Genomic DNA, 144,179 nt, shown 5'->3' on the forward strand with positions numbered 1-144,179 from the left:
CACGTTAATGACCAGGCCAATTTTTACAATTCTGACCACTGTCCCTTTATGAGGTTATAACTCTGGAACGCTTCAACGGATCTTGGTGATTCTGACTCTGTTTTCTCGTGACATATTGTACTTCATGATAGTGGTAAAATTTCTTCGATATAACTTGCATTTATTTGTGAAAAAAACGAATATTTGGCGAAAATTTTGAAAATTTCGCAATTTTCCAACTTTGAATTTTTATGCCCTTAAATCACAGACATATGTCACGCAAAATACTTAATAAGTAACATTTCCCACATGTCTACTTTACATCAGCACAATTTTGGAACCAAAATTTTTTTTTGTGACGGAGTTATAAGGGTTAAAAGTTGACCAGCAATTTCTCATTTTTACAACACCATTTTTTTTTAGGGACCACATCTCATTTGAAGTCATTTTGAGGGGTCTATATGATAGAAAATACCCAAGTGTGACACCATTCTAAAAACTGCACCCCTCAAGGTACTCAAAACCACTTTCAAGAAGTTTATTAACCCTTCAGGTGTTTCACAGGAATTTTTGGAATGTTTAAATAAAAATAAACATTTAACTTTTTTTCACACAAAATTTGGTTCAGCTCCAATTTGTTTTATTTTACCAAGGGTAACAGGAGAAAATAGACACCAAAGTTTGTTGTACAATTCGTCCTGAGTACGCTGATACCCCATATGTGGGTGTAAACCATTGTTTGGGCGCAGGGCAGAGCTCGGAAGGAAAGGAGCGCCATTTGACATTTCAATGCAAAATTGACTGGAATTGAGATGGGACGCCATGTTGCATTTGGAGAGCCCCTGATGTGCCTAAACATTGAAACCCCCACAAGTGACACCATTTTGGAAAGTAGACCCCTTAAGGAACTTATCTAGATGTGTGTTGAGCACTTTGACCCAACAAGTGCTTCACAGAAGTTTATAATGCAGAGCCGTAAAAATAAAAATCATATTTTTTCACAAAAATGATCTTTTCGCCCCCATTTTTTTATTTCCCCAAGGGTAAGAGAAGAAATTAGACCACAAAAGTTGTTGTGCAATGTGTCCTGAGTACGACGATACCCCATATGTGGGGGTAAACCACTGTTTGGGCGCATAGCAGAGCTCGGAAGGGAAGGAGAGCTATTTTACTTTTCAATGCAAAATTGACTGGAATTAAGATGGGATGCCATGTTGCGTTTGGAGAGCCCCTGATGTGCCTAAACATTAAAAAAAACCCACAAGTGACACCATTTTGGAAAGTAGACCCCCTAAGGAACTTATCTAGATGTGTTTTGATAGCTTTAAACCCCCAAGTGTTTCACTACAGTTTATAACGCCGAGCCGTGAAAATAAAAATTATTTTTTTTTTTCACAAAAATGATTTTTAGCCCCCAGTTTTGTATTTTCACAAGGGTATCAGGATAAATTGGACCCCAAACTTTGTTGACCAATTTGTCCTGAGTACGCTGATACCCCATATGTGGGGGGGGAACCAATGTTTGGGCGCATGACAGAGCTCGGAAGGGAAGGAGCGTCATTTGGAATGCAGACTTAAATGGATTGGTCTGCAGGCGTCACGTTGCATTTGCAGAGCCCCTGATGTACCCAAACAGTACAAACCCCCACAAGTGACCCCATATTGGAAACTAGACCCCCCAAGGAACTTATCTAGATGTGTTGTGAGAATTTTGAACCCCCAAGTGTTTCACTACAGTTTATAACGCAGAGCCGTGAAAATAAAAATTATTTTTTTTTTTCACAAAAATGATTTTTTAGCCCCCAGTTTTGTATTTTCACAAGGGTATCAGGATAAATTGGACCCCAAAAGTTGTTGATCAATTTGTCCTGAGTACGCTGATACTCCATATGTGGGGGGGAACAACTGTTTGGGCGCATGACAGAGCTCGGAAGGGAAGGAGCGCCATTTGGAATGCAGACTTAAATGGATTGGTCTGCAGGCGTCACGTTGCATTTGCAGAGCCCCTGATGTACCCAAACAGTACAAACCCCCCACAAGTGACCCCATATCGGAAACTAGACCCCCCAAGGAACTTATCTAGATGTGTTGTGAGAACTTTGAACCCCCAAGTGTTTCACTACAGTTTACAACGCAGAGCCGTGAAAATAAAAATCTTTTTTTTCCCACAAAACTTATTTTTTGGCCCCCAGTTTTGTATTTTCCCAAGGGTAGCAGGAGAAATTGGACCCCAAAAGATGATATCCAATTTGTCCTGAGTACGCTGATACCCCATATGTTGGGGTAAACCCCTGTTTGGGCACACGGGAGAGCTCTGAAGGGAAGGAGCACTGTTTTCCTTTTTCAACGCAGAATTGGCTGGAATTCAGATCGGATGCCATGTCCCGTTTGGAGAGCCCCTGATGTGCCTAAACAGTGGAAACCCCCCAATTATAACTGAAACCCTAATCCAAACACATCCCTAACCCTAATCCCAACGGTAACCCTAACCACTCCTCTAACCCAGACACACCCAACCCTATTCCCAACCGTAAATGTAATCCAAACCCTAACCCTATCTTTAGCCCTAACCCTCACTGTAGCTCCAACCCTAGCCCCAACCCTAACCCTAACCCTAGCCCTAACCCTAGCAATAACCCTAGCCCTATCACTAGCCCTAACACTAGCCGTAACACTAGCCCTAACCCTAGCCCTAACCCTAGCCCTAACCCTAGCCCTAACCCTAGCCCCAACCCTAGCCCTTACCCTAGCCCTAACCCTAGCCCCAACCCTAGCCCTAACCCTAGTCCTAACCCTTGCCCTAACCCTAACCCTAGCCCTAACTCTAGTCCTAACTCTAGCCCTAACCCTAACCCTAATGGGAAAATGGAAATAAATACATTTTTTAATTTTTTTATTTTTCCCTAACTAAGGGGATGATGAAGGGGGGTTTGATTTACTTTTATAGCGGGTTATTTAGCGGATTTTTATGATTGGCAGCTGTCACACACTGAAAGACGCTTTTCATTGCAAAAAATATTTTTTGCGTTACCACATTTTGAGAGCTGTAATTTTTCCATATTTGAGTCCACAGAGTTATGTGAGATCTTGTTTTTTGCGGGACGCGTTGACGTTTTTATTGGTAACATTTTCGGACATGTGACATTTTTTGATCGCTTTTTATTCCGATTTTTGTGAGGCAGAGTGATCAAAAACCAGCTATTCATGAATTTCTTTTGGGGGAGGCGTTTATACCGTTCCGCGTTTGGTAAAATTGATAAAGCAGTTTTATTCGTCGGGTCAGTACGATTACAGCGATATCTCATTTATATCATTTTTTTATGTTTTGGCGCTTTTATACGATAAAAATATTTTATAGAAAAAATAATTATTTTGGTATCGCTTTATTCTCAGGACTATAACTTTTTATTTTTTTGCTGATGATGCTGTATGGTGGCTCGTTTTTTGCGGGACAAGATGACGTTTTCAGCGGTACCATGGTTATTTATATCAGTCTTTTTGATCGCGTGTTATTCCACTTTTTGTTCGGCGGTATGGTAATAAAGCGTTGTTTTTTGCCTCGTTTTTTTTTTTTTTTCTTACGGTGTTTACTGAAGGGGTTAACTAGTGGGGCAGTTTTATAGGTTGGGTCGTTACGGATGCGGCGATACTAAATATGTGTACTTTTATTGTTTTTTTTATTTTATTTAGCTAAAGAAATGTATTTATGGGAATATTTTTTTTTTTCTTTATTTAGGATATTTTTTTTTTATTTTTTTTTTTACACACATGTGGGGAATTTTTTTTTAACTTTTTTACTTTGTCCCAGGGGGGGACATCACAGATCATTGATCTGGCAGTGTGCACAGCACTCTGCCAGATCTGCGATCTGCTGTGCAGGGCTGCAGGCTTACCAAGTGTCTGCTCTGAGCAGGCACTCGGTAAGCCACCTCCCTCCCTGCAGGACCCGGATGACGCGGCCATCTTGGATCCGGGACCTGCGGCGAGGAGGGAGGTAGGAGACCATCGGAGCAACGCGATCACATCGCGTTGCTCCGGGGGTCTCAGGGAAGCACGCAGGGAGCCTCCTCCCTGCGCGATGCTTCCCTGCACCGCCGGTACACCGCGATCATGTTTGATCGCGGTGTGCCGGGGGTTAATGTGCCGGGGGCGGTCCGTGACCGCTCCTGGCACATAGTGCCGGATGTCAGCTGCGATATGCAGCTGACACCTGGCCGCGATCAGCCGCGCTCCCCCCGTGAGCGCGGCCGATCGGCTATGATGTACTATCCCGTCGAGGGTCAGATAGGCCCAGGTCACCTCGATGGGATAGTACGTCTAAGGTCACAGAGGGGTTAACTTGGTGCTCTCTGGCCTAATCTTCATTATTGTGGCTTAGGCTACTTTCACACTTCCGTCGGTAAGGGGCCGTCGCCATGCGTCGGCCCGACCTACCGACGGACGTTGTGAAATAAATGCACAACGGGGGCAGCAGATGCAGTTTTTCAACGCATCCGCTGCCCCATTTTAATGTCCGGGGAGGAAGGGAGGCGTTTCGGCCTAGCATGCGCTGTCAAAAATGGCAGACACGACGCACAAAGAAACGTTACATGGAACGTTTTTTGTGCCAATGGTCCGCCAAAACATGACGCATCCGTCGCACGATGGATGCGACATGTCGCCATACGTCGCAATGCGTCACTAATGCAAGTATATGGAGAAAAAACGCATCCTGCGGGCAACTTTGCAGGATGCGTTTTTTCTCCAAAACGACGCAGTGCGACGTACGTCACACAACGCAAGTGTGAAAGTAGCCTAAACTGACAAGTCACTGATCCTTCAGTAACCTGCCCCCTATTTTAAATATTTCAGTTTATAATGTGGGCCATAAAAGAAAAAAATTATCTACAGCAAAATGGCGCCGGCACCTGGGCAGTAGCATCTATCTGCATTCGATGCTCGTAATTTGTGCAAGCCCCGTCCACTGGGCCTATCAATACTTTTTCGGTGCATACATCTGGAACATATCATGTTAGGTTAAGTTCACATGTCCAGAAATCATCAATTAGAACAGACCTATCAGCAGTCCATGGATCAAAATAGTTGTGCAGACAACTTTTTTTGTCCTCCTGAAAAAAAACTGATTTCAACTGGATTTTTTTCAACATTGAAATCTTTGGAAAACTGATCCATCAAAAAGCCATCTTTTTTCTCCCATTTGAAAATGATCAGTATTTTGCTTACTGGAGGTGCAAAAATAAATATTTTACATATACTACGGGACACGTAAACTTACAAGTAATCAACTGTTTGAAACTGATCTAGTGAGCAAAAAACGATCCTTTTTAAACGGATCCAGTTGAAATCACTTTTTTCAGGAGGACAAAAAAGTTGTGAACTTTGTCAATGGATTGCTGCTGGATCACATGTCACATTATTATCATTTGTTAGAATAGATCCAGCCGCAATCCATTGGAAATAAAGTTTTGCAGAGGCAACTTTTTTGTCGGTGTCAGTGTTTTTTAGCATTGAATTCTACAGACAACGGATCTGTTAATTAGCCATCCGTTACCTTCCATTTGAATCTGATCCAGAAACAAAAAAAGGATCATTTCAAATGAAAAAAAACATGGATGGCTAATTAACGGACCCATTTTTCATAGTCTTCAATGTTAAAAAAAACAAACAGATCCAGCTGAAATATTTTTTTTTTTTAAATAGACAAAAAAGTTTTGTCTGTGCAACGTTTTTGCCAATGGATTGCTGCTAGATCCATTCTAATAGATGATTAATGGATATGTAGACATAGGTGTAGTCTGCACTGGTAGCAAGGACAAGCAAAGACTAAAGGTACCGTCACATTAAGCGATGCTGCAGCGATATCGACAACGATGACAATCGCTGCAGCGTCGCTGTGTGGTCACTGGAGAGCTGTCACACAGACAGCTCTCCAGCGACCAATGATGCCGAAGTCCCCGGGTAACCAGGGTAAACATCGGGTTACTAAGCGCAGGGCCGCGCTTAGTAACCGAATGTTTACCCTGGTTACCAGTGTAAATGTTAAAAAAAAAAAAAACACTACATACTTACATTGCCGTGTCTGTCGCGTCCCTTGCCTTCAGCTTCCCTGCACTGTGTAAGTGCCGGCCCTAAAGCACAGCGGTGACGTCACCGCTGTGCTTTGCTTTACGGCCGGCACTGACACATTCAGTGCAGGAAGCTCTGAGCAGCAGCGCGGACGCCGGGGGACGTGACAGACATCAGAGGGTGAGTATGTAGTGTTTTTTTTTTTACTTTTACAATGGTAACCAGGGTAAATATCGGGTTACTAAGCGCGGCCCTGCGCTTAGTAACCCGATATTTACCCTGGTTACCATTGTAAAACATTGCTGGCATCGTTGCTTTTGCTGTCAAACACGACGATACACGCCGATCTGACGACCAAATAAAGTTCTGGACTTCTAGCTCCGACCAGCGATATCACAGCGGGATCCAGATCGCTGCTGCGTGTCAAACACAACGATATCGCTATCCAGGACACTGCAACGTCACGGATCGTTGTCGTTCTCGTTGCAAAGTCGTTTAGTGTGAAGGTACCTTAAGGTTGAGACACAAGCACCACGATCACAATCAATCATTGGAAACTTCAATGTTTTCCAACAAGCAAAAAAATTAAAATTCTCTTAGCTCCGGTAAAGACAGAAACGTCTACAGCTTACTGTTAGTCATCAAGTTTCAAAGTCATGGCAATTTCTAGGAATATAATGATGACATCAATGATATAATTCTGTTATTTTTTATTCCTGAATGAAATAGTTTGTAAAACTGTATATGTAAACTAAAAGGGTTATGAATATTTTAACATTGATTACTTCTTTGGCACATCTATAATCCCAGGAGATAGTAATCCAACCGTAGGATCCCCCATTGACAAACTATATGACAATCTATATATATAATTGTCTAAGGTCCACTTCCATCTGTCTGTCTGTTTCTCTGTCACGAAAATCCCGTGACCAATCAGCGACAGTCCGGCCACAAATTGGCCCCTCCCTACTCCCCGCCAGTCAGTGCCCCCTCCATACTCCCCTCCAGTCAGCACCCACATAGCGTTTTAGCAGTCCATTAAACGGACTGCATTACACCGTGGCATAATGCGGTGTAACGCAGTCTGTTAACGCTGCCATTAACCCTGTGTGACCAACTTTTTACTATTGATGCTGCCTATGCAGCATCAATAGTAAAAACATATAATGTTAAAAATAATAATAATAAAAAAGAAAATCATTATATTCTCACCTTCCGGCATCCGCGGCAGCCTTTCCTGCTCCTCGCGACGCTCCGGTCCCAAGAATGCATTGCGGCAACAACCCATGATTGATGACGTAGCGGTCTCGCGAGATGATGATGTGGCGGTCTCGCGAGACAGCTACATCATCACGGGTTAAAGGCCTGGGCTTGATCCGGGGGTCGCCAAAAGGTAACTATTTTTTATTTTAATTCTTTTTTTAACAGGGATATGGTGCCCACATTGCTATATACTATGTGGGCTGTGTTACATACTGCGTGGGCTGTGCTATATACTGCGTGGGCTGTGTTATATACTACGTCGCTGTGCTCTACACTACGTGGGCTGTGCTATATACTATGTGGGCTGTGCAATATACTACGTGGCTGTGCTATATACTACGTGGGCTGTGCTATATACTATGTGGGCTGTGCAATATACTACGTGGCTGTGCTATATACTATGCGGCTGTGCTATATACTACGTGGGCTGTGTTATATACTGTGTGTGCTGTGCTATATACTGTGTGGGCTGTGCTATATACTGCATGGGCTATATACTACGTGGCTGGGCTATATACTACTTGGCTGCTATATACTATGTGGCTGTGCTATTTACTATGTGGCTGTGTTATATACTATGTAGCTGTGCTATATACTATGTGCCTGTGCTATATGCTACATGGCTGTGCTATATACTACGTGGCTGTGCTATATACTACATGGGCTGTGCTATATGCTACGTGGGCTGTGAGACTCTTTCGCCCGGGGCCCTCAAAAACCTGCAGCTAGCCCTGGCTTCACTGATTGGTCGCGGCCGGCCAGCCATGAACAATCAGCGACAGGCGCAGTCCGGCCGTTAATTGGCACGGGATTTGAACCACGCTTCGCTAATTGGTCGCGCCCGACCGGCCGAATCCTCTGTATTAATTGCATTATTCTGAAATCTTCATAAATAAACTACCTACATATTCTAGAATAACCGATGCGTTAGAATCAGGCCGCCATCTAGTAAGAAATAAGAGGTCAAACAGGCAAAGTTCTCATACATGCATTTCCCAGTTTGGCTACTAACAGATAGTGATCTGAAGAAATTTACAGATGGTCACATGAACCATTAAATAGTCGGGAACTGGAGAAAAACAAAAAACGGTTATTCCCCTAAAAAGTAAAGTCATAAAAAATGTGTATAAGAAATTTGTTGCTTTATATATTCTTTTGTGGATGTAAAATGTCCGAAGTTTATACAGGTTAGTAATGCAAATCTGAAGTAGAGCTAGTTACTAATATATTTTTAAGCAATTCCTACACAATATGCATATTGTGGATCATTTATCACATGATAGACATGTGACACAATGGTACTGTATATCTTTGACATAATTACATTTAATGTGCTTGGGCTATTTTCTGGTGAAATTGCTACTTGTCGAATACCAAATGTGAATGTACAGTGTTCTGTAGGTAGATATGTATGTGGGCTGTATTAGACACCAACCCATCTAATTGTTTTGGCAGTAAAGTCTGCTCCGCTGCACCATCTTCTCTGGTTTGCGTAAAGCAGGGGTGCCAAACCTTTTCTATGCCATGGGCTATTTGGATATTTTATAACAATATTCACAGGCCTTGAAAAATTTTCAACTTAAAAATTATTATGCTATATATGGTCAAATATTTAACTAACTCACTCTTAATGTGATGGCTGGAATTCCTTCTCATTGGCGAGATATGTGATATTGATGAAGTTGTTACAACTGCTTTTCAAAGTTTGTATCAGTCAGTCTGGAGAACAGTCGACTCTTCACAATGGTATGTTCTGAAAAAAACTGATTGCAGATGCAAGTTATTCTGAACCCAGATGCATATCTCAACTCAAGTATCCTGAAAGTTGGAAATTCATCAGATCCTTACACTTTGCTGTATAAACATCACATAGGATACATAAAGACTACTGAGTATACATGACTTGGAGATACTGAGACTGTTGTATATATTGCATAGGATATCCAAAGACTGCTGTATATACATCACATAGGGTACACTGAGACTGCTGTATACAGTACATCACATAGGCTTCTGTATAAATCACTGATTAAGCTCACAATGATTATGGGTGCAGAGCTACAATAGAGGAGTAGGACAGGAGAGCAAAGAGCTCTAACTTTGCTACAAGAATGTCCTAATGCTGACACTTAAGTATTGTCTGCGCTGTGGTGCTCAATACTGAAAGCTGTGTGCACGGGAATGCACTGTGCAGAAAAATTATAGGTCTCGCAGACAGAAAAAAAATACCTGTCAGCCCACTAGGCAGTTGGGCAATGGGGCCCTCTTGGGAATATGGCAGAGGGCCTACCCTGGCTGAAAGAATCCACCTCATCAGGTGAACCCATAACACCAATATCAAATGATCATAACTTAACAGTGGAATATTACTTTTCTGGTGGAATATTACTTTTCTGGTATGCACCGGTATTTTGTAAAACTGAAACATGCACTCAATAAATTTGCCACTGTCAATACATTTATACCAGGTCAAAGCCATCATAACATTTTAATCATAATTTATGCTACAATTAATATTGTGATTAAGTGTTAATTATGCTGTGCATGGTCAATCAAGGTAAACTGCTCTTACTAACACCCAGAGCACCATGACTCTTTATCCCACTAGCACCTTCCAAATTACTCCTGGTGCGCACGCCATTTCATACCTCGTTTTTATCTAGCAAAGTGAAACAATTGATTTTAAAAGCCATGTTTAAAAAAAGTATTACAAATTACTATGAAACCATGATTTGGGTTTCTCCTGTACAAATTTAACAATAGGTTCCCTTTAACTGACGTGGAGAAATAGTGGCGGCATCACTAGATCTTATAATTTTGTTATTTTCTTTTTTTAATTGTTTCCGATGTTTCTCATTTCCAGTCCCAGACTGGGGGGAATGGTGTGAAAACTCTTGATTTACTTCTGCTACAGTTTTTTTTTTTTGTAAGGGCTATAATCAGCTCCCTTAACCTGGCTGATACACTTGTAAAAAAGGGGAAAAACTATTTAAGAGACTCCAACTCATTTGAAAATGTGAAAAATGCCTTTGTAATAATTTGGCACTAAATCTTCAAAGCAAAATTATAGGTGAAACTACAGTATCAAGTGTTATTAAGGTTAAAACACATGCCGTTATTGTTACATACAAAGCTGGGGAGAGGTGTTTGACAGATTTAAACTGCAATAAACTCATGTACCTTGACCAAGCAACAGTAACTTTTTACAGTAACTTGTCAAATAGCTCAGCATGGATGGCTTTGAATATTTTAGTAGCTCAGATTTGTGCAACTTTTTAGGATCTGAAATAAGTGTGTTTTGTATAAATTAATCTAAAGTACAGTATGTACTAAATAATGAACATCCCTCTAATTCCCTATGGGACCAATCTGTTGCCCTCCTCATTGCACTGTGGGTGTCCATGAAAATTGGCAATGCAACACAAATGACTTGGATAGCAGGGGGTTAAGTTGCTTCCCTGTGGTCATTTAAAAGCAGAACTGTTATCAACACATAAATTAACCTCTCTTTTTAAGATTAGCTATCTTACACAAATGGCATGCATTTCAAGGAGGAAAACCTGTTCTCTTCCCCCTTCTTTCTAAATGCATAGAAGAAAGTAATCAGAATTCTAACAGGAGTTTGACCTGCCAGATCCTACCCTGATACCATTCAACAGCAGCTGTCACAAGGCCCCATAAATTTCATGTTGTCAGGCAGTGCGCATATTGTGTTCTTAGGTTTTCTGCATTGCATAATGAGTTCTATCACAACTGAAGACCAGTTAAAGACTTTGTCGAAAGAGAAAACCACCCTGATGTTTGGTTGCTTTTCTAATCCATATGGTGCCAGATTAAATATTTTAGATATTGACTGAGTGAGTAGTGATCAGCGTTGTAAATGAAGAACTCGAGATGAGTAAATCTTTGAGGCAAATCAAATTTTCCATAAAGCTTACATAGATTATTAAGATTCTCCCAAATCTGAATTTTTATCATTCTCTTCATGTGAGTCTAGCAAAAGAGTAGCCAGTATAGCCAGCTTCTAGGGTTTATTATGTGATGGATTCCTGTGCATAGTTTAAGGCTGAAACATTCACACATCCATGTTTAAAAACCGACTTGAAAAAATTGCACCGTACCAGTGTTATCAGCTTTTTGGTTCAGTGTATGTTCCATGTGTCCTTTTTTATCATCACTATGTCATCAATGTACGGTCTGTGTGTTCATTTTTACCAATGGTGTGTGTCAGTGTATGGTCTGTGTATCCATATTTAACATCAGTGTGTCATCAGTGTACAGTCCGTGAGTTCATTTTTACCATTGATGTGTGTCAGTGTACGGTCTGTGTATCCATTTTTACCATCAATGTGTCATCAGTGTACGGTCCGTGTGTCCAATTTTACCACTAGTGTGTGTCAGTGTACGGTCTGTGTATCCATTTTTACCATCAGTGTGTCATCAGTGTTCTTCTTCGATGGATAAAGAGGTTACTAAGCTTCTCTTATGTTTGTAAATACGTACTCAAGGATGCCACTCATGTGTTTTTCATGGACCCTTAGATTTGCATTTCGCCCTTTTTCTCCATGATACGTGAAAAATATGGACATGTCTCCATGAGTTTTGCACGGAAACACGATCCATGAAAACACAACGTCATTTGAATAGAACCATAGAATCTGATGGGTAGATGGAACCTGAAAACTCATCTCTTCAGGAAAGCCTACAGCCTGCACTGATACCGCTGCCGCCTCATCACTATCGAAGCTACCGCCTCACCATCACCGGAGCTCCTGCAACCCCCAACCTACTGTCTCCTTCCCCATAATCCTGTAGAATGTAAGCCCGGAAGGGCAGGGTCCTTGCCCCTCTGTATCAGTCTGTATCAGTCCGTCATTGTTTGTTTACTGTAAGTGATATCTGTAACTTGTATGTAACCCCTTCTCATGTACAGCACCATGGAATCAATGGTGCTATATAAATAAATAATAATAATAATGTTGTATCTATGGAAATCACAAAGACAACATGTACAGTAATACGTTTTTTACTGGCTGAATTTCAGCATAATGCCAAATTAGAATTTTGGCAGATTTGCTCATCATTAGTAGAGCATATTTGTCTTGCATGTGCAAAGGAAATAATTTGATTTCAGTAACTCACTAGAGAGGAGAATTGAGCTTTGTACCATTTATCTAAAATAAACAGAATCAAGATGTTTGCCCCTAAAACAATTCACAGAGCTATAAGTGTAAATGCATTGGTACCTGTAACAAAAACGTAAAGACTAATGTCCTTTTACAAAAAAAAACTTCCAAATTAATGTCTTGAATGGAGATGGTTGGATCTAATGAGATGAGATTCGAATTCACCAAATCACATGAGTTGTACAGGGGGGAAAAAAAATTGATTTCTTAGCAAATTTGTTCTCTGAGCATCAAGGCGAAAAATCGAAATTGAAATGTCCATTATTATATTTTGGGGTCTGAACAGATTCCAGAGCATAATCAATGTAAGATGTAGAACAGAAAAAAAAAACGAATACACTTCTCGTTATTCTACTCGCCAACAAATTCAAATTTCAAAATATCCATTCATCTCTAAAGGCAACACCTACATGATCCTTTCAGTCTGAGAATTTTCCAAGAATGTGCATCTGATCTGAAGGCTATGGTTCATACAGCATATGTAAATTTTTCCTCAAAAATTATTGCAAAGTGACCATTATCTTTACATACTGTGTGAATAAAGGAATATCCACATACATGATAAACAAAGTTAAAAAGAACAGCCGCGATGTGTTCCTACAATAGCAAACCATGCCATGGTGATTCTCATTGCGCAGCTGCTCATGTTCTTTGCACTGAAGCAGTCGATCCATGCAAATTCATAATAGCAAATCAACATTTGCGCTTCGGTGACATTTTTTTTAATATGTCTGTATCTTTAAAAATAAAAAAAGCTTTAGATAAAGTGCATTCTCTTTTTCACCTGAACACGTTAAAATAATTTGTAAGGCTAGTTTCACACTAGCGTTAACTGCAATACGTCGCAAATGCGTCGTTTTGCCGAAAATACGCATCCAGCAAAAGTTCTTGCTGGATACGTTTTTTCATCATAGACTAACATTAGCGACGCATTTGCGACGCATTGCAAAACGTCGCGTCCGTTTTGCGACGCTTGGGCGTGTGTTAACGGACCGTCGGGAAAAAAAAACGTTACATGTAACGTTTTTTGCTCCCGACGGTCCGCTTTTTCCGACCGCGCATGCGCGGCCGGAACTCCGCCCCCACCTCCCCGCACTTCCCCGCACCTCACAATGGGGCAGCGGATGCGTGGGAAAAATGCATCCGCTGCCCCCGTTGTGCGGCGGAGACCACGCTAGCGTCGGGAACCTCGGCCCGACGCACAGCGACGGGTTGTTCCCGACGCTAGTGTGAAAGTAGCCTAAGGCACTCATTGCAAAAGAAGATCTGCAACTTGTTTCTTTGTTTTGTATCTGTACCAAAAAAAAAAGTACACACTACTCACCCATGCATTTTATTGAAAGCTTAATGGTCTGTGACTACAGGTCCTTGCTTTGATGACTACTGTTTTAGTTTATTTTCACATCTCTATAGAGATTACATGAAAAAGGTGATCACAAAATATACCATTTACATGGAAGGTCAGCCAGAAAGCTTGAAATATGGTGTGCATGATTTCCTGACATTATACATTGTTAACCCTGCCATCCATGTGATGAGCAGATGTTGTCAATGGCTTCTCAGTCTGAAACATTTTGACTGCTTTTCATATGTCCCGTTTGATAAATAATGCTGTTTAAGAAGATTATAAAAAAAGCAATGAATAATCTCAACGTAAATGTAGTTCATTACTTTAGTGCCAAATATGGTCCTTTCTAAGAGGGTCTTCGTAAACTTGAAAATTATAAGGGACGTTATAAAATATTGCTCTTGCTCACTTCTGTCTGACAATAAATGGGTTGTCAAGTGCCACTCATGTCCTCATTTCAAGCTCAGCGGTACTAATAATGCTGTGTCTACAGGTACATGAATATCACGCACCTGTCTCGTTCATTAGAATAGGACGTGCACATGACGGCCGCCCATCGTTCACAGTCCAGGCAGTATTTGTGGAGGTGACATCATCAGCACCTCTCTCCTCAGTTGCGAAAGTGAACAATTCTGGACAACCCCTTTAAACTAGTTAAGAGAATCAGTCATCGACAGGATTTGACCAACCTTTTTAACATTTTAGGGCAAAGATTTTTGTTCAACAAACCTGATATGTTACTTTTCCCTTTGAAACTTTTTTATAAAATATGTCCGTGAAAAAACGGTGCTGGTATCATCAGTGTTTTTGTGTACAGATATAAAAATAATTACGTTACAAAGCTTCTCCTATACTTTGCAATTTTACAAACGTACAGCACATGGATGTTATCCGTGTACTGTATGTCTTTCTCAAAGACTCTTAGACTTGAACTGGCCCTTGTCATCCGTGCTGCTGGAAAAAAAACGGACATCTCCATGTTTTTTTTGCACCCACACACGGTCAATGTAAAAACACAGACATATGCATAGCACCACAGATTATAATAGTTACGTGTGGTATCTGTGAAAAAAAGCAGATGTACTGAAAATACGGATGTGTGAACGAGGCCTAAGGCTGTGTACTCATGATGAGTTTTTGCTGAGTTCTTGATGCTGGAAATTTTTGCTGGGTCAAAAACACAGCATCTTATAGTTCCAGCTAAATGGATGGAATTTTTACAAATCTCAAGCCCACTGGTTTTTTTTTTCGTTACACAACGTAAACTGACCTGTGGTGTGTGTTTCAAATTCCTAACCTCCCAATTTCTCTTGTGGATATACTGAGTTCTATGTGCAGATTTTTCCCACAGACTTACATTAGATGTTGAAAATCCACAGGTAAAAAAAACACATACAGAAACACACCAAAACCGCATGTCATCTAGACATGACTGAAGCAATGAATTTTTGCTAAAACCAAACAGGAAGTAACAAAAACAAGGCAGCTTTATTTAAAAGAAGAAAAAATGAAAACCTCATATTCAGTTATATAAATTTTTGCATAGCGGGTTTAGATCAACTTATGATTTCTGGAGGTGCGGTTCATGCCTTTTTTTCCTGTTTGTGCAAAGCATGTTCTAGTCTCTTTCTTGGACCAGCACTCCTCCCATTTGGCACAGGTGATTTTAATTGTCAGGAGTCTGCAAAGTAAGGGGTCTAGCCCATTTTGGCTCTCACTGAAGAGCTGGAGGAAGATGAGTTTCAGTGCTCCTTTCATTTTGGTGCTGTGTGGCGGCCATTGTTGCTGTGGCTTTGTGCTGGTGGGGTGGCGTGGTCTGGAGTCATGGGGACTCTGTCTTGCAGCATGGGTGCTGTGGGGCAACAGGCCGTCCGCCCTGCTGGTGCATTGCCACTGTGGCGGTGGTCGCCGCACGGCTCCGCTCCGTTAGGGCAGTAGGACCCACTACGAGGTTTGCCGTGACGTGGCAGTAAGCTTCATACACTCTGATCAGAATGTTAAACTGAAAACCTCATATTCAGTTACATAAATTTTTGCCTGGTGGCTTTAGATCAGCTTATGATTTTTTGGAGGTGCGGTTCATGCCTTTTTTTTTTTTCCTTTGTGTTAAATATAAATATATTTATTTTTAAACACTTTTATATTACTTATGGTCTTTATTGCACTTTATATATCACTGATGTGTTATCACTTATATAGGTATTTAATTTATTTCTGCCAGCCAAGAATTATATTTGATTGGGAAAAATATATATTTTTTAATAATATTATTTAATATATATTGCATTTTTTATTTTCCTTATGTATATGTAATTTACCAATTGATTTGACATACCCTGCCTCCCACATACAGGATTAAATATCTGTGTTTCTCTAACATCTGGTTTTTATATATTTTTTTATTTTAATACAAATTCCTGTGTTTATTATGTATATTGTGTCATTTGCTTTTTATATATTAATAAAATAATATTGATCTATTATCTTTTTGATGAATTTTGGGGGGTTTATAATTCATATAACTAATATGAATTAATTGTATATTTTATCAGATATTTTTATTTCTTTTCTATATAGGATTTTTCTTATGTATAAGTATCTGATCTATCACTGACCAAATACTCAAATGTGTACACGTGGCATAATGGGTGCAGAAAAACAAGAGAAACTCAGCAAAATCTCATCATGGGAACATAGCCTAATGTAGCTACTAGAAAGCTGTTTTTTGGGAGGTTATGTTTTATTTTCCTGTGTCATCATTTTGAGAACATATAACATATTAACAAACATTTATTAACTCTTATTGGGAAAGAATAGAAGAGCAGCAATTTTTTTTTTTTTTTTTTTTCAAAGAGGTTGTCCACTACTTTTATTTTGATAGGCTATCACCACTAGGGTTGAGCGAAACGGATCGGACTAATTCAAAAATCGCCGACTTTTGGCAAAGTCGGGTTTCATGAAACCCGTCCCGATCCTAGTGTGGGATCGGCCATGCGGTACACGATCTTCGCGCCAAAGTCGAGTTTTGTATGACGCGTTCAGCGCCATTTCTCAGCCAATGAAGGAGGACGCAGAGTGTGGGCAGCGTGATGACATAGGTCTCGGTCCCCACCATCTTAGAGAAGGACATTACAGTGATAGGCTTGCTTTCTGCGGCGTCACAGGGGCTATAAAGGGGCATTCCCGCCGACCGCCATCTTACTTCTGCCGATCTCAGCATAGGGAGAGGTTGCTGCAGCTTCGTCAGAAGCAGGGATATTGTTAGGGAGGAAATATTAACCCCCAAACCGCTTGTGCTGTAGGGATTTCCACTGTCCAACACCACCTTTTCTTTGCAGGGACAGTGGAGGCTAGATTTTTGTGCTTCAGAACTATAGCTTATAAGGCTCCCTGATAGCTGCATTGCTGTTTGTACACCGCTGTGCAAACCAACTGCTTTTTTAAAAAGCAGCTTTTTTTTTTTGCTCCTTTCTGCACAGTTCTATTGTTTATTGGTCCACACTTTTGTGTGCAGCTGTCCTTTTTATTGCTGCCATACTTGTCCTGAGATCATTGTAGGGAGATTGTTATTGTAGTACGGTCCCTTTTTTTTTTTTTTATATATGTCTGCCTGCCACATTCTGCCACTTACATTGTGTAGTGTAATCCAGTGGGTCTGGAATTTTCCAGCAGTCACCCACCCAAAAAAGGGAGATTTAAATTGCCCCTAAGTGGATCGACGTCAGTTCTGTTTGTCGTATATCTGCCTGCCACGTTCTGCCACTTACATTGTGTAGTATAATACAGCGGGCCTGGTTTTTCCAGCAGTCTCCCACATAATAAAGGGAGATTTAAATTGCCCCTAAGTGGATCTGCGTCAGTTCTGTTTGTCGTATATTTGCCTGCCACGTTCTGCCACTTACATTGTGTAGTATAATACAGCGGGCCTGGCTTTTTCCAGCAGTCTACCGCATAATAAAGGGATATTTAAATTGCCCCTAAGTGGATCTGCGTCAGTTCTGTTTGTCGTATATCTGCCTGCCACGTTCTGCCACTTACATTGTGTAGTATAATACAGCGGGCCTGGTTTTTTCCAGCAGTCTCCCACATAATAAAGGGATATTTAAATTGCCCCTAAGTGGATCTGTGTCAGTTCTGTTTGTCGTATATCGGCCTGCCACTTTCTGCCACTTACATTGTGTAGTATAATACAGCGGGCCTGGTTTTTTCCAGCAATCTCCCACATAATAAAGGGAGATTTAAATTGCCACTAAGTGGATCTGCATCAGTTCTGTTTGTCGTATATCTGCCTGCCACGTTCTGCCACTTACATTGTGTAGTATAATACAGCGGGCCTGGTTTTTTTCCAGCAGTCTCCCACATAATAAAGGGAGATTTAAATTGCCCCTAAGTGGATCTGTGTCAGTTCTGTTTGTCGTATATTTGCCTGCCACGTTCTGCCACTTACATTGTGTAGTATAATACAGCGGGCCTGGCTTTTTCCAGCAGTCTACCGCATAATAAAGGGAGATTTAAATTGCCCCTAAGTGGATCTGCGTCAGTTCTGTTTGTCGTATATCTGCCTGCCACATTCTGCCACTTACATTGTGTAGTATAATACAGAGGGCCTGGTGTTTTTCCAGCAGTCTCCAACATAATAAAGGGAGATTTAAATTGCCACTAAGTGGATCTGCGTCAGTTCTGTTTGTCGTATATCTGCCTGCCACGTTCTGCCACTTACATTGTGTAGTATAATACAGCGGGCCTGGTTTTTTCCAGCAGTCTCCCACATAATAAAGGGATATTTAAATTGCCCCTAAGTGGATCTGTGTCAGTTCTGTTTGTCGTATATCTGCCTGCCACTTTCTGCCACTTACATTGTGTAGTATAATACAGCGGGCCTGGTTTTTTCCAGCAGTCTCCCACATAATAAAGGGAGATTTAAATTGCCACTAAGTGGATCTGCATCAGTTCTGTTTGTCGAATATCTGCCTGCCACATTCTGCCACTTACATTGTGTAGTATAATACAGCGGGCCTGGTTTTTTTCAGCAGTCTCCCACATAATAAAGGGAGATTTAAATTGCCCCTAAGTGGATCTGTGTCAGTTCTGTTTGTTGTATATTTGCCTGCCACGTTCTGCCACTTGCATTGTGTAGTATAATACAGCGGGCCTGGCTTTTTCCAGCAGTCTACCACATAATAAAGGGAGATTTAAATTGCCCCTAAGTGGAACTGTGTCAGTTCTGTTTGTCGTATATCTGCCTGCCACATTCTGCCACTTACATTGTGTAGTATAATACTGCGAGCCTGGTGTTTTTCCAGCAGTCTCCCACATAATAACGGGAGATTTAAATTGCCACTAAGTGGATCTGCGTCAGTTCTGTTTGTCGTATATCTGCCTGCCATGTTCTGCCACTTACATTGTGTAGTATAATACAGCGGGCCTGGTTTTTTCCAGCAGTCTCCCACATAATAAAGGGAGATTTAAATTGCCCCTAAGTGGATCTGTGTCAGTTCTGTTTGTTGTATATTTGCCTGTCACGTTCTGCCACTTACATTGTGTAGTATAATACAGCGGGCCTGGTGTTTTTCCAGCAGTCTCCCACATAATAACAGGAGATTTAAATTGCCACTAAGTGGATCTGCGTCAGTTCTGTTTGTCGTATATCTGCCTGCCACGTTCTGCCACTTACATTGTGTAGTATAATACAGCGGGCCCGTTTTTTTCCAGCAGTCTCCCACATAATAAAGGGATATTTAAATTGCCCCTAAATGGATCTGTGTCAGTTCTGTTTTTCGTATATCTGCCTGCCACTTTCTGCTACTAACATTGTGTAGTATAATACAGCGGGCCTGGTTTTTTCCAGCAGTCTCCCACATAATAAAGGGAGATTTAAATTGCCACTAAGTGGATCTGCATCAGTTCTGTTTGTCGTATATTTGCCTGCCACGTTCTGCCACTTACATTATGTAGTATAATACAGCGGGCCTGGTTTTTCCAGCAGTCTCCCACATAATAAAGGGAGATTTAAATTGCCACTAAGTGGATCTGCGTCAGTTCTGTTTATCGTATATCTGCCTGCCACGTTCTGCCACTTACATTGTGTAGTATAATACAGCGGGCCTGTTTTTTTCCAGCAGTCTCCCACATAATAAAGGGAGATTTAAATTGCCACTAAGTGGATATGTGTCAGTTCTGTTTGTCGTATATCTGCCTGCCACGTTCTGCCACATACATTGTGTAGTATAATACAGCGGGCCTGTTTTTTTCCAGCAATCTCCCACATAATAAAGGGAGATTTATATTGCCCCTCAGTGGATCTGTGTCAGTTCTGTATGTTTTATATCTGCCTGCCATGTTCTGCCACTTACATTGTGTAGTATAATACAGCGGGCCTGGTTTTTTTCAGCAGTCTCCCACAAAATAAAGGGAGATTTAAATTGCCACTAAGTGGATCTGCGTCAGTTCTGTTTGGCGTATATCTGCCTGCCACGTTCTGCCACTTACATTGTGTAGTATAATACAGCAGGCCTGTTTTTTTCCAGCAGTCTCCCCCATAATAAAGGGAGATTTAAATTGCCACTAAGTGGATCTGCATCAGATCTGTTTGTCGTATATCTGCCTGCCAAGTTCTGCCACTTACATTGTGTAGTATAATACAGCGGGCCTGTTTTTTCCAGCAGTCTCCCACATAATAAAGGGAGATTTATATTGCCACTAAGTGGATCTTCGTCAGTTCTGTTTGTCGTATATCTGCCTGCCACGTTCTGCCACTTACATTGTGTAGAATAATACAGCGGGCCTGGTTTTTTCCAGCAGTCTCCCACATAATAAAGGGAGATTTAAATTGCCACTAAGTGGATCTGCATCAGTTCTGTTTGTCGTATATCTGCCTGCCAAGTTCTGCCACTTACATTGTGTAGTATAATACAGCGGGCCTGTTTTTTTCCAGCAGTTTCCCACATAATAAAGGGAGATTTAAATTACCACTAAGTGGATCTGCATCAGTTCTGTTTTCGTATATCTGCCTGTCACGTTCTGCCACTTACATTGTGCAGTATAAGACAGCAGGCCTGGTTTTTTCCAGCAGTTTCCCACGTAATAAAGGGAGATTTAAATTGCCCCTAAGTGGATCTGTGTCAGTTCTGTTTGTCGTATATCTGCCTGCCACGTTCTGCCACTTACATTGTGTAGTATAATACAGCGGGCCTGGCTTTTTCCAGCAGTCTCCCACATAATAAAGGGAGATTTAAATTGCCCCTAAGTGGATCTGCATCAGTTCTGTTTGTCGTATATTTGCCTGCCACGTTCTGCCACTTACATTGTGTAGTATAATACAGCGGGCCTGGCTTTTTCCAGCAGTCTCCCACATAATAAAGGGAGATTTAAATTGCCCCTAAGTGGATCTGTGTCAGTTCTGTTTGTCGTATATCTGCCTGCCACATTCTGCCACTTACATTGTGTAGTATAATACAGAGGGCCTGGTGTTTTTCCAGCAGTCTCCCACATAATAAAGGGAGATTAAAATTGCCACTAAGTGGATCTGCGTCAGTTCTGTTTGTCGTGTATCTGCCTGCCACGTTCTGCCACTTACATTATGTAGTATAATACAGCGGGCCTGGTTTTTTCCAGCAATCTCCCACATAATAAAGGGAGATTTAAATTGCCCCTAAGTGGATCTGTGTCAGTTCTGTTTGTCGTATATCTGCCTGCCACATTCTGCCAATTATATTGTGTAGTATAATACAGCGGGCCTAGTTTTTTCAGCAGTCTCCCACAAAATAAAGGGAGATTTAAATTGCCCCTAAGTCGATCTGCGTCAGTTCTGTTTGTCGTATATCTGCCTGCCACGTTCTGCCACTTACATTGTGTAGTATAATACAGCAGGGCTGTTTTTTTCCAGCAGTCTCCCACATAATAAAGGGAGATTTAAATTGCCACTAAGTGGATCTGCATCAGTTCTGTTTGTCGTATATCTGCCTGCCACGTTCTGCCACTTACATTGTGTAGTATAATACAGCGGGCCTGGTTTTTTCCAGCAGTCTCCCACATAATAAAGGGAGATTTATATTGCCACTAAGTGGATCTTCGTCAGTTCTGATTGTCGTATATCTGCCTGCCACGTTCTGCCACTTACATTGTGTAGTATAAGGGCTGTCCCACACGTCCAGATAATTCCGGTACCGGACAAATCGGTACCGGAGTTATCCGTGTCCGTGTGCCTGGGAACTCACGGAGGCCATACCTGCGGCACACGTGTGCCGCCCGTATGGCGAGTGGGTACCACACGGAGCGTGTGGTACCCACTCTGCATGGTGCTGAAGCTGCGCTTCATATCCTCTCTGCAGTAACGTTTGCTGCAGAGAAAATATGAAGAATAGTGTTAAAAATAAAGATTTAGGTGTCCGCCGCCCCCCCACCCCCTGTGCGCCTCCCCCGCTGGTCAGAAAATACTTATCCGGGTCACCTGTCGGCTGTCGCTCCTTCCTGGTCTGGCCGCGGCTTACTGTATGCGGTCACGTGGGGCCGATCAATTACAATCATGAATAGTCGGCTCCGCCCCTATGGGAGGTGGAGCCACATATTCATGATGTAAATGATCGGCCCCACGTGACCGCATACAGTAGGAGGCGCGGCCAGACCAGGAAGGAGCGAGGGAGCGGGTAAGTATTTTCTGACCAGCGGGGGGGGGCGCACAGGGGGTGGGGGGGCGGCGGACACCTAAATCTTTATTTTTAACACTATTCTTCATATTTTCTCTATAGCAAACGCTGCTACAGGGAAGATATGAATACCGGCTTCAGCACCATGTGGGGGGGACAGCGCTTACTGTAGCGCTGTCTCCTGCACGCACACGGACCCCAGACGGAGAATGTCCGTGTGAGGTGCGTGTTTTACGCGGACCCATTGACTCTATTGGGTCCGTGTAAAACGTGCGCTCCCACGAACACTGACATGTCTCCGTGTTTGGCACACGGAGACACGTTCCGCACACGGTCCGCAAAAAATCAATGACATCTGAACAGATGCATTGATTTTTATGGGTCTACGTGTGGCAGTGTCTCCGGTACGTGAGGAAACTGTCACCTCACGTACCGGAGCCACTGACGTGTGAAACCGGCCTAATACAGCGGGCCTGGTTTTTTCCAGCAGTCTCCCACATAATAAAGGGAGATTTAAATTGCCACTAAGTGGATATGTGTCAGTTCTGTTTGTCGTATATCTGCCTGCCACGTTCTGCCACATACATTGTGTAGTATAATACAGCGGGCCTGGTTTTTTCCAGCAATCTCCCACATAATAAAGGGAGATTTATATTGCCCCTCAGTGGATCTGTGTCAGTTCTGTTTGTTTTCTATCTGCCTGCCACGTTCTGCCACTTACATTGTGTAGTATAATACAGTGGGCCTGGTTTTTTTCAGCAGTCTCCCACAAAATAAAGGGAGATTTAAATTGCCACTAAGTGGATCTGCGTCAGTTCTGTTTGGCGTATATCTGCCTGCCACGTTCTGCCACTTACATTGTGTAGTATAATACAGCAGGCCTGGTTTTTTCCAGCAGTCTCCCCCATAATAAAGGGAGATTTAAATTGCCACTAAGTGGATCTGCATCAGATCTGTTTGTCGTATATCTGCCTGCCAAGTTCTGCCACTTACATTGTGTAGTATAATACAGCGGGCCTGTTTTTTCCAGCAGTCTCCCACATAATAAGGGGAGATTTATATTGCCACTAAGTGGATCTTCGTCAGTTCTGTTTGTCGTATATCTGCCTGCCACGTTCTGCCACTTACATTGTGTAGTATAATACAGCGGGCCTGGTTTTTTCCAGCAGTCTCCCACATAATAAAGGGAGATTTAAATTGCCACTAAGTGGATGTGTGTCAGTTCTGTTTGTCGTATATCTGCCTGCCAAGTTCTGCCACTTACATTGTGTAGTATAATACAGCGGGCCTGGTTTTTTCCAGCAGTCTCCCACATAATAAAGGGAGATTTAAATTGCCACTAAGTGGATCTGCATCAGTTCTGTTCGTCGTATATCTGCCTGCCACATTCTGCCACTTACATTGTGTAGTATAATACAGCGGGCCTGTTTTTTTCAGCAATCTCCCACATAATAAAGGGAGATTTAAATTGCCCCTAAGTGGATCTGTATCAGTTCTGTTTGTCGTATATTTGCCTGCCACGTTCTGCCACTTACATTGTGTAGTATAATACTGCGGGCCTGGCTTTTTCCAGCAGTCTCCCACATAATAAAGGGAGATTTAAATTGCCCCTAAGTGGATCTGTGTCAGTTCTGTTTGTCGTATATCTGCCTGCCACATTCTGCCACTTACATTGTGTAGTATAATACAGAGGGCCTGGTGTTTTTCCAGCAGTCTCCCACATAATAAAGGGAGATTTAAATTGCCACTAAGTGGATCTGTGTCAGTTCTGTTTGTCGTATATCTGCCTGCCATGTTCTGCCACTTACATTGTGTAGTATAATACAGCGGGCCTGTTTTTTTCCAGCAGTCTCCCACATAATAAAGGGAGATTTAAATTGCCACTAAGTGGATCTGTGTCAGCTCTGTTTGTTGTATATCTGCCTGCCACGTTCTGCCACTTACATTGTGTAGTATAATACAGCGGGCCTGGTTTTTTCCAGCAGTCTCCCACATAATAAAGGGAGATTTAAATTGCCCCTAAGTGGATCTGTGTCAGTTCTGTTTGTTGTATATCTGCCTGCCACGTTCTGCCACTTATATTGTGTAGTATAATACAGTGGGCCTGGTTTTTTCCAGCAGTCTCCCACATAATAAAGGGAGATTTAAATTGCCCATAAGTGGATCTGTGTCAGTTCTGTTTGTCGTATATCTGCCTGCCACGTTCTGCCACTTACATTGTGTAGTATAATACAGTGGGCCTGGTTTTTTCCAGCAGTCTCCCACATAATAAAGGGAGATTTAAATTACCACTAAGTGGATCTGCATCAGTTCTGTTTTCGTATATCTGCCTGTCACGTTCTGCCACTTACATTGTGCAGTATAATACAGCGGGCCTGTTTTTTTCAGCAATCTCCCACATAATAAAGGGAGATTTAAATTGCCCCTAAGTGGATCTGCATCAGTTCTGTTTGTCGTATATTTGCCTGCCACGTTCTGCCACTTACATTGTGTAGTATAATACAGCGGGCCTGGCTTTTTCCAGCAGTCTCCCACATAATAAAGGGAGATTTAAATTGCCCCTAAGTGGATCTGTGTCAGTTCTGTTTGTCGTATATCTGCTTGCCACATTCTGCCACTTACATTGTGTAGTATAATACAGAGGGCCTGGTGTTTTTCCAGCAGTCTCCCACATAATAAAGGCAGATTTAAATTGCCACTAAGTGGATCTGTGTCAGTTCTGTTTGTCGTATATCTGCCTGCCATGTTCTGCCACTTACATTGTGTAGTATAATACAGCGGGCCTGTTTTTTTCCAGCAGTCTCCCACATAATAAAGGGAGATTTAAATTGCCACTAAGTGGATCTGTGTCAGCTCTGTTTGTTGTATATCTGCCTGCCACATTCTGCCTCTTACATTGTGTAGTATAATACAGCGGGCCTGGTTTTTTCCAGCACTCTCCCACATAATAAAGGGAGATTTAAATTGCCACTAAGTGGATCTGCTTCAATTCTGTTTGTCGTATATCTGCCTGCCATGTTCTGCCACTTACATTGTGTAGTATAATACAGCGGGCCCAGGGCCGTATTTGCCACTAGGCACTTGAGGGCATGTGCCTAGGGCGGGGACAATGCACGGGGTGGCACCTGAGCAAGGTTTGTTGTTTTTTTTCATAAGTCCTGGGTCACCTCCCGACCGACCGCCCCCACGCCCCCCACGTCCCCCTTCCCCCGGCCGCCCGCCCGCCCACCTCCCACCCACCCTCCTTGAAGACAATACTCACCCTGCACCAACGATGCCTGTTCACGGCATCTGGAGCTCATCCTGAATGAGCGGTCACGTGGTACTGCTCATTAAGGTCATGAATATGCGCATATTCATGACCTTAATGAGCGGTATCACATGACCGCTCATGCAGGAAGAAAGTGCTGAGCCGGGAGTCGGGACAGAGCCAGAGGGATGTCGGCAGCCGCGCGGTGTGGGACAGTTGAGAATGAGGGACGGGGGGATGAAGGAGGACATAAGCCGGCGCGCCATGCAAGATGGGAGTAGGAGCGGGAGCGGGGGGGTGGAGAGATAAGCCATGCATACAGGGGGGGAATATGAGCCATGCATACAGGAGGGGGAATATGAGCCATGCATACAGGGGGGGGAATATGAGCCATGCATACAGGGGGGGAATATGTGCCATGCATACAGGGGGGGGAATATGAGCCATGCATACAGGGGGGGAATATGAGCTATGCATACAGGGGGAATATGAACCATGCGTACATGAGGGGAATATGAGCCATGCATACAGGGGGGATATGAGCCATGCATACAGGGGGGCAATATGAGCCATGCATACGGGGGGGATATGAGCCATGCATACAGGGGGGCAATATGAGCCATGCATACAGGGGGGATATGAGCCATGCATACAGGGGGCAATATGAGCCATGCATACAGGGGGGGATATGAGCCATGCATACAGGGGGAGGATATGAGCCATGCATACAGGGGGGCAATATGAGCCATGCATACAGGGGGGATATGAGCCATGCATACAGGGGGCAATATGAGCCATGCATACAGGGGGGGATATGAGCCATGCATACAGGGGGAGGATATGAGCCATGCATACAGGGGGGCAATATGAGCCATGCATCCATGCATACAGGGGGGGATATGAGCCATGCATACAGGGGGGCAATATGAGCCATGCATCCATGCATACAGGGGGGGATATGAGCCATGCATACAGGGGGGATATGAGCCATGCATATGGGATAGGAGAGGGAGATGAGCCATGCATACAGGAGGGGGGCATTATACTGTATTGAGCATCATGCGGGATCATTATACAGTATGGAGAACTGTTCACACGCAGGAAGAAACAACAGTATACTGTGCTATAAAAAGAATTACCTTTATTAAACAAATACTAAACATGTATTACAACATGTAGCCAGATCATTAGATTTACATTTATATCAAATACCAACAGGTATTAATACATGTACACTACTTGATAATTTAGGAAAATACATCAACGTAAGTCTGGTCTACCCTCCATGAAAAAAAGTGCATCTTGCTGCTCCCATTGCTAACCCCGGGGATGTCCTCACAAGATAGACACCTAAATCCCTAGAAGGTTGAATAAAGACATATAGGGTGAGCACTTACTGGAGAGGTGAACTGATGAACGTGGTTTTCCACAGCGCCCCAACGCCTCCTGACGAAGGGACGAAACGCGCGTTGGGGCGCTGTGGAAAACCACGTTCATCAGTTCACCTCTCCAGTAAGTGCTCACCCTATATGTCTTTATTCAACCTTCTAGGGATTTAGGTGTCTATCTTGTGAGGACATCCCCGGGGTTAGCAATGGGAGCAGCAAGATGCACTTTTTTTCATGGAGGGTAGACCAGACTTACGTTGATGTATTTTCCTAAATTATCAAGTAGTGTACATGTATTAATACCTGTTGGTATTTGATATAAATGTAAATCTAATGATCTGGCTACATGTTGTAATACATGTTTAGTATTTGTTTAATAAAGGTAATTCTTTTTATAGCACAGTATACTGTTGTTTCTTCCTGCGTGTGATCTGTATCTCGGTCAGTTATATGTGCCACTATATGTTAAGGGGGTTTTGTGTTGTGCTAGTATGGAGAACTGTGTGTGGCCATTATACAGTATTGAGCATCATGTGTGGCCGTTATACAGTATGGAGCATCATGTGTGGCCATTGGCCATTATACAGTATGGAGCATCGTGTGTGGCCGTTATACAGTATGGAGCATCATGTGTGGCCATTATACAGTATTGAGCATCATGTGGGATCATTATAAAGTATGGAGAACTGTGTGTGGCCATTATACAGTATGGAGCACTTTGTGTGGCCATTATACAGTATGGAGCACTGTGTGGCCATTATACAGTATGGAGCACTGTGTGGCCATCATACATTATGGAGCATCATGTGTGGCCATTATACACTATGGAGCATCATGTGTTGCCATTATACAGTTTTGAGCATCATGTGTGGCCGTTATACAGTATTGAGCATCATGTGTGGGCGGCCATTATACAGTATGGAGCACTGTGTGGCCATATTTCTTTGTTTATAAGTATTGTATATAAAACAGTGTGATCAGCAGTGCTCAATGGCTGTGGTTGGGACGTGGATATGGGTGTGACTAGTTGTGAAATGGGTGTGGTCAGAGGCGTGGCCTAAAATTTGCCACGGCGCACTACGCGCGTCGCAAACTTTATACCTCCTTCCCTTCTTCAAAAGTTGGGAGGTATGGTACCGCATTTGCCAGGTCATGGCAAGTGCCACAAATCCCATAGGGAATGAATGAGGCCGAACGCAGTGTTGCCGTATGTGATCCGTTACGCGGCACATGCAGAAAAACTGCCAGATCTGCTGCAAAAGGTGACTTTCACATCAGCGATTCTTGCCAAAATCACTGCCGATAGTGTCATACTCACCAAAGGGGGAGGCAGCACTAAAAGTGCCTAGGGCAGCAGAAACTCTAAATACGGCCCTGAGCGGGCCTGTTTTTTTCAAGCAGTCTCCACACATAATAAAGGGAGATTTAAATTGCCACTAAGTGGATCTGTGTCAGTTCTGTTTGTCGTATATCTGCCTGCCACGTTCTGCCACTTACATTGTGTAGTATAATACAGTGGGCCTGGTTTTTTCCAGCAGTCTCCCACATAATAAAGGGAGATTTAATTTGCCCCTAAGTGGATCTGCATCAGTTCTGTTTGTCATATATCTGCAAGCCACGTTCTTCCACTTACATTGTGTAGTATAATACAGCGGGCCTGGTGTTTTTCCAGCAGTCTCCCACATAATAAAGGGAGATTTAAATTGCCACTAAGTGGATCTGCGTCAGTTCTGTTTGTCGTATATCTGCCTGCCACGTTCTGCCACTTACATTGTGTAGTGTAATACAGCGGGCCTGGTTTTTGCAGCAGTCTCCCACACAAAAAAGGGAGATTTAAATTCTCAACAAGTTTATATACACCTTCTACCTTGTTTTATAGTACCATATAAGGGTTGTTAGTTTGGTTACATTTTCCCAAAAATGAGGAAGTCTGGTGGAAGAGGCCATGGGCGGTAATTACCAGCTGGTAATGATGGTGGTGGTGGAGCATCTGGTGGTAGTGGGAAAAACAAAATAGCACCTACGGCTTGAGTTGTTCAGACAGCGTCATCGTCTGGCTACACAAGGCCTCGAAGGCTCCCTTATCTGGGAGTAGGAAAACCGCTTTTAAAGCCAGAGCAGCAGGAACAAGTTTTGGCTTTCATTGCTGACTCAGCCTCTAGCTCTTTCACCTCCACTTCCGAAAGTTCAAAATATAAAAGCAGCGAGTCATCAGTGGATGCTCCCGGTCAGGAACAAGTCGCTTCCTTGTGTCCTTAACCCAAAGCAAAAGTGAAGGATGCGGCAGGAGACACTACAGTTTACTCCATGGAGCTCTTTACACATACCGTGCCAGGGTTAGAAAAGGAAACAGTTAACAGCCCATTACAAGATGAATCGGACATGGAGTGCACAGATGCACAGCCACAGCTAGATTATTATGCTGTTCCATTGACTCAGATCACTACATTGCCCTTGCAGTGTACTGAGCCAGAATCTGACCCTGATGAGACTATGGTGCCTCGTCCCGAACACTATAGCACCTTACACGGTGTCACAGAGGACGGTGCACAGGACATTGAAGAGGAGGTGATAGATGACCCAGTTGTTGACCTAGATTGGCAGCCATTGGGGGAACAGGGTGCCGCTGGCAGTAGCTCTGAAGCGGAGTAGGATGATCCGCAGCAGGCATCAACATCGCAACAGCTTTCATCTGGCAGGTCCATATCAGGCCCAAAACGTGTGTCTAAAACTAAAACAGTTTTTGGACAGCATGGCCATCCACTGAAAGTAGCACAGCGTGCAATGCCTGAAAAGGTATGCGATAGTAGGAAGAGTGCAGTGTGGCAATTTTTTAACCAAGATCCGAATGATCAGTGCAAAGTTATCTGTAAGAAATGCTCATAGACCTTTAGCAGAGGGAAGAATCCCCTAAATTTAAATACAACGTGCATGCGTAGACATTTAACCAGCATGCACTTGCAAGCTTGGACTAACTACCAAACATCCCAAGCTTGGACTAACTACCAACAGTGGTGCACCCGCTCAGAATGAAGGTAGTCAGCAACGCTGCATTGTTTCACTCACTGTAAGCCCACCATTTAGGACACCACCTGCAGCAAATGTGGAGGTATCATCGCAAGGCCAAGGCAGTCAGGGAATCACCAGGTTCTTGGGAGGAAACACTGCATGTAGGCCAACATCAAGAATACCATCACCAACCCTCTCTCAATCTGCCATGTCCACCACCACCCCCGCTAGTTCCACCATATGCAGCTCTCCAGTCCACCTCACCCTACAAGAGACTCTCGTTAGAAAAAGGAAGTACTCATCCTCTCATCCGCGTACACAGGGTTTGAACGCCCACATTGCTAGACTAATCTCGTTAGAGATGATGACCTACCGGTTGGTTGAAAGCGAAGCTTTCAAAGCCCTGATGGCCTATGCAGTACCACGCTTTGACCTACCCAGTCGACACTTTTTTGTGAGAAAAGCCATCCCAGCCCTACACCAGCATGTCAAAGACCGCATTGTCCATGCACTCAGGCAATCAGTCAGTAGAAAGGTGCACCTCACAACAGATGCATGGACCAGTAGGCATGGTCAGGGATGTTACGTGTCCATCACTGCGCACTGGGTTAATGTGGTGGATGCAGGGTCCACAGGGGACAGCCATAGTGGGACAGTTCTGCCTAGCCCATGGTCTAGGAAACAGTTGGCAGTAGGCATTCGACACCCCTCCTCCTCCTCCTCCTCCAGAAGCGAAAGGTCGTCCACAGAGCGCATTCACCCTACCACTCCATCCGCAGCTGCCAGTGTTGCACACGAGGTGTCCCATTATGGAACAGCTAGTGGTAAGCGTCAGCAGGCTGTGTTGGAAATGAAGTGTTTGGGCGACAACAGACACACCGCGGAAGTACTGGCAGAGTACTTGCAGCAAGAAACTCAGTCATGGCTGGGCAGTGTACATCTTGAGGCAGGCAAGGTAGTCAGTGATAACGGATGGAATTTTATCGCTGCCATAGCCCTTTCAGAACTGAAACACATACCTTGCCTGGCTCACACCTTGAACCTGGTGGTGCAGTGCTTCCTTTATCCGGGGTTACCAGCCCTGCTCCTCAAGGTGCGAAGACTTTGCTCGCACATCCGCCGGTCGCCCGTACACTCCAGCCGTATGCTGAACCATCAGCGTTCGCTGAAGCTTCCCCAGCACCGCCTAATAATCAACGTTGCAACAAGGTGGAACTCCACACTGCACATGCTTCAGAGGCTGTGCGAACAGAGGCGTGCTGTAATGTATTTGTGGGAGGATACACATACACGGGCACTCAGTTGGATGGCAGACATGGAGTTGTCTGGTGTGCAGTGGTCGAAGCTACAAGACCTCTGTCAAGTCCTTCAGTGTTTTGAGTAATGCACATGGCTGGTAAGTGCAGACGACGCCATCATAAGCATGAGCATCCCACTAATGCGTCTGCTGATGCAAAGTTTAACGCACATTAAGGAGCAGGCGTCTGCAGCCTGAGGGAAGCCTTGATGACAGTCAGCCATTGTCTGCTCAGGGATGTGGTGGTGGATGAAGAGGAGGAGGAGGATGATGGGGATGAATATTTATGGGAGGAGGATGCTTCTCAGGGGGCAATAGAAACTGGTGGCGTTGCAAGGTCAGGTACAGGGTTTTTGCGGGAGACAAGTGATCTTGATTTGCAAGAAAGTGCTCCTCAGCCCAGCACAAGCAGTGAATTGACACCTGGAACATTGGCCTACATGGCTGATTATGCCTTGCGTATCCTAAAAAAGGGACCCCCGCATTATAAAAATGATGACCGATGATGACTCCTGGATTCACGCTACAAAGGGAAATTACAAAATATCATGCCACATGAGAACCTTGAACAAATATTGGCTACCAAACAAGCAACTCTTGTAGACCGTTTGGTTCAGGCATTCCCAGCACACAGTGGCGGTGATGATTCTCACATGAGCTGCAGGGGGCAACATGGCAGAGGTGTTAGAGGTGCACAAATCAGAAGTGGTGTTGGACAGAGGGGTTTTATGACCAGGTTGTGGAGTGATTTCGCAATGACCGCAGACACAACAGGTACTGCTGCATCGATTCAAAGTGACAGGAGACAACATTTGTCCAGTATGGTTACGAATTATTTTTCCTCCCTTATCGATGTTCTCCCTCACACGTCATTCCCCTTTGATTACTGGGCATCTAAATAGACACCTGGCCTGAATTGGCAGAATATGCATTACAGGAGCTCGCTTGCCCAGCTGCTAGTGTGCTATCTGAAAGTTTCTTTAGTGCTGCTGGTTCAATACTGACCGAAAAAAGGATTTGTCTGGCTCCCCAAAATGTTGATGATCTAACCTTCATAAAAATGAACCAATCATGGATTTCTAATTATTTTGCCCCACTTTCCCCTGCTGACACGTAGCTTGCCTGAAAAATGTCTTGCTTTTGGCCTCCTCTTACTGACTGCTCCAATTCCTCCATTTGCAGCTGCGGAATGTCCACCATAGGCCATTTTTATACCTCCCTAAATGGGCTGACTCCCCCCACAGGGCCGTGGTCACCACCTAGCGCAAGCACCCGTGTGAGTGCCGTTTGCCTGGACACGTGGGTGTGCCCACTCTTGGGCGATGACACTGGCACAGGGTCCCTCGTAGTACAATGAAGTGTCTCTGACGGTGGTGGTGCACAACCAACGTCAGACACACCGTCGTAATATGAGGGGCCCTGTGCCAGTACAGCCGCCCACGAGAGAGTGTTCCCTTCAGGTCGAACAGTGCTCTACCACTTGCAATACTTACCTCTCCCTGCTCCACTACAGTGTAGTCTGTGCTGATAAATCCTTCAATGGCACTGCCAATACAAATTTGTTGACATGATAGATGATAGTTAAAATATACAGGGGCCCTGGCCTCCATTTAGATCATTTTATACTTTGCGCCAACTACCACTGTCTGCTACTCAGCAGAGGAGCCCATCCCTGTACGTAGCTATGCCACCTGTTTATTTTTGAAGATTGTTTTGGCAGGCATTTACCTCACTTTAATATTTTGGCCTACTAACTGTGTCAGACACTCCTTACAGTTGACCTCCACTGAACTATCCAATGCCGCCTGTGTACCCCGGTAAGCAATTTTAAACTGCATTGAGCCTACTTTTTTATTCTAGGCCTACTAAGTCTGTCTGCGCCACTCCTTACAGTTGACCTCCACTGAACTATCCAATGCCACCTGTGAACCCCTGTAAGCAATTTTAAACTGCATTGAGCCTACTTTTTTTTTTGTAGGCCTACTAAGTCTGTCTCCGCCACTCCTTACAGTTGACCTCCACTGAACAAACCAATGCCGCCTGTGTACCCCTGTAACCAATTTTAAACTGAATTTTCCCTACTTGTTTGGTTGGGCCTACTAACGCTGTCTGCTGCTCTTTGCTTTTCTCCTCCACTGAACAAAGCTGAGCTTCAATTTTCAGCCTATATCAGATATGAAACTGCATTTGGCCTACTTGTTTGGTTGTGCCTACTAACGGTGTCTGCCGCTGCTTGCTTTTCTCCTCCACTGAACAAAGCTGAGCTTCAATTTTCAGGCTTTCAGCCTATATCAGATATTTAACTGCATTTGGCCTACTTGTTTGGTTGGGCCTACTAACGGTGTCTGCCGCTGCTTGTTGTTCTCCACTGAACAAAGCTGAGCTTCAATTTTCAGGCTATATCAGATATTAAATTGCATTTGGCCTACTTGTTTGGTTAGGCCTACTAAGGGTGTATGCCGCTGCTTGTTGTTCTCCTCCATTGAACAAAGCTGAGCTTCAATTTTCAGGCTATATCAGATATTAAACTGCATTTGGCCTACTTGTTTGGTTGGGCCTACTAACGTTGTCTGCCGCTGCTTGTTGTTCTCCACCACTGAACAAAGCTGAGCTTCAATTTTCAGGCTATATCAGATATTAAACTGCATTTGGTCTACTTGTTTGGTTGGGCCTACTAACGGTGTTTGCCGCTCCTTGCTTTTCTCCTCCACTGAACAAAGCTGAGCTTCAATTTTCAGGATTTCAGCCTATATAAGATATTTAACTGCATTTGGCCTACTTGTTTGGTTGGGCCTACTAACGGAGTCTGACGCTGCTTGTGCTTCTCCTCCACTGAACAAAGCTGAGCCGCAATTTTCATTCTGTTTCGAATATTAAACTGCATTTGGCCTACTTATTTGGTTGGGCCTAACTAACGGTGTCTGCCGCTGCTTGTTGTTCTCCACTGAACAAAGCAGTGCCGCCTGTTTACTCCTGTTACCAATTTTGAACTGCATTTGGCCCACTTTATTATTTGGCTCTACTAACTGTGCCTGCCACTCATTACAGTTGTCTTCCACTGAACAAAGCAATGCCGCCTGTTTAGTCCTGTTACCACATTGGGCCTACTAACTGTGTTTCCTTCTCATCCTGCCCATTGCCCAGCCACTGCTAGATGAGTCTGCTGGTACATTGACCCAGACCACTACATTCCCCTTGCACTCTACACAGCCAGAATCTGACCCTGCTGAAAGTCAGGTTCCCCTTCCCGCATACTATACCACCTTACAAGGACACAAGGAGGAAGGTGCAGATGAAAGTGCAGGTTCCTTCATCAGATGGGAAGGGCATACTCGTTGGCGACGTCACTGGCACAGGGCCCCTCATAGTACGCAAAAGTGTCTCTGCCGGTGGGAGGCGCCCCTGCCGTCCAACACACCGCCGTACTTTGTAGAGCCCTGTGCCAGCGCCAATGCGATCGAGTGTGCCCCCCCTGCTTGCTCAGGATCACAGCACTTGCAAAGTTGAAATACTTACCTCTCCCTGCTCAACCGCCGTGACGTAGTCCGCGTTTCCTGGGCCCACGGAAAACTTGAGCCAGCCCTACCCCCCCCACAACTTTAGCTAAATGACCCCCAATTTTCAATGCCTAACTATTATTATAAGGCAAATTAAGATTGACAAGCTTAAGTAACAAGAATTGATGTTTTTGGCATTAAAATGGGCACTGTAGGTGTTTTCCTGTTCTCCACTCACTACCGACTTTGCTTCCCCATTGACTTGCATTGGGTTTCGTGTTTCAGTCTTGCGACTTTTCGCAATAATCGGCCGACATGTGTCGGGGAAAGATGTGGGTTCAGTGCTGGAGCCCACATCAAAGGGAGAGACATGACATGCGCAGTACATGTACGGTGCATGTTGTAAAGGGGTTAAGGTTTAAAATGTAGCTGAGCTTCAGAGCAGAGCAAAGATGGCAGTAACAGGGCTTTCAGTAAGCCCCTGCTGCCATTGGTGCACCACAATTGCATGACCATTACTGATTAGAATTGTGTTTTTTTTTTTTTAAAAAATTTGGAATTTTCAGTGTGGTTTATGAGGAAGCAAGAACTGCCAAAACTGTGATGGAAGTGGGACTCCGGTACACCGTGTATTAGACATAAAGGAGGGCCTCATACACATTTTGTTCAAATGGTCACGTAGCGGTACTCCTAGACTCGTAAATGCTATGCAGTATGTGAGAAACCTGCCAAAAATTACAAGCAGGGTCATCCATACAACTTTGAAGGCACCAGCTGTAATACTGTATTCAAATAGTGTGAACAAAGTGTAGTTCTGATATTCATACACTCATAAAGGCTCTGCACACCATACAAAGCCAGGAAAAAATATAAACTGGCTCATCTATAGACCCTTAAAGGCAACAAATGGAGGGTCTCATTAAAATATTGTGGTTGATGTACTCCTACCCTCAAAGACTTTGGGTCATCCTGAGACCTAGAAGGCAACAACTGGCTGGCCTCATTCAATTGAAGATTAAAAACACTTTAGGCCATGTGCACACGTTCAGTATTTTTCGCTTTTTTTTCGCGTTTTTTCGCTATAAAAATGTGATAAAAACGCGAAAAAAACGCTAACATATGCTTCCTATTATTTACAGTGTATTCCGCATTTCTTGTGCAAATGTTGCATTTTGTTCCGCAAAAAAATCGCATCGCGGAAAAAAAAGCAACATGTTCATTAAAAATGCGGAATTGCGGGGATTCCGCACACCTAGGAATCCATTGATCTGCTTACTTCCCGCACAGGGCTGTGCACACCATGCGGGAAGTAAGCAGATTATGTGCGGTTGGTACCCAGGGTGGAGGAGAGGAGACTCTCCTCCATGGACTGGGCACCATATAATTGGTAAAAAAAAAAGAATTAAAATAAAAAATAGTCATATACTCACCCTCTGATGGCCCCCGAAGTGTTCCCGCCTCTCAGCGCTGCATGCTGCCGCTTCCGTTCCTATAGATGCTCTGTGTGAAGGACCTGCGATGACGTCGTGGTCTTGTGATTGGTCGCGAGACCGCTCATGTGACCGCTCACGTGACCGTGACGTCACCGAAGGTCCTGCACGCACCATCTATAGGAACGGACGCCGCTGAGGAGATCGGCTGTTTGCAGGTGAGTATAACCATTTTTTTTATTTTTTTTTTATTTTTAAACATTCTATCTTTTACTATAGATGCTGCATAGGCAGCATCTATAGTACAAAGTTGGTCACACTTGTCAAACACTATGTTTGACAACTGTGACCAACCTGTCAGTTTTCCAAGCGATGCTACAGATCGCTTGGAAAACCTTAGCATTCTGCAAGCTAATTTAGCTTGCAAAATGCTAAAAAAACGCAAAAAAACAGGGAAAAAAACGCAAAAAAAAATGCGGATTTCTTGCAGAAAATTTCCGGTTTTCTTCAGGAAATTTCTGCAAGAAATCCTGACATGTGCACATACCCTTAAGGCCTGTCACACTTAGCGACGCTGCAGCGATACATACAACGATGCCGATCGCTGCAGCGTCGCTGTTTAGTCGCTGTGTGGTCGCTGGAGAGCTGTCACACAGACAGCTCTCCAGCGACCAACGATGCCGAGGTCCCCGGGTAACCAGGGTAAACATCGGGTTTCTAAGCGCAGGGCCGCGCTTAGTAACCCGATGTTTACCCTGGTTACCAGTGTAAAATGTAAAATAACACACAGTACATACTCACCTTCGCGTCCCCCGGTGTCCGCTTCCTGCACTGACTGAGCGCCGGCCCTAACAGCACAGCGGTGACGTCACCGCTGTGCTATGGTTTCACTTTACGGCCGGCAGTCAGTCAGTGCGGGAAGCAGACGGCAAGGGATCTGACGGACATCAGATGGTGAGTATGTAGTGTTTGGTTTTTTTTACATTTACGATGGTAACCAGGGTAAACATCGGGTTACTAAGCGCGGCCCTGCGCTTAGTAACCCGATGTTTACCCTGGTTACCAGTGAAGACATCACTGAATCCGTGTCACACACACCGATTCAGCGATGTCAGCGGGACCTCAACGATCAAAAAAAGGTCCAGGCCATTCCGACACGACCAGCGATCTCACAGCAGGGGCCTGGTCGCTGGTACATGTCAAACATAGCGAGATCGCTACTGAGGTCACTGTTGCGTCACAAAACTTGTGACTCAGCAGCGATCTCGCTAGCGATCTCACTAAGTGTGATGGGGCCTTTATGCTGCTGTAATCTGGTGGTGTGGAAAAGTTGGGGCTAATCCAAGCTTTGTTCATTTTTATCAGAGTGAGCCTGTCAGCACTTTGTCTGTTGTGACACCCCCTCCCCCCAGCAGCACTAAAACAAGCTCAGAGAAGATGCTAGTAGCTGGGCAGCACAACACATCCAAGGCATAGATGGACAGCTCATGCCAGGTGTTCAACTTTGAGACCCAATAGCTGAATGGTACAGAAGGATTATTCAGTATGCTGGCTTTGTTGGCCAAATTATGCTTGACCATCTTTAGAAATGTTTCTCTCCTTGTCAAAAATACCCAGTCATCAGGGCATGTATGCTGAGATGATGGCATGAAATTTGCCCGGGCCTTTGACAAATGTACCCCTGCCTCTGGTGTGTGCCTCCCTTGCCTCTCCTCCTTGGTTGGGCAAGGAAGCTTGCCCCCTACCACTTGCATTGTTTGATGGGAATTTTTCCAACATTTTCCATAATTGCGTTCTGCTATCACACCCTTTTAGTAGTCCTCTCTGCCTCAGGATGGAGAGATACAAGGTAGCCTGGATCTATCAGGGTGAACAACCAGTACTCTTTTTTGGCCAAGGTAACTCATGTGAGTGTGATGGAAAGGAAGCGGTGCATAAAGTCGGCCATATGTGCAAAGCTCCATACAGCCAAGACTTCCCTATCTCCACCATAATGACTACTCTTCATTTCATCCTCCTCTTCACTTCTGTCCTCAGCCCATCTAAGTAGAAGAGACAGGAAGAAGCTTGTGTGGGTACTAGCTTCTGTTGCACCAGCTCTTGCTCCTCCTCCTCAGCCTCACATCCTCATTGTTACCCAATCCATGCTGATCAGATGAGATGAGGCTGGACAGGGTAGTATCACCCTGTCTCATGTCTTCCTTATGACCCATGTAGGAGCAATCAGATGCTGTGGTCTTCGGGCTCCTCTCTGTTGGGGTAATACCGTAACATGTACACTCATTAAGCCATTGCAGAAAGTACAGACAGGGAAAAAAACTATAAGAAGGGTCATCCATAGACCCTTGAAAGGGAACAATTGGCATGACTCATTCAAATATTTTTAAAGTGTAGCTTCTGTACTCATAAACTCATAAAGGCTTTGCGCAAAGTGCAAAGCAAGTTAAAAATTATAAGTATGGTAATACAGTAATCCTCTTCAGGTGCCCACTTCTTCTCCTTCCTTGGGAGGCTGGGGGAACTGCCTCCACTTGCTTCCTGGAGCTAGATTCTCAGGTGACTGGGCTGTAAGTGACCTGGCTTTGGTTAGTGCCGGATCCCCGACATGTAGAAATGGGCGACAGCCCCCTGTATCACCTGCACCATTGCCTGCTCCCGCATAGGAGGTGGGGTACCCAAGGACAGTCTGACCTCTCCAGTGTGATAGTAGCCCCATCTTGATCTGCTTCTAGGAACCTCTCTCAGGCTCATTCATTCTTCAAGAAGGGTTCTTCCTGCTCTTTTCTTTCTTGGATCACACCCACTGCAAACCAGCGATGTTGCCACTCCATTTTGAGGAACATGACCCTGCTTCCAGCCATCAGATCTTGCAGCCTAAGAGGCAAGTGTTCTGTCTCTACTGCCTACTTATTGAACAAGATGTTGTAATGGGTCCCAAACTCTTTGAAGGACCCCCATCTCCACTGCCAGTCATACGCAACAACCTCCCCCAGGGATGCTAACTCTTGGTACCTTGCGACTAGAGGGCCCCTTATCAGTTCTCCAGCCCTGGTCCTCAATCGCCTCCTTGTCTCTTCCAACCAGCCTAGGCTTTGAGGTCAGCTCATGTACCACAGAGCAACATAATACTCTGTGGATGAAAATATAGTCAATTTTTCAGCCCCAAAGAAATGTGGTCAGCTGCAGCTGGTGTACAGAGGAGAAAACTCACTGAACCCTATAAAAAATCTTTGGAGGTAGCCGGCACAATGTTGCCCCGTGACAGCCCCGAAACCTGAAATATCTGGAGAATATCTATATGGAGAAGTGGGCTAAAATCCCTGCTGAAGTGTGTACAAACTTGGTCAAGAACTACAGGAAATGTCTGACCTCTGTAATTGCAAATAAAGGTTTCTGTACCAAGTTCTGGTTTTTCAATTGTATCTAGTGTTGAGCATTCCGATACTGCAAGTATCGGGTATCGGCCGATACTTGCGTTATCGGAATTCCGATACCGAGATCCGATACTTTTGTGGTATCGGGAATCGGAATCGGAAGTTCCCAGTGTATGGTTCCCAGGGTCTGAAGGAGAGGAAACTCTCCTTCAGGCCCTGGGATCCATATCCATGTAAAAAATAAAGAATTAAAATAAAAAATAGGGATATACTCACCCTCTGACGCGCCCTGGTAGTAACCGGCAGCCTGCTTTGCTTAACCCCTTCACCCCCAAGGGTGGTTTGCACGTTAATGACCGGGCCAATTTTTACAATTCTGACCACTGTCCCTTTATGAGGTTATAACTCTGGAACGCTTCAACGGATCTTGGCGATTCTGACATTGTTTTCTCGTGACATATTGTACTTCATGATAGTGGTAAAATTTCTTCGATATAACTTGCGTTTATTTGTGAAAAAAACGAATATTTGGCGAAAATTTTGAAAATTTCGCAATTTTCCAACTTTGAATTTTTATGCCCTTAAATCACAGACATATGTCACGCAAAATACTTAATAAGTAACATTTCCCACATGTCTACTTTACATCAGCACAATTTTGGAACCAAAATTTTTTTTGGTGACGGAGTTATAAGGGTTAAAAGTTGACCATCAATTTCTCATTTTTACAACACCATTTTTTTTTAGGGACCACATCTCATTTGAAGTCCTTTTGAGGGGTCTATATGATAGAAAATACCCAAGTGTGACACCATTCTAAAAACTGCACCCCTCAAGGTACTCAAAACCACTTTCAAGAAGTTTATTAACCCTTCTGGTGCTTCACAGGAATTTTTGGAATGTTTAAATAAAAATAAACATTTAACTTTTTTTCACTCAAAATTTGTTTCAGCTCCAATTTGTTTTATTTTACCAAGGGTAACAGGAGAAAATAGACCCCAAAATTTGTTGTACAATTCGTCCTGAGTACGCTGATACCCCATATGTGGGTGTAAACCATTGTTTGGGCGCAGGGCAGAGCTCGGAAGGAAAGGAGCGCCATTTGACTTTTCAATGCAAAATTGACTGGAATTGAGATGGGACGCCATGTTGCATTTGGAGAGCCCCTGATGTGCGTAAACATTGAAACCCCCCACAAGTGACACCATTTTGGAAAGTAGACCCCCTAAGGATCTTATCTAGATGTGTGTTGAGCACTTTGACCCAACAAGTGCTTCACAGAAGTTTATAATGCAGAGCCGTAAAAATAAAAATCATATTTTTTCACAAAAATGATCTTTTCGCCCCCATTTTTTTATTTCCCCAGTAGTAAGAGAAGAAATTAGACCACAAAAGTTGTTGTGCAATTTGTCTTGAGTACGACGATACCCCATATGTGGGGATAAACCACTGTTTGGGCGCATAGCAGAGCTCGGAAGGGAAGGAGCGCTATTTTACTTTTCAATGCAAAATTGACTGGAATTAAGATGGGATGCCATGTTGCGTTTGGAGAGCCCCTGATGTGCCTAAACATTAAAAACCCCCACAAGTGACACCATTTTGGAAAGTAGACCCCCTAAGGAACTTATCTAGATGTGTGGTGAGCACTTTGACCCAACAAGTGCTTCACAGAAGTTTATAATGCAGAGACGTAAAAATAAAAAATCATATTTTTTCACAAAAATGATCTTTTCGCCCCCAATTTTTTTATTTTCCCAAGGGTAAGAGAAGAAATTGGACCCCAAAAATTGTTGTGCAATTTGTCCTGAGTACGCTGATACCCCATATGTGGGTGTAAACCATTGTTTGGGCGCAGGGCAGAGCTCGGAAGGGAAGGAGCGCCATTTGACTTTTCAATGCAAAATTGACTGGAATTGAGATGGGACGCCATGTTGCGTTTGGAGAGCCCCTGATGTGCCTAAACATTGAAACCCCCCACAAGTGACACCATTTTGGAAAGTAGACCCCTTAAGGAACTTATCTAGATGTGTGTTGAGCACTTTGACCCAACAAGTGCTTCACAGAAGTTTATAATGCAGAGCCGTAAAAATAAAAATCATATTTTTTCACAAAAATGATCTTTTCGCCCCCATTTTTTTATTTCCCCAAGGGTAAGAGAAGAAATTAGACCACAAAAGTTGTTGTGCAATTTGTCCTGAGTACGACGATACCCCATATGTGGGTGTAAACCATTGTTTGGGCGCAGGGCAGAGCTCGGAAGGGAAGGAGCGCTATTTTACTTTTCAATGCAAAATTGACTGGAATTAAGATGGGATGCCATGTTGCGTTTGGAGAGCCCCTGATGTGCCTAAACATTAAAAACCCCCACAAGTGACACCATTTTGGAAAGTAGACCCCCTAAGGAACTTATCTAGATGTGTTTTGATAGCTTTGAACCCCCAAGTGTTTCACTACAGTTTATAACGCAGAGCCGTGAAAATAAAAATTCCTTTTTTTTTCACAAAAATGATTTTTTAGCCCCCAGTTTTGTATTTTCACAAGGGTATCAGGATAAATTGGGCTTCAAAAGTTGTTGTCCAATTTGTCCTGAGTACGTTGGTACCCCATATGTAGGGGGAAACCACTGTTTGGGTGCATGACAGAGCTCGGAAGGGAAGGAGCGTCATTTGGAATGCAGACTTAAATGGATTGGTCTGCAGGCGTCACGTTGCATTTGCAGAGCCCCTGATGTACCCAAACAGTACAAACCCCCCACAAGTGACCCCATATTGGAAACTAGAACCCCCAAGGAACTTATCTAGATGTGTTGTGAGAACTTTGAACCCCCAAGTGTTTCACTACAGTTTATAACGCAGAGCCGTGAAAATAAAAATTCTTTTTTTTTTTCACAAAAATGATTTTTTAGCCCCCAGTTTTGTATTTTCACAAGGGTATCAGGATAAATTGGACCCCAAAAGTTGTTGATCAATTTGTCCTGAGTACCCTGATACCCCATATGTGGGGGGGAACCACTGTTTGGGCGCATGACAGAGCTCGGAAGGGAAGGAGCGCCATTTGGAATGCAGACTTAAATGGATTGGTCTGCAGGCGTCACGTTGCATTTGCAGAGCCCCTGATGTACCCAAACAGTACAAACCCCCCACAAGTGACCCCATATTGGAAACTAGAACCCCCAAGGAACTTATCTAGATGTGTTGTGAGAACTTTGAACCCCCAAGTGTTTCACTACAGTTTACAACGCAGAGCCGTGAAAATAAAAAATCTTTTTTTTCCCACAAAACTTATTTTTTGGCCCCCAGTTTTGTATTTTCCCAAGGATAGCAGGAGAAATTGGACCCCAAAAGATGATGTCCAATTTGTCCTGAGTATGCTGATACCCCATATGTTGGGGTAAACCCCTGTTTGGGCACACGGGAGAGCTCTGAAGGGAAGGAGCACTGTTTTCCTTTTTCAACGCAGAATTGGCTGGAATTCAGATCGGATGCCATGTCCCGTTTGGAGAGCCCCTGATGTGCCTAAACAGTGGAAACCCCCCAATTATAACTGAAACCCTAATCCAAACACATCCCTAACCCTAATCCCAATGGTAACCCTAACCACTCCTCTAACCCAGACACACCCAACCCTATTCCCAACCGTAAATGTAATCCAAACCCTAACCCTATCTTTAGCCCCAACCCTAACTGTAGCTCCAACCCTAGCCCCAACCCTAACCATAACCCTCGCCCTAACCCTAGCAATAACCCTAGCCCTATCACTAGCCCTAACACTAGCCGTAACACTAGCCCTAACCCTAGCCCTAACCCTAGCCCTAACCCTATCCCCAACCCTAGCCCTAACCCTAGCCCTAACCCTAGCCCCAACCCTAGCCCTAACCCTAGTCCTAACCCTTGCCCTAACCCTAACCCTAGCCCTAACTCTAGTCCTAACTCTAGCCCTAACCCTAGCCCCAACCCTAGCCCTAACCCTAGCCCTAACCCTTGCCCTAACCCTAACCCTAGCCCTAACTCTAGTCCTAACTCTAGCCCTAACCCTAACCCTAACCCTAATGGGAAAATGGAAATAAATACATTTTTTTAATTTTTTAATTTTTCCCTAACTAAGGGGGTGATGAAGGGGGGTTTGATTTACTTTTATAGCAGGTTATTTAGCGGACTTTTATGATTGGCAGCTGTCACACACTGAAAGACGCTTTTCATTGCAAAAAATATTTTTTGCGTTACCACATTTTGAGAGCTGTAATTTTTCCATATTTGAGTCCACAGAGTTATGTGAGATCTTGTTTTTTGCGGGACGCGTTGACGTTTTTATTAGTAACATTTTCGGACACGTGATATTTTTTGATCGCTTTTTATTCCGATTTTTGTGAGGCAGAGTGATCAAAAACCAGCTATTCATGAATTTCTTTTGGGGGAGGCGTTTATACCGTTCCGCGTTTGGTAAAATTAATAAAGCAGTTTTATTCGTCGGGTCAGTACGATTACAGCGATATCTCATTTATATCATTTTTTTATGTTTTGGCGCTTTTATACGATAAAAACTATTTTATAGAAAAAATAATTATTTTGGTATCGCTTTATTATCAGGACTATAACTTTTTTATTTTTTTGCTGATAATGCTGTATGGCGGCTCGTTTTTTGCGGGACAAGATGACGTTTTCATCGGTACCATGGTTATTTATATCAGTCTTTTTGATCGTGTGTTATTCCACTTTTTGTTCGGCGGTATGGTAATAAAGCGTTGTTTTTTGCCTCGTTTTTTTTTTTTTTTTTCTTACGGTGTTTACTGAAGGGGTTAACTAGTGGGGCAGTTTTATAGGTTGGGTCGTTACGGACGCGGCAATACTAAATATGTGTACTTTTATTGTTTTTTTTATTTTATTTAGCTACAGAAATGTATTTATGGGAATAATTTTTTTTTTTTTTCTTTATTTAGGATATTTTTTTTATTTTTTTTTTACACACATGTGGGGAATTTTTTTTTTACTTTTTTACTTTGTCCCAGGGGGGGACATCACAGATCATTGATCTGGCAGTGTGCACAGCACTCTGCCAGATCTGCGATCTGCTGTGCAGGGCTGCAGGCTTACCAAGTGTCTGCTCTGAGCAGACACTCGGTAAGCCACCTCCTTCCCTGCAGGACCCGGATGCCGCGGCCATCTTGGATCCGGGACCTGCGGCGAGGAGGGAGGTAGGAGACCCTCAGAGCAACGCGATCACATCGCGTTGCTCCGGGGGTCTCAGGGAAGCCCGCAGGGAGCCCCCTCCCTGCGCGATGCTTCCCTATACCGCCGGTACACCGCGATCATGTTTGATCGCGGTGTGCCGGGGGTTAATGTGCCTGGGGCGGTCCGTGACCGCTCCTGGCACATAGTGCCGGATGTCAGCTGCGATATGCAGCTGACACCCGGCCGCGATCGGCCGCGCTCCCCCCGTGAGCGCGGCCGATCGGCTATGACGTACTATCCCGTCGAGGGTCAGATAGGCCCAGGTCACCTCGATGGGATAGTACGTCTAAGGTCACAGAGGGGTTAAAATGAGCGCGTTCAGCACCTTCCATGACGTCATGGCTTCTGATTGGTCACGTGCCGCTCATGTGACCGCCACGCGACCAATCACAAGCCGCGACGTCAACCCTCAGGTCCTAAATTCCCTTCTAGGAATTTAGGACCTGAGGGATGACGTCACGGCTTCTGATTGGTCGCGTGGCGGTCACATGAGCGGCACGCGACCAATCAGAAGCCGTGACGTCATGGAAGGTACTGAATGCGCTCATTTTAAGCAAAGAAGGCTGCCGGTTCACAGCGGTAAGGTCCAGGCTGCGTCGGAGAGGTGAGTATATCAATATTTTTTATTTTAATTCTTTATTTTACACAGTAATATGGATCCCAGGGCCTGAAGGAGAGTTTCCTCTCCTTCAGACCCTGGGAACCATCAGGGATACCTTCCGATACTTGGTGTCCCATTGACTTGTATTGGCATCGGGTATCGGTATCGGCGAGATCCAATACTTTGCCGGTATCGGCCGATACTTTCCGATACCGATACTTTCAAGTATCGGACGGTATCGCTCAACACTAATTGTATCAAATACTTATTTCATGTAATAAAATGCAAATTAATTATATAAAAATCATACAATGTGATTTTCAGGTTTTTTTTTTTAGATTTTGTCTCTCACAGTTGAAGTGTACCTTTGATAAAAATTACCGACCTCTCCATTCTTTGTATGTGGGAAAACTGCAAATCAGCAGTGTATCAAATACTTATTTTCCCCACTGTATATTTAGCAACGGACTGCAGACCCTAAGCCCTGCCTAGCGACTATATTCTGCTACTGTCCCTGCTTCTGTAACTGTCCATCCCTAGATTAAATGCAGAATGTATCTGACATAACAGCAAAACATAGATTTAGCCCTTACAAGGGCTATTAGAATCATCATCAGTACCAAGGCTATAGGACTTGGATTCATTTAGCTGTACACACACAGCCCTGGAAAACCACTCTCTCCATCCAATAAGAACTGTCCCTGAGCTGCGCAATGACGTCAGTGTGCCAAGCATGGCAGCAACTGTCCATTTATAACTGATGATGATGTCATATAGCCAGCCAATCACAGTAATGCCACTACCAATATGGCTACAGCATTACAGTGATTCACAGGCAATCCCTGCATACTTATTGTCTGTGTAAAAGGCACCAAAAATGCGGGGCAGGGATTCTAGTTTAAAATTCTAGCACTGGCTGATGCTCACCAAGTCCCGAGCACATCCAAGCAAATAGCTAAGCTATTCGAATGATATCAGAGTATCACCAACCACATTCGCTCATCTCTACTTTTAATATATTTCAATCATCATATTACATAGCGCTATGTACTTACAATTGCTCATTTTGCCCTTCTGCCCAGTTAATTCTTTTCTTTTCCATTAAGTCTATGACATTACATGATTAAAAACTGACTAAATGAATCCTTCTATTTAGTAACAGGAGGTAAATTTTCCCTACGTAAGTCATAAGTCACTGCAAAAGCCCCAGATAAAGGGGGAAGGGGGAGGGTCGCAGCTAGGTCAGGAGTCGAAGAAGGGTAAAATAAAAGCAGGGACAAGAGACTTACCGTTTCTACGTAAAGCAGAGAAAAAAGAAGAATTAGCTTTGTAGAAAGCCAAAATGAGCAATTGTAAGTACACAGTGCCATATAATACGATGACCGCAATATATTGGAAGGAAAAAAAATCTTCGATGGGAGTGCTTTTTTTTTAATATAGCTGTGTTCGGGCATGTGTAGAGGGAGCTCAGCTCTCCACATGTGATCACATACATAATATTCTTAAACTGCACAGGTGGCACAGGAAAAAGATATTCCTGGATACCACACTGTAGAAGGAGTATTATTGTGCTGTGAGGCCTATACTCATGCACAGCTGAGTATAGTGGTGCTAATCCCCTGTATATTGCAACAGGAGTGGTTTGAGACACATCTATAATGCTTTGTGTTCAGGACCTGTAGATTTACTTAGATTGCAAGAGTATGTGCACAACTTTAGTTTTTGCAGCTGATCTTTCCACTGGAAAACCTAGAGTGGTGGCAGGAAAAACACTGTGTACAATAGATGCTTTTTTTGCTAGGGATGGGCAGCCCGTGGATGTTCAGGCCTGTCGGGTTAGGCCGAACTTTATAAAAAAAGCTTTGGTTTGGATACCAGAACAGTTCCTGAACTTGACCTAGAACCCCATTCAAAAGAATTTGGGTCCTGAACATCCTGCAGTTCCAACCCTGTCATTTGTGTGACAGCGCGGGAAACACTGGCTCTGATTGGCGGTAACCTTACTAGTGATGAGTGAGTGTACTCATTGCTCGGGTGGTCTCTGAGTATTTGTAATTGCTCAGAGATTTAGTTTTTGTTGCCTCAGCTGCATGATTCACGGCTGCCAGCCAGCCTGAGTACATGTGGGGGTTGCCAGGTTGCTAGGGTATCCCCACATGTATTCAAGCTGTCTATCAGCTGTAAATTCATTCAGCTGAGGCAATGAAAACTAAATCTCTGAGCAGTTACAAATACTTGGAGACCACCCGAGCAACGAGTATACTCGCTCATCACTAAACCTTACATGTTACCGCCGGTCACAGAGCTGCAGTTTTTACTCTGGAAAACAGATGACAGCATGTAAGCAGCTAAGTGAAAATGTTACCCCTGATCAAGCTTCTACTGATGAGTACAACTCCCTTTTTCCTGCGGATTTTCTGCATCTAATGCAAGTCTATGGAAAAATCTGCACATAAAATTCAGCAAACTCTCAAAAGAAATTTCTATGTTGCTGATTTGAAAACACGCACCTTTGGTCAGTTCACTTTCAGCAAAAAAAAAAATATATATAACAGTGGACACTAGATTACTATAAGGGTATGTGCACGCGATGCGGAAAACGCTGCGGATCTGCAGCGTTTCCGCAGCTGCGGGTCCGCAGCAGTTTCCCATGAGTTTACATTACAATGTAAACCTATGGGAAACAAAAAACGCTGTGCACATGCTGCAGAAAAAAAATGCGCGGAAACGCAGCGGTTTACATTCCGCAGCATGTCACTTCTTTCTGCGGATTCCGCTGCGGTTTTACAGCTGCTCCAATAGAAAACCACAAATGGTCATGAGACAATACAATAAAACCAAGACACCTAGAGGGAGGACTGCCCAGGTAGGTACACAGGGATGTTTACAAGTGCTAAATCTCTCCGCACACGTTCTCTCAGAGGATCAGGTGGATGTCCTTAGTATGGGCTTGGCCTTCTCTCCTACTAATTCTTTCGATTATTTTGCAGCATTGAAGGACCTCCATTTATTCTCCCGCAAATTGATTCTTAAGAAGCTTCACACCAGCAGAGATGTCGCTGAGGAGATGAGTGATATTGAAAGGGAGACCCTCCGTGACTTGAAGGACCTGCTTGAGGAACAACATACTCTTGATTTAAGTAAGTTTCCTCCTTCCACTCGCCCGAGATCTACCAGGTTACCCCCTTGTCCCTGTCCCCGGCAATAGAAATTTTTACCAAATTGGTGGGTGAGGATTTCAAAAAACTCTCCTCATGGTTGACATATGATAATTTGACATCTAGGCAGCGTCATGCCATAAAACAATTGAAATCTATAAGAGACTTGGTATTTAAACCAGTGGACAAGGGGGGAATGTGGTGATCTGGCCGTGTGTGAAATATGAGCGGGAAGCTTTCCGGCAGCTCAAAGATTCTAATACATATCTCAGGCTGTCCTCCAACCCCACGGTCCCCTTCCTGCGGGAATTACAAAACATTCTAGTTGGAGCCTTCGAGGACAATATCATTATATCATTACCAAACAGGTATTTGACGGATTGATGGTCAAGTCACATAGGGTCCCAACATTTTACTTATTGCCCAAGGTCCATAAGGATGCCCTCGACCCCCCGGGACGTCCTATTGTGTCTGGGATTGATGGAATCTGAGACCCCGTGTGTCAATTTATTGACTATTATCTCAAACCGTTGGTGGAGACCCTACCATCGTATGTTAAAGACACTACGGACATTCTGTCGAGGGTCGATGGCATCCTTGTGGACCAGGGTACAATACTCGTCACGGCCGACATCAAGGGTCTGTATACGTGCATAGATCACTCCCATGAGCTGGATGCTGTTCGCCGCTTCCTGAGGGCCTCCGACCTGGGCGGCCCTTTGTGTGAGCTGATCCTCGAGCTGGTGGAGTACATCCTTACCCACAATTTTTTTGTCTTTAAAGATAATTTCTACCTACAGAAGCGTGGCACAGCCATGGGCGTGGCATGTGCACCCTCGTATGCCAACCTCTTCCTTGGCACCTGGGACAGGGACATTTTTGGCGATGGGGGCCCACCGTCTGCTGCCCATGTGCTGTGCTGGTATCGCTACATCGACGACATTCTGTTCTTGTGGGGGGGATCCGTTCACCAGCTCGAGGATTTTATGGGGACTCTTAACAATAATATGCAGAACATACGGCTCACATATATTTTTAATGAGGTCACGGTTGACTTCCTGGATGTCCGTCTGGAGGTTGATTCTGACCGGCGCATCCAGACGGATGTATTCAGGAAGCCAACCACCGTCAACTCCCTACTGCATGCTACCTCTGCTCACTATCCAGCTATTGTTAGGACCATCCCGGTCGGACAGTTCCTCAGGATGTGGCAAATTTGCTCCTCTGAGGCCAGATTTGAGTCACAGGCCGGTGACCTGAAGCAGAGATTTATGGCCCGTGGTTACAGCCGCAGGTCCATTAAAGCTGGTTATGACTGTGCCCGGAAAACCCCACGGAGTGATCTATTGCTCTCCACTACTCGACGTCGTGCTGTGGGTGGTGATGGACTTATCAGATTCATCTCCACCTACAATCACGAGTGGGCCTGTCCTTCAAACTGAACCCTCCCTGTGTGCCGCTCTGGGCAGCTTTCCCCTCATGACTCAGAGAAGGGGTATGAATCTCAGTGACATGCTGGTTAGGAGCCATTACATCCCTGCTCCAACCAATTTCTTTGGTACAGGTGGTCCTCGCCCGGGATGTACTCCGTGTGGGCACTGTCTTGCCTGCGCAAATATCCTGCGCTGCTCCGAGTTCACCTCGAGTGACGGCTCTAGAGTATTTCAGATCAGACAGCGCATAACCTGTGGCACCACTAATGTTATATATTATGCCACCTGTCCGTGCCCGAGGATATACGTTGGTCTTACTACCTGCGAACTCAGAATCCGTGTACGGGAGCATGTGCGGGACATTCGCGCGGCCAGGACAGTGTCCATGGTGAAGGATCTAAAAATAATCCCCCGACATTTTCAGTCACATCACAATTGCAATGAGAAGCTGCTTTCAGTTAGGGGGATTGATGCACTTCATCTGGGCATTAGAGGTGGTGAGGTGACAACAAAAAACGGCTGGCACAGATCGAAACTAAATGGATTGTTTTGCTCGACACCATGACCCCCAGAGGTCTTAATGCATTTCTGAGTTTTGCGCCTTACCTTTAGTATGTTGTTTCTTTAGTCTTCTGATTTGTTCATGTTATCTCCCATCATTGTCCTTCCGGTTTTCTTGTTTTTTATTTTTACTTTGTTTTTAATTCTGTTTTTTTCTTTTTTATTACCAGTAATATTTTCTATCTACGGGTCCTTCATTGGTCTCCCCCCCCTCCCTCCATCTCTTTTTTTACTAACACATTATCATCCCTGCCATTTGAAAGTATGGATGCCCCTCATGGACAAGAACCGGTTATCCATTGCCCGCATGATGTAAATGGAGTTTCATATATAATTTTTCTGTGCTTTGCCCTGCGAGACTATACTTGTCTGATGTTAATGGACTCCTTTATATATTGTTCTGCAGGACTATATTATTCTTGTACAGCATTTATTATATAATTATATTATGTACAATGTATGTGGCAATATGCTATCATCCTCTGTGTGGTTGTTACTATCTTTGCAGCATTTGGTGGCCATGCGTTTTGCACGCTTGTTTTAATATGTGGGTTAGGGCTTCCCACTGGTAATCTGTGCCATCTTTGCTGGACTGTATTGCTTTGGTGCAGCTTTTATTGTTCATGATGTTGGGTACAATATTTGCGGTCACATGTTGCCATTTTGTCTATGGCCTCTGCTGTTATTTGCAGCATGCTCTCTCCTGTAGCCGTGCGCATCGCCCTGTGTGCGGGTGGCTCCGATATGTGGGTGGGCATCTGCGTGCCCTGTGCGCTGTTTCCGGGATTTAGTGCCGGTGCACGCGTGCTTGGTCTGACGCCCGGCCTCCATGCTGGACCTGCCCGTCACAGCGCGCATGCGCCGCCGGCGCCACTATGATTGGCTGTTACTAGACATGTGATCAGGGTTAGGGGGGGTTATTAGAAGGTCCTGGTTGCTCTATTCCACATCCCCTTGAGAAAGCAGCGTGGCAGTGCCACGAAACGCGCATCGGGGCCATTTCACCAGCGGGACTGCTCTCCTCTGCCTCCCCCCTGTGTTGGTAAGTCCACTCTTTACATATTTCGTCGCGGTATGGATTACTTACCACTAGGGTTGAGCGACCTTTAGTTTTTTAGGGTCGAGTCGGGTTTTGTGAAACCCGACTGTCTTAAAAGTCGAGTCGAGTGTAATCGGCCGACCACCGTGAAAAGTCGGGTTTCGTCCGAAACACGAAACCCAATGAAGAAATTCTTTTAATATTATTTTTTAAATCTCTCTCTCTCTCTCTCTCTCTCTCCTAAACGCTGATTTTCCACATCGCTCCCAGAAGGCTCATTTTACACTTTGCACATCGCTGTAATGCACGCGAAAAAAAATGCCTGTTGTTGTGTACGCCCCCTAACACCTACGTCAGCACTCTACCGCTCCTTCATTGGCTGCAAAAATGGCGCTAAACACGTCATACGAAACGCGACTTTCGTGCCTAGATCGTGTACCGCATGGCCGACCCCACACAGGGATCGGGTCGGGTTTCATGAGACGCCGACTTTGCCAAAAGTCAGCGACTTATGAAAATGAACGACCCGTTTCGCTCAACCCTACTTACCACTGTTACCTTAGTCCAGCACATGTGTTTGGACTACTGGGCACATTATTTACACTCTGGCTTGCCTTGTTATTATTACTCTGCACATGGGGTTTCTTTTTTCTCCCTTTGTGTAGTTATGTTTCAGTACCGGGGTGGCAGAGGGGTGGTATTCCCTTTCTGTGATTGTTTGGAATACGTGTATTTATCGCATTACTGATGTCTGTTTTTAATGTTTATATTAATAAAGATTATGTTTATATATATCTTTACTATATGCTCCTGGTCCTCCTATTTTCATATCCAATAGAAAACTGCAGTTGTAAAACCGCTGTGAAATCTGCAGAAAACCGCAGTAAATTTGTGGTAAATCCGCGATAAATCTGCAGCAAAAATGCAGCGTTTTTGCCCAGCAAATTTATCAAATCCGCTGCGGAAAAATCCACTGTGGACCATTATACGTGTGCACATAGCCTAAATCTCATCCCCTTTGCTGGAACTGTAAGACTCTGTGTTTTTGAAGCAGCAAAAAACAGTGTCAAAAATTCCCCCAAAACTTATCATGTGCACAATGGCCTTATACATTATATTCTTCTCTGTCATTGCAGTGGAAGATCTTATGAGATGTTGGCGCAGCATTCGGGACCAGTACCGGAGAGAAAGGCAGCAGCGGGCCAGAAGTGGGTCATCTGCTCCGGCAAAACGCAAATACATATATTTTGACTGGCTGTCCTTTCTGGATCCCAGTATGAATCTCAGACCGTAAGTACAAACCTCACACCACATTACACATATGTTTGGAATGCTAATAGATGATTTTTTAAATTTAATTTTTACATTTTCCTAACAGAACGCAATCCAACCTCACTGAGAGGGAGACAACAGGGTCCGAATCCGAGCCATTGATAGATCCTGTTGGGGAAGGAGAAGAGGTGGCTGGCCCATCTATGGCTCCTTCGATGTGTATCCCTCTAGATCCATCTTCGGCTGCCCCTCATGTTCCACAACCACCTGGGCCAGATGCTGTAGTCCCACCCACAGATGCACCAGCTTCAGTGATGCCCGAAGATCCTGGCCACAGCAGCAGCCCCACTGTTCTGCTGGAGACCTCACCACAGCCTGCTGTGACCTCACGCCGTGGCCACAGAAGGAGAAAGCAAATTGAAAGTCGAAGGAATGTGGACACTGGTGTGTTAAATTATTTAGCCAGGGCTGCTCAGGATGAGGGTGAGGAGGTATTTTCACGTAGCCTGGCCTGGTATCTCCTCGTCCCCTACCCCGTGAGGTGAGGCTATGTGTCAGAGGGTGCTTTTAAATCCTTCTTGATGCAGGCACTCCCCCAAATAGCCCTTATATTTTGTTTGAGTACATTGAGAGGTTGCAGCTGTCACCACGTAACCTCATGCGTATGCAAACAACTTAACAAGTGCATGCTCAAGAGAGATCTGACTTATCCTAAGTCATGTGACAAGGCTCGTTAAAGGGTCAACATTGACTGCTACCTTCCAATAGGTGGCACTAGAGTTCTAGCTCTCTTCCTCTCTGAAGAGACAATTTGCATAATTAGCATATTCCCCAGAGGAGCATTGAGGCTTTAAGTCTCCTCATCTCAGCATGCTTAGCATGTCGATCTCCGCAAGGAGAAACGATACTTTTTGAATAACAGCCTGACGCCTCTCACACAGCCAAACCAGCTTTGCAATGATGAGGGGCAGTACCCCGAAACACAGTGTCTGCAAATTGAGATTCTGGTTTGGCTATTATCCTAAGTCATGTGACTAGGCTCTCTAAAGGGTCAACATTGACTTGTAGGATTGCGGCCTTCCAATAGGTGGCACTAGAGTTCTAGCTCTCTGAAGAGACAATTTGCATAATTTGCAAGAGAAATTAACATGTTGCAGATTTGAAACACACACACCGCAGATCAGTTTATGCTGAGTGATAAAAAAACAATGCACAATGGGCATGACATTTCTATAAATCCCATCCATTTAGCTGGAACAGCAAGATGCTGCAACAAAAACTCATTGTAGGCACACAGCCTTAGGCCACGCTCACATAGTATTTTACATCAGTATTTGTAATCCAAAACCAAGAGTGGAACAATCAGAGGAAAAATATGATAGAAACACGTCAGATGTAAATTACTGACCAAATATTGAACGTGGCCTTGAGGTTCAAATCTGCAAGGAAAAAATAAGTATCATGTGCATGAAATTTAAGAAATCTCATTAATTTTATTGGCACTGTAAAAAGCTACTTCAAAAGTGAGGAAACCTTAACCCCTTCCCGACATGCGCCGTACTAGTACTGCGCTGCCGGCACTGCATTAGTGCCAGCCGCAGTACTAGTACGGCGCCCCGATCACCGCGGTCTCACGCTGAGCGCCGCGGTGATCGGGTGCGGGTGTCAGCTGTATATGACAGCTGACACCCCACAGCAATGCCCACGATCGGCGCTATCGCTAATCGCGGGCATTTAACCCCTCTGATGCCACTGTCAATAGTGACAGCGGCATAGAGGGGGATCGCGCAGGGACGGGGGCTCCCTGCGCTCTCCCACCGGAGCAGCGCGATGAGATCGCGCTGCTCCGGTGACCTGGAAGAAATCCCCGGATCCAAGATGGTCACGGGACTCCTTCCGGGTCATGAGATGACCCTGCTTGCCGGCGTCTGCTGAGAATTCCTCATAGCAGGCGCCGGCAAGCCTCTGCAAAGCGCCTGTCAGATCGGTGATCTGACAGAGTGCTGTGCACACTGTCAGATCACCGATCTGTGATATCCCCCCCCCGGGACAAAGTAAAAAAGTTAAAAAAAAAAATTTCCACATGTGTAAAAAGAAAAAAAAATAATAATTCCTAAATAAAGAAAAAAAAAAAATATTCCCATAAATACATTTCTTTATCTAAATAAAAGAAAAAACCACACAATAAAAGTACACATATTTGGTATTGCCGCATCTGCAACGACCCCACCTATAAAACTATGTCACTAGTTAACCCCTTCAGTGAACACCGTAAAAAAAAAAAAAAAAAAACGAGGCAAAAAACAATGCTTTATTCTCATACCGCCAAACAAAAAGTGGAATAACACGCGATCAGAAAGACGGATATAAATAACCATGGTACTGCTGAAAACGTCATCTTGTCCCGCAAAAAAAAAGCCACCATACAGCATCATCAGCAGAAAAATAAAAAAGTTATAGCTCTCAGAATAAAGCGATGCAAAAACAATTATTTTTTTATATAAAATAGTTTTTATTGTGTAAAAGCGCCAAAACATAAAAAAATTACATAAATGAGGTATCGCTGTAATTGCACTGACCCAAAGAATAAAACTACTTTATCCTTTTTACCAAACGCGGAACGGTATAAACGCCCCCCCTAAAAGAATTTCAGGAATTGCTGGTTTTTGTTCATTCCGCCTCCCAAAAATCGGAATAAAAAGCAATCAAAAAATGTCATGTGCCCGAAAATGGTACCATTAAATACGTCAACTCATCCCGCAAAAAACAAGATCTCACATGACTCTGTGGACCAAAATATGGAAAAATTATAGCTCTCAAAATGTGGTGATGCAAAAACTATTTTTTGCAATAAAAAGCGTCTTTTAGTGTGTGATGGCTGCCAACCATAAAAATCCGCTAAAAAACGCGATAAAAGTAAATCAAATCCCCCTTCATCACCCCCTTAGTTAGGGAAAAATAATAAAATTTAAAAAAATATATTTATTTCCATTTTCCCGTTAGGCTACTTTCACACTAGCATCAGTACGGGGCCGTCGCGCTGCGTCGGCCCGACGTACCGAAGTACCGACGCATGCTGTGCAAGCGCCGCACAACGGGGGCAGCGGATGCTGTTTTTCCATGCATCCGCTGCCCCATTGTGAGGTGCGGGGAGGTGGGGGCGGAGTTCCAGCGTGCGCGGTCGGAAATGGTGGACCGTCGGCACAAAAAAAAAAAGTTACATGTAACGTTTTTTGCTGTCAGCGGTCCACCACAACACGACGCAACCGTCGCACGACGGTTGCGACGTGTGTCAATACGTCGCAATGCGTCGATAATGTTAGTCTATGGGGAAAAAACGCATCCTGCAGATGACTTTGCAGGATGCGTTTTTTCGCCAAAACGACACATTGCGACGTATGCAAAAAAACGCTAGTGTGAAAGTAGCGCTAGGGTTAGGGCTAGGGTTGGGGTTAGGGCTAGGGTTAGGGCTGGGGTTAGGGTTGGGGTTAGGGTTGGGGTTAGGGTTTCAGTTAGAATTGGGGAGTTTTCACTGTTTAGGCACATCAGGGGCTCTCCAAACGCGACATGGCGTCCGATCTCAATTCCAGCCAATTCTGCTTTGAAAAACTAAAACAGTGCTCCTTCCCTTCTGAATTCTCCTGTGCGCCCAAACAATGGTTCCCCCCAACATATGGGGTATCAGCGTTCTCAGGACAAGTTCTCGTGGAAATAAAATATTTTTTATTTTCGCGGCTCTGCGTGATAAACTGTAGTGAAACACTTGTTGGTTCAAAGTTCTCACAACACATCTAGATAAGTTCCCTGGGGGGTCTAGTTTCCAATATGGGGTCACTTGTGGGGGGTTTCTACTGTTTGGGTACATCAGGGGCTTTGCAAATGCAACATGACACCTGCAGACCAATCCATCTAAGTCTGCAATTCAAATGGCGCTCCTTCCCTTCCGAGCTCTGCCGTGCGCCCAAACAGTGGTTCCCCCCCATATATGGGGTATCAGCGTACTCAAGACAAATTGGACAACAAATTTTGTTGTACAATTTCTCCTGTTACCCTTGGGAAAATAAAAACGTGGGGGCTAAAATATCATTTTTGTGGAAAAAAAATATTTTTTATTTTCGCGGCTCTGCGTGATAAACTGTAGTGAAACACTTGTTGGTTCAAAGTTCTCACAACACATCTAGATAAGTTCCCTGGGGGGTCTAGTTTCCAATATGGGGTCACTTGTGTGGGGTTTCTACTGTTTAGGTACATCAGGGGCTCTGCAAATGCAACATGACACCTGCAGACCAATCCATCTAAGTCTGCATTTCAAATGGCGCTCCTTCCCTTCCGAGCTCTGCCGTGCACCCAAACAGTGGTTCCCCCCAATGTATGGGGTATCAGCGTACTCAGGACAAATTGGACAATAACTTTTGTGGTCCAATTTCTCCTGTTACCCTTGGGAAAAAAAATTGCGGGCTAAAACATCATTTTGTGGAAAGAAAAAATGATTTTTTAATTTTCACAGCGCTACATTCTAAACTTTTGTGAAACAATTGGGGGTTAAAAGTGCTCACCACACATCTAGATAAGTTCCTTAGGGGGTCTTCTTTCCAAAATGGTGTCACTTGTGGGGGTTTCCACTGTTTAAGCACGTCAGGGGCTCTCCAAACACGACATGGGTTCCGATCTCAATTCCAGCCAATTTTGCATTGAAAAGTCAAATGGCGCTCCTTCCCTTCCGAGCTCTGCCATGCGCCCAAACAGTGGTTTATCCCCATATATGAAATATCAGCGTACTCAGGACAAATTGCACAACAACTTTTGGGGTCCAATTTATCCTGTTACCCTTGGGAAAATAAAAAATTTGGGGCAAAAAGATCATTTTTTGTGAAAATTAATATGAATTTTTTTTACGGCTCTACATTATAAACTTCAGTGAAGCACTTGGAGGTTCAAAGTGCTCACCACACATCTAGATTAGTTCCTTAGAGGGTCTAATTTCCAAAATGGTGTAAGTTGTGGGGGTTTCCACTGTTTAGGCACATCAGGGGCTCTCCAATTGCGACATGGGTTCCGATCTCAATTCCAGCAAATCTTGCATTGAAAAGTCAAATGGCGCTCCTTCCCTTCCGAGCTCTGCCATGTGCCCAATCAATGGTTTACCCCAACATGTGGGGTATCAGCGTACTCAGGACAAATTGTACAACGACTTTTTTGGTCCAATTTCTCCTGTTACCCTTGGTAAAATAAAACAAATTGGATCTGAAGTTAAAATTTTGTGAAAAAAAAGTTGAATGTTCAATTATTTTTAAACATTCCAAAAATTCCTGTGAAGCACCTGAAGGGTTAATAAACTTTTTGAATGTGGTTTTGAGTACCTTGAGGGGTGCAGTTTTTAGAATGGTGTCACTTTTGGGCATTTTCTGTCATATAGACCCCTCAAAGTCACTTCAAGTGTGAGGTGGTCCGTAAAAAAAATGGTTTTGCAAATTTTGTTGCAAAAATGAGAAATCGCTGGTCAACTTTTAACCCTTATACTCCCTAACAAAAAAAATTATGTTTCCAAAATTGTGCTGATGTAAAGCAGACATGTGGGAAATGTTGTTTATTAACTATATTATGAGATATAACTCTCTAATTTAAGGGCATAAAAACTAAAAGTTTGAAAATTGCTAAATTTTCATAATTTTCGACAAATTTTTGTTTTTTTCACAAATAAATGCAAGTCATATCGAAGAAGTTTTACCACTATCATGAAGTACAATATGTCACGAGAAAACATTGTCAGAATCACCAGGATCCGTTGAAGCGTTTTAGAGTTATGACCTCATAAAGTGACAGTGGTCAGAATTCTAAATATTGGCCGTGTCACTTAGGTGAAAACAGGCTTTCGGGTGAAGGGGTTAAAGGTACGCGCACACGTTGAGTATTTGATCATTAGTTTACCTCAGTGTTTGTAAGCCAAACTCATTGCAGGCACACTGCCTTAGGCCACGTTCACATGCACACTGCCTTAGGCCACGTTCACATGTCCAGTATTTGGTTAGTATTTTACATCAGTATTTGTAAGCCAAAACCAGAAGTGGAACAATCAGAGCAAAAGTATAATAGAAACAAGTCACCACTTCTGTATTTTTCACCTATTCCTGGTTTTGGCTTACAAATACTGAGGTAAAAAACTCACTAAATATTCAATATGAGCAAATGGCTTTAAAGCCATAATGAGGCCTTTGGAGGCTTTCCTTAAAGTTCAGTTAGCTGTGCCAAAATACTTATGTTATTATTCATAAGCCCCTTGCTGTGACATATGTACTTGACGCTGCAGCTCGCGATACACTGAGGAGGGTAGAGCACTCAAGCTAGAAAACAATCAAAATGGACGGTTTCTTACCTTCCATACCTGTGGAAATATGACAAAAACAAACTCGCTTAGGTTCCTATGGACCCCACACGACTAGTGAAAAGTTAAAGGAGTCGGAGAGATTGAATTTGTAATGTCTGAAAGAGAGACTGTCAGGTTTAAGAATCCCTCCATTTCATTGAGCAACACTAGATTTGTCAAACCTGTACATTCAGTCTGTGACATATTCTCCTGCAAAGCAAACTGCAGTGTTGGATGTAACATAATACTAACTACCTCAACAAATGTGGATCCAGGAGGTGATGCCGTCCTTGGTTTTGCATAGGAGGATTTCTGGTTCCTGGAACCTGACCACTGCAGCCAGTCACAGGCCTCCGCAGTCAGATTATGATGAGTTGTGTTGGTGTTCTGTAACTGATTCTTCTCTGTTCATGTCCAAGTTTCCAACCAAAAATGAGTGTTACTATTAAGCTGCCTCAAAGTTTGTTCAGCCTTAATGTAAAATATATTTCAGTTATATAAAAAAAAGTATCTGGGACATTCCAAACGGTGCAACCAGGGCCGAACTGGCCATCTGGCAATTCTGGCAAATGCCAGAAGGGCCTGTCTGGTCGTGGGCTGCCTTGTCTGCTACATTGTTAACAGAATCAGTGTTCTCAAGACCGACACCGTTAAGAGTTGTGACAGAACACAAAGTCGCTGACTCCGTCACTTACCCCAGCAGCCACGGGTATCATAGAAATATTGGTCTGGTAGTAAATCTTGCTTTCCTCCACCCAGGGTAATATTAGTAGTAATATATCCCATCTGGTCCTTGGGGACGGGGACGGAGACGGGAACCCAGGAAGCCTGTGTGATTTCAAATGCCAGGGCTGAATATCAGTCCCAGTCCGTACCTGGGTGCAACCCCTTTAGGCTAAGTGAGTTTTTGATGTTACAGGATTCCTGCACCATTTCTGCACCTATTATTTAAATTAAGCTACTTGTGTTTTTATTGTGTTTTTGTTTGCGTTTATATCACGTTTTTGATACTGCGATTTTTTTTTTTTTGCTGCTTTGTTTTTGAAACTTACTGTTATTTGGCTGTGATAATTTTATTGACATACAGTAGGTACTGTAGTTGTGGATTACATGCTTTTTATGCGTTTCAGAGGTGGAAAAGCAGTAAATACACATGTGCATTATTTTGCCTGTGGAATTTCCGCATCTAATGAAAGTCTATGGGAAAAATCTACATACGTAGAAAACTCGATACTGTAAATTGACATGCTAGTGATTTGAAACGTGCACCGCGCGTGAATTTATGCTGTGTCAAAAAGAAGCACAGTGGGCACGAGTTTTCTATAAATCCCATTCTCTTTGCTTTAACTGTAAGACTCCACATTTTTGACACAGCAAAAACATTCAGCTTCAAAAAGGCACCAAAAGCTCAATGTGGTAACCTAGCATTTCAGGTATGGGTATATGTTAAATGATGCAGAAATTTCTGCATAATTTGTGCATCTCTTGGTAGGAAAAATGCAGAGTACAATAGGCACGTTTTTTGATGAATTTTTGCTGCTTTTTGAATGTGTTTTTTTACATGCTTTTTTGAGTTAGGGCTCTTTTCCATTTGCGAGAAACACGTCCATTTCTCGCATGTGAAAACCAAGCTCTGGCGCCGGCACGTTGGAGCGGAGCGTGCAGCTCCATGTAGTGCTATGTGGCCGCACAGCTCCGCTCTGAAGTGCCGGCGCCAGAGCTTGGTTTTCACATGCAAGACACGGACGTGTTTCTCGCAAATGGAAAAGAGCCCTAATATTCAGGGCCTGTGCACATGTTGCAGATTTGTCACTTTTTATGTGTACAGATTTATCACAGAAATACCAGCGAAAGGAATGAGAATCCAGAAGTCTCATGCACACGTTACTTATTTTTTTACTTGCAGATTTGGTGCAGACTTAAAGGGAATCTGTCACCCCATTTTAGGCCTATAAGCTAATGCCACTGCCATCAGGAGTTTATCTACAGCATTCTGTAATGCTGTAGCTAAGCCCCCGATGTAACCTGAAAGAGGAGAAAAAACAGCTAGATTATACTCATCCAGGAGCGGTCCCAATGCGGTCTGGTCTGATGGGCGTCGTGGTCCAGGTCCGGCGCCTCCCATCTTCTTACGATGATGTCCTCTTCTTGTCTTCACGCTGCGGCTCCGGCACAGGCATGCTTATCGGCTCTGTTAAGGGCAGATCAAAATACTTCAGTGCTCAGGCGCCGGGAAAGGTCAGAGAAGCCCAGCGCCTGCGCACTGCAGTACTTTGCTCTGCCCTCAGCAGGGCAAATCAGTACACCTGTGCAGGAGCTGCGACAGGAAGCAAAGAAGAGAACATCATTGTATGAAGCTGAGAGGCGCCGGACCCAGACCACGACGCCCATCGAACCAGACCACACTGGGACCGCCCCTGGGTGAGTATAATATAACTTGTTTTTCATCTCTTTCAGGTTACATCGGGGGCTTATCTACAGCATTATAGAATGCTGTAGATAAGCCCCTGATGGCGGTGGCTTTAGCTTATAGGCCAAAAATGGGGTGACAGATTCCCTTTAAATATGCTGCATGTCAATTCTTTCAATGTTTTTGCTGCATAATTTCCCTTATACTAATGAGTGGGGAAAACTATGCATCAAAAATGCACATCTTTTATGCAGTGTTATCTCTGTCAAGAGATGCAGAAATGGTGCAGAAATTTCTGTACCAAATAGTTAAAGTGTGCTCATACTCTTATCTTGTACGGATGGCCAGCCTAAATCCAGCTTTTTTCTGCCTTAATAAAGGTGAACTTACTTTTTTTTCCAAGCTCTACCATCACACTCTGCAATCAAGGTGATAACGGTAATTGGAAAACAAATGTTTAAACTAGACATACACTTCCAGGCTTTCCAGCTGAGCATGCATGTTTATTCAGTGAGGAAGGTGAAGACAGGCTGCTGCCACGTGCTTGTGACAATGACTTATCTCTGGAGGGAACAAAGAAATTGGAATGCTGACATTCAGGCCATGTGCACACGTTCAGTATTTTTCACGTTTTTTTTGCGTTTTTTCGCTATAAAAACGTGATAAAAATGCGAAAAAACCGCTAACATATGCCTCCCATTATTTTCAGGGTATTCCGCATTTTTTGTGCAAATGTTGCATTTTTTTCCACGAAAAAATCGCATCGCGGAAAAAAAAGCAACATGTTCATTAAATTTGCGGAATTGCGGGGTTCCGCACACCTAGGAGTGCATTGATCTGCTTACTACCCGCACGGGGCTGTGCACACCATGCGGGAAGTAAGCAGATTATGTGCGGTTGGTACCCAGGGGGGTGGAGGAGAGGAGACTCTCCTCCACGGACTGGGCACCATATAATTGGTAAAAAAAAAGAATTAAAATAAAAAATAGTGATATACTCACCTTCGATGGTCCTAGCAGTCTTCCCGCCTCTCAGGTGCATGCTGCTGCTTCGGTTCCTATAGCTGGTGTGTGGTGAAGGACCTGCGATGACGTCGCGGTCTTGTGATTGGTCGCTAGGCAGCATCTATAGTAAAAAGTTGGTCACACTTGTCAAACACTATGTTTGACAAGTGTGACCAACCTGTCAGTCAGTTTTCCAAGCGATGCTACAGATTGCTTGGAAAACTTTAGCATTCTGCAAGCTAATTTCGCTTGCAAAATGCTAAAAAAAACGCGAAAAAAACAGGGAAAAAAACGCAAAAAAAAAATGCGGATTTCTTGCAGAAAATTTCCAGTTTTCTTCAGGAAATTTCTGCAAGAAATCCTGACGTGTGCACATACCCTCAAACAGGCCTTTGTGTGCATTTACATTGGCCAATCACTTGGGAGATAGCATTCCTAGGAACACTCATCTACTATATAATTGTCTAAGGGTCACTTCTGTCTGTCTGTCTTTCTGTCTGTCTGTCTGTCTATCACGCATATTCATTGGTCGCGGCCTCTGTCTGTCATGGAATCCAAGTCGCTGATTGGTCTCGCCAGCTGCCTGTCATGGCTGCTGTGACCAATCAGCGACGGCCACAGTCTGATTAGTCCCTGGCAGTCAGTGCCCGGTGCCCGCTCCATACTCCCCTCCAGTCACCACTCACACAGGGTTAATGCCAGCGGTAACCGACCACGTTATGCCGCGGGTAACTCACTCTGTTACCGCTGCTATTAATCCTGTGTGACCAAGTTTTTACTATTCATGCTGCCTATGCAGCATCAATAGTAAAAAGATCTGTTAAAAATAATAAAAAAAATAAAAAATCATTATATACTCACCTTCCGCCGCCTTTCCCACTTCTCGTGACACTCCGTTGACCGCTCCATGCAAGCGGCAGGTTCCGGTGCCAAGGATGGTATGCGAGAAGGACCTTCCATGACATCACGGTCATGTGACCGTGACGTGATCATAGGCCCTGCGAGAAGGACCTTCCATAACGTCACGGTCATGTGACCGCGTCACATCACAGGTCCTGCGCTCATACCAACCCTGGGACCGGAAGCTGATGCGTGCACAGCACACAGGGCCAGGACTTCAACGGGCCTTCGGAGGGTGAGTATATGTTTATTTTTTATTTTGTCTGTATACTACGTGGCTCTGTGCTGTATACTCCGTCGCTGTGCAATATACTAAGTGGCTGGGCAATATACTACGTACGTGGCTGGGCAATATACTACGTGACTGGGCAATATAATACGTGGCTGGGCAATATACTATGTGGCTGGGCAATATACTACGTAGCTGGCCAATATACTACGTGGCTGGGCAATATACTACGTGGCTGGTTAATATACTACGTGGCTGGGCAATATACTACGTACATGGCTGGGCAATATACTACGTGACTGGGCAATATACTACGTGGCTGGGCAATATACTACATGGCTGGGCAATATACTACGTGGCTGGGCAATATACTACGTGGACATGCATATTCTAGAATACCCGATGCGTTAGAATCGGGCCACCATCTAGATTGCCTATAATCGGCCTTTCTTAGGCTATGTTCATATCATCTTATTTACATGCAATGATATGCTGCAGAGAATGAGAATTTCTAAGCAAGCTTAAAAATTATTTCATCTGACAAATGTTTTGTTAATTTGTTGAGTGAGTATCAGCCTGTTAATGTTATGTTCACATGTCCAGTAATCATTAGTGATGACTCAAGTTTTGATGAACGAGCTTGCTCTGATAAGGTGTTATATGAGCATGCTCATGTCCTAATCAAGTATTTTCGGCGTGCTCAAACAATATTGCTCAGGTAGCCGAAGCTGTTCGACAGCCACAGCACATGCAGGGATTACCTGTTAGTCAATCCCTGCATGTGTTGTGGCTGACAAACGGCTGTGAGAAATGCAGCCTTGGCAACTCAAGCATAGTATTCAAGGGCGCCAAAATGCTCTAATAGCACTCGAGCATGCTCCGATAGCAACTTATCCAAGCTTGCTTGCTCATCACTAGTGATGTGCTAATATGCTCAGATAAAGTGTTATCCGGGCATACTCATGTGCTAACTATGTTGGAATCACTGTGACTGTATGTATCGTGGCTGTTCGAAAGCCACAGCACATATAGGGATTGCCTGTTTGTTAGACAATCTCTGCATGTGTTGCTGCTGTTTGACATGCTGCAGCTTCTACTCAAGCATAGTATTCAAGAATGCAGAAATGCTCTATTAGCACTCGAAAATGCTCGGATAACACCTAGTGATGAGCAAACGTGCTCCGATATGCGTTATCCAGGCAAGGTCATGTGCTAATAGAATATCTTCGGAGTGCTCAAAAGCTATGTTCGAGTCCACGTGACTACATGTCTCACTGCTGTTCGACAGCCGCAACACATGCAAGGGATTGCCTGATTGTTAGGCAATCCCTGCATCTTTCTTACTTTTATTAACTTTTTAAAAAATATTTAAATAAAAAATTCATTTAACCTGGGTTAAGTGCTGCAGTGTCAATTTATGTGGTAATAACTCTAGAACGCTTCAACAGGTCCCAATGATTCTGAGATTATATTTTTGTGACTTATTGTACTTTATGATAGTGGAAAAATTTATTCGACATGACTTGCATTTGTTTGAAAAAAGAAAAGAAAATTTTTCAAAATTTACAAAAATTTAGCAATAGTGATGAATGATGAGCGAATATACTCGTTACTTGAGATTTTTCGAGCACGCTTGGGTGTCCTCCGATTATTTGTAAGTGCTCGGAGATTTAGTTTTCATCGCCGCAGCTGAATGATTTACAACTACTAGCCAGCATAAGTACATGTGGAGGTTGCCTGGTTGCTAGGGAATCCCCACATGTAATCAAGCTCGCTAATAGCTGTAAATCATTCAGCTGCGGTGATGAAAACTAAATCTCCGAGAACTTACAAATACTCGGAGGACCCCCAAGCATGCTCGGGAAATCTCAAGTAACGAGTATATTCGCTCATCACTATTTAGTAATTTTTAAACTTTTAATTTGTATGCCCTTAAATCAGAGAATTATACCACACAAAATAGATAATACATAACATTTTCCAAAAGTCAACTTTCAACTTTTTAAATTATTTTTTTTGTTAGAAAGTTATGAAGGTTAAAATTTACCAGCAATTTCTCGTTTTTCCAACAAAATGTACTAAACCATGTTTTAGGGACCACATCACTTTTGAAGTAACTTCAAGGGGCCTATGTGATAGAAAATACTCAAAAGAGACACCATTCTAAAAACTACAAGCCTCAAGGTGCGCAAAATCTCATTCAAGAAGTTTAGTATCCCTTTAGGTGCTTCACAGGAATTTTTGGAATGTGAAAGGAAAAAACGAACATTTAACTTTTTGTCCCCAAAATTTCACTTTAGATCTCCAATTGTTTATTTTTGCAAGGGTAAAATTGACCCTAAAATTTGTTGTGTTATTCTGCAATTTCTCCTGAGTACACTGATACCCAATATGTTGGGAAAAACTACTGTTTTGGTGCACAGCAGGGCTTTGAAAGGACCGAACGCGATTTGACTTTTTGAACGCAAACTTTGAAGGAATAATTAGCAGACCCAACTTTGCAATTGGAGAGCCTTTGATGTGCCTAAACAGTGGAATCCCCCACAAGTGACACCATTTTGGAAACTAGACCCCTAAAAAAACTTATCTAGATGTGTAGTGAGCACCTTGAACCCACATGTGCTTCATAGAAGTTTATAACGTTGAGCCGTGAAAATAAAAATAAAAAATCACATTTTCCCCACAAAAAAATATTTTTAGCCAAAGATTTAGCATTTTCAAAAGGGTAAAAGAGAAACTGCACCATATAATTTATTTTGCAATATATTCTGAGTACTCAGATACCCCATATGTGGGGGTAAAATACTATTTAGGCTCACAGCAGGGCTCAGAAAAGGAGTGATGTTTTGAAACATAGACTTTGATGTAATGATCTGCTGGTGTCATGTCTGGTTTCGAAAGCCCTCACAATTTACAGCATTTTCAAAGCTAAACCCCTCAAGGAATGTATCTAGATGTGTGGTAAGCACCTTAACTCCCCAGATACTTCACAGAAGTTTATAACGTAGATTTGTGAAGAAAAAAAATAAAATTTTTCCCACATAGATTTTTTTAGCCCCAATTTTTTTTTTATGTTCACAAGGATAGCAGGAGAAAATGGTTACCAAAACTAGTTGTGCAATTTCTCCTGAATACACAGATACCCCATATGTGGTCAAATACAACTTTTGAGGCACAGTACAAAGCTCAGAAGGGAAGAAGCGCCATGTTGATTTCACATTTTGATGGACTGATTTGAGGGTGCCATGTCATATTGACAGAGCCCCTGAGGAGCCAGAACAGCAAAACCCACCATAAGAGACCCCATTTTACAAACTACGTCTCTCAATGAATTCATCCAGGGGAGAAGTGATTATATTGACAAAATGTGGATCACATTTATCTGGCGCTCTATGCTGAGCACTTATATCGGGATTTGCCTTTAAATCTTAGAGTGACAATTCAGATGAAACCCCCAAGGGAGGCACTCACTATCATGAGGCAGCAGAGTTACTCTGAACTCCATCTGGCCTCTGTTCAGCGGTGCCCATTATTTTCAGAGGTGCAGAAAACTGTGGCCGATGGCACTTTTATGAAATCCTGATAAAAAAGACAGACACAACCAGGTCACAGGTCAGACAGTGTCCACAGTGCCTCCATCTGCCTCATTATAGTGAATCTTTCCCCGGGTGTTCCATCTGAAGCCCGTATCTCAGAGATTTAAGGTACCTTCACACGAAACCACGCTGCAGTGATAGCGACAACGATGCCGATCGCTGCAGCGTCGCTGTTTGATCGCTGGAGAGCTGTCACACAGACCGCTCTCCAGCGACCAACGATGCCGAGGTCCCCGGGTAACCAGGGTAAACATCGGGTTGCTAAGCGCAGGGCCGCGCTTAGTAACCCGATGTTTACCCTGGTTACCAGCGTAAAATGTAAAAAAAACAAACAGTACATACTTACATTCGCGTCCCCCGGCGTCCGCTTCCTGCACTGACTGACTGACTGAGCGCCGGCAGTAGCAGGGCACAGCGGTGTGAAAGTGACTCCTCTGTATATTGGGAAATGCTGCCTGTAGGTACAGGATTAATGCACCTGTATAAAAGGGATGATAATATAAGCTAAATGGTTCATAGGGATAATCGTATACTTATCGGATCATTATGCTGTGGTCTCACGTCCTGGTCCTGTGTGCAGGTAAGGGGCAAGCGTTGGTGGCGTAGTGGAGGAAGCCGACACAGTCCTGTGTCACGGCGGTGAGGCAGCTCGGCGTGCTGAATGACGCCCGGCGTTTTATCTGTTTCCCCAGCCGGTCATATGACCGGAAGTGCAAGGGGATGCCGGCGCCTGCGCACGAGAGTTCCCTCACTATGTGTGGGCAGGCAAAACGGTGCCTGCGCACATCCCATATGGCAGAGCGCTGGTGTACAGCGCCTGCGTCTGTTTACAGAGCCGGCGCCTGCGTATGAGTTTCTACCCTGTGTGTGGACAGGCAAAGCGGCGCCTGCGCACACCACACTCGGCGGGGCGCTGGTTGACAGCGCCTGCGTCTGTAAGCTGACCGGGCTGTGTAGGTCATCAGGCCGGCTTCTGCGCAGGTCTATGCTAGCATGCTGTGCATAATGGGGGAACATCAGCGTCTGTTGTCTGAGTAAAGGTACCTTCACACGAAGCGACGCTGCAGCGATAGCGACAACGATGCCGATCGCTGCAGCGTCGCTGTTTGGTCGCTGGAGAGCTGTCACACAGACCGCTCTCCAGTGACCAACGATGCCGAGGTCCCCGGGTAACCAGGGTAAACATCGGGTTGCTAAGCGCAGGGCCGCGCTTAGTAACCCGATGTTTACCCTGGTTACCAGCGTAAAATGTAAAAAAAACAAACAGTACATACTTACATGCATCCCCCGGCGTCCGCTTCCTGCACTGTGTGAGCGCCGGCAGTAACAGGGCACAGCGGTGACGTCACCGCTGTGCTGTGCTTTCACTTTCACTTTGCGGCGCTCAGTCAGTGTGGGAAGCGGACGCCGGGGGATGCATGTAAGTATGTACTGTTTGTTTTTTTTACATTTTACGCTGGTAACCAGGGTAAACATCGGGTTACTAAGCGCGGCCCTGCGCTTAGTAACCGATGTTTACCCTGGTTACCAGTGTAAAATATCGCTGGTATCGTTGCTTTTGCTGTCAAACACAACGATACACGGCGATCGGATGACCAAATAAAGTTCTGAACTTTATTCAGCGACCAGCGACATCACAGCAGGATCCTGATCACTGCTGCGTGTCAAACTAAACGATATCGCTAGCCAGGACGCTGCAACGTCACGGATCGCTAGCGATATCGTTACAAAGTCGTTTCGTGTGAAGGTACCTTTACATGGAAACCCCAGGTAAAGATTTGGTTTTATTTACTTTTTTAACTCTGTTCCTGGTGCAGTATAAGTGATTAGATGACTTTATTCTTCGGATTGGTGTGATTATATGCATACCAGATTAATATCGGGTTTTTATGTTTGACTGCTGTCACATGCTAAGGCCAGTTTCACACGTCCTCATATTTCCAGTACCGGTAAACACGATACCGGAGATATCCATGTCCATGTGTATGTGTGATACATCTGTGTGGCACACGAGTGGCAACTCTGTGCCGCATCATGACCGCACAGATGGCCGCTGGGAAGCAGCGCTACAGTAAGCGCTGTTCCCCTGTGTGTGGTGCTGAAGCCGGCTGTCATCCATTCTCCCCTGCTCAGCCGGCGAGCAGCATGAGCAGGGGAGAAGGGATGAAAGAAAAATATGACGTGGGGTCCCCCCTATATTTTACAACAACCCGGCAAAATTCACAGGTGTGGGCTACTATTCTCAGGTTGGTAAGGGGCCATTGATATGTGATTGTCAGGTACAGCATGTCCCATAGTGAGAGACCTGTCAGTCACCTGGTGTGGTATGGAAAAATATCTGGCTGCAATTGTGCAGCCTTGCACCGATTCATACTGCCTGCATTTTGGGCAGCATGAATCAAGTGGCAGGTTCCCTTTTAGGCTTTGAGCCCATGTTGCAGAATATAAGCAGAATTTTCCTCTTCAAATCCGCCCACCCTTGCCAGTAAAACCGCTCGCGTTTTTGTTGCGTTTTTGTCATGTATTTGTCGTGTTTTTCATGTATTTTTTTTCATGAGTTCCAATGTAATTCTATGGCGGCAGAATCGCCGCGATTCAGCAAAATTAATGAACACGCTGCGTATTTTTCTGAGATGCGTTTCTGCTGCGGAAAAATGCAGTATGGACACAACAATTGCAGTATGCTATTCAAAATAATGGGATTTCCGCAGCGGAAAAACGCGGGGGAAAACACTAAAAAAATGCAACGTGGGCACATAGCCTAACTCTCAAGAAATATGCAAAGCTGCAATATGTTCTGCTGGAATATGTGCTTTGAACCTCAATATAACAATTTGAAACTACAGATATACATATGGATTCACTGCTGTTTCATTGGGAAATGTCTAGGATGGACTGTTCTTATCTTTAGCTCCTTTGAGCTGCAACCTCAAAGTGAATGATACATGCAAGTAAAACATTTAACAATTTATATTTTAACTAAAAACACAGTTGGTATTGATGATTTTACCAAACTCCATTACAGTGAAGGGAAATCTTTGTGCGTTTGAAGGAAACTCTATTTTGACACCTTGGGGTCCTTTTATACACATTACAATGAACAGAGGGTGCAGTTTTAGCAGCTTTTAGGTTTAATGCTTGTAAAGGAAATTGAAGGGGAAGGCTTGTCTCCCCTTATAAAGTAGAAAAAGGTCATGTTCATAAGTGGAGAGACTGGAAGTTCTTAACTTGTAGCTACCAAAGCTGCTGGTTAAGGTCTTCCATAAGAGTCTTTGAAGGTTTATATTACAGTGAAAGGTTAATTCTGAGGCTGCAGCATTTTACCTTTTTCTTCCAGGTTCATATACAAAAAGAAACTCAACATCAATTGGTCTCTTTGCCGAACATTTTCTTCCAAATGGATCATGCATTTTTTTCTGTAAGAGAGAAGGAAAGGAATTTAAGCATTATTCAATAGACAAAATAGTGCACGATCTCGAAATGACTACAACACGTTTTCAGAGGTGACATACCAAATAAACCTGAGAATACAAGATCTGTTACCTTTATGAGTTATGTTGAGCATGTTTATTAATTATTACGTGTTTACAAAGTGATTTTTAATGCTAAGGCTCATGAGGGAGAGGTGACAGATTTCAGGAGATATAGTAAAAACCGAAAAAAAAGCATAGACTCTGGATTGTTTTAGGCAGGTCATGTGAAAATATGATTACACTAATGACTAGCTACTGTTGATATTTTATCTGCCATCATATAATTATGCTGATTATTTGCTATAATCAGATCAGGAGTTCTGGAAGGATGATAAAATATTCACAGTGTTAAAAGAAATTGAAATTGCAATATACCGTATATACTCGAGTATAAGCCGACCCGATTATAAGCCGACCCCCCTAATTTTGGCACAAAAAACTGGGAAAACTTAATGACTTGAGTATAAGCCTAGGGTGGGAAATGCAGCAGCTACCGGTAAATGTCAAAAGTAAAAATAGATACCAATAAAAGTAAAATTAATTGAGACATCAGTAGGTTAAGTGTTTTTGAATATCCATATTGAATCAGGAGCCCCATGTAATGCTCCATAAAGTTTATGATGGCCCCATAAGATGCTCCATATTAAAATATGCCCCATATAATCCTGCATAAAGGTTAATAATGGCCCCATAAGATGCTCCATAGACACATTTGCCCAATATAATGCTGCATAAATGTTGATTATGGCTCCATAAGATGCTCCATAAAGATATTTGCCCCATATAGTGCTGCACAAACCTTGATTATGGCTCCATAAGATGCTCCGTACAGACACTTGCCCCATGTAATGCTCCACAAATGTTAATTATGGCCCCATAAGATGCTCCATAAAGATATTTGCGCCATATAGTGCTGCACAAACGTTGATTATGGCCCCATAAGATGCTCCATAAAGATATTTGCCCCATATAATCCTGCACAAACGTTAATTATGGCTCCATAAGATGTTCCATAAAGATCTTTGCCCCATATAGTGCTGCACAAATGTTATGACCCCATAAGATACTCGATACAGACACTTGCCCCATATAATGCTGCACAAAAGTTGATTATGGCCCCATAAGATGCTCCATACAGACACTTGCCCCATGTAGTGCTGCACAAATGTTGATTATGGCCCCATACAGACACTTGCCCCATATAGTACTGCACAAACGTTGATTATGGCTCCATACAGACACTTACCTCATATAGTACCGCACAAACATTATGGCCCCATAAGATACTCCATACAGACACTTGCCTCATATGCTGTTGCTGCTATAAAAAAAAAATGACATACTCACCTTTCCGTCGCTCAGGCCCCCGGCACTTTCAATATTCACCTGACTTTGTTCCGGCGCCGCTCCATCTTCAGCATGTAGGATAGCTGCGGAGACACCATCACGTGTTTCTCAACGCAAGCAGTGAATAGCCAGGCCTTTCCCCGGGAAGGAACAACCACGGGAAGGGCAGCATCCAAAAAAGGAAAACATCCAATACAGGAAAACCACCTATGCCAAGCATGGTATCCATCCACAGACAGCTGTTTCGGGGTGTTTGCCCCTCATCAGTGTGGAGTAGGAATCTGGCTATTAGGAGCAGTGCCTAGTAAAAGGATGTATCCTACATGCATTTGCACATTTCCCATAAGGGATGGGGGCAGTGTTCTGGATCACTGCGCTGAGAAACACGTGATGGTGTCTCCACGGTGTTGGATGTTTTGGTCTCCCCGAGGCCAATCATCTGTGCCTTTTACTAGGCACTGCTCCTAATAGCCAGATTCCTAATCCACACTGATGAGGGGCAAACACCCCGAAACAGCTGTCTGTGGATGGATACCATGCTTGGCATAGGTGGTTTTCCTGTATTGGATGTTTTCCTTTATTGGATGCTGCCCTTCCCGTGGTTGTTCCTTCCTGCGGAAAGGCCTGGCTATTTACTGCTTGCATTGAGAAACACATGATGGTGTCTCCGCAGCTATCCTACATGCATTTGCATATTTCCCATAAGGGATGGGGGCAGTGTTCTGGATCACTGCGTTGAGAAACACGTGATGGTGTCTCCGTGGTGTTGGATGTTTTGGTCTCCCCGAGGCCAATCATCTGTGCCTTTACAGCCTTTTACTAGGCACTGCTCCTAAAAGCCAGATTCCTACTCCACACTGATGAGCTGCAAACACCCCGAAACAGCTGTCTGTGGATGGATACCATGCTTGGCATAGGTGGTTTTCCTGTATTGGATGTTTTCCTTTATTGGATGCTGCCCTTCCCATGGTTGTTCCTTCCCGGGGAAAGGCCTGGCTATTCACTGCTTGCGTTGAGAAACACGTGATGGTGTCTCCGCAGCTATCCTACGTGCACTTTAATTTGCTTAGTCACCGACTGATTTGTGACCTGCCCACAGGCTGGAATTCGACTTTTCATATGTTGGCAAAGCTTAGTGAGCAGCAGAGGGCAGTATCTGAATTCCAGCTCTCAATGTCTGTTTGAGTACAGGACCAACATGGTGAGCGTTCAGTTGTCCCTTGTCAGCATATACTGTATGTCTCTTCCAAAATTGTTAGTTAGATAGGGCATACATATTCATTGGCACATTACATTGCCCGGTGCTGACTTTTCTAGGCTCCTAAATGAGACTTGTGTCCCTTTATTAAACTGTTGATTCTCTTACATTTTCAAAATTTGTGTCCTAAAAGAAAGAAAAAAAAAGTGGTGGGGCCTCGCCCAGTTTCTGTACACAGACCTATACAGGCCGCAGCCTTACACATATTGGAACATGGTCATTGGCACTGTAGCTCTGCCTGCCACCTGAGTAATACACTCCACAGACCTTGACACTCTCTAGGTCATATCCTGCAATTACTCCATTGTTGCTCAAAATCGTGAAAAAGATACATTCTGACTGGTTGTGTAGTTTCCAGAAGAAGTGCATAGGCTTGTGCAGATTGGTCAATGGCACTCCTGTCTCTTTTCCTTGAGGAGGCTGCTTCCAAGTAAAATGAGGCTTGCACATGTTCCTGACATGGATTTCAGGCCTGACAGACTGACCACAATACAGACCCCGCTTGCATACACTATATGGAATCCAATTTACTAACATTGGTCATACAGTTCATTTTTGCCATCGGATCCCAATGGAACAATTGTCATAGTGGGTGAAGCCGCTGTAAGGTGAATATAATAAAGGAGTTGGGGGAGCTGTATGATCAATATCAGTAAATTGAATTCTACCAGACACCAAAAGCATTAGAAATAAATTCTGAATACAGTGTTTGCAAGCGAGGACATTTTGTCCACCATGAAATACTGGCTGTGCACCTTTCTTGACCCACAGTACAAGGAGACATTTGCTTCTCTCATGTAGGAGGCAGACATATCATTTTCAGTGCATGTATGCCAGAGGGCCATACAGGTGCAACTCGGGGGGGGGGGGGATATCCACCAACTGACACATTTTCATGAAACTGTCACATTAGCAAGGGCTTTCTGTGGTTCTAACTATGACGAGGAGGGAGAAGTTGAACAAGATGGTGAAGGACTACTTAAGTGACCATACCATCATCCTTCCTTATTCTTCAGTGCCCTTTAACTATTGGTTGTCCAAGCTCCACATTTGGCCAAGACCTCTCCTTCTACACCTTGGAGGTGCTGCCATACCCTGCTGCAAGTGGGTTGTCTGAGCAGGTTTTTAGTTTGGCTGGTGCAACCATAATGGATAGGCGCACATGCCTGTCAATGGAAAATGCAGACAGGCTGAATCTTCTAAAATTGAACAAGGGCTGGATTTCAGGCAACTTTGTGCGACTTTGTAAGCATTACGGATGACAGCAATGTAATGTAAAAGCATGCCAAATGCTTTGTTTGGGAAGTTGTCTCAACATCCATCCCTTACCATCCAAACCCAATTTGCTCATGAAATCACCTCCTCCTCTTCCAGCAGCAAGTACTTAGTGGTCATGTACGTATACAACCAGTCTCTTATCCGAGCAACCGAGGTCTGTCTCTTTTCCCCACAAGTCCCAAAACAAACAAAAGTCACAGTCTATGATAATTGGGTGCAATAGCTCCTGGACCACATGGAATTCAGTACTTTAAGCTATTTCAATGTCCACTCTGGCCATTGGATAGTCTTTAGAATTCCTGTGGATGCAGTGGACCCTAACGTTCTTCTCAGGGATCAGATGAGAAGCAAGTGTAGCCTTCACTAGCAGGCCAGTCACTTTCAGACCATTCACATTTATGGGAGAAGCTTGTGGCCCATCACTGGGTGAACCACTCACACTGCAGGCCGGATGTGCTTAGTATTAATAGTGGCGTCACAGGCTGCAGTCCAACTGCTGAGAGGTCAGGGGACAACAGGCAGCTATATGGCATGGGCCATGACATTTCCAGCATACAATATCACCAGTTGGGATCTTTGGCATTACCTCACTGACCCCTTTGGACCTTGGACACCCCTCCTCTTTTTGGGTCCCTGCTCCCTGTTGGGTTCCCCAGTATGGAGTGGGTTGACTCCCAGGGAACCTTCAATACCCTGAGACCTTTTGACCAATCCAACCAGATCATCGGCATTCTGGGGATCACCCTGGGCAACCCAAATCTGCATTGACCTCAGAAGAGAGTGCGCAATCTGGTCCATCACCACATGGTTTACCATCTTCTCAGGGTAAGATGATTCTGGCTGAAGCCATATTTGGGAAAGATACAGTAGATTAAACATTTGGGAGAGAGGGAGTTTGTGTCATAGGTGTGTCAGTTGTGACACAGTCATTCTGGATCTGGCTGTGGAAGGTCATTGCGCCTGGCTCTGCTGACACCGTCTGGATCTTGCATCTCTGCGGTGGAGTGATATCCTTTTCCCTCTAGGACTAGTGGTAATTTCTACTGTCTGTTGCTGATTAACACACCCTTTCTGGATGTTTAAATACCTCCACACAATAAGAAAAAAAGAATGGATCTACCTGTGGCCAAACATTTTTGTATGCCTGATCATGGCACCATGGACCTGAAATTACTTGTATTGAAAGGTAACTTCAAATCTCAGATGGACAGGAGAATTTAGGAGTATAAATTTATGACAACTTTTGACACACTTAATGCTGGAATGAATGTGTCGGATGGATTTATGTCTTTTTACATCAATTAAGGAATTTCCACTTCAGACCATGTAGGGTCATCATAACAGATCCAGACCCCAATCAGAGGACAACAAAACATTCACTCCTAATCTAGCAACTGTTCCAATATTTATGGACACAACTGTTTATCACTTATCACTCTCCCATAATGACAGTTCTGTGCTGTGTTGTGTATAAATATGTGATTCTTCAGATGTTGTATTAGTCTATGCCTGATGAAGAGGCCTGAGTAGTCTCGAAAGCTTGCAATTTGTTACCATCTTTTCAGTTAGCCATTAAAAGGTATCGACCACTGAGAACTCTCAATTCTAAATATTTTTCTAAATACTTTTAGTCACTTCAGCAGGGCACCGGTGATAGTTATACCGTACTTATTTCTGTCTGGTTGGAAGTACAAGTAGTCGACTAGTTCCTTCTTGGAGGATAGCTGGTGTGATCTCTTTTGTGTCTTCTCAAAATAAGTGTATACCCTTGTTTGTTTACCTTATTTGTCTTTAGTTGTAGTGGGGGCTGACTAGTGCTCATGCCGTTCCCTCCCTATCCCTAGGGACAGTCAGGGATTAGGCCCCTGCTCGATGATAGGTGAGGAACCTATTTAGGGACATTAGGAGTGACAGGGTGTTTTTAGATCGCCTAGGGGTCTCCACACCCCCTTTCCTAGTGTTTGGGCTTCCACACCCCCTTCCCATGTTGTTGTGCACCTCACTTTTCAGTCACCCAGCATGACAGTTTGTCACAGTGATATGCCCAGCGGTGGACTTATTGGGCCCTGGCAGTCATTGTCACCCCAAGCGCGACAAAATTTCAGCTTCAAATATCCTTTGGCATCTGGCAAGGCCACGTCATAATAGGCTTTCTGGGGATCCCCTGTTAAGTATGGTGCCAGCACTTTTGCCCATTGCTTAGGCGGGAGTTTCTCCCTCATGGTGTCCCTATCAAAAATGGTCAAAATGGCCGCAAGGTAGCCACCCGGAGTCACTATCTGCAGGGCTCTACTTTCCGCCTTCCGGATGGAAAAATCAAGTTGGAGATGCTGCCTTACCACGAACCACCTCTGTGAGCATTTCAATCTGCTGCTGCTGTTCGCGGTGCTCAACTTGCTCCTGTTGCTGTTGCTGCGGTTGATGCTGTATCTGTTGCATAAGCAGCTTACTTGTCTCCTGTTATGCCTGCTGTTGCTGCTGATGGGCTTGCACCATGTGTTTAATCAGGTCCTGCATACTGTTTGAAATTGCTTGCTGGCTTTTGGCAGCCTTCACCCATGACATGCAGTACCGCTGCAGCAGTCACACATCTTCCCTGGGAACGCTGTCTGCACTTCTAACACCAATTTTTGTAGATCGGCTCACTCAGCTGCTCAAAGAGGTTGTCACAGGGACATTTTCCATTTAAGTTTTCAACTGGTTTATTACAACGTACTGTATAAGCCAGTGCAAAGTTAAACAAGTAAACGTGGCTCTTCTGGCATAAAGGAAAAAACAAAATTGCATACAGTACAGTATGTATGACTGCAGGGATCCACACTCTCAGAGAAAAAAACACTGTTCAATTCTCTTTAACACAAGCATGGCTAAGGGCATCTCATCTCCTGACACACCAAACACTAAATGAGTCAAAAGGCTCCACATTTAGCTTCTGGATCACACCCCGGGGTAGAGATATGGTGAAAAGCCTCCTACCCACTCTTCATATGTTCACAAAAACCTAGCTCTTAGGCTGTGTGCCCACGTTGCATTTTTTTCTGCGTTTCTGCCGTGTTTTTTGCCGCAACGGAAACGCATAAAAACTCTTAACCCCTTCAAGACGCAGCCCTTTTTTGTTTTTGCGTTTTCGTTTTTCGCTCTTCTCTTTCCCAGAGCCATAACTTTTTTATTTTTGTGTAAATATGGCCATGTGAGGGCTTACTTTTTGTGGGACCAGTTGTACTTTTGAAAGACATCATTGGTTTTACCATGTCTTGTACTAGAAAACAGGAAAACAATTCCAAGTGTGGTGAAATTGCAAAAAAAGTGCAATCCCACACTTGTTTTTTGTTTGGCTTTTTTGCTAGGTTCACTAAATGCTAAAATTGACCTGCCATTGTGATTCTCCAGGTCATTACGAGTTCAAATGCATGTAGAAAAGCTGCGGAGATACCATCACGTGTTTCTCAACGCAAGCAATGAATAGCCAGGTCTTTCACCGGGAAGGAACAACCACGGGAAGGGCAGCATCCAAGAAAGGAAAACCACCTATGCCAAAACATGAAATTCAAAAGATCACTGCACTCGTATGTTTTTCAAATGCAAAATTCCAAAAGTTTATTAAATTTGTGTCAGAGGAAAAAGGTACTTGGCGAATTGACGTTTCGGCCAACCCGTGGCCTTGTTCACAAAATCGCTGTAACAAGTAGAAAATAAAACAATTAGAAAATAAAACAATGTCACTCACAGGTAAGTATATACATATTTACAATTGTACACAAGAGAAAGAAATCCATATCACGGTGATTCAATCGCCGATAGTTGGGCATATTCTGTAAAGATTAACGACTAGGAATCATATATTTCCAAAAAACATGAATTATTAGACAATGCATTATTAGACAATTGAGAGGAGGAATTCAGAGAAGGAGTTCATTTTGGATCTGGAGCAAACAATTATGGAGGAAGAACATACCCTGTTAGAACTGTATTGCATACAAAGAAAGGACCCTTTACGTTTGGTGAGTCAAATAAAACGATGAAGAAGCATAACCTGAAAAGAACAATATAGCATAAGGAGGCAGCAGAGCCACAAGGTCCCTGGCAGAGGGGGGGGGGAAGGGGGGGGGCGGCAGCCGAATATAGTACATCATATAATAATGACGGTAATTCCCTCTTTTGAACCTGGTTACTTTTATCTCCACCCCAAAATAGAGTAGTACATCATAAAGATACTGACCTAGCAGGAGTGCTAGCGAACATAAGCCCATGCACAAAAACCGTATCAGCGGCTGGACCGAGACCTGTGGCTGCAATATATACATATAAGAACAATGAGGCCCAATGGTGTAGACTGGTTGAACTGAGGGGTATACGGAGCTATTGGAATACCTGTCCTATGGATGCAGTCAATCCTAGATGTCAGCCTGTATCCGTTCAGTATATTTTGCAGTGTCCCAGACGTAATATGAGGGTATAGTGCTGTGTGCAAGGAAGAAGAAGGGGGAGCAATAAAAATGGGACCATGTCTACTGTGGGAAATGGTACGGAGGACACGTTATAATACTTATTCAAGGTATTACTCAGTACCTGTGTCGCCACTTAATGCAGGGGACCACAAAAATGCTGGCCACTGGTTGTGAAAGTGTCTCCTCTGTATATTTGGAAATGCTGCCTGTAGGTACAGGATTAATGCACCTGTATAAAAGGGATGATAATATAAGCTAAATGGTTCATAGGGATAATGGTATACTTATCGGATCATTATGCTGTGGTCTCACGTCCTGGTCCTGTGTGCAGGTAAGGGGCAAGCGTTGGTGGCGTAGTGGAGGAAGCCGACACAGTCCTGTGTCACGGCGGTGAGGCAGCTCGGCATGCTGAATGACGCCCGGCGTTTTATCTGTTTCCCCAGCCGGTCATATGACCGGAAGTGCAAGGGGACGCCGGCGCCTGCGCACGAGAGTTCCCTCACTATGTGTGGGCAGGCAAAACGGTGCCTGCGCACATCCCATATGGCAGAGCGCTGGTGTACAGCGCCTGCGTCTGTTTACAGAGCCGGCGCCTGCGTATGAGAGTTTCTACCCTGTGTGTGGACAGGCAAAGCGGCGCCTGCGCACACCACACTCCGTGGGGCGCTGGTTGACAGCGCCTGCGTCTGTAAGCTGACCGGGCTGTGTAGGTAATCAGGCCGGCTTCTGCGCACAGAATAGTGTGTGGAGTGTTTTGTGTTCTGAATGTGGATGCTTGGCGCTCGTGCATTATACCGTGTAGCCCCGCAGGTCTATGCTAGCATGCTGTGCATAATCAGGGAACATCAGCGTCTGTTGTCTGAGTAAAGGTACCTTCACACGAAGTGACGCTGCAGCGATAGCGACAACGATACCGATCGCTGCAGCGTCGCTGTTTGGTCGCTGGAGAGCTGTCACACAGACCGCTCTCCAGCGACCAACGATGCCGAGGTCCCCGGGTAACCAGGGTAAACATTGGGTTGCTAAGCGCAGGGCCGCGCTTAGTAACCCGATGTTTACCCTGGTTACCAGCGTAAAATGTAAAAAAAACAAACAGTACATACTTACATGCGTCCCCCGGCGTCCGCTTCCTGCACTGTGTGAGCGCCGGCAGTAGCAGGGCACAGCGGTGACGTCACCGCTGTGCTGTGCTGTGCTTTCACTTTCACTTTGCAGCGCTCAGTCAGTGTGGGAAGCGGACGCCGGGGGACGCATGTAAGTATGTACTGTTTGTTTTTTTTACATTTTACGCTGGTAACCAGGGTAAACATCGGGTTACTAAGCGCGGCCCTGCGCTTAGTAACCTGATGTTTACCCTGGTTACCAGTGTAAAATATCGCTGGTATCGTTGCTTTTGCTGTCAAACACAACGATACATGGCGATCGGACGACCAAATAAAGTTCTGAACTTTATTCAGCGACCAGCGACATCACAGCAGGATCCTGATCGCTGCTGCGTGTCAAACTAAACGATATCGCTAGCCAGGACGCTGCAACGTCACGGATCGCTAGCGATATCGTTACAAAGTCGTTTCGTGTGAAGGTACCTTAATTCCCAGTGTGCCCCCGATTATATGCGAATGATGTTTAGGGAGAGTATGCTAAATACAAATGGACCATATACGGGAGTGCAAAGCAATGTCAACATTATAGAGCACAAGGCTGCACGAGTGATGAATATACAACAAATCACATGAGATACAGTATAATAACATATGTGGTAGGAGTCCAAACCTTAATGAAGAAAATAAGGAAAAAGTCAAAGAAAAGAAATGAAATAAAAGTAATGAAATAAAGGAAATGAAATGAACTAATAAAATGAAAAAAATGAAAAAAAGGGGGGTTGATAAAATGGGATACAACTTTTTGTACTTGAGGATGAAACCTACTATGTAATAAACTTGTAAAAAATAAGAAATGAAAAAAGTGAAATGAAAAAAATGAAAAAAATGAAATGAAAAAAATGAATGAAAAGAAATAAAAAATGAAAAAATGAAAAAATGAAAAAAATTAAAAAAGGAAACATTTAAAAAAAAAAATGAAAAACTCATGTAAGGAAACTTGTAAAAGGACTATTAGGGTATGTATCTTACCAGCCACAACGCGTTTGTCATTGAAGACGGTTGTGCAAGTAGTCAGTTGGCCTATATAGAAGAAAAATCAAATTAGCCAGTCCATCTCGCGGTTCAAGCCACGTGGGTGTAGGGTGTCGAGCGTATAGATCCAAAAGGTTTCTCGCTGCTTTAATAATTTTATGTGATTACCTCCTCGCCTAGGTCGGGGAACTCGCTCTAACACCTGAAATCTTAATTGTGCTACATTGTGGTTAGCTTCTTTAAAATGAAGAGGGAGGGGGAGCCATATTTTCCCACAGCGGATCGTAGATTTATGGTTAGAGATACGATCTCTAACCGCTTGGGTGGTTTCCCCCACATAAAGTAACCCGCAAGGGCACTTTGTGATATATACCACAAAATTTGTTTCACAGGTATAGTAGTCCTTGATTCTATACGATTTGCCTGTTCCTGGGTGTACCACTTCACTGCCCTTAATTACGTTTGAGCAGCTCATGCAACCCAAACACGGAAAAGTCCCTGTACGTTTCTGGCCAGAAAGTGTTCTATGTGCCAATGTTTTCTGTGTGCCCAAGTCTGCTTTGACGACCCTGTCCTTTATGTTCTTCGGCCTCCTAGTACACATCAGGGGAGGTTCCTTAAACGTAGGGATGGTGGGATAAGCTCTGGTTAAGAGTGGCCAGTGTGCCCTGATCAGGTTATGTACTCTACGCATTGTAGGGTGATGGCTATGCACGAATGGGAGTCTTGGGTTCTTTTGAGTTTTTATTGTCCCATCCTCTATTTCATTGAGAACCCTGGTGGATTCGGTGTTAAGGAGGTCGGCTGGGTAGTTGCGTGCCCTGAACTTGTTGGACATTTCCTGTAATCTGGTGGCCTTCAGGTCAGGATCGGAGACAATCCTTGACACTCTCTTGAACTGGGATCTTGGGAGACTATTTTTCGTGGATTTAGGGTGACAGCTGTTATAGAGCAGAAGGCTATTACAATCAGTGGGTTTGGAGTATAGATCCGTATTTAGATTACCCCGGGCGTTCTTAAGGACTTTGGTATCCAAGAACGTGACTTCACTCTCATGGTATGTCAGTGTGAAGGTAAGTTCAGGTCGGGTGGTATTGATGGTATCATAGAATTCCTGAAGGCTGGTGCGGGTCCCATGCCAGATACAGAATATATCGTCGATATATCTGTACCAGATTGAAGCATTTTGTTGAAAAATGGGGTTGGCGTATACATGCTCCCTCTCGAAGTGGTCCATGTAAAGATTAGCATATGCCGGGGCCACGTTGGACCCCATAGCAGTGCCGCATGTCTGCACAAAGAAGTCGTCTTCAAAGAGGAAGAAGTTTTCTCTGAGCACCAGGTTCAGAAGATCTATGCAAAGATCGTGTGAGTTCCTGTGCAGGCCCACTTCCTGCAAAGTACGTGAAACAGCTGTAATTCCTCTATCGTGTACAATAGAGGTATACAGGCTGTTGACATCCAAGGTACATAGGAGGCTGTCGGGAGGGATATTAGAGATGTTGCGAATTTTGGATAAAAAGTCACTAGTATCAAGTATGAAGGATCTGGTCAACCGAGTGTAGGGTGTAAGTACCTTTTCCAGAAATTTAGAGAGGGGATTGAGTACTGAGTCAGTTGAGGCTGCAATAGGGCGGCCAGGGGGATTCTGAAGATTTTTGTGTATCTTCGGAAGAATATACAAAACTGGAGTCACTGGATAATGATTGATGAGGTAGGTTTTGGTTTTACTGTCTATGGTACCACGACTCATATACTTATCAATAACACTATTGATCTTCCGCTGTATGGAGTATGTGGGATCCCCCTGGAGCTTTTTGTAGGTACCCGTATCAGAAAGTTGGCGTCTCACCTCGGTGACATAGTGGTGTTTGTTCATGATGACAATGGCTCCCCCCTTGTCTGCTGGTTTGATTATGATGTTCCTATTCTCACTCAATGTATCTAGTGCTTGTTTTTCTGAGGAGTTAAGATTATGTCTGACTGGGAGGAGACCAAGGCGTTGATCTTGTATAGTTTCCCTGATATCCCTGTCAAGGAGGTCTATAAAAGCTTCCACCGCATGATTTGATTTGGGTGGAGTAAAGGTACTAGGGTTCTCAAGCCTAGTGTGCCTATGGTAATGCCGGTTTCTTCCCTCTGGCTAGGTGTAGTGCCTAACCTATTGGTTACTGGAATAGGTAGTTCGTTGAAATGTACTTTAAGTCTTATATTTCTGTAAAATCTTTGCAGATCCTTTTCTAGTTGAAAGGAATCCCATTTGGGAGTAGGGCAGAAAGATAAGCCCATGTTCAAGACTTTGAGTTCTAGAGGAGAAAGGGTGTAATCAGAGATATTTACCACAGAGTTTGGACTCCTACCTGAGATCTCAGCATCATGTGTCGATCCACATTTCTTCTTCCTTCCCCTTTTTGTGGGCGCGCGGTTTGTCCTAAAAAACGCGGTCCAACTGCTTGGGCCCCACCAGTTTCGCTGCCGGATCCCGCAGATAATCCCCCAGCCGGCGAGGAGCCCCCTGAGGGGTAGTTGCCCCCTGGTGTGCATCGATATCTTGGTCTCTGTCGGCGGGGGGCTGTATCCTCCCATCGGTACACTTTGTTAGATATGTAGTCCTCAGTGTCCCTTTGAAACTTTGTGCGTTTTCTTTCTTCTAAGGATCGTTGATAAGAGTTTAGGCTAGAGTCTATTTTACTTTTGAGAGTAGACAGTTCGGTGGAATTAAGGGTAGCGGTTAGTTGGGTTTCTATGCTCTCAATCTTTTCCTCAGTACTCTTAATGGCCTCCTGCAGGTATTCAATGGTCAATAGTATTATATCGAAGGAGCATTTGTTCAGAATTTTCTGGAATGTGGCACAGTACTTCTCATTATCCGAAAATAAGGTAGGACGTAGATTGCAGCGTAGACCACGAGGTATTCTGGCCTGGCGATGGTATTCTCCCAACGTTGCACAATGTAGGTCGTAGCTGATGAGTTTCTTTCTCTCTTTCTCCCAGTCTCTCGATTTAACGTCCTTGCTTGGTAGATGTAAGAAATCAGTATTAGTCTTAATCTTTGATAGAATGGTAGTCCCTGTTGACTCGTCGTATACATATGTTTCGGCGGACATGGATTCGATTGGTGCTTATAGCTTACAAAGCAAATAACTGTAGAAAGTAATGAAAAGCTAGCACACAATCAATGAGGTTCACGGTGCTAGTGAACGGGATATTGAATCCCACACGTCATCAAATTCAAAAGATCACTGCACTCGTATGTTTTTCAAATGCAAAATAACAGATAAAACGCCGGGCGTCATTCAGCACGCCGAGCTGCCTCACCGCCGTGACACAGGACTGTGTCGGCTTCCTCCACTACGCCACCAACGCTTGCCCCTTACCTGCACACAGGACCAGGACGTGAGACCACAGCATAATGATCCGATAAGAATACCATTATCCCTATGAACCATTTAGCTTATATTATCATCCCTTTTATACAGGTGCATTAATCCTGTACCTACAGGCAGCATTTCCCAATATACAGAGGAGACACTTTCACAACCAGTGGCCAGCATTTTTGTGGTCCCCTGCATTAAGTGGCGACACAGGTACTGAGTAATACCTTGAATAAGTATTATGATGTGTCCTCCGTACCATTTCCCACAGTAGACATGGTCCCATTTTTATTGCTCCCCCTTCTTCTTCCTTGCACACAGCACTATACCCTCATATTACGTCTGGGACACTGCAAAATATACTGAACGGATACAGGCTGACATCTAGGATTGACTGCATCCATAGGACAGGTATTCCAATAGCTCCGTATACCCCTCAGTTCAACCAGTCTACACCATTGGGCCTCATTGTTCTTATATGTATATATTGCAGCCACAGGTCTCGGTCCAGCCGCTGATACGGTTTTTGTGCATGGGCTTATGTTCGCTAGCACTCCTGCTAGGTCAGTATCTTTATGATGTACTACTCTATTTTGGGGTGGAGATAATAGTAACCAGGTTCAAAAGAGGGAATTACCGTCATTATTATATGATGTACTATATTCGGGTGCCGCCCCCCCCCTCTGCCAGGGACCTTGTGGCTCTGCTGCCTCCTTATGCTATATTGTTCTTTTCAGGTTATGCTTCTTCATCGTTTTATTTGACTCACCAAACGTAAAGGGTCCTTTCTTTGTATGCAATACAGTTCTAACAGGGTATGTTCTTCCTCCATAATTGTTTGCTCCAGATCCAAAATGAACTCCTTCTCTGAATTCCTCCTCTCAATTGTCTAATAATGCATTGTCTAATAATTCATGTTTTTTGGAAATATATGAAATATATGATTCCTAGTCGTTAATCTTTACAGAATATGCCCAACTATCGGCGATTGAATCACCGTGATATGGATTTCTTTCTCTTGTGTACAATTGTAAATATGTATATACTTACCTGTGAGTGACATTGTTTTATTTTCTAATTGTTTTATTTTCTACTTGTTACAGCGATTTTGTGAACAAGGCCACGGGTTGGCCGAAACGTCAATTCGCCAAGTACCTTTTTCCTCTGACACAAATTTAATAAACTTTTGGAATTTTGCATTTGAAAAACATACGAGTGCAGTGATCTTTTGAATTTGATGACGTGTGGGATTCAATATCCCGTTCACTAGCACCGTGAACCTCATTGATTGTGTGCTAGCTTTTCATTACTTTCTACAGTTATATGCCAAAACATGGTATCCATCCACAGACAGCTGTTTCGGGGTATTTGCCCCTCCTAATAGCCAGTTTCCTACTCCACACTGATGAGGGGCAAATACCCCGAAACAGCTGTCTGTGGATGGATACCATGTTTTGGCATAGGTGGTTTTCCTTTCTTGGATGCTGCCCTTCCCGTGGTTGTTCCTTCCCGGTGAAAGACCTGGCTATTCATTACTTGCGTTGAGAAACACGTGATGGTGTCTCCGCAGTGTTGGAAGTTTTGATCTTCCCACGGTCATTCATCCTTATGTTCATAGTTTTTTCACTAGTCACTGCTCCTAATAGCCAGTTTCCAACTCCACACTCATGAGGGGCAAATACCCCGAAACAGCTGTCTGTGTATGGATACCATGTTTTGGCATGGGTGGTTTTCCTTTCTTGGATGCTGCCCTTCTCGTGGTTGTTCCTTCCCGGTGAAAGACCTGGCTATTCATTACTTGTGTTGAGAAACACGTGATGGTGTCTCCGTGGCTTTTCTACATAAATTTGCATATTTCTCTTTAGGGATGGGGGCAGTGTTCTGGATCACTGCGTTGAGAAACACGTGATGGTGTCTCCGCAGTGTTGGATGTTTTGATCTCCCCGAGGTCATTCATCCTTATGTTCATAGTCTTTTCACTAGGCACTGCTCCTAATAGCCAGTTTCCTACTCCACACTGATGAGGGGCAAATACCACGAATCAGCTGTCTGTGGGTGGGATTGCTCCTCGTCCTTTTGGCTGCGATCTTGTGTCGTGGTCAGAGGGTGTGAGTATTTCTTGGCAGAGTGCTGCTAGTTTTTGTCTGCGGTATTTGTATCGGTAGTGAAGACTGAAGATGTTTATCAAGAATACGATTCGTGTCGTGGTGGAAGGTGGTGCCAGAAACAACGTGGTGTATGTGGTTCGTAACCTGCTGGAAGGAAAGGCTGGAGCTCATCAGACTGATATCTTCAGTGTGAATGAGTTTCACAACCAGGGTACATATGATGTTACCTTTCTGAGTGAGCCTTGCTGTCTAACTGTTTTTGAGTGGTTCACAAGCCATGATGGTGACCCATGCCTGGAGGGAGTGCGAGTGGAGCCTCTGTTTGGGCTCATGGAGAAAGTAGTGACTGTTACCGTGTACAATCCTTACACAGAAGTAAGTCTGCTGGAGCAGTTCCTAGCTCGGTACTGCAAATATGTGAAGGGTGGAGAGAAACAGAGAAATTGTTTGGGCATTTTTAATTGTAAATATGTGTTTCGTGTGAAACTGAGGAAAGACCCAAGCTGTTTGGGAGGTTTCACCAATCCCCAGCGAACTTTTCAGTGGCGGGTCATAGGGGCTTTCTGTCGTATGCAGGGCAGCCTCTATACTGCAGGAAGTGTTTCCAATTTGGGCACTTACAGAACACGTGTGAGAAAAGCATGGCTTGTTGTAACTGTAAGCAAGAAGGCAATGTGGTGGCTCAGTGTCCGATGCCACGAGAATGTGACCAGTGTGGTAATACAGGGCACCTGTATGAGGACAGTCCACATGGTTGGCCAGGGAGGCCAACTAGAGAGAAGGAGAGGCGGGAGAAGGAAGAAAATAAACGTGAGGAGGACCGGAGGCAGGAGGAGAAAAAAAGAGAGAGGAGGAGGTCAAGAAACGGGAGGAGGAGAGGAAGCGGGAGGAAAGTGAGGCATCTGCACAGCAAAGCGCTGAGGTAAATCCGCCCTCTATGATTGAGAGATGGCGGGATAAACGGCAGGAGGACAAGGAGGCTGAATGGAGGAAGGAGGAGCTGGAGGACAAGTTATTCTGGAGAGCCGCAAAGTATGAAGAGCGTGCTATGGTTAAAAATAAAAAGAAAAAAAAGGAGGCCCCAGTTACCAAAGCAGAGGAGTTGGGTGTTTTGATGGATTTTGAAATTTATGGGGTGGAGGAGATGGCTGCGTCATTGATTCTTGATTCTGATCCAGGAAGCATTGGCGTTTTTTCCTCAGAAGAGGAGCCTGGAGGTCGAAAGTGTCCCAGGGAGGGTGGAGGGTGGTGGGGAAATCTGTGACTCTGAGGTTCGTGAAGGTGGAGGGCCCCAGAGGAAGGCTGGGCAGAAGAAGACGCGTGTGGAGGAGTGTATGGAGGTCAGCGGCTCTGAAAGCTGCTCAGCGCAGATGGTGGAGGGGGACAGTGACGGTGCTGTGTAGTTGTGTGCTATTATTTCAGTAGCTAGGTGGTTTTGTATATAGCATTTGCCTTTAAAAATGTTTTTTGTTTTTTGTGTTTTTCATGTAAGTTGAGTAATGTCATGTTCGTAGGTTGTTTTTTTTTTAGTATTTTTTTGTGTATGTGATGGGTTTTGTAATCATATCACAAAATGTGAGGGTCTTTAAAAGGAGGTTGCGGCGGGCGGCCATTTTGGCTTTTTTTGCAACCCAGAATGCAGGAATTTTTTGTCTGCAGGAGTGTGGGATTGTGGATGGTGTGAAGAGGAGTGAATGGCCTCATGGTGCGTCTGTGTGGTCAGGGAGTGCCTGTAATAAAAATGATGGTGTGGGTTTTTTGGTGAAGGGAAATTATGTGAGTTGTGTGACTATATGGTGATTGAGGTTGGAAGGTGTGTTGGCTAATTTTGAGTTTAGAAATGTTCGTTTTTGCGTTATTAATGTATATGCGCCTGTGGGAAAACAGGAGCATAGAGTTTTATTTGAAAAAATTAAGTTTTTTATTCCAGGAAGAGTGCCTGTTGTCATAGTGGGTGATATGAACTGTGATGTGGGAAGTGTGAATGTCGATGCGTCAGGGAAAGTGTTAATGGATATGGTGAGTGATTTTGGTTTAAAAGATATATAGCGGGCATGCAAGATAACTCTGTTGTTAAATACGTTTTTTTCTGACAGTGGGAGGGTGGAGTTTAGATTGGACTATTGTTTAGTTTCAAAAAATCTGATTCCTGTTAGTTATGCACAGGAGAGGGTGGTTTTTTCGGATAATGTGTGTATGAAGTGTGAATTGGATTTGCATGTTAATGAGGTGGCTGGGAAAGGTGTGTGGAAGTTGAATGTGAGTTTGCTGGAAGGAGGGGGGTGAGAGAGGAGTATGAAAGACATTATGCAGAGTGGTGTGGGTGCAGGAGTGAGTTCAAAAATGTGTGTGAATGGTGGGATTGGGTTAAATGGAAAACCAAGAGTTTTTTAAAAAACTCGGGTACAAGTGTGCGGCTGCAAAGAGAGAAAGGGTTTTTTTTTAAATGCAAGACTGAGTGTGTTGTATAAGTTGAGGGCGGGAGGGATGGATGTGAGTGGAGATTTAGTGAAAGTGAAAAAAGAAGTGAATGATTTTTTGTTAGAAAGAGGGAGGAGTATTGTGTATAGGGCCAAATTAGAGAATTTGGAGAAGAATGAGAAGTGTTCGCTTTTTTTCTTTAAAAAAGTTTTTGGGAAGAGACAGAGTATGAGTGTTTTGAATGGGATGGATGGAAATGAAGTGAGTGGCGTGGACTTGTGTGAGGAAGTGGCAAAGTTTTATGATGATTTGTGTGCTGTGAAATGGAGGGATGAAGGTTTGGAGGGTGAGGTGTTGAGTGTTTTGGAAAATAGTTTGAATAGGATAGAAAGGGAAAGTTTGATGGGTGATGTGACGGGTGAAGAAGTATGGAAGGTGGTGTGTAGCATGGCGTTGAATAAAACACCGGGGGAGGATGGTCTACCAGTGGAATTTTATCGTGTGATGTGGGATGTGATTGGGAAGGATTTTGTGGATGTATGTAAGTATATGTGGGCGAATGCAGAGGTGGCATATGGTATGCGTGCAGGGGTGGTTGTGTTATTGCCAAAAAAAAGTGTTTTGAAAAATCTAAAAAATTGGAGGCCGATCACATTGCTACATTGTGATTATAAGATTTATGCGAAACTTTTGGCTAACAGGATGCGTGGTGTGGTTGAGAGTGTGGTGGGTGAGGAGCAATGTTGTGCGGTACCTGGAAGACGAATACATGGAAGTTTGTGTATGTTGAGAGATTGTTTGTGGGACTGCATGAATCGTAAGAAAGGGGTGTATGTGTTGAGTTTCGATTTTGAGAAGGCGTATGATAGATTGGCGCATGGTTTTTTGATTAGTATGTTGGTGAAGATGGGTTTTCCTTCTGAGTTTCTTGAGAGAGTGAGAAGTTTGTATAAGAATATTTATAGTTGTGTGTTGTTGAATGGAAATGTGGGGAGGAGAGTAAGGGTACCGTCACATTAAGCGACGCTGCAGCGATAGCGACAGCAATGCCGATCGCTGCAGCGTCGCTGTGTGGTCGCTGGAGAGCTGTCACACAGACCGCTCTCCAGCGACCAGCGATGCCGAGGTCCCCGGGTAACCAGGGTAAACATCGGGTTGCTAAGCGCAGGGCCGCGCTTAGTAACCCGATGTTTACCCTGGTTACCAGCGTAAAAGTTAAAAAAACAAACAGTACATGCTCACCTGCGCGTCCCCCAGCCTCTGCATCCTGACGCTGACTGAGCTCCGGCCCTAACAGCAGAGCGGTGACGTCACCGCTGTGCTTTCACTTTCAGTTTAGGGCCGGCGCTTTAGTGTCAGGAAGCAGAGGCTGGGGGACGCGCAGGTGAGTATGTACTGTTTGTTTTTTTAACTTTTACGCTGGTAACCAGGGTAAACATCGGGTTACTAAGCGCGGCCCTGCGCTTAGTAACCCGATGTTTACCCTGGTTACCAGTGTAAAATATCGCTGGTATCGTCGCTTTTGCTGTCAAACACGGCGATACACGGCGACCTAGCGACCAAATAATGTGCAGACCTTCTAGCAGCGACCAGCAATTTCACAGCGGGATCCAGATCGCTGCTGCGTGTCAAATACAGCGATATCGCCATCCAGGTCGCTGCAACGTCACGGATTGCTGGCGATATCGCCTAGTGTGACGGTACCTTAAATGTATTTTCGGGTGTTCGGCAGGGGTGTCCTTTGTCCCCTATGATTTTTATTTGCGCAATTGAGCCTTTGTTATGTCTGTTAAGAAAAGATAAGCTGATTCGGGGTGTGCAAGTACCCAGGGGTGGGGGGAGAGAGTGGAAGATGAGTGGTTATATGGATGATGTGTGTGTGCTGTGTGATTCAGAATGTTCGGTACGGCGTGTGAAGTTGTTGGTTTCTATTTTTTGTGGAGCATCTGCTTTTAAAGTGAATTGGGAGAAGAGTGAGTGTAAGAATTTTGGGGGAAGGAGTCTTGATGTTGGAGTGAGTGTGGTGAGTGGATCAATAAAGGTTTTGGGTGTGAAATTTTCAGAGAAATTGGATGGAGAGGAAAGTTGGGTGGATGTGAAAGAGAGAGTGGAGCGCAAGTTAAATTTTTGGAGTTTGAGGGATCTTACGTTTTTTGGTAAAATTTTAGTTATTAAGTGTGTTGTGTTACCTATTTTTTTGTATGTTGCAATGGTTTTTCCACCAAGCTACATGTGTATTAGAAGATTAAATAGGGTTTTGTTTGTCTTTTTTGGGGGTTCATGTATGGAGCGTGCGAGGAGAGAGATTGTTATGAAGAGTTTGGATAAGGGGGGACTGGGTTTCCCAAATTTGAATGTTTTTTTCGGCGTGAATATTATGGTGTTTGTACTAGGTGTGATTAGGATGGATGGGAAGTATGCATGTATGTGCAGGTTTTTGTTTGGAAATTTCTTGTTTCATTTGAAATGGCGTGAAAGAGATTTTAGGAGCCCAGTGGCTTTTGAGGTTCCTGTGTGGTATGTGTGGGTTTACAAATTTTTAGTGAAGTATGAACTGTGTGATGTGGATGTGAGATTGTTAGAAAAGAAGAAAGCTGTATATAAGATGATTGAGTGTAGAGAGGTGGAATGTGACATTATTGTTGGATGAGCCCATAGGCTGTCCTTGCCAGATCTTAAATTGGTAAGAGGGGATGATGTGCAGAAAGTATGGAAGAAGGTTCGTGTGAATGGTATGACAAATAGACAGAGTGAGATTGTATGGCAGTCATTGCATGAGCTGTTGTTGGTGAGGGAGTTTCTGAAAAACCGAGGTTTAGTGAGAAGTGAGAGGTGTCCGAGGAGTGTATGTGGTGGGAGTGAGAGTGTGTTGCATTTGTTTTGGAATTGTCAGTATGCTAGAAGTGTGATTGCAGGTCTGGGTCATTTGTGTAAGGAGCTGTGCGAGGTGAATCTGTTGTCTTTTGAGCTTTTTATGTTTGGATTGGGTATGTGTGGGGAAAAGGAGAGAGTATTGTGGTTGATGATGGCATGTATAAAAGAGGTTTTGTGGGATGTGAGGAATGTGTATGTGTTTAAAAGGAAGGATATTGAGGTTAAAAATTGTATAAAAATTATTTTGGGAAAATTGTATTTGTGTTTTGTGTGTGATCAGAGGAGGAGAGGGGAGGTTGATGCAGAGGGAATTTGGAAGACTAAAAAGTGGAAACATTTAGTTAATGTATCTTGAGGTGTTTTTTGGTTGTTAATAAAAATTTTGTTGTGTTTTCCAATGATGATGGGAATAGCGGGTGCACTGAGTATGTGGCACGCTGTTTTGGGAGATGAGTTCCTTATAGTTTTGGTTACCTGACTGTGGAACATCCCATGAGAGGAAAAAAAAAAAAGCTGTCTGTGGATGGATACCATGTTTTGGCATAGGTGGTTTTCCTTTCTTGGATGCTGCCCTTCCCATGGTTGTTCCTTCCCGGTGAAAGACCTGGCTATTCATTGCTTGCGTTGAGAAACACGTGATGGTGTCTCCGCGGCTTTTCTACATGCATTTGCATATTTCTCTTTAGGGATGGGGGCAGTGTTCTGGATCACTGCGTTGAGAAACACGTGATGGTGTCTCCGCAGTGTTGGATGTTTTGATCTCCCCGAGGTCATTCATCCTTATGTTCATTACGAGTTCAAAGACACCAAAAAGGTCTAGGTTATTTTTTTATCTAAGTGGAGAAAAAAAATTTCAAAACTTTGCTAAAAAAAAAAAATTGTGCCATTGTCCGATACCAGTAGCGTCTCCATTTTTTGGAATCTTGGGTCAGGTGAGAGCTTATTTTTTGCGTGCCGAGCTGACGCTTGTGCCACATTTGTGCAGATACGTTCTTTTGTTCACCCGTTATTGCATTTTAATGCAATGTCGCAGCGACCAAAAAAAGTAATTCTGGCTTTTTAAATTTTTTTCTCGCTACGCTGTTTAGCAATCAGGTTAATGCTTTTTATTATTGATAGATCGGGCGATTCTGAACGCGGCAATACCAAATATGTGTATGTGTGATTTTTTTATTGTTTTATTTTGGATGGGGCGAAAGGGGGGTGATTTAAACTTTTATATATTTTTTTTCATATTTTTTAAAACTTTATTTTTACTTTTGCCATGCTTCGATAGCCTCCATGGGAGGCTAGAAGCTGGCATAGCCTGATCGGCTCTGCTACATAGCAGTGATCATCAGATTGCTGTTATGTCGCTGAATTACAGGCTTGCTATGAGCGCAGACCACAGGGTGGCGCTCACAGCAAGCTGGCATCAGTAACCATAGAGGTCTCAAGGAGACCTCTGATTACTATGCCGACACATCATGTGACGGGGTCGGCGATGCGCGCATTTCCAGCCGCGCGGCCTGGAAGCGGTAGCTAAATGCCGCTGTCAGCGTTTGACAGCGGCATTTAACTGGTTAATAGCAGCAGGCGGATTGCAATTCCACCTGCCGCTTTTGCGCACACATGTCAACAGTACAAAACAGCTGACACGTCGGGACTCACCGCCGGAGCCCACATCAAAGGGGGAGACACGACATGCGCCGTACTAGTACCGGGCATGTCGTGAAGGGGTTAAAACTGCATTCCCATGCAATTCTATGGGATTCCGCAGTTGCTGTGCCCATGTTGCGGATTTTCCCGCTGCGGAATCGCATAGCAGTAAAATCCGCAGCATGTTCATTATTTCTGCGGAATCGTTGCGATTCCACAGCCATAGGATTGCACTGAAACACTCACTTTACACATGTGGCTATGCCCACCATGCGTAAAGTGAGCACTTCATGTGCAGATGGTACCTGGGTCTGGAGGAGAGGAGACTCTCCTCCAGGCCCTTGGGAACCATATTTCTGTAAAAAAAATTATTAAAATAAAAAATAGGGATATACTTACCATCTGATAGCCCCCGGAGTCCTCCCCCCTCTCATCCGTGCACGCGGCGGCTTCTATTCCCAGGGATGCATTGCGCGAATCACCTGGGATGATGTTGCTGTCTCACAAAGGTACTTCGCAAAAAGAATCGCTGGGAAAGGAATGTAGCGGCAGCGCCACATACCGGGAGCACCGCTGAGGAGATCGGAGGAAAGTGAGAATAACCATTTTTTTTTTATTATTATAATTTTTAACCCATTCACCCCCAAGGGTGGTTTGCACGTTAATGACCAGGCCAATTTTTACAATTCTGACCACTGTCCCTTTATGAGGTTATAACTCTGGAATGCTTCAACGGATCCCAGTGATTCTGACACCGTTTTCTCGAGACATATTGTACTTCATGATAGTGGTAAAAATTCTTTGATATTACCTGCGTTTATTTGTGAAAAAACGGAAATTTGGCGAAAATTTTAAAAATTTCGCAATTTTCCAACTTTGAATTTTTATGCAATTAAATCACAGTGATATATCACACAAAATACTTAATAAGTAACATTTCCCACATGTCTACTTTACATCAGCACAATTTTGGAACCAAAATTTTTTTTGTTAGGGAGTTATAAGGGTTAAAATTTGACCAGCAATTTCTCATTTTTACAACACCATTTTTTTTTAGGGACCTCTCATTTGAAGTCATTTTGAGGGGTCTATATGATAGAAAATACCCAAGTGTGACACCATTCTAAAAACTGCACCCCTCAAGGTGCTCAAAACCACATTCAAGAAGTTTATTAACCCTTCAGGTGTTTCACAGGAATTTTTGGAGCGTTTAAATAAAAATGAACATTTAACTTTTTTTCCACACAAAATTTACTTCAGCTCCAATTTGTTTTATTTTACCAAGGGTAACAGGAGAAAATGGACCCCAAAAGATGTTGTACAATTTTTCCTGAGTACGCCGATACCCCATATGTGGGGGTAAACCACTGTTTGGGTGCATGACAGAGCTCGGAAGCGAAGGAGCGCCATTTGACTTTTCAATGCAAAATTGACTGGAATTGAGATGGGACGCCATGTTGCGTTTGGAGAGCCCCTGATGTGCCTAAACATTGAAACCCCCCACAAGTGACACCATTTTGGAAAGTAGACCCCATAAGGAGCTTATCTAGAGGTGTGGTGAGCACTTTGACTCACCAAGTGCTTCACAGAAGTTTATAATGCAGAACCGTAAAAATAAAAAATCATATTTTTTCACAAAAATTATCTTTTCGCCCCCAATTTTTTATTTTCCCAAGGGTAAGAGAAGAAATTGAACCTCAAAAGTTGTTGTACAATTTGTCCTGAGTACGCTGATACTCCATATGTGGGGGTAAACACTGTTTGGGCGCATGGGAGAGCTCGGAAGGGAAGCAGCGCTGTTTGACTTTTCAATGCAAAATTGACAGGAATGGAGATGGGACACAATGTTGCGTTTGGAGAGCCACTAATGTGCCTAAAAATTGAAACCCCCCACAAGTGACACCATTTTGGAAAGTAGACCCCCTAATGAACTTATCTAGAGGTGTGGTGAGCACTTTGACCCACCAAGTGCTTCACAGAAGTTTATAATGCAGAACCGTAAAAATAAAAAATCATATTTTTTCACACAAATTATCTTTTCACCCCCAATTTTTTATTTTCCCAAGGGTAAGAGAAGAAATTGGACCCCAAAAGTTGTTGTACAATTTGTCCTGAGTACGCTGATACCCCATATGTGGGGGTAAACCACTGTTTGGGCGCATGGGAGAGCTCGGAAGGGAAGGAGCGCCGTTTGACTTTTCACTGCAAAATTTACAGGAATTGAGATGGGACGCCATGTTGCGTTTGGAGAGCCACTGATGTGCCTAAACATTGAAACCCCCCACAAGTGAAACCATTTTGGAAAGTAGACCCCCTAAGGAACTTATCTAGAGGTGTAGTGAGCACTTTGACCCACCAAGTGCTTCACAGAAGTTTATAATGCAGAGCCGTAAAAATAAAACAAAAATTTTTTCCCACAAAAATTATTTTTTAGCCCCCAGTTTTGTATTTTCCCGAGGGTAACAGGAGAAATTGGACCAAAAAAGTTGTTGTCCAATTTGTCCTGAGTATGCTGATACCCCACATGTGGGGGGGAACCACTGTTTGAGCGCATGGGAGGGCTCGGAAGGGATGGAGCGCCATTTGGAATGCAGACTTAGATGGAATGGTCTGCAGGCATCACATTGCGTTTGCAGAGCCCCTAATGTACCTAAACAGTAAAAAAAAAACACAAGTGACACCATTTTGGAAAGTAGACCCCCTAAGGAACTCATCTAGATGTGTTGTGAGAGTTTTGAGCTCTCAAGTGTTTCACTACAGTTTATAACGCAGAGCCGTGAAAATAAAAATAAAAAATTCCACAAAAATTATTTTTTAGCCCCCAGTTTTGTATTTTCCCAAGGGTAACAGGAGAAATTGGACCACAAAAGTTGTTGTCCAATTTGTCTTGAGTACGCTGATACCCCATATGTGGGGGGGAACCACCGTTTGGGCGCATGGGAGGGCTCGGAGGGGAAGGAGCGCCATTTGGAATGCAGCCTTAGATGGAATGGTCTGCAGGCGTCACATTGCATTTGCAGAGGTCCTAATGTACCTAAACAGTAGAAACCCCCCACAAGTGACACCATTTTGGAAAGTAGACCCCCTAAGGAACTCATCTAGATGTGTTATGAGAGCTTTTAACCCCCAAGTGTTTCACTACAGTTTATAACGCAGAGCCGTGAAAATAAAAAAAAAAAATTCCACAAAAATTATTTTTTAGCCCCCAGTTTTGTATTTTCCCAAGGGCAACAGGAGAAATTGGACCCCAAAAGTTGTTCTCCAATGTGTTCCGAGTACGCTGATACCCCATATGTTGGGGTAAACCCCTGTTTGTGTGCACGGGAGAGCTCGGAAGGGAAGGAGCACTGTTTTACTTTTTCAACGCAGAATTGGCTGAAATTGAGATCGGACACCATGTCGCGTTTGGAGAGCCCCTGATGTGCCTAAACAGTGGAAACCCCCCAATTATAACTGAAACCCTAATCCAAACACACCCCCAACCCTAATCCCAACGGTAACCCTAACCACACCTCTAACCCAGACACACCCCTAACCCTAATCCCTACCCTGAGGAAGCGGCAGTACACAAATGCGAAACGCGCGTCGGGGTTCGGACCTGGTGCCTGACAGGACATTGTGTGACCTATGAGTAACTAACCATTTATCTACTTATTGTATCTTCGCATGTTGCGTTTGGCTTATTTGTGATGTGTAGCGATTTTACTAGTACGGCTAGTGCCACTGTGTAAATGCGATATCTGTCGCTATTGCTATACATCAACCATACAAACAGCTATGTGTTGTTAACCAATACCTTCTTTATGACTGCTGATTTACTTTTGTCCTGTCATGTTGCACCTGGGTCTATGGGTGTATCTTTGGATGTAGTCACTATTTTTATTCATTGTTTTGTACTATATATTACATGTATGGTTTTTAATTGAAAATTGATTTTTCAATAAATATATTTGGTTATTAATTTGGCAAGCTTTTTGACTCTTGAATCTCCGGTATGGTATAGCTGCTTTTGAGTCGCTTTATGTATATAATTAACTGACGTTCTTTTAATGTATGCCTATTCCCAACCATAAATGTAATCCAAATGCTAACCCTAACTTTAGCCCAACCCTAACCCTAACTTTAGCCCCAACCCTAGCCCTAACCCTAGTCCCAACCCTAACCCTAACCCTAGCCCTAACCCTAGCCCTAACCCTAGCCCCAACCCTAACCCTAACCCTAACCCTAGCCCTAACCCTAACCCTAACCCTAGCCCTAACCCTAACCCTAACCCTAGCCCTAACCCTAGCCCTAACCCTAGCCCTAACCCTAGCCCCAACCCTAGCCCCAACCCTAACCCTAACCCTAACCCTAACCCTAGCCCTAACACTAGCCCTAACCCTAGCCCCAACCCTAACCCTAACCCTAGCCCTAACCCTAACCCTAACCCTAGCCCTAACCCTAACCCTAGCCCTAACCCTAGCCCTAACCCTTGCCCTAACCCTAATGGGAAAATGGAAATAAATACATTTTTAAATTTTTTTATTTTTTCCCTAATTAAGCGGGTGATGAAGGGGGTTTGATTTACTTTTATAGCGGCTTTTTTAGCGGATTTTTATGATTGGCAGCCGTCACACACTGAAAGACGCTTTTTATTGCAAAAAATATTTTTTGCGTTACCACATTTTGAGAGCTATAATTTTTCCATATTTGAGTCCACAGAGTCATGTGAGGTCTTGTTTTTTGCGGGACGAGTTGACATTTTTATTGGTAACATGTTCGGGCACGGGAGATTTTTTTATCACTTTTTATTCCGATTTTTGTGAGGCAGAATGACCAAAAACCAGCTATTCATGAATTTCTTTTGGGGGAGGCGTTTATACCGTTCCGCATTTGGTAAAATTGATAAAGCAATTTTATTCTTCGGGTCAGTACGATTACATCGATACCTCATTTATATCATTTTTTTATGTTTTGGCGCTTTTATACGATAAAAACTATTTTATAGAAAAAATAATTATTTTGGCATCGCTTTATTCTGAGGACTATAACTTTTTTATCTTTTCGCTGATGATGCTGTATGGTGGCTCGTTTTTTGCGGGACAAGATGTCGTCTTCAGGCGTACCATGTATATTTATATCCGTCTTTTTGATCGCGTGTTATTCCACTTTTTGTTTGGCAGTATGAGAATAAAGCGTTGTTTTATGCCTCGTTTTTTTTTTTTACGGTGTTCACTGAAGGGGTTAACTAGTGATATAGTTTTATAGGTGGGGTCGTTACGGACACGGCGATACTAAATATGTGTACTTTTATTGTTTGATTTTCTTTATTTAGATAAAGAAATGTATTTATGGGAATAATATTTTTTTTTTCTTTATTTAGGGATTTTTTTTTATTTTTTTTTTACACATGTGGGAATTTTTTTTTTTACTTCTTTACTTTGTCCCAGGGGGGGACATCACAGATCGATGATCTGACAGTTTGCACAGCACTCTGTCAGCTCACCGATCTGAGTTCCAGCGCTGCAGGCTTACCAGCGCCTGCACGGCACCCGGAAGTAAAACCTGCAGGACACGGATGCAGCCCCATGGCCATTTTGGATCTGGGGCCTGCAGGGATAGGAGGTAAGAGACCCCCGCAGCAACGCGATCACATCGCGTTGCTCCGGGGGACTCAGGGAAGCCCGCAGGGAGCCCCCTCCCTGCGAGATGCTTCCCTGTACCGCTGGCACACCACGAATTCCGCATACGTTTTACCCATGGCAGGGAGTTGCAGAAATGCTGCGGACATTTCCGTATCATTTCTACAATGTGGGCACATAGCCTAAATACCCCTCTCACCACTTAGTTTGCTGAAGCATTTCTCCAGGTTCATATCACGGAAGCTAAAATCCTGAGTGACAAATATCTCCCCTCCAGTATCTTAGGTCTTAGTGACCTTCTCACAATAGATATAAAAAAAATATTTATAAAAAGATACAGGGACAAAGGGTAGCATGGTGGCTTAGTGATTAGCATTGTAAACTTGTAGCTCTGGGGCCCTGGATTCTAATCTCACCACGGACAACATCTGAAGGGAGTTAGTATCTTCTCCCTGTGTTTTGAGTATTTTTCCTCCAGTAAGGGTACCGTCACACAGTGCCATTTTCATCGCTACGACGGCACGATTCGTGACATTCTAGCGATATCGTTACAATATTGTAGTGTCTGACACGCTACTGCGATCCGGATCCCCGCTGAGAATCGTACGTCGTAGCAGATCGTTTGAAACTTTCTTTCGTCGTCTAGTGTCCCGCTGTGGCGGCATGATTGCATCGTGTGACACAGCTTGTATACGATGTGCGCACAGTAACCAACGGCTTCTACATCGCAAATACGTCATGAAATTATCGATAATCATACGACGCTGCAACGTCACGAATCGTGCCGTCATAGCGATGAAAATGGCACTGTGTGACGGTACCCTTACTCCGGTTTCCTCCCACTTCAAAGGCATAATGGTAGGGAATTGAGATCGCGAACCCCATTGGGGACAGAGATAATCATATCTTTAAAGTGCTGTGAAATTAAATGTGCTGTGTAAGTGAGTAAAATAAAATAACTAGTACTTTATATACATATACGAGAGTCTTTTCTAGGATAAATATCAGGTGCATGACATCATTGATGCCATAGTTCTCTCTACAGACAAATTTAGTAGCCTCTTCTAAGGGCTCGCTTACACAGACAAGTGCTATCTGATGTTTTATAGTATAGCGCTTGGACCAATGTTATATTATGGTGCAGTGCAGATTTGCTTTTTCTTTCTCATGCCCATTTCAGCATGAGAAAAAATCACAGCATGCTGTGAGTGGCTACGGAATTCATACTGTGCACTCCCATACAAGTCTACGGGTGTGTGTGAAACATCGGACTGCACTCGGCTGACATATGAGTGCAGTCTGACATCAGACAATGAAAATGGAGAAATGAAATTCTCCATCTTTTGCCACACCTGTGCTGCAATTCTCTCACCCTGACGCGATTTTCCAATGCGAGTTGGGTCGAGGGATACAGCATCCTCTACTATTCAGGCACGTGTACCAGTGCCACAGCGCCATTCATAATATTGGACAGTGACTATATGGGCGGCATGGTGGCTCAGTGGTTAGCACTGCAGCCTTGCAGCGCTGGGGTCCTAGGTTCAAATCCCACCAAGGACAACATCTGGAAGGAGTTTGTATGTTCTCCCCGTGTTTGCATGGGTTTCCTCCAGGCACTCCGGTTTCCTCCTAGATTCCAAAGACATACTGATAGGGAATTTAGATTGTGAGACCCAACGGGGACAGTGATGATAATGTGTGCAAACTGTAAAGTGCTGCAGAATATGTTAGCGCTACATAAAAATAAAGATTATTATTTATTATTATAAGCGATAACTTTTCACACTGCTGTTACAAATAAATTTTAGATTCTATAGGATTGTTTGTTTACATCATAATGTATATACTGTATACCATCTATGACACATTATATAGTAGACTAGCTGAAGAGCCCGGCGTTGCCTGGGCATAGTAAATATCTGTGGTTAGTTATAGCACCTCACTTCTCTTGTTTTCCCATCACACCTCTCATTTTCCCCCTCACATCTCTCATTTTCTCCCTTACATCTCTTATTTTCCCCCTCACTCCTCTTATTTTCCCCCTCACTCCTCTCATTCCCCCCTAACACTTGTCATTTCGACCTCACATCTGTCATTTTCCGCTCAATCCACTATTTTCCCTCACTCCTCTCATTTTGCACTCACACCTTTTCATTTTCACCTCACACCCCTCATTTTCACCTCACACCTCATTTTCCCCTCAGTATATACATGTTTGTCATCTCCCTTATATATAGTATACACCTGTATGTCATCTCCTGTATACAGTACATACCTGTATGTCATCTCCACTGTAAATAGTATATACCTGCTGTATGTCATCTCCTCCTGTATATTGTATATACCTATGTGTCATCTCCTCCTGTATATAGTATATACCTGTATGTCATCTCTTCTGTATATACTATATACCTGTATGTCATATCCTCCTATATATAGTATATACCTGTATGTCATCTCCTGTATATACCTGTATGTCATCTCCCCTGTATACACTATATACCTGCTGTATGTCATCTCCTCCTCTATATACCTATGTGTCATCTCCTCTTTTATATAGTATATACCTGTATATCATCTCCTCCTGTATATAGTATATACGTGTGTCATCTCCTCCTGTATATAGTGTATACCTGTGTGTCATCTGCTCCTGTGTACAGAATACCTGTATGTCATCTCCTCCTGTATATAGTATATACCTGTGTGTCAACTCCTCCTGTATACAGTATATACCTGTGTGTCATCTGCCCCTGTATATAGTATATACCTGTGTGTCATCTTATCCTGTATATAGTATATACCTGTGTGTCATCTCCTCCTGTGTATAGTTTATAACTGTGTGTCATTTCCCCTGTATATAGTATGTACCTGTATGTCATCTCCTCCTGTATATAGTATGTACCTGTATGTCATCTCCTCCTGTATATAGTATATACCTGTGTGTCATCTCTTCCTGTATATAGTATATACCTGTGTGTCATCTCCCCTGTATATAGTATATACCTGTGTGTCATCTCCTATGTATATAGTATGTACCTGTATGTCATCTCCCCTGTATATAGTATATACCTGTGTGTCATCTCCCCTGTATATAGTATACATGTGTGTGTCATCTCCTCCTGTATATAGTATGTACCTGTAAGTCATCTCCTCCTGTATATAGTATATACCTGTGTGTCATCTCCTCCTGTATATAGTATATACCTGTGTGTCATCTCCCCTGTATATAGTATATACCTATGTGTCCTCTCCCCTGTATATAGTATATACCTGTGTGTCATCACCCTGTATATAGTATGTACCTGTATGTCATCTCCCCTGTATATAGTATATACCTGTGTGTCATCTCCCCTGTATATAGTATATACCTGTGTGTCATCTCCCCTGTATATAGTATATACCTGTGTGTCATCTCCTCCTGTATATAGTATATACCTGTGTGTCATCTCCCCTGTATATAGTATACACTCACCGGCCACTTTATTAGGTACACCATGCTAGTAACGGGTTGGACCCCTTTTGCCTTCAGAACTGCCTCAATTCTTCGTGGCATAGATTCAACAAGGTGCTGGAAGCATTCCTCAGAGATTTTGGTCCATATTGACATGATGGCATCACACAGTTGCCGCAGATTTGTCGGCTGCACATCCCAAAGATGCTCCATACAAGGCAGGATGGATCCATGCTTTCATGTTGTTTACGCCAAATTCTGACCCTACCATCCGAATGTTGCAGCAGAAATCGAGACTCATCAGACCAAGCAACGTTTTTCCAATCTTCTACTGTCCAATTTCGATGAGCTTGTGCAAATTGTAGCCTCAGTTTCCTGTTCTTAGCTGAAAGGAGTGGTTCCCGGTGTGGTCTTCTGCTGCTGTAGCCCATCTGCCTCAAAGTTCGACGCACTGTGCGTTCAGAGATGCTCTTAGGCCTACCTTGGTTGTAACGGGTGGCGATTTGAGTCACTGTTGCCTTTCTATCAGCTCGAACCAGTCTGCCCATTCTCCTCTGACCTCTGGCATCAACAAGGCATTTCTGCCCACAGAACTGCCGCTCACTGGATTTTTTTTCTTTTTCGGGCCATTCTCTGTAAACCCTAGAGATGGTTGTGCGTGAAAATCCCAGTAGATCAGCAGTTTCTGAAATACTCAGACCAGCCCTTCTGGCACCAACAACCATGCCACGTTCAAAGGCACTCAAATCACCTTTCTTCCCCATACTGATGCTCGGTTTGAACTGCAGGAGATTGTCTTGACCATGTCTACATGCCTAAATGCACTGAGTTGCCGCCATGTGATTGGCTGATTAGAAATTAAGTGTTAACAAGAAGTTGGACAGGTGTACCTAATAAAGTGGCCAGTGAGTGTATACCTGTGTGTCCTCTCCCTTGTATATAGTATATACCTGTGTGTCATCTCCCCTGTATATAGTATTTACCTGTATGTCATCTCCCCTGTATATAGTATATACCTGTGTGTCATCTCCCCTGTATATAGTATGTACCTGTATGTCATCTCCCCTGTATATAGTATATACCTGTGTGTCATCTCCCCTGTATATAGTATACATGTGTGTGTCATCTCCTCCTGTATATAGTATGTACCTGTAAGTCATCTCCTCCTGTATATAGTATATACCTGTGTGTCATCTCCTCCTGTATATAGTATATACCTGTGTGTCATCTCCTCCTGTATATAGTATATACCTGTGTGTCATCTCCCCTGTATATAGTATATATGTGTGTGTCATCTCCTCCTGTATATAGTATATACCTGTGTGTCATTTCCCCTGTATATAGTATATACCTGTGTGTCATCTCCCCTGTATATAGTATATATCTGTGTGTCATCTCCTCCTGTATATACCTGTATGACATCTCCTCCTGTATATAGTATATAACTTTGTGTCATCTCCCCTGTATATAGTATGTACCTGTATGTCATCTCCTGCATATAGTATATATCTGTGTGTCATCTCCTCCTGTATATAGTATATATCTGTGTGTCATCTCCTCCTGTATATAGTATGTACCTGTATGTCATCTCCTCCTGTATAAAGTATATATCTGTGTTTCATCTCCTCCTGTATATAGTATGTACCTGTATGTCATCTCCTCCTGTATATAGTATGTACCTGTGTGTCATCTCTCGTGTATATAGTATACTAGCTATTGAACCCGTTCTACGCCCGGGTGGTGAGCATTTATATTGGTATATGGTCTCCATCCTGGTATGTGCTGCTCCCATCTTGCTCTCCCATCCTGTCATGTGCTGCTCCATCCTGCGCCCCCATCCTGTCATGTGGTGCTCCCATCCTGCGCCCCCATCCTGTCATGTGCTGCTCCATCCTGCATCCCCATCCTGTCTTGTGCTCCCCTCCTGCACCCTCATCCTGTCATGTGCTGCTCCATCCTGCATCCCCATCCTGTCATGTGCTGTTCCATCCTGCGCCCCCATCCTATCATGTGCTGCTCCATCCAGCGTCTCCATCCTGTCATGTGCTCCCATCCTGCACCCCCATCCTGTGATATGCTGCTCCATCCTACACCCCCATCCTGTCATGTGTGTGCGCCCCCATTCTGTCATGTGCTGCTCCCATCCTGTGCCCCCATTCTCTCATGTGCTGCACCCATCCTGTGCCCCCATTCTGTCATGTGCTGCTCCCATTCTGTCATGTGCTCCCATCCTGCACCCCATCCAGTCATGTGCTCCCATCCTGCACCCCCATCCTGTCATGTGTGCGCCCCCATTCTGTCATGTGCTGCTGCCATCGTGCGCAATCATTCTGTCATGTGCTGCTCCCATCCTGCGCCCCCATTCTGTCATGTGCTGCTCCCATCCTGTGCCCCCATTCTGTTGTAATTTGCTGCACCCATTCTGCCTGTTCCTGTTTCCATTCTGCCATATGTTGATCTCATCTTTCTCTCTCCGGCTCTACTGTCCGAGTGCGGCTGTGCTAAGTGCGGGCGGCTGTGCTGAGTGCGGGCAGCTGTGCTGAGTGCGGGCGGCTGTGCTGAGTGCGGGCGGCTGTGCTGAGTGCGGGCGGCTGTGCGTGGCGGTGCTGAGTGCGGGCAGCTGTGCTGAGTGCGGGCGGCTGTGCTGAGTGCGGGCGGCTGTGCGTGGCGGTGCTGAGTGCGGGCGGCTGTGCTGAGTGCGGGCGGCTGTGCTGAGTGCCGGCAGCTGTGCTGAGTGCAGGAGGCTGTGCTGAGTGCGGGAGGCTGTGCGTGGCTGTGCTGAGTGCGGGCGGCTGTGCTGAGTGCGGGCGGCTGTGCGTGGCGGTGCTGAGTGCAGGCGGCTGTGCGTGGCGGTGCTGAGTGCGGGCGGCTGTGCATGGCGGTGCTGAGTGCGGGCGGCTGTGCGTGGTGGTGCTGAGTGCGGATGGCTGTGCGTGGCAGTGCTGAGTGCGGGCGGCTGTGCGTGGCGCTGGTGAGTGCGGGTGGCTGTGCGTGGCGGTGGTGAGTGCGGGCGGCTGTGCGTGGCGGTGGTGAGTGCGAGCGGCTGTGTGTGGTGGTGCTGAGTGCGGGCGGCTGTGCATGACGGTGCTGAGTGCGGGCGGCTGTGCATGGTGGTGCTGAGTGCGGGCGGCTGTGCGTGGCGGTGCTGAGTGTGGGCGGCTGTGCGTGGCGGTGCTGAGTGCGGGCGGCTGTGCTGAGTGCAGGAAGCTGTGCGTGGCTGTGCTGAGTGCGGGCGGCTGTGCTGAGTGCGGGCGGCTGTGTGTGGCGGTGCTGAGTGCGGGCGGCTGTGCGTGGCGGTGCTGAGTGCGGGCAGCTGTGCGTGGCGGTGCTGAGTGCGGGCGGCTGTGTGTGGCGGTGGTGATTGCGGGCGGCTGTGCGTGGCGGTGGTGAGTGCGGGTGGCTGTGCGTGGCGGTGGTGAGTGCGGGCGGCTGTGCGTGGCGGTGGTGAGTGCGAGCGGCTGTGTGTGGCGGTGCTGAGTGCGGGCGGCTGTGCGTGACGATGCTGAGTGCGAGTGGCTGTGCGTGGCGGTGCTGAGTGCGGGCGGCTGTGTGTGGCGGTGCTGAGTGCGGGCGGCTGTGCGTGGCGGTGCTGAGTGCGGGCGGCTGTGCTGAGTGCAGGAAGCTGTGCGTGGCTGTGCTGAGTGCGGGCGGCTGTGCTGAGTGCGGGCGGCTGTGCGTGGCGGTGCTGAGTGCGGGCGGCTGTGCGTGGCGGTGCTGAGTGCGGGCGGCTGTGTGTGGCGGTGGTGATTGCGGGCGGCTGTGCGTGGTGGTGGTGAGTGCGGGCGGCTTTGCGTGGCGGTGGTGAGTGCGGGTGGCTGTGCGTGGCGGTGGTGAGTGCGGGCGGCTGTGCATGGCAGTGGTGAGTGCGGGCGGCTGTGCGTGGCGGTGGTGAGTGCGGGCGGCTGTGCGTGGCGGTGGTGAGTGCGGGCGGCTGTGCATGGTGGTGCTGAGAGTGCGGGCGGCTGTGCGTGGCGGTGCTGAGAGTGCGGGCGGCTGTGCGTGATGGTGGTGAGTGCGGGCGGCTGTGCGGGGTGGTGCTGAGAGTGCGGGCGGCTGTGCTGGGCGCCAAGTGCTGGGGGCCTGAGCAAGCGGGGACACCGGCGTGCTGTGGGGGTCAGGTGCCGGAGTCGCCGCTAGCTCATGCCCCCGGCACTTGCTATATTTACCTGTCAGTGTCCCCCGTTCCACTGCTGCGCGCCTCTCTGTCTTCCGGGGTCCTCTGCCTGTGACTGTTCAGTCAGAGGGCGGCGCGCATTAAGCACATCATCGCGCTCTCTGAACTGAACGTCACAGGCAGAGGCTGTGGAGGACAGAGCAGCGCGCATCGATGGAATGGAGGACAGGTAAATATAGCATGCTCACCCTCCTGGCTCGTCCCTGCTTCTCCATTGGAGATCGCGGTGTGCGTTCAGTGCTTACGCATACCGCGATCTCCTGGGAGCGTCACTCTGTGGGGTCCAGACTGCGCCGGCGCTTGTGCTTGCGCAGTCTATAAAGGCTTCGGACAGAGTGACGCTCCCAGCATTATATTATAGATATCTGTGTGTCATCTCTCCTGTATATAGTATATATCTGTGTGTCATCTCTCCTGTATATAGTATATATCTGTGTGTCATCTCCTCCTGTATTAGAAATTGTTCACTCGTTATTTGGTCAGTATTTTTACCTCAGTATTTGTAAGCTAAATTGGCAGCCTGATAAATCCCCAGCCAACAGGAAGCCCTCCCCCCTGGCAGTATATATTAGCTCACACATACACATAATAGACAGGTCATGTGACTGACAGCTGCCGTATTTCCTATATGGTACAGTTGTGGCTCTTGTAGTTTGTCTGCTTTTTAATCAGATTTTTATTTTTGAAGGATAATACCAAACTTGTGTGTGTTTTAGGGCGAGTTTCATGTGTCAAGTTGTGTGTGTTGAGTTCCGTGTGGAGACATGCAAGTAGCGACTTTTGTGAGATGAGTTTTGTGTGGCGACATGCGTGTAGCAACTTTTTGTGTGTCGAGTTGCATGTGACAGGTTAGTGTAGCAAGTTGTGTGCAGCAAGTTTTGCGCATGGCGAGTTTTGCACGTGGCAAGTTTTATGTGTGGTGCATTTTGAGTATGTGCAAGTTTTGTGTGAGGCAACTTTTGCATGTGTTGCAACTTTTGTGCATGTGGCAATTTTTCAGCATGTGCAAGTTTTGCACGTGTGGCGAGTTTTGCGTGAGCCTAGTTTTGCATGTGGCGAGTTTTGCGCGTGGTGAGTTTTGAGCGGGACTTTTGTGTTTCGACTTTTATGTGGCGAGGTTGGTGTATGTGTGGTGAAATGTGTGCTGAGGGTGACATATGTGTTCAAGCACGTGGTAGTGTGTGGTGCATTTTGTGTGTGTGTTCATATCCCCGTGTGTGGTGAGTATCCCATGTCGGGGCCCCACCTTAGCAACTGTACGGTATATACTCTTTGGTGCCATCGCTCTCACTCTTTAAGTCCCTCTTGTTCACATCTGGCAGCTGTCAATTCGCCTCCAACACTTTTCCTTTCACTTTTTCCTCATTATGTAGATAGGGGCAAAATTGTTTGGTGAATTGGAACCTGCGGGGTTAAAATTTCACCTCACAATATAGCCTATGACGCTCTTGGGGTCCAGACGTGTGACTGTGCAAAATTTTGTGGCTGTAGCTGCGACGGTGCAGATACCAATCCCGGACATACACACACACACACACACACACACACACACATTCAGCTTTATATATTAGATATACACATGTATTATATTGAGTGTCTTTCTCTTGAGGCCCCTGTGTTTTTATATTTTATGTACTATTTAATTATTTACTAATAAAAACTAAATCTGTTTAAGGATTTGTGTTTCATTTATTTTACCTTGTGCATATATTGAGGTATATAAACATCATTTACAGGGTATTGTTATGTGAGTACACTTGAAGTACTGTTCTACATATGTTTGTGTGGATGTAAACATTTGGGACATAATTTAGATCGATTCTATCTTTCCGGCTCTGTTGAGCCTTCTCCACCAACAGCACCTGCGGCATCACCTGCTCCACAGCCAACTGCAGAAGAAGCAGATTTTGCCTCAGTGGGTCTTTTAGCTGCATGTTACTTCTACAGTTTATCGACTAGGCTGACACACACGTTCCCTAAATCACTTTCTCTTCATCCCAATTTGGTTTCCAGGTCTTGTCCGCCATCATTCATCATTAGGGTTGAGCGAAACGGGTCGTTCATTTTCATAAGTCGCCGACTTTTGGCAAAGTCGGCGTCTCATGAAACCCGACCCGATCCCTGTGCAGGGTCGGCCATGCGGTACGCGATCTTGGCGCCAAAGTCGCGTTTCGTATGACGCGTTTAGCGCCATTTTTTCAGCCAATGAATGAGCGTGGGCAGAGTGATGACATAGGTCTTAGGGGAGTGAACGCCTATCGTCATGTTATCGCTTGTGCGCAGTAGGGATTTGGAATGTGCAATACGAAATTTTCTGTGCTGGGACGGAGGGGGAGAGAGAGAGAGAGAGAGAGAGAGAGAGAGAGAGAAAAAAAAAATTCCTTCATTGGGTTTCGTGTTTCGGCCGAAACCCGACTTTTCACGGTGGTCGGCCGATTTCACTCGACTCGACTTTTAAGACAGTCGGGTTTCACAAAACCCGACTCGACCCTAAAAAACTAAAGGTCGCTCAACCCTATTCATCATCATCATCATCATCATCATCATAATCATGTGTAGTGTGTATGGATTTCAAATTTGACTAGTAAAACAGGTGTACAAAGATAGAAACAATTTTTGAACCATGCAAACTTTGTGAGGTTTGGTTTAGTCACATTGAAATATCTCGATTGTTGGTCATTTTATTTTGTCTTTTAACAGAAAAAACAACCATGCACCCCTTCATAAAATGGATTGCACAAGAAATGCAAAAAAACCACAACAAAATAGTCATTTATCACTTGTCACAAGCAATGAGGCACAATTTCTGTGACTAGCACTTATTTCATTTTTTTTTCATGAGAACAAAATTGTACTGATGGCCAAAAACTGGGTTCATGATTTCTATCACTTAGGCTACGTTCACATTTGCGTTGTTGTGTGTTGCGTCGGTGACGCATCGGCGACGCAACGCACAACGCATGCAAAACGCATGCAAAACCCATTGTTTTGTGACGCATGCATCCTTTTTTTGCATGATTTTGGACGCAAAAAAAATGCAACTTGCTGTGTCCTCTGCGCCCTGACGCGTGCGCCCAAAAAGACGAATGTGTCACAAAACGCAACACAACGCATGTCCATGCGCCCCCATGTTAAATATAGGGGCGCATGACGCACGCGGCGACGCTGCAGTGCCCGATGCTGCGGCGCACAACGCTAATTTGAACGTAGCCTTAGAGAGCGAAGAACCAATACACAATTCAGTCATCAAGATGAGGTCTAAGCCTTTCTTGGATATACAGAAATATATATATACTTTGCATTCGTCTGAGTTAATCGCAAGTGGGAGCGAGCCCTATTTCTAATTCCGAGCTGTATGCTCTGAGGTCCTCTCTATATCCTTATAACACCCTAAAATGACTGTTATGTTCCCATTCTCAGCTTTTATAGTGGCTCTCATAGTCTTCCTTGATTGGTTGAGCTATACCAAGTGATGTTATAGCTGCACAGTATTTTGGTGAAGACCAAACGGCCATGTTTGAGCTCATGTCTGTCCTTTCTTGCTGATGCAGTGTTCTGAAATGTGTTAAATAGCTTTGGGCATTTTTGGGGGAGTGATTTGTGCAAATTGAATAGTTTCAATTTGCAGGGACATGTGAATTTCATGAAATTTCGACACAAAGTTAATTCGTGTTCGCAAAAAAAGTATTATGGTGGCTCAGTAGTTGGCATTCTTGCCGGACTACCTTTGAGTTCAAACTTTGGACCTAAATCAGGTCAGTTATATTATGGAATTTGAATAGTGCTTGGACATTTTCCATGGTTTCCATCAGGAAGTGTGGCTTCCCAGCATATACTACTTGTCTTCTTACTGAATTTCTTTTATTCTAATTGAGGCCATGTGCACACGTTCAGGATTTTTCGCGTTTTTTTCGCGTTTTTTCGCTATAAAAATGTGATAAAAACGCGAAAAAAACCCTTACATATGCCTCCTATTATTTAGAGGGTATTCCGCATTTTATGTGCAAATGTTGCGATTTTTTCCGCGAAAAAATCGCATCGCGGGAAAAAAAGCAACATGTTCATTAAAAAATGCGGATTGCGGGGATTCCGCACACCTAGGAGTCCATTGATCTGCTTACTTCCCGCACGGGGCTGTGCACACCATGTGGGAAGTAAGCAGATTATGTGCGGTTGGTACCCAGGGTGGAGGAGAGGAGACTCTCCTCCACGGACTGGGCACCATATAATTGGTCAAAAAAAAAAGAATTAAAATAAAAAATAGTCCTATACTCACACTCTGATGGCCGCCAAAGTGTTCCCGCCTCTCCGGTGCATGCTCTCTCTTCGATTCCTATAGATGGTGTGGTTCAGGACCTGTGATGACGTCGCTGTCTTGTGATTGGTCGCGTGACCGCTCATGTGACTCACGCGATCAATCACAAGCCGCGACTTCATCACAGGTCCTGAACCACACCGGCATCTATAGGAACGGACGCCGCTGAGGAGATCGTCTGGGTGAGTATAACCACTTTTTTATTTTTTTTCTTATTTTTAAACATTCTATCCTTTACTATAGATGCTGCATAAGCAGCATCTATAGTAACAAGTTGGTCACACTTGTCAAACACTATGTTTGACAAGTGTGACCAACTTGTCAGTCAGTTTTCCAAGCGATGCTACAGATCGCTTGGAAAACTTTAGCATTCTGCAAGCTAATTACGCTTGCAGAATTCTAAAAAAAAACGCGAAAAAAACTGAAAAAAAAACGCAAAAAAAAATGCGGATTTCTTGCAGAAAATTTCCGGTTTTCTTCAGGAAATTTCTGCAAGAAATCCGGATGTGTGCACATACGCTTAAAGTGCCTTGTCTAGTGAAGATAAGCTATAAGCTACCTATACAATGGATAGACAATAACTTGTAAATCAGTGGGGGGGGCGTCCAATTGGACCTGCAGATATCAGCAGAATTGGGCATGATAATCCTAGATAGTATGGAGCAGCGATCAGGCATTCAACCTTCAATTCTGGTCTAAGGGGGATAAAAGTGCCCTAATCTGCTAACCAGTGCAAACTCCAGTGGGTGTACCCCACCAAACCATAAATTATAACTTATCCTTTGGAATGAAAATAATTTATCTTCACTAGTGATGAGCGAATATACTCGCTACTCGAGATTTCTCGAGCACGCTCGGGTGTCCTCCGAGTATTTTTTAGCGCTCGGAGTTTTAGTTTTTCTTGCTGCAGCTGAATGATTTACATCTGTTAGCCAGCATAAGTACATGTGGGGATTCCCTAGTAACCAGGCAACCCCCACATGTACTTATGCTGGCTAACAGATGCAAATCATTCAGCTGTGGCAAGAAAAACTAAAACTCCAAGCACTAGAAAATACTCGGAGGACCCCAGAGCGTGCTCGAGAAATCTCGAGTAACGAGTATATTCACTCATCACTAATCTTCACTCTACAACTTCTTTGAGATTGCATTGACTTTTAAGCAATAGAATGGATGTGTCTCTTTACAGGCTGTTAATGTCAAACACATGGGAATGGTGAGTCAGGATCTTTGCATAATCTATTTATTTTCCAGCTGCTCAGAGTACTGATGCACATAGATAAAGTGACTCCTTTGACACATTTCCATTGCCTGTGTACTTCACATCTAGGTGTTGTTACTTGCATTGCATTCCAGTTAGGTTATCAGATGCAAAGACAAAAAAAAACCAGATTAATCCTTTCTGCAATCAAATGAAAATGTTGGTACATTCATGCCAACACAACCTCTTCCCAAATAATGACTTGTAAAAATACTGTTATAAGGAAACAAGAGAATTAAAATGGGCCTCAGAAATGGTAACTGTATGTAGGTAACGTATGTACTTAGCAATGCTCATACCTGGAATAAACAATATGGCACAAATAAAATGCAACCATTTTTCAATCTTGCTATACTTTCTATGATCTTTTTGTTCTGTTGTAATGGGTTTATTACACAATAATAGAGTAGCTAAACCAAAAAGTAGCACAGGCTAATATGAAGTTTTTGTAACTGTATGTTTGGAGGTGGAATTTAAAATAACTTCTGTTATTCAGAATGAGACAGAAGCTTTTTGGGTCTACCAGAAGACTATGCTCCAAAGTCTTACTCTCTATCCTGTGATAATTCATGTTAATTGCATTATAGACATTTTTATTATTATTGAAAAAAAACATATTAAAAAAGTGATACCATTGCTTGATTCCTTATGCCTACTAGGCAATATTTTTCCAATACTGAGGACAATATCAAAAAATCCAATCAGCCAATTAATTTTGCTGATTTGTTGACTGATAGGCGTAATTTATGTGGGTACTTGTTTAGACTTGTTTGGATAATATTCTAATGAACAAATTCACCATTTATCAGACCATGTAAATGGTGACTGGAATATTGTAGATCACTTGGATATTGCATTGCTTTGATGCCCCATGGGATTGTAATACTCCATGCATCCCTTGCAATAGCAAAATATTCAGCCAAGGGGCATGATTCTCTCCTTGTGTCACTGCGGCTGTGCTCTTCTACACCAGAGTGGTAATGTTTGTCAGACCACCTCTGTTCAGACCTCACATAGACAATTGAAGATGTTATCTCACCAAATAGATCTATGGTATATCTTTAAGAAATTGCAAAAGATGGTTGACTCTTCTTCCTTTATTTTACTATTATTATTTATTATTATTATAGTGCCATTTATTCCATTGCGCTTTTATTTTCCATCATTTAATAGTAGAAACGGTGTGAATCGATTTGCAGGATCCGGTTCAGTTTCCATGTCAGTAATTAGTGGCTGCTTGCCGAGATCCCAACTCTTTTATTGATTAGCTCTCCTGGTACAAAGTAATTGTTGCGGTGTGATGCACATTTGACATCACGCAAGGCTTGTTAATCAAAAGAAGAGCCATGGATGCTGGCAGATAGGAGAGGCAATTTGCTAGGCTCCTATACAGCAGCCACAGAATACTGACGCGGCTGCTGGATTGGGTCCTGCATATGGATTTGTACCATCTCTATTTCATAGCATGTTAAAAAAAATGCTCATCAAGAGTAGTTCAAATATATTTTTAAAAGCATAAATGACAATTGACTAAGGGAACCTGCAGAAGTTTAGAAACGTTGTGTTTCTAATTTTGCAAACATTCATTTTCAGAAACAAATCATCAGTGAAGATATATTTTATTATTATCGAGTCCAAACTATTACCCTGTTGCTACAAATATGCAGTGAAACTACTTTCAAATAATTTTGTATTGAGGGTTTTCATAAAAGTATACAGAGGGTCTAGAGAAACCAATTAATTATATCTGCTGAAGCAGATAATCTGTCAGCATGAGGATTTTAAATTACCTGGGCACACCTAGCGGATTTACATTCTCTTGGCATAAATTTACTTTCCCCCACAAAGAATTAAAAAAACATTTCATAATTCCATTTGAGTACATAACAAAGGGCATTTGACAGCTAAGTACCACCTTCCTCACTTGGGGGTTAAAGGCATCTCCAAGGACTTTTTAGCTTATGCAAAAATCTGGTTCTTGACGGAGGATGGGCGACAGGAAATGAAAATCTCCTGTAAAGTAAAGACTAAGAAAAAGCCTCCAAAAACAAAGGAGGTTGGGTCTTTCCTGGCAGGAGGCTAACTGCATTCTTTTGTTAAATATTAACATGACATAAAGCTGGAGAAATGGATGTCCATCACCGGAATAAGTAGGAACTAAGTGAATATTTTAGGAACAAAGAGGTATCTAATTTAAATGACTTAAGAAAAATAATCAGGAATGCCATTTATAGCACAAAGCACATGAGAATGTGATTGATTTCAGAGTGGGACCAATATTTTTCTAGACACCATACACAGAGGAAATAATGCAAATAATAAGTCACTATCAAAATGGACAGTGATGAAGTATTAAAAGTTATTTTGGAATGATAATTTGTTTTTCTCAATATGATTTCTTGTTTGTAGTTAATTTTTATTTTATTCCTGAAACTGCGTCCATCACCAGATATTACAATAGAAACTGTTTAAAATATTAAATAGATCTTGGATCTTATTAGGCCGGTGGTATGCAGTTAAAAAATCCATACCAGAGGGAACCCTCTTTGGAGAAAAATGCAGGTGCCAACGGTAGTTCCTGCATCTCTTAAACACTCATGGTACATCCTGTAGAAATGCTATGAATGACTGAGATGATAATACCCATTAAATAAAAAAAAGTATTTTTTTATTTTTAAAAATAGTTTACTATATAGCAGAAAAAACATATTTGCTATAAATAAAGTCATAATTCACTAGTAAGATGAAGATAAACTATTATTTATACTGCACATAGTAAAAAAAGAAAATTCCTTGAATCAGAGAATATACAAACTCCTTGCAGATGTTGATGGTGGGTTGGTGCGATTTCAACCCAGGACTCCAGCCCAGTGCTAACCACTTAGCCACCATACTGCCCTCATGTCCAAATTAATTGTTAGCATATAGCTTGCTTTCCCTATGCAATGTAATATACCAAGAAAATTAATATTATTGCATTAGATGCCTGAGTGGGTGCAATAGCCCATCTACTACATAAGGAAATAGCCTTTTTATAAACAGCATGTGAAAGTTGGCGCTTGGTATAAAAGATGAGCCAATTTATTTGTAGGACTCCGATCCAGCGTACCCAGCACGGCATTTGATTTATCAGATCTGGAAAGACTGATAGTATCGTGCCAACCTTGGCTGGGTTCACATTGTGTTTACAGCAGCCCGTTCAACACATACAGTAACGGGCTGCTGTAAACGCAAGTGCCGGTATGGCAGCACGCTAGCGCAGATAGAGCATCTGCTAGCTCTATCTGCGCTAGCAGTGTTGGACCCGGAAATGCTGCAGCCCGCGTCTCAGGGTCTGTCACTCAATGACGGCACATCCCTAGCGCACGCCCATTGTGGGCGGGCGCTAGTGATGCATCCGACATGGAACTTAATGGCGGCCATTAAGGACTACGTTACACCGTGTTTATGCCACGGTGTAACGTAGTCCATCTAACAGACACCCATAACGCAGTGTCAACCCAGCCTAATCGAAAGCCAAGGCAGAGAAGCTGGAAAGTAAGAGATTAACTGGCTTCCCATCTAACCACCAAGTCCCAATGACCTAAACCCTGGACCAGAGTACTACAAATTGATCCATTTATCTCTAATACTCTCTTTTGCCTCACGTGAAACGCACTCCCCAGTTCAGCAGTTTGGCTTTTCTACTACTTTAGTTAGCTGCAGTGAACTTGCATGTCAATTTTCCTCAACCCTTCTCATCAGAAGATGCTCCTGTTTAGGTGTTAACTTCCATGGTTGAATTGGATATCTCCATAAGATGGTTTAAGTTCCATCTTTGTTAATTTTTTATCTTTCTTTTGTAAATAAATTATTTTCTTTCTTAGATCTTGTGAGTGACATTTTCTTCCATGAGATGCCATAGCAGACAGCATGAAATTTCTTCAAGTTACATCCTTTTATAGTCAACTGTTTGCTGGACACCTGTTTAATGATTAATTAGACTTGCATGTAATCGAGTTCTTCTTAATTAGAATTTTGTAGTCTAAACTTTAGCTTTGCCCCTAAAGGCCCCGTCTCACATAGCGATTTACCAACGATCACGACCAGCGATACGACCTGGCCGTGATCGTTGGTAAGTCGTTGTGTGGTTGCTGGGGAGCTGTCACACAGACAGCTCTCTCCAGTGACCAACGATCAGGGGAACGACTTCGGCATCGTTGAAACTGTCTTCAACGATGCCGAAGTCCCCCTGCAGCACCCGGGTAACCAGGGTAAACATCGGGTTACTAAGCGCAGGGCCGCGCTTAGTAACCCGATGTTTACCCTGGTTACCAAAAAAACCAAACACTACATACTCACCATCTGATGTCCGTCAGGTCCCTTGCCGTCTGCTTCCCACTCTGACTGAGTGCAGCCGTACAGTGAGAGCAGAGCGCAGCGGTGACGTCACTGCTGTGCTGTGCTCTCACTGTACGGCCGGATCTCAGTCAGAGCAGGAAGCAGACGGCAAGGGACCTGACGGACATCGGATGGTGAGTATGTACTGTTTGGTTTTTTTTACATTTACGCTGGTAACCAGCGGCCCTGCGCTTAGTAACCCGATGTTTACCCTGGTTACCAGTGAAGACATCGCTGGATCGGTGTCACACACACCGATTCAGCGATGTCAGCGGGACCTCAACGACCAAAAAATGGTCCAGGCCATTCCGACACGACCAGCGATCTCACAGCAGAGGCCTGATCGCCGGTACGTGTCACACATAGCGAGATCGCTACTGAGGTCGCTGTTGCGTCACAAAACTTGTGACTCAGCAGCGATCTCGCTAGCGATCTCGCTATGTGAGACGGGGCCTTAAGACTTCTATTGGTGTACTTCAATTTGCAACATGGTCTTCAATTATTCTATACGGCACCAGACATTTAATGCGGACCCATGTAGGTATAATAACTCATGAATTTATCATTTATCAGGAGAACAATGAGTAATTAATATACCAAAAACCATAACTTAGATTTCATAAATATTTTTTTTATTATTTAATACCATGAATTTATTTTTACAATCAATACATAGGTCTTTTTAGTACAAAAAATTTAAGTGAATCAAACTAAAGTGTTTAAACAAGACACAGGGTGGAGTGTACCGGACTAAGAGTACTGATGGAGTGATAAGGGATCATTATAGTGCCCATATACCAATATGATCAAATATGCATATGCACATCACTATTTATAGGTACATCCCTTCCACTCATATATATGTACTCACACTATATGCTGCGGATAGCAAGAGGTAATTCCTCCATTGAGATTATAATCCCTCCCATATATAACAAAGTATCCACACCATAAACTGCAATTAGCTATTCCCTCGTTAGTACACAGGAAAAGATAGCTTTATTTAGTTACCCATGATAAGGTGAACCGTCCGACTCCAACCTGCGTCTTGAATCCCCAACGCACGTTTCGCGTACAAATTGTGTTGCTTCCTCAGGGGGCGTGGTTTCAAGTGGTAGCTAGTTCAGATTAAATAGTGCGCCGTTCTGGTCACATGACCGGGCGGCCGCCTATCAATAATTACCCGTTGTGCGCACGCGCGCAGCGTCCCGTCACCATAACAACTGAAGCCCCGAACGGACGCCCCTCAGTGATCACGTGGGCGGACCGGCGCCAGGCCTCGCACCTCGCTCACACTGAATGGACAGCCGCACAGAGGCCAGGAGAATGATTACCAGGGACACAGAACGCGTTACTTCGTAGAAGATGTGTCACAAGTGATTACCATACAGAAGTGTACTAATTAAATTATTAAAGTGCCCAGTGCATAATAATTATAAATAATAGGCATCTACAGCCATTGTTATTATTGATAGGCGGCCGCCCAGTCATGTGACCGGAACGGCGCACTATTTAATCTGAACTAGCTACCACTTGAAACCACGCCCCCTGAGGAAGCAACACAATTTGTATGCGAAACGTGCGTTGGGGATTCAAGACGCAGGTTGGAGTCGGACGGTTCACCTTATCATGGGTAACTAAATAAAGCTATCTTTTCCTGTGTACTAACGAGGGAATAGCTAATTGCAGTTTATGGTGTGGATACTTTGTTATATATGGGAGGGATTATAATCTCAATGGAGGAATTACCTCTTGCTATCCGCAGCATATAGTGTGAGTACATATATACGAGTGGAAGGGATGTACCTATAAATAGTGATGTGCATATGCATATTTGATCATATTGGTATATGGGCACTATAATGATCCCTTATCACTCCATCAGTACTCTTAGTCCGGTACACTCCACCCTGTGTCTTGTTTAAACACTTTAGTTTGATTCACTTAAATTTTTTGTACTAAAAAGACCTATGTATTGATTGTAAAAATAAATTCATGGTATTAAATAATAAAAAAAATATTTATGAAATCTAAGTTATGGTTTTTGGTATATTAATTACTCATTGTTCTCCTGATAAATGGTCTTCAATTAATTTGTTAGGAAAATTACTTTCTGGGTGTGTAAAATAATAAATCTTATTTGCAATCAATGACCCACATTTTTAGAAATATTTTGCATCATGTCATTCCATGTAAAATATTGATCTTAGAAGGAAACTGAAGGTTCTCCCACAAACCTGATGGGGTGTACTCATTTATGTTGAAAAGTGTGTGTGTGTGTGTGTGTGTGTGTATAACCTCAGACTCTGAGTACCTCACCTTAAAACGTGAAGTGCATGGTTAACATTTTAACTCTTTTTATCAAAAATCTTGAGCTATCCACCAGCAACACAGTGAACTCAATAGATTTATCCAATGAGTTGTGGCTAGTCACTGGTGAATAGTTTACATAGAAACTCATCTATTTTCCCTTTTTACCGCCATCTACGCATTTTCTCTTCCTTGACCTCTTCACTGACCCTCTTGTCCAGCAGCTAGCATACCCCAGTAGAAACCTTTTACACCTCGACACTGACAGGAAGACTTCACCCCATTCAAACAAGCAATTCTCCCATTGGTGTCGGCCCTCACCTCTGCTAAACAGGAATACTTCATAACTTTCTTATCTTCTTTATCCCATAACGCCAAACAGTTATTGAACACTTTTAACTCCCTACTCCATCCACTGTTGTCACCTCTGATCTCCTTCATTTCTGTAGAAGACTTTGCTGCATATTTAAAAAATAAGATCAACCAAATTAGGCAAGTCTTTACTGTTCAACCACCACAACCCCTTCATAAAACAGACCAAAATCCTTCCTTTCACTATCACTGAAATAAATTTTACTCATTTTCTCTGCAAATTTTACCTCACTACTTGTTCTTGTTACCCTATCCCATCCCACCTCCACCGCATCTCACCATTCAGCTTATCCAAGCCCTAACCCATCTCTGAAATCTATTATTAAACTCCAGTGACTTCCCTCCTGCTTTCAAACATTCAGCAATCACTAGTAGTGTTGAGCGATACTTTCCGATATCGGAAAGTATCGGTATCGGAAAGTATCGGCCGATACCGTCACAGTATCGGAATCCAATCCGATACCGATACCCGATCCCAATGCAAGTCAATGGGACGAAAATATCGGAATTAAAATAAACCCTTTATACACTTGTAGGTTCATTCTACATGAAGGAAAACAACTAAGAATATTGTAGGATGTATTGGGGGACGTGGCGGAGATATTAAAGGGACAGAGGTTTAGCCCAATGTAATAGAATAGCAGGATTTTTTATTTTTTTTTATGAAGTTCGGCGTTAGAAAGAATTTGACTATGTTTTTTTTTTTTTTTTTTATGTCAGATATTGATGTTTCACTACTTCCACGCCCTTCACCTTCTTTTTTACTTCTCCCACGCTTTCTTCTTAATTATCCTCATCATCAGCTTCTTTGACATCAACTTCTTCACCTTATTCATCTTCTTCATCTTCTACCTATTATTTTTTGGGTTACATTGTTCATATTCTTTTTATTTTACTATTATCTTCATCATATTCAACTTCTTCATCATATTCTTATTTGTGACAGGCATTCCCGTAGTTGTTATCTATAAAAGTTTGAAGATTACACCTTCCGTTCTGCCTGTCACAAAACAGTTACATTTGTCCGCGTTCAGTTTGGCCTGCAGCATCAGGCTTTATCCAGGGGCACCACGAGGAGGAACGGACTCACCCCCATACACTGCTTAGTCTTCTTCTGCTTATAATTTACATAATATTTTTTGCTCTGATATTTTGTGTTATGCTTAATGTCCTTCTGCTCTTTGTTCTGCAGCCTCTTGTTCTTCTGCTTCTCGGTCTTCCAGGTCGTCGTCGTCTCCGGGGTCGTCGTCATCGGGGTGGTCTTCAGGGTCGTCGTCTCCGGGGTCGTCGTCATCGGGGTGGTCTTCGGGGTCATCGTCTCCAGGGTCGTCGTCATCACGGTGGTTGTCGTCTCTGGTGTCGTCGTCATCTTAGGGGTGGTCTTCTGGGTCATTGTGTTTAGTCTCTTGAACTTGGAAATGTAGCAGAAGGTACAAGAAGGCTGAGAAAATGCCGAGAACCAGCTGATGGAACTGGAACTCGGATGGCTACCCGAAGGTCCAAGAGCCAATGGAACTACCGAGGACCAGCTGACGTTACTGGAACCCGGTTACTAAGCAGGAGGTACCTGTGCTGAAAGCACTACCAAGGACCACCTGACGTTGGTGGAACTCGGATACCCAGAGGGAGGCACCTAAGCCAAAGGCTCTGCCCGGAACCAGCTGACGGTACTGGAACCAGGATGGGGAGCAGAAGGTACAAGAGCAAAAGACACTGCCGAGAACCAGCTGACGGTGCTGGAACCCGGATGGGTAGCCGAAGGTCCAAGAGCCAATGGAACTACCGAGGACCAGCTGACGTTACTGGAACCCGGTTACTAAGCAGGAGGTACCCGTGCCTGAAAGCACTACCAAGGACCACCTGACGTTGGTGGAACTCGGATACCAAAGGGAGGCACCTAAGCCAAAGGCTCTGCCCGGAACCAGCTGACGGTACTGGAACCAGGATGGGGAGCAGAAGGTACAAGAGCAAGTGTCTGCGTGGCTTTTGCAGGACACGATGCCGGCTGCACAGCAGGGGAACAGCTGGCGGTGCTGGACCCCACTGACACATTGGCGAGGTGTTTTTCTCTGTGCAGCTAGCACATCTGGGCCCCAACTGGCGGTTTGTTAGAGCCCAGGGTCAGCAGGAGGAGGAGCAGGAGGAGGAGGAGCAGGGGGAGGGGAGTGTAGGCCGAAGCCTGCACTGGCGGCAGCTTTGGGTCTGTTGTGTCTGCGTGGCTTTTGCAGGACACGTTGCCGGCTACACAGCAGGGGAACAGCTGGCGGTGCTGGACCCCACTGACACATTGGCGAGGTGTTTGGCTCTGTGCAGCCAGCACTTCCGGACAGCAACTAGCGTTGTTGGAGCCCGGGCTCTGCAGGTGGAGCAGAGTGTAGGCCGAAGCCTAATTGAACCGATTTCAAAAGTCACCTTTAACCCCCCCTCAGGGGTTACAAAGTAGAAGAGCCACAGCTTATGCAGCAGCAGTGCTGCGCAAGTCAAAGGTTGCTCTTGTAATTTTTCTCCTTGCACACGCTGAATGGAACACGTATAACATTCAGCCCTTTATACAGTCAAACTGTGTAATGGAGGCGAGAGTTCCCTTTGTAATGAGACACAGCACAGGTGTCAAGAATCCCACCTTGGTGCTGGGTGCAGCCTCCCGAGCGTTGTTATTTGCTGTACAGGAGTCTGCGCTGTCGTGTTATCCCCTGGCCTAGCGCCGTTAGCGCTGCCCATCTTCTGGCATCATGTAATGTCGGCCGGTGCGGTTCGCGATGCCCATGAATCCCAGCCCCGCAGTGTCTTAACATTGTTAAAACACTGCGGGGCTGGGATTCAGGGCCTGGCGCAGCACATATGTTGGCCTCTCACACTCGGGTCCTTACACCCGCTTCAGACTGTGCGGCGTCATCTGATCCCTTATCGCATGCCACGGCCATGAAGCCGCACAGTCCGAAGAAGGCGGAAGGAGAGGAGGGACAGGCGAACTGATGCACTGATCCTGCCCATCAATCACACCCTCGCAGTCCCAATAAATAAGACACCGAGGGGCGTTGTGTGGGTCAGGGCGGCCGCAGAGGCGCAGGCAGCCAAACAATGATGCCAGAAGACGGGCAGCGCTACCAAGGGGGTTGCAGCGTGTCATTACAAAGGAAAGTCACACCACCGGGACGGTTAAATGGTCACACAGAGGACACATTTCAGACGTGTTTTCAGTTCCACATGTGCGAGGAGAATACGTTTCTGAGCCACCTTGCACACATGCAGCATTACCGCTGTACAAGGTGGCTGGATAACGTAAAAACGCCTGGGGGAGGGGGGACAGGTTCCCTTCAATTTCAGTTCTTGTGTCTGCGTGGCTTTTGCAGGACACGTTGCCGGCTGCACAGCAGGGGAACAGCTGGCGGTGCTGGACCCCACTGACACATTGGCTGGTGTTTTTCTCTGTGCAGCTAGCACATCTGGGCCCCAACTGGCGGTGTGTTAGAGCCCAGGGTCAGCAGGAGGAGGAGCAGGAGGAGGAGGAGCAGGGGGAGGGGAGTGTAGGCCGAAGCCTGCACTGGCGGCAGCTTTGGGTCTGTTGTGTCTGCGTGGCTTTTGCAGGACACGTTGCCGGCTACACAGCAGGGGAACAGCTGGCGGTGCTGGACCCCACTGACACATTGGCGAGGTGTTTGGCTCTGTGCAGCCAGCACTTCCGGACAGCAACTAGCGTTGTTGGAGCCCGGGCTCTGCAGGTGGAGCAGAGTGTAGGCCGAAGCCTAATTGAACCGATTTCAAAAGTCACCTTTAACCCCCCCTCAGGGGTTACAAAGTAGAAGAGCCACAGCTTATGCAGCAGCAGTGCTGCGCAAGTCAAAGGTTGCTCTTGTAATTTTTCTCCTTGCACACGCTGAATGGAACACGTATAACATTCAGCCCTTTATACAGTCAAACTGTGTAATGGAGGCGAGAGTTCCCTTTGTAATGAGACGCAGCACAGGTGTCAAGAATCCCACCTTGGTGCTGGGTGCAGCCTCCCGAGCGTTGTTATTTGCTGTACAGGAGTCTGCGCTGTCGTGTTATCCCCTGGCCTAGCGCCGTTAGCGCTGCCCATCTTCTGGCATCATGTAATGTCGGCCGGTGCGGTTCGCGATGCCCATGAATCCCAGCCCCGCAGTGTCTTAACATTGTTAAAACACTGCGGGGCTGGGATTCAGGGCCTGGCGCAGCACATATGTTGGCCTCTCACACTCGGGTCCTTACACCCGCTTCAGACTGTGCGGCGTCATCTGATCCCTTATCGCATGCCACGGCCATGAAGCCGCACAGTCCGAAGAAGGCGGAAGGAGAGGAGGGACAGGCGAACTGATGCACTGATCCTGCCCATCAATCACACCCTCGCAGTCCCAATAAATAAGACACCGAGGGGCGTTGTGTGGGTCAGGGCGGCCGCAGAGGCGCAGGCAGCCAAACAATGATGCCAGAAGACGGGCAGCGCTACCAAGGGGGTTGCAGCGTGTCATTACAAAGGAAAGTCACACCACCGGGACGGTTAAATGGTCACACAGAGGACACATTTCAGACGTGTTTTCAGTTCCACATGTGCGAGGAGAATACGTTTCTGAGCCACCTTGCACACATGCAGCATTACCGCTGTACAAGGTGGCTGGATAACGTAAAAACGCCTGGGGGAGGGGGGACAGGTTCCCTTCAATTTCAGTTCTTGTGTCTGCGTGGCTTTTGCAGGACACGTTGCCGGCTGCACAGCAGGGGAACAGCTGGCGGTGCTGGACCCCACTGACACATTGGCTGGTGTTTTTCTCTGTGCAGCTAGCACATCTGGGCCCCAACTGGCGGTGTGTTAGAGCCCAGGGTCAGCAGGAGGAGGAGCAGGAGGAGGAGGAGCAGGGGGAGGGGAGTGTAGGCCGAAGCCTGCACTGGCGGCAGCTTTGGGTCTGTTGTGTCTGCGTGGCTTTTGCAGGACACGTTGCCGGCTACACAGCAGGGGAACAGCTGGCGGTGCTGGACCCCACTGACACATTGGCGAGGTGTTTGGCTCTGTGCAGCCAGCACTTCCGGACAGCAACTAGCGTTGTTGGAGCCCGGGCTCTGCAGGTGGAGCAGAGTGTAGGCCGAAGCCTAATTGAACCGATTTCAAAAGTCACCTTTAACCCCCCCTCAGGGGTTACAAAGTAGAAGAGCCACAGCTTATGCAGCAGCAGTGCTGCGCAAGTCAAAGGTTGCTCTTGTAATTTTTCTCCTTGCACACGCTGAATGGAACACGTATAACATTCAGCCCTTTATACAGTCAAACTGTGTAATGGAGGCGAGAGTTCCCTTTGTAATGAGACGCAGCACAGGTGTCAAGAATCCCACCTTGGTGCTGGGTGCAGCCTCCCGAGCGTTGTTATTTGCTGTACAGGAGTCTGCGCTGTCGTGTTATCCCCTGGCCTAGCGCCGTTAGCGCTGCCCATCTTCTGGCATCATGTAATGTCGGCCGGTGCGGTTCGCGATGCCCATGAATCCCAGCCCCGCAGTGTCTTAACATTGTTAAAACACTGCGGGGCTGGGATTCAGGGCCTGGCGCAGCACATATGTTGGCCTCTCACACTCGGGTCCTTACACCCGCTTCAGACTGTGCGGCGTCATCTGATCCCTTATCGCATGCCACGGCCATGAAGCCGCACAGTCCGAAGAAGGCGGAAGGAGAGGAGGGACAGGCGAACTGATGCACTGATCCTGCCCATCAATCACACCCTCGCAGTCCCAATAAATAAGACACCGAGGGGCGTTGTGTGGGTCAGGGCGGCCGCAGAGGCGCAGGCAGCCAAACAATGATGCCAGAAGACGGGCAGCGCTACCAAGGGGGTTGCAGCGTGTCATTACAAAGGAAAGTCACACCACCGGGACGGTTAAATGGTCACACAGAGGACACATTTCAGACGTGTTTTCAGTTCCACATGTGCGAGGAGAATACGTTTCTGAGCCACCTTGCACACATGCAGCATTACCGCTGTACAAGGTGGCTGGATAACGTAAAAACGCCTGGGGGAGGGGGGACAGGTTCCCTTCAATTTCAGTTCTTGTGTCTGCGTGGCTTTTGCAGGACACGTTGCCGGCTGCACAGCAGGGGAACAGCTGGCGGTGCTGGACCCCACTGACACATTGGCTGGTGTTTTTCTCTGTGCAGCTAGCACATCTGGGCCCCAACTGGCAGTGTGTTAGAGCCCAGGGTCAGCAGGAGGAGGAGCAGGAGGAGGAGGAGCAGGGGGAGGGGAGTGTAGGCCGAAGCCTGCACTGGCGGCAGCTTTGGGTCTGTTGTGTCTGCGTGGCTTTTGCAGGACACGTTGCCGGCTACACAGCAGGGGAACAGCTGGCGGTGCTGGACCCCACTGACACATTGGCGAGGTGTTTGGCTCTGTGCAGCCAGCACTTCCGGACAGCAACTAGCGTTGTTGGAGCCCGGGCTCTGCAGGTGGAGCAGAGTGTAGGCCGAAGCCTAATTGAACCGATTTCAAAAGTCACCTTTAACCCCCCCTCAGGGGTTACAAAGTAGAAGAGCCACAGCTTATGCAGCAGCAGTGCTGCGCAAGTCAAAGGTTGCTCTTGTAATTTTTCTCCTTGCACACGCTGAATGGAACACGTATAACATTCAGCCCTTTATACAGTCAAACTGTGTAATGGAGGCGAGAGTTCCCTTTGTAATGAGACGCAGCACAGGTGTCAAGAATCCCACCTTGGTGCTGGGTGCAGCCTCCCGAGCGTTGTTATTTGCTGTACAGGAGTCTGCGCTGTCGTGTTATCCCCTGGCCTAGCGCCGTTAGCGCTGCCCATCTTCTGGCATCATGTAATGTCGGCCGGTGCGGTTCGCGATGCCCATGAATCCCAGCCCCGCAGTGTCTTAACATTGTTAAAACACTGCGGGGCTGGGATTCAGGGCCTGGCGCAGCACATATGTTGGCCTCTCACACTCGGGTCCTTACACCCGCTTCAGACTGTGCGGCGTCATCTGATCCCTTATCGCATGCCACGGCCATGAAGCCGCACAGTCCGAAGAAGGCGGAAGGAGAGGAGGGACAGGCGAACTGATGCACTGATCCTGCCCATCAATCACACCCTCGCAGTCCCAATAAATAAGACACCGAGGGGCGTTGTGTGGGTCAGGGCGGCCGCAGAGGCGCAGGCAGCCAAACAATGATGCCAGAAGACGGGCAGCGCTACCAAGGGGGTTGCAGCGTGTCATTACAAAGGAAAGTCACACCACCGGGACGGTTAAATGGTCACACAGAGGACACATTTCAGACGTGTTTTCAGTTCCACATGTGCGAGGAGAATACGTTTCTGAGCCACCTTGCACACATGCAGCATTACCGCTGTACAAGGTGGCTGGATAACGTAAAAACGCCTGGGGGAGGGGGGACAGGTTCCCTTCAATTTCAGTTCTTGTGTCTGCGTGGCTTTTGCAGGACACGTTGCCGGCTGCACAGCAGGGGAACAGCTGGCGGTGCTGGACCCCACTGACACATTGGCTGGTGTTTTTCTCTGTGCAGCTAGCACATCTGGGCCCCAACTGGCGGTGTGTTAGAGCCCAGGGTCAGCAGGAGGAGGAGCAGGAGGAGGAGGAGCAGGGGGAGGGGAGTGTAGGCCGAAGCCTGCACTGGCGGCAGCTTTGGGTCTGTTGTGTCTGCGTGGCTTTTGCAGGACACGTTGCCGGCTACACAGCAGGGGAACAGCTGGCGGTGCTGGACCCCACTGACACATTGGCGAGGTGTTTGGCTCTGTGCAGCCAGCACTTCCGGACAGCAACTAGCGTTGTTGGAGCCCGGGCTCTGCAGGTGGAGCAGAGTGTAGGCCGAAGCCTAATTGAACCGATTTCAAAAGTCACCTTTAACCCCCCCTCAGGGGTTACAAAGTAGAAGAGCCACAGCTTATGCAGCAGCAGTGCTGCGCAAGTCAAAGGTTGCTCTTGTAATTTTTCTCCTTGCACACGCTGAATGGAACACGTATAACATTCAGCCCTTTATACAGTCAAACTGTGTAATGGAGGCGAGAGTTCCCTTTGTAATGAGACGCAGCACAGGTGTCAAGAATCCCACCTTGGTGCTGGGTGCAGCCTCCCGAGCGTTGTTATTTGCTGTACAGGAGTCTGCGCTGTCGTGTTATCCCCTGGCCTAGCGCCGTTAGCGCTGCCCATCTTCTGGCATCATGTAATGTCGGCCGGTGCGGTTCGCGATGCCCATGAATCCCAGCCCCGCAGTGTCTTAACATTGTTAAAACACTGCGGGGCTGGGATTCAGGGCCTGGCGCAGCACATATGTTGGCCTCTCACACTCGGGTCCTTACACCCGCTTCAGACTGTGCGGCGTCATCTGATCCCTTATCGCATGCCACGGCCATGAAGCCGCACAGTCCGAAGAAGGCGGAAGGAGAGGAGGGACAGGCGAACTGATGCACTGATCCTGCCCATCAATCACACCCTCGCAGTCCCAATAAATAAGACACCGAGGGGCGTTGTGTGGGTCAGGGCGGCCGCAGAGGCGCAGGCAGCCAAACAATGATGCCAGAAGACGGGCAGCGCTACCAAGGGGGTTGCAGCGTGTCATTACAAAGGAAAGTCACACCACCGGGACGGTTAAATGGTCACACAGAGGACACATTTCAGACGTGTTTTCAGTTCCACATGTGCGAGGAGAATACGTTTCTGAGCCACCTTGCACACATGCAGCATTACCGCTGTACAAGGTGGCTGGATAACGTAAAAACACCTGGGGGAGGGGGGACAGGTTCCCTTCAATTTCAGTTCTTGTGTCTGCGTGGCTTTTGCAGGACACGTTGCCGGCTGCACAGCAGGGGAACAGCTGGCGGTGCTGGACCCCACTGACACATTGGCTGGTGTTTTTCTCTGTGCAGCTAGCACATCTGGGCCCCAACTGGCGGTGTGTTAGAGCCCAGGGTCAGCAGGAGGAGGAGCAGGAGGAGGAGGAGCAGGGGGAGGGGAGTGTAGGCCGAAGCCTGCACTGGCGGCAGCTTTGGGTCTGTTGTGTCTGCGTGGCTTTTGCAGGACACGTTGCCGGCTACACAGCAGGGGAACAGCTGGCGGTGCTGGACCCCACTGACACATTGGCGAGGTGTTTGGCTCTGTGCAGCCAGCACTTCCGGACAGCAACTAGCGTTGTTGGAGCCCGGGCTCTGCAGGTGGAGCAGAGTGTAGGCCGAAGCCTAATTGAACCGATTTCAAAAGTCACCTTTAACCCCCCCTCAGGGGTTACAAAGTAGAAGAGCCACAGCTTATGCAGCAGCAGTGCTGCGCAAGTCAAAGGTTGCTCTTGTAATTTTTCTCCTTGCACACGCTGAATGGAACACGTATAACATTCAGCCCTTTATACAGTCAAACTGTGTAATGGAGGCGAGAGTTCCCTTTGTAATGAGACGCAGCACAGGTGTCAAGAATCCCACCTTGGTGCTGGGTGCAGCCTCCCGAGCGTTGTTATTTGCTGTACAGGAGTCTGCGCTGTCGTGTTATCCCCTGGCCTAGCGCCGTTAGCGCTGCCCATCTTCTGGCATCATGTAATGTCGGCCGGTGCGGTTCGCGATGCCCATGAATCCCAGCCCCGCAGTGTCTTAACATTGTTAAAACACTGCGGGGCTGGGATTCAGGGCCTGGCGCAGCACATATGTTGGCCTCTCACACTCGGGTCCTTACACCCGCTTCAGACTGTGCGGCGTCATCTGATCCCTTATCGCATGCCACGGCCATGAAGCCGCACAGTCCGAAGAAGGCGGAAGGAGAGGAGGGACAGGCGAACTGATGCACTGATCCTGCCCATCAATCACACCCTCGCAGTCCCAATAAATAAGACACCGAGGGGCGTTGTGTGGGTCAGGGCGGCCGCAGAGGCGCAGGCAGCCAAACAATGATGCCAGAAGACGGGCAGCGCTACCAAGGGGGTTGCAGCGTGTCATTACAAAGGAAAGTCACACCACCGGGACGGTTAAATGGTCACACAGAGGACACATTTCAGACGTGTTTTCAGTTCCACATGTGCGAGGAGAATACGTTTCTGAGCCACCTTGCACACATGCAGCATTACCGCTGTACAAGGTGGCTGGATAACGTAAAAACGCCTGGGGGAGGGGGGACAGGTTCCCTTCAATTTCAGTTCTTGTGTCTGCGTGGCTTTTGCAGGACACGTTGCCGGCTGCACAGCAGGGGAACAGCTGGCGGTGCTGGACCCCACTGACACATTGGCTGGTGTTTTTCTCTGTGCAGCTAGCACATCTGGGCCCCAACTGGCGGTGTGTTAGAGCCCAGGGTCAGCAGGAGGAGGAGCAGGAGGAGGAGGAGCAGGGGGAGGGGAGTGTAGGCCGAAGCCTGCACTGGCGGCAGCTTTGGGTCTGTTGTGTCTGCGTGGCTTTTGCAGGACACGTTGCCGGCTACACAGCAGGGGAACAGCTGGCGGTGCTGGACCCCACTGACACATTGGCGAGGTGTTTGGCTCTGTGCAGCCAGCACTTCCGGACAGCAACTAGCGTTGTTGGAGCCCGGGCTCTGCAGGTGGAGCAGAGTGTAGGCCGAAGCCTAATTGAACCGATTTCAAAAGTCACCTTTAACCCCCCCTCAGGGGTTACAAAGTAGAAGAGCCACAGCTTATGCAGCAGCAGTGCTGCGCAAGTCAAAGGTTGCTCTTGTAATTTTTCTCCTTGCACACGCTGAATGGAACACGTATAACATTCAGCCCTTTATACAGTCAAACTGTGTAATGGAGGCGAGAGTTCCCTTTGTAATGAGACGCAGCACAGGTGTCAAGAATCCCACCTTGGTGCTGGGTGCAGCCTCCCGAGCGTTGTTATTTGCTGTACAGGAGTCTGCGCTGTCGTGTTATCCCCTGGCCTAGCGCCGTTAGCGCTGCCCATCTTCTGGCATCATGTAATGTCGGCCGGTGCGGTTCGCGATGCCCATGAATCCCAGCCCCGCAGTGTCTTAACATTGTTAAAACACTGCGGGGCTGGGATTCAGGGCCTGGCGCAGCACATATGTTGGCCTCTCACACTCGGGTCCTTACACCCGCTTCAGACTGTGCGGCGTCATCTGATCCCTTATCGCATGCCACGGCCATGAAGCCGCACAGTCCGAAGAAGGCGGAAGGAGAGGAGGGACAGGCGAACTGATGCACTGATCCTGCCCATCAATCACACCCTCGCAGTCCCATTAAATAAGACAACGAGGGGCGTTGTGTGGGTCAGGGCGGCCGCAGAGGCGCAGCCAGCCAAACAATGATGCCAGAAGACGGGCAGCGTTACCAAGGAGCTTGTTGCGTGTGTCAATACAAAGTCAAATCACACCTGAGGGACGTTTTAATGGTCACAGAGGACACATTTTAGACGTGTTCACTTCAACATGGGCAAGGAGAATAAGTTTCTGAGCCACCTTGAACACATGCAGCATTACTGCTGTTCAAGGTAGCTGTAAAACATAGAAACACCTGGGGGAGGGGGGACAGGTTCCCTTCAATTTCAGTTCTTGTGTCTGCGTGGCGGTCGCAGGACATGTTGCCGGCTACACAGCAGGGGAACAGCTGGCGGTGCTGAACCCCACTGACACATTGGCTGGTGTTTTTCTCTGTGCAGCTAGCACATCTGGGCAAAAACTGGCGGTGTTAGAGCCCAGGGTCAGCAGGAGGAGCAGGGGGAGCGGAGTGTAGGCCGAAGCCTGCACTCGAGCAAGTTGAAAGGAAACCTTTAACCCCCCCCCCCCCCCCAGGCGTTTGTAGCTGAAAGAGCCATTGTGTACAGCACTAATGCTGGAAAAGGTAAACTTAGCTCTTTTAATTATGGTCCTTGTACATGCGGAACCTAACATTTATGAAATGTGTCTCCTCACAGCGTTAAACCGTCCGGTAGGTGGAACTTTCCTTTGTCGTGTGACGCAGCACAGCCATCATTTTTACCCCCTTGGCGCCGTGCGCCCCCTCCTCAGCGTTGTTTGAATCTGTCCCGGAGCCTGCGCTGTTAGGTTAGCCCTTGGCCATGCACACATGTTGCGCTGCCCGTCTTCTGACCTCATTTGGTGTCAGGCTGGCTGCGCCTGTGCGGGTGCGCTGGCCGAGATCCCGCCTCGCAGTGTCGTCTAATGTAATCCCACCGCGGGCCTGTGATCCGTGCCCGTGCGCAGTGCATATCCTCTCCTCTCACTCCCCTCCCTACGGCTTTTTCAGACTGTGCGGTGTCACGGCCGTGGCATGCTATTAGGGACCAGCTGACATCGCACAGTCTGAAGAAGCCGTAGGGAGGGGAGTGAGAGGAGAGGATATGCACTGCGCACGGGCACGGATCACAGGCCCGCGGTGGGATTACATTAGACGACACTGCGAGGCGGGATCTCGGCCAGCGCACCCGCACAGGCGCAGCCAGCCTGACACCAAATGAGGTCAGAAGACGGGCAGCGCAACATGTGTGCATGGCCAAGGGCTAACCTAACAGCGCAGGCTCCGGGACAGATTCAAACAACGCTGAGGAGGGGGCGCACGGCGCCAAGGGGGTAAAAATGATGGCTGTGCTGCGTCACAAGACAAAGGAAAGTTCCACCTACCGGACGGTTTAACGCTGTGTGGGGACACATTTCATAAGTGTTAGGTTCAGCATGTGCAAGGAGCATCACGAAAAGAGGCACTTTTTCCCTTTGCATCATTACTGCTGCACAAGGTGGCTCCTTCAGTAACAAACGCCTGGGGGGGGGGGGTCAGGTTCCCTTACATTTAACTTGTTGTGCCTGCGTGGCGGTCGCAGTACACGTTGCCGTATACACAGCAGGGGAACAGCTGGCGGTGCTGAACCCCACTAACACATTGGCGAGGTGTTTGGCTCTGTGCGTACAGCACTTCTGGACGGCAACTAGCGGTGTTGGAGCCCAGGGACAGGTGGAGGAGGAGGAGGTTGGAGGAGGTTGGAGGAGGTAGGAGGGATTGCCACACACACAGCAGGGGAACAGCTGACGTTACTGAACCCCAATAACAGAGGAGGGACTGTTGACTGTGCGTACAGCACTTCTGGACGGCAACTGGCGGTGTTGGAGCCCAGGGACAGGTGGAGGAGGAGGAGGTTGGAGGAGGTTGGAGGAGGTAGGAGGGATTGCCACACACACAGCAGGGGAACAGCTGACGTTACTGAACCCCAATAACAGAGGAGGGACTGTTGACTGTGCGTACAGCACTTCTGGACGGCAACTGGCGGTGTTGGAGCCCAGGGACAGGTGGAGGAGGAGGAGGTTGGAGGAGGTTGGAGGGATTGCCACACACACAGCAGGGGAACAGCTGACGTTACTGAACCCCAATAACAGAGGAGGGACTGTTGACTGTGCGTACAGCACTTCTGGACGGCAACTGGCGGTGTTGGAGCCCAGGGACAGGTGGAGGAGGAGGAGGTTGGAGGAGGTTGGAGGAGGTAGGAGGGATTGCCACACACACAGCAGGGGAACAGCTGACGTTACTGAACCCCAATAACAGAGGAGGGACTGTTGACTGTGCGTACAGCACTTCTGGACGGCAACTGGCGGTGTTGGAGCCCAGGGACAGGTGGAGGAGGAGGAGGTTGGAGGAGGTAGGAGGGATTGCCACACACACAGCAGGGGAACAGCTGACGTTACTGAACCCCAATAACAGAGGAGGGACTGTTGACTGTGCGTACAGCACTTCTGGACGGCAACTGGCGGTGTTGGAGCCCAGGGACAGGTGGAGGAGGAGGAGGTTGGAGGAGGTAGGAGGGATTGCCACACACACAGCAGGGGAACAGCTGACGTTACTGAACCCCAATAACAGAGGAGGGACTGTTGACTGTGCGTACAGCACTTCTGGACGGCAACTGGCGGTGTTGGAGCCCAGGGACAGGTGGAGGAGGAGGAGGTTGGAGGAGGTAGGAGGGATTGCCACACACACAGCAGGGGAACAGCTGACGTTACTGAACCCCAATAACAGAGGAGGGACTGTTGACTGTGCGTACAGCACTTCTGGACGGCAACTGGCGGTGTTGGAGCCCAGGGACAGGTGGAGGAGGAGGAGGTTGGAGGAGGTAGGAGGGATTGCCACACACACAGCAGGGGAACAGCTGACGTTACTGAACCCCAATAACAGAGGAGGGACTGTTGACTGTGCGTACAGCACTTCTGGACGGCAACTGGCGGTGTTGGAGCCCAGGGACAGGTGGAGGAGGAGGAGGTTGGAGGAGGTAGGAGGGATTGCCACACACACAGCAGGGGAACAGCTGACGTTACTGAACCCCAATAACAGAGGAGCGACTGTTGACTGTGCGTACAGCACTTCTGGACGGCAACTGGCGGTGTTGGAGCCCAGGGACAGGTGGAGGAGGAGGAGGTTGGAGGAGGTTGGAGGAGGTAGGAGGGATTGCCACACACACAGCAGGGGAACAGCTGACGTTACTGAACCCCAATAACAGAGGAGCGACTGTTGACTGTGCGTACAGCACTTCTGGACGGCAACTGGCGGTGTTGGAGCCCAGGGACAGGTGGAGGAGGAGGAGGTTGGAGGAGGTTGGAGGAGGTAGGAGGGATTGCCACACACACAGCAGGGGAACAGCTGACGTTACTGAACCCCAATAACAGAGGAGGGACTGTTGACTGTGCGTACAGCACTTCTGGACGGCAACTGGCGGTGTTGGAGCCCAGGGACAGGTGGAGGAGGAGGAGGTTGGAGGAGGTAGGAGGGATTGCCACACACACAGCGGGGGAACAGCTGACGTTACTGAACCCCAATAACAGAGGAGCGACTGTTGACTGTGCGTACAGCACTTCTGGACGGCAACTGGCGGTGTTGGAGCCCAGGGACAGGTGGAGGAGGAGGAGGTTGGAGGAGGTAGGAGGGATTGCCACACACACAGCAGGGGAACAGCTGACGTTACTGAACCCCAATAACAGAGGAGGGACTGTTGATTGTGCGTACAGCACTTCTGGACGGCAACTGGCGGTGTTGGAGCCCAGGGACAGGTGGAGGAGGAGGAGGTTGGAGGAGGTAGGAGGGATTGCCACACACACAGCAGGGGAACAGCTGACGTTACTGAACCCCAATAACAGAGGAGCGACTGTTGACTGTGCGTACAGCACTTCTGGACGGCAACTGGCGGTGTTGGAGCCCAGGGACAGGTGGAGGAGGAGGAGGTTGGAGGAGGTTGGAGGAGGTAGGAGGGATTGCCACACACACAGCAGGGGAACAGCTGACGTTACTGAACCCCAATAACAGAGGAGGGACTGTTGACTGTGCGTACAGCACTTCTGGACGGCAACTGGCGGTGTTGGAGCCCAGGGACAGGTGGAGGAGGAGGAGGTTGGAGGAGGTAGGAGGGATTGCCACACACACAGCGGGGGAACAGCTGACGTTACTGAACCCCAATAACAGAGGAGCGACTGTTGACTGTGCGTACAGCACTTCTGGACGGCAACTGGCGGTGTTGGAGCCCAGGGACAGGTGGAGGAGGAGGAGGTTGGAGGAGGTAGGAGGGATTGCCACACACACAGCAGGGGAACAGCTGACGTTACTGAACCCCAATAACAGAGGAGGGACTGTTGACTGTGCGTACAGCACTTCTGGACGGCAACTGGCGGTGTTGGAGCCCAGGGACAGGTGGAGGAGGAGGAGGTTGGAGGAGGTAGGAGGGATTGCCACACACACAGCAGGGGAACAGCTGACGTTACTGAACCCCAATAACAGAGGAGGGACTGTTGACTGTGCGTACAGCACTTCTGGACGGCAACTGGCGGTGTTGGAGCCCAGGGACAGGTGGAGGAGGAGGAGGTTGGAGGAGGTAGGAGGGATTGCCACACACACAGCAGGGGAACAGCTGACGTTACTGAACCCCAATAACAGAGGAGCGACTGTTGACTGTGCGTACAGCACTTCTGGACGGCAACTAGCGGTGTTGGAGCCCAGGGGCAGGTGGAAAAGCAGAGGAACACAATGTAGGCCGAAGCCTGAGAAAGTCGAAAGGGAACCTTTAACCCCCCCCCCCAAGGCGTTTGTAGCTGAAAGAGCCAGCTTGTGCAGCACAAAAGATGCAAAAGGAAAAGGTGGCTCTTTTCATCATGCTCCTTGCAAACACAGAACTAAACACTTATAAAATGTGTCCCCTGAAGCCGTGAAACCGTCCCGGAGGTGGGACTTTCCTTCGTAATATGACGCAGCACAGCCATCATTACTACCCCCCCGCCGCCGTGCCCCGGCTCCTCAGCGTTGTTTGATTCCGTCCCGGAGCCTGCGCTGTTATGTTATCCCGTGGCCAGGCACACTTAGCGCTGCCCATCTTCTGGCATCATTTGGTGTCAGGCTGGCTGCGCCTGTGCGGCCGCACTGGCCGAGAGCCCGCCTCGCAGTGTCTTCTGATGTAATCCCACTGGGGGCCTGGGATCCATGGCCATGCGCAGTGCATATCCTCGCCTCTCACTCCCCTCCCTACGGCTTCTTTTCCAGACTGTGCGGTGTCACGGCTGTGGCATGCTATTAGGGACCAGCTGACACCGAACAGTCTGAAGAAGCCATAGGGAGATGAGTGAGAGGTGGAGGTTCAGATATGCACTGCGCATGTCCATAGATCCCAGGCCCCCAGTGGGATTAAATCAGAAGACACTGCGAGGCGGGCTCTCGGCCAGCGTGGCCGCACAGGCGCAGCCAGCCTGACACCAAATGATGCCAGAAGACGGGCAGCGCTAAGTGTGCCTGGCCACGGGATAACATAACAGCGCAGGCTCCGGGACGGAATCAAACAACGCTGAGGAGCCTGGGCGCGGCGCCGGGGGGGTAGGAATGACGGCTGTGCTGCGTCATATTACGAAGGAAAGTCCCACCTCCGGGACGGTTTTACGGTATCAGTGGACACATTTTATAAGTGTTAAGTTTTGCGTGTGCAAGGAGCAAAACCAAAATAGCTACCTTTTTCCTTGTGCAGCATTACTGCTGCACAAGGTGGCTCTTTCAGTAACAAACGCCTTGGGGGGGGGGGGACAGATTCCCTTACATTTCAGTTGTTGTGTCAGCGTGGCGGTCGCATGACACATTGCCGGCTACACAGCTGGGGATCAGCTGACGTTACTGAAACCCAATAACACTGGGTCGTATGTTTTGACTGTGCAGACGGCACGTCTGAGCCTCAACTGGCGGTGTTGGAGCCCAGGAATTTAAGTTCAGGTGGTAGAAAGATGAACACAACAGGAGACCTGGATAACGTATACAGTGACCTAATTATTTAATCAGGAGGAGGAGTGGCAAATTCCTGCGAGATCCAGGCCTTGTTCATTTTCAGGAAAGTAAGCCGGTCAACGTTATCGGAGGATAGTCGCATGCGACGGTCAGTTAGTACACCACCTGCAGCACTAAAGACACGTTCCGATAATACACTGGCCGCAGGGCAAGACAGCACCTCCAATGCATACTGGCTTAGCTCTGGCCATGTATCCAGCTTTGAGACCCAAAACTTGAAAGGGGAAGAGCCGTCTGGGAGTACAGCAAGAGGGCAAGACATGTAGTCTGTCACCATCTGACGGAACCGTTGCCTCCTGCTGACTGGAGCCGTCTGTGATGGTGTAGACTTTTGTGGGGGGCACACAAAACTGTGCCACAGTTGGGCCATACTGGTCTTGCCTTGGGCAGAGGCACTGCTTCTGCTCCCTCTTTGTGCAGAGCCTCCACCACTGCCTGGACGCACTGAGCTGCTTTGGAATGCACTAGCAGCACTTCTCTCAGTTGGAATGGAGAAGATGATGGAACTGACCAGTGTGTCTTGGTACTCCCGCATTTTTCGCTCCCGGTTCAACGGTGTGATGAGGCTTTCTACGTTGTCCCGGTAGCGAGGATCGAGGAGGGTGAACACCCAATAATCAGACATGTTGAGAATGTGGTCGATGCGGCGGTCGTTTCTCAGGCACTGCAGCATGTAATCCACCATGTGCTGCAGACTGCCAACTGCCCAAGAAACGCTGTCCCCAGCTGGAGGCGTGATCTCTGCCCGCTCGTCATCACCCCACCCTCGCTGTACACACTGAGTACTGGACAATTCGGGAACTCCCTCCTCTGGACGGATGTCTTCCTCCTCCATTGACTCCTCCTCATCCTCCTCACAAACTGTCCCCTGCCTACGCGTTTGTGAGGAACCACGTGGCGCTGACTGTCCAGAAGATGATGGAAGTGGTGAATCCTCATCCTCCACCTCTTCCACAACATCATCCCTTAGCGCTTGCAGTGATTTTTCAAGCAGGCAGATAAGGGGGACAGTCATGCTGACTAGTGCATCATCTGCACTCGCCATCCGCGTGGAATAATCAAAGGGACGCAAAACCTGGCAGACATCCTTCATAGTGGCCCACTCTGTGGTTGTGAAGTCTGTACGGCGCTGACTGCGACTTTTTTGCGCCTGATACAGCTGGTACTCCATTACAGCTTGCTGCTGCTCACACAACCGCTCCAACATATGTAACGTGGAATTCCACCTGGTAGGTAGGTCACATATGATGCGATGTTCCGGCAGGCGGTGTCGGCGCTGCAGAGCCGCAATGCGCGCTTTTGCCGTGCTGGAACGCCGCAAGTGAGCACACTCTAGGCGGACCTTGTGCAGCAGTGCATCAAGATCCGGATAGTCCCTCAAAAAACTCTGCACGACCAAATTGAGCACATGTGCCAGACATGGGATGTGAGTGAGGTTGCCGAGGCCCAGGGCTGCCACCAGATTTCGGCCATTATCACACACTACCATGCCTGGCTGGAGATTCGCTGGCTCAAACCACACATCGCTCTCCTGCTTGATGGCATTCCAGAGCTCCTGCGCTGTGTGGCTACGATTCCCCAAAAAAATTAATTTCAAGACGGCCTGTTGACGTTTGGCCACGGCTGTGCTCATGTCGGTCGTAACAGGTACACGTTCATCACGGGTCCATGTGGAGGTGGACTGTGACGGCTCCTGCAGCGATGATTCTGAGGAACTGGTGTAAGAGGAGGAGTCAATGCGTACAGAATGGATTCCTGCAATCCTTGGAGTGGGCAGGACACGTCCTGCGCCACTCGCACGGTCTGTACCCGGCTCAACTACATTAACCCAATGGGCAGTGAGGGAAAGGTATCGCCCCTGTCCATGTTGACTGGTCCACGCATCGGTGGTGAGGTGGACCTTGCTACTGACGGCGTTCAGTAGCGCGTGTTTTATGTGTCCCTCAACATGCTTGTGCAGGGCAGGGACGGCTTGCCTGCTGAAGTAAAAGCGGCTGGGCACACTGTACTGTGGGACTGCCAATGACATCAAGTCACGGAAGCTGTCAGTCTCCACCAGCCTGAATGACAGCATTTCCAGTGACAGAAGTTTGGCAATGCCTGCAGTCAGAGCCTGTGCTCGTGGGTGGTTTGACGAGAAAGGCCGCCTTTTCTCCCATGCCTGTACTACCGATGGCTGTAGACTGGGCTGGGAGTGTGTGGTTGACTGGGAAAGTGGTGCTGCGGGTGGAATGACAGCGGGTCTCTGGACAACAGGGCCAGAGGTTCTTCCACGGCGATCCTGGGAGGAAGCCGAACCAGCTGCGTGTGAGCTAGAGGAAGAGGCAACACGAGCTGAAGAGGTGGTAGCTGCCGCTGTTGGTTGGCCTAGCTCTTCAGTGTGTTTGTCTAACTCCGCCGGGTGCCTGTTGCGCACATGTTTCCACATGTTGGAGGTATTGAGGTTGGCGACTTTTTGACCTCTTTTGATTTTTTGATGACACACCTTGCATCTGACATAGCAAATGTCATCTGCAACTGTGTCAAAAAAGGACCAGGCACTGCAAGTCTTGGGAGCCCCCCTTTTGACTTTTGGAAGAGACATGCTCCTTACGGGTGCCAAAGCGGAGGCTGCAGGATCCGCAGTCTTCCCCCTCCCTCTCCCTCTTTGGGCCGTACGGGGAATCTCTTCCTCAGAGCTGCTCCCACCACCTTCCTGTCCCTGACGCCAAGATGGGTCAAGGACCTCATCATCTACACTACCCTCTGCCCCCAACTGCTCCTCCTGGGTAGTCTCAGCAGCAGAGCACGCACCAGTAAGTGGCACCTGAGTGTCATCATCAGCTGATGCGGCCTGCGAGGTGGTGACCGGAGCCACTGGCCCACCCGCCTCTTCAGAGGAAGACAGAAAAAGCGGTTGGGCATCACTGCACCCTGCCTCTTCTTCCATTTCTCCAATGCTGCTTGGCTGGCCCCCTGTTTCCAAGCCAAGAGATGATTCAGAGAACAGAAGTAGAGACTGCTCCTGTCCTGGGATCTCTGTCTGCCTGGGCAATTTTGCAGGTGGTGAAGAGACAGATGGCTGCTCTCCAGTGCTCTGTGTCTGAGAGGATGTGGCACTAATGGAAGTTGATGCATTAGCTGCCATCCATCCCACAACGGCTTCAATTTGGTCTTGACGCAGCAGCGGTGTACGGCGCTCGGCGACAAAGCTGCGCATGAACGACTGTTCCCTTGTGAAAGTGGGTGCTGATGACTCACCGGTGCCCGCAGCAGGCACAGAATCCCCACGTCCCCTCCCTGCTCCGCGCCCACGCCCACGCCCACGTGCCTTACTCACTGCCTTCTTCATCTTGGTTGACTGATAAAGATAAGCAGAAAAGTACTAACGGCTTTGTGTGCTTATTCCTGAGCAACTCCTCCTAACAGGTATAAGACACACTAATTTTCTAAAGTGTGGACTAGACTTGAATATGAGCTAATGTGGCCTACACAAATGTAAAGTGGTGTAACTGGTGTGTTTGGTGAACTTTATTATTTATTTATTTTTTTGGGGCTGAACTGACAACGGATAGAGCTGCAGTCACACGGAGACCGTGCAGAAAGACGTAAACGGCGCTGCAAGGCCCAAAAACCCTCCTCTACTTTATCCTATGTAGTGTTTTTCCACAAATTAGCTGGAGACGGGTGGAAAGACACTAATAGGATTTTTTTAAATTAATTAGCAGCAGACTACACTACTTGAAAACAAAATGAAAATTGATTTGGCGGTATGACGCAGTGAACAACCCTGAGCTGGAGACAACCAAGCTACGGCTGCTCACAGACTACAGGGCGAGCTGCAGTCACACGGAGACCGTGCAGACAGCCGTAAACGGCGCTGCAAGGCCCAAAAACCCTCCTCTACTTTATCCTATGTAGTGTTTTTCCACAAATTAGCTGGAGACGGGTGGAAAGACACTAATAGGATTTTTTTAAATTAATTAGCAGCAGACTACACTACTTGAAAACAAAATGAAAATTGATTTGGCGGTATGACGCAGTGAACAACCCTGAGCTGGAGACAACCAAGCTACGGCTGCTCACAGACTACAGGGCGAGCTGCAGTCACACGGAGACCGTGCAGACAGCCGTAAACGGCGCTGCAAGGCCCAAAAACCCTCCTCTACTTTATCCTATGTAGTGTTTTTCCACAAATTAGCTGGAGACGGGTGGAAAGACACTAATAGGAATTTTTGGAAAAAATGTGCAGCAGCCTGCACTACTTCAAAAAAAAAAAAAAAAAAGGACAGTATGAGGCAATGAACCACCCTCCCTGAACTGAATACAACCAGCTATGGATGGCCTATGTGGCTGCACTCAGACTAGAGAGTGGGCTGCACTCACACACACACACAGAGAGACCTTGCAGATCGCTGTGAAAACAGCGCTACAAGGCAAAAGGAAGGTGATTAGTAGGTGAACACAGCGGTTGCTAAATTAGCCTTTGGAAAGCACAAAGAAGCAAATCGCTATCTCTAAACTGTCCCTCAGTCAGCAAACAGCGTCCTGTCACTAACTGAATTCACAGCAGAGTGATCGCAAAATGGCGCCAGCGACTTTTAAACTGCATCATGACATCATTTAAGCAGCCAATCACAGCCTTGCCAGTAGTTTCATGCCCTCCATGCTAAACAGGATGTGCCCACACTTGGAATCTTTCTCATTGGCTGAATTTCTGAATTTTGAATCATGGAACTTCCGATTCCGGTATCCGATACGCGCCAAGTATCGGAATCCCGGTATCGGAATTCCGATACCGCAAGTATCGGCCGATACCCGATACTTGCGGTATCGGAATGCTCAACACTAATCACTAGTGTTGAGCATTCCGATACCGCAAGTATCGGGTATCGGCCGATATTTGCGGTATCGGAATTCCGATACCGAGATCCGATACTTGCCGCTGTCATGAATCCCCAATGGCTAGGGATAGCACAGGATAAGCAAAGTATAATAAATATCGGACGAGCTCTAGGGTGATGGAACCTGGGCTGACCGCTGCCCTATGCCTGACAAACGCAACTAGAGATAGCCAGGGAGCGTGCCTACGTTGGTTCTAGACGCCACGCACCAGCCTAAGAGCTAACTAGTACTGCAGAGAAAACAAAGACCTCACTTGCCTCCAGAGGAATTAACCCCAAAGATATAGTTGCCCCCCACATGTATTGACGGTGAAACGAGAGGAAGGCACATACATAGAGATGATGTATATAGCTTTAGCAAATAGAGGCCCGCTGAAAACTAGAAAGCAGAATGACACAAAAGGGGACTGAGCGGTCAGCAAAAAACCCTAATCAAAAAAACCATCCTGAGATTACAAGAACCCATGTGCCAACTCATGGCACATGGGGAGAACCTCAGTCCACTAGAGCAACCAGCTAACAAAGAGACATTCTAAGCAAGCTGGACAAAAAACCAAACAACTGAAAATCAGCACTTAGCTTATCCTGAAAGATCTGGGAGCAGGTAGGCAGGAACCAAACAGAGCACATCTGAACACATTGATAGCCGGCAAGGGAAATGACAGAGAGGCCAGGTAAAATAGGAAACACCCAGCCTCTGATGGACAGATGGAAACCAAAGGCCGCAACCCACCAAAGTCACCCAGTACCAGCAGTAACCACCAGAGGGAGCCCACAAACAGAATCCCCAACAGTACCCCCCCCTTGAGGAGGGGTCACCGAACCCTCACGAGAACCCCCAGGGCGATCAGGGTGAGCTCTATGGAAGGCGCGGACCAAATCAGTCGCATGAACATCGGAGGCGACCACCCAGGAATTGTCCTCCTGACCATAACCCTTCCACTTAACCAAATACTGGAGTTTGCGTCTGGAAACACGAGAATCCAAGATCTTTTCAACAACATACTCCAATTCTCCCTCCACCAGCACCGGAGCAGGAGGCTCGACCGAAGGAACAACAGGCACCTCATACCTCCGCAACAACGACCGATGGAACACATTATGAATAGCGAACGATGCTGGGAGATCCAAACGGAAAGATACAGGGTTAAGAATCTCCGAGATCCTATAAGGACCGATGAACCGAGGCTTGAACTTAGGAGAAGAGACCTTCATAGGGACAAAACGAGAAGACAACCACACCAAGTCCCCAACAAGAAGTCGGGGACCCACGCGGCGACGGTGATTAGCAAACTGCTGAGTCTTCTCCTGAGATAACTTCAAATTGTCCACCACCTGATTCCAAATGTGATGTAGCCTGTCCACCACCATGTCCACTCCAGGACAATCCGAAGACTCCACCTGACCAGAGGAAAAACGAGGATGAAACCCCAAATTACAAAAAAAAGGAGAGACCAACGTGGCCGAACTAGCCCGATTATTAAGAGCAAATTCGGCCAGTGGCAAAAAAGCAACCCAGTCATCCTGATCAGCAGAAACAAAACACCTCAAATAAGTTTCCAAGGTCTGATTAGTTCGCTCCGTCTGGCCATTCGTCTGAGGATGGAATGCAGACGAGAAAGACAAATCAATGCCCATCTTGGCACAAAACGTCCGCCAGAATCTAGACACAAACTGGGATCCCCTGTCAGAAACGATATTCTCCGGAATCCCATGCAAACGAACCACGTTCTGAAAAAACAAAGGAACCAACTCAGAGGAGGAGGGCAACTTAGGCAAGGGCACCAAATGAACCATCTTAGAAAAGCGGTCACACACAACCCAGATAACGGACATTTTCTGTGAAACCGGGAGATCAGAAATAAAATCCATGGAAATGTGCGTCCAAGGCCTCTTCGGGATGGACAAGGATAACAACAACCCACTAGCCCGTGAACAGCAAGGCTTAGCTCGAGCACACACTTCACAAGACTGCACAAAGGTACGCACATCCCTAGACAAGGAGGGCCACCAAAAAGACCTGGCCACCAAGTCTCTTGTACCAAATATTCCAGGATGACCAGCCAACACAGAAGAATGGACCTCGGAGATGACTCTACTGGTCCAATCATCCGGAACAAACAGTCTTTCTGGTGGACATCGATCCGGTTTATCCACCTGAAACTCCTGCAATGCGCGTCGCAAGTCTGGGGATACGGCGGACAATATTACCCCATCCCTAAGGATACCAGCAGGCCCAGTGTCTCCAGGAGAGTCAGGCACAAAACTCCTGGAAAGAGCATCTGCCTTCACATTCTTTGAACCTG

Source organism: Ranitomeya variabilis, chromosome 2 (genome assembly GCF_051348905.1).
Source record: "Ranitomeya variabilis isolate aRanVar5 chromosome 2, aRanVar5.hap1, whole genome shotgun sequence".
NCBI lineage: Eukaryota > Metazoa > Chordata > Amphibia > Anura > Dendrobatidae > Ranitomeya > Ranitomeya variabilis.